At 41.3% G+C, this 112,670-nt stretch overlaps 1 protein-coding gene across 1 annotated transcript; it reads left to right on the forward strand.

Moving 5' to 3' along the window:
- The first annotated feature begins 4,891 nt into the window (after positions 1–4,891).
- On the forward strand, positions 4,892–109,600 carry myom1a (myomesin 1a (skelemin)). Its single transcript, XM_060932063.1, has 39 exons — positions 4,892–5,012; positions 6,665–6,899; positions 19,743–19,793; positions 19,906–19,962; positions 20,092–20,220; positions 21,380–21,557; positions 28,735–28,892; positions 29,593–29,685; positions 31,490–31,578; positions 42,266–42,298; positions 42,453–42,614; positions 43,994–44,155; positions 48,125–48,266; positions 54,551–54,750; positions 54,851–54,907; positions 55,140–55,264; positions 58,615–58,798; positions 60,910–61,084; positions 61,180–61,301; positions 77,355–77,551; positions 82,323–82,449; positions 82,956–83,131; positions 84,788–84,902; positions 85,011–85,167; positions 85,685–85,791; positions 86,063–86,107; positions 86,244–86,380; positions 86,474–86,618; positions 88,110–88,169; positions 88,265–88,332; positions 88,444–88,569; positions 89,321–89,408; positions 89,526–89,564; positions 93,107–93,212; positions 103,283–103,446; positions 103,621–103,657; positions 103,985–104,007; positions 104,319–104,374; positions 108,541–109,600. The coding sequence occupies exons 2-39, from the start codon at positions 6,763–6,765 to the stop codon at positions 108,799–108,801; spliced, it is 4,488 nt and encodes a 1,495-aa protein (XP_060788046.1). The 5' UTR covers positions 4,892–5,012; positions 6,665–6,762; the 3' UTR covers positions 108,802–109,600.
- The last annotated feature ends 3,070 nt before the right edge of the window (positions 109,601–112,670 follow it).

Genomic DNA, 112,670 nt, shown 5'->3' on the forward strand with positions numbered 1-112,670 from the left:
TGACTCGTCCTGACCTCAACCCGATAGAACACCTTTGGGATGAATTAGAGCGGAGACCGAGAGCCAGGCCTTCTCGTCAAACATAAGTGTGTGACCTCACAAATGCGCTTCTGGAAGAATGGTCAAAAATTCCCATAAACACACTCCTAAACCTTGTGGACAGCCTTCTCAGAGGAGTTGAAGCTGTTCTAGCTGCAAAGGGTGGACCGATGTCATATTGAACCCTATGGATTAGGAATGGGATGCCACTTAAGCTCATATGTGAGTCAAGGCAGGTGAGCGAATATTTTTGGCTATATATATATATATATATATATATATATATGGGCGGCACGGTGGTGTAGTGGTTAGCGCTGTCGCCTCACAGCAAGAAGGTCCTGGGTTCGTGCCCCGGGGCCGGCGAGGGCCCTTCTGTGCGGAGTTTGCATGTTCTCCCCGTGTCCGCGTGGGTTTCCTCCGGGTGCTCCGGTTTCCCCCACAGTCCAAAGACATGCAGGTTAGGTTAACTGGTGACTCTAAATTGACCGTAGGTGTGAGTGTGAATGGTTGTCTGTGTCAGCCCTGTGATGACCTGGCGACTTGTCCAGGGTGTACCCCGCCTTTCGCCCGTAGTCAGCTGGGATATGCTCCAGCTTGCCTGCGACCCTGTAGAAGGATAAAGCGGCTAGAGATAATGTGATGTGTGATGTGATATATATATATATAGTGTGTGTGTGTGTGTGTGTCAACTTGAGCTAGTGTGCCAAATTTCATGCTTCTTTCACAAAATGACCAATTCCATGGGTTTTTTTTGTTGTTGCTTGACAGCTGGACTATTATATCTGTTACTGAAAATGGTGACAAACACATTTATTAATTGTACAGAAGGAACTTATTAATGAAGATGATCCTAATTGAGTACTATATAAATGTAGGATAAAACAGACATGCTGTGTCGATTCGAGCAAAAGATGAAATTATTTATAATGTATAACGTTCGTGTTTTAGCATAGTACACTTGGTAATAAAGGGCGCTAGGCCTCAGAAGCAAAGTTTACTTGTCTAACTAAGGAGTAAGTAACGACAGCCGACTGAATGGACAGACTGTCCATCATAATAATTACATATTTCATTATAATGAGAACAATGACCTGGCGACTTGTCCAGGGTGTACCCCGCCTTTCGCCCGTAGTCAGCTGGGATAGGCTCCAGCTTGCCTGCGACCCTGTAGAAGGATAAAGCAGCTAGAGATAATGAGATGAGATTATAATGAGAACATTTTCTCATAATTATGACTTAATATTTGTATTATTATGAGAACTTAAGTCCTAATCATAAGAAACTAAGTATGAGAACAAGATCATTATTATGAGATATTAACCCATTATAACCTCATTATGGTGTTGGAAACGGGCTTCTATAGTAAACAGATGTCCTCACCAGATATTCAAGTTTCTAACTCGTCTGTTTCTTGATGGATAATAATTACCTACCCCAACTTTGTTGGAAGAAGTTATGTTTTCCACTCCATTTGTTTGTCTGTTCCCAATATAACTCAAAAATAGTGAATGGATTTTCATGAAATTTTCAAGAAAGGTGAGCCATGGGACAAGCAATAGTTGATTAGCCTTTGATGCAAATCCGAATATATACGTGGATCCAGGATTTTTTTTTTGTCTTTTCCCAACGTAACTTAAAAAATAGTGAACGGATTTTGATGAAATTTGGTGTACAGCTTTAGTATTATCCTAGGTTCAAGTGATTTGATTTTGATATTAATACACCAATCAGCCATAACATTAAAATCACTGACAGGTGAAGTGAATTACATTGATTATCTCATTACAATGGCACCTGTCAAGGGGTGGGATATATTAGGAAGCAAGAGAACATATGATGTGTTGGAAGCAGGAAACCTGGGCAAGTTTAAGGATCTGAGCAACTTTGACAAGGGCTGAATTGTGATGGCTGGATGACTAGGTCCAAGGAAGGACAACCGGTGAACCGGCGACAGGGTCATGGGTGTTGAAGGCTCGCTGATTCGCATGGGGCATGAAGGCTAGCCCATATGGTCCAATCCCACAGAAAAGCTACTGTAACAAAAACTGCTGAAAAGTTAATGCTGGCTAAAACAGAAAGGTGTCCGCATTAACCTTTTCAGCAGTTTGTGCCACAGTAGCTCTTCTGTTGGATTGGACCATATGGGCTAGTCTTTGTGCCCCATGAGAATCAGTGAGCCTTCGACACCCATGACCTTATCACCATTTCACCAGTTGCCCTTCCTTGGACCACTTTTGGTTGGTACTAACCACTGCATACCGGGAACACACCATAAGAAGTGCCATTTTGGAGATGCTGAGACCGAGTCATATAGCCATCACAATCTGGCCTTTGTCAAAGTTGCTCAGATCCTTACACTTGCCCATTTTTCCTGCTTCCAACACATCAACTTCAAGAACTGACTGTTCTCTTGTTGCCTAATATATCCCACCCCTTGACAGGTGCCATTATAATGAGATCAATCAATGTAATTCCCTTCACCTGTCAGTGATTTTAAATGTTATGGCTGATCGATGTATTATCAACATCAAAATCAAATCACTTGAACCTAGGATAATACTAAAGCTGTACACCAAATTTCATCAAAATCCATTCATTACTTTTTGAGTTACGTTGGGAAAAGACAAAAAAAAAAATCCTGGATCCACATATATATTCGGATTTGCATCAAAATCTAATCAACTATTGCTTGTTCCATGGCTCACCTTTCTTGAAAATTTCATGAAAATCCATTCACTATTTTTGAGTTACATTGGGAACAGACAACAAACAAATGGAGTGGAAAACATAACTTCTTCCAACAAAGTTGGCGTAGGTAATTATGATCAATCAATCAGATAATCAATGTTATTCTGTCCACATTCACTGGATATGAGCAATCGTGTGCTCTGATTGGCTACTCTACTACTAGGCCTATCAGCTCATATACCGTGAGTCGAGGAAAAACAAAATGGCGGCGCGTGTTGCTGAACCAACCGAGGACGAAATAAAAATTCTATTCGAAAACAAAACCCCCAAAAATACAAAAAAGCAACAAAATATGGAATAAAAGTGTGTGTATGTATATATATATATATATATATATATATATATATATATATATATATATATATATAATGTGTGTTATTTACCAGCTGGGAGGTCCGTATCATGAAATACCATGACCGAGGTCTTGAAAGTACTGAGCGAGGCCCTCTGGGCTGAGGTCAGTATTCAAGACTAAGGTCACGGTATTTCACCATACGGACCAACCTTAAGCTGGCAAATAATATATAAATTTTTTTCTTGACCAAATTCTAACAGAAAACGAGAGCGCCCGAAAGGGAAAACCAAGCCAAGCCGCCGTTTTGAATCCTCATTCAAGGCTGTAATGCAAATGGCTTCCTCCTCGGTATACAAGTGCACTTCCATGGCAGGAAAAAAAATACATTTTGCTGCCTATGTAGTCCCCTATTTATACAAATAGGAGTCATTCAGGATTCAGCCATGTTTTTGCTCAGCATTAGCAAGTTAGAGGTTTTTAGTTTTCTTTTATTTCTTTATAAGATTTTTGATAATCTTATAAATAAATCTTATTAAAAAAAGATAAATGTTGACAAAAAATTCTACTATGTTTGTTGTTGTTGTGAACAAGTGAGTCGCCAGAGGTCTGTAACTGGGGTCTGTATCGTAGGATACGGACCCGCTCGCCAGCCAATCAGAGCGCAGGATTTGAAGGAAAACGCACCACGAAAAAAATAATTGATGTTATGAATGTATCTTTTTTCCAAGAATTATTATTACTGTAGCATTTTTCACAAATTGCTCCTGTCATTTTGCTGGTTTGTTTACATTCTAAGCCAAAATGATTTTGTTGGACGTTTTGTATAAAGTTTTTATTTATTGAATTTGCTAAAAATAAAAAATGTCTTGTTTCTCAAAATCCAGTAAATATGGATATAATAGAACAGTTATTCCACTCAATCTTGTCGTACATGGCTCATAGCCATCAGCTCATGTAGGACTCAATTTTGTGGAATAACTCTTAATTATTCACTTCACCTCTCAGTGGTTTTAAAGTTATGGCTGATCGGTGTATGTTGCTTGGCAGAGGTTTACACTCTACTGAGTTCCCTTGTAGTATTAAACATGTTTCATGTCTTAAACAGAAGTGGCTAAAAAGTGGATACTATTTTATTTAAAATAGAGACAAAATACTCAACTAGGCCTACTCTTTCAATTCAAGTATCTGATCCATATTTTATTTCACAAGTTCTTTACAGGGAATAATTGAACAATACCTTATAATATGAGCCGTATCTTGTTCTGAAACTAGACAGATAAAAGGAGCTGCCTTATAAATCTAAAAGTGTTCGCAAAAAGAGCTGATATTCTGTAGACCGACCATCCATCCTTGTAGGCTTCATTTAGTTTGGTGAAGATGTGGATGGGTTTTCTAAGCCTGTACAAGTCACTTAATGTGTAAGGTGATTAAGGCAGAACATGAGAAGAGTAGTTATTTGTAATTAATTATTTTTAGTGATTGTTTAATCGTCTCCTCAGCCATGTTGAATTTGGTGGGTTCTCGTTTCTAGCATGTTAGCTAATCTGAGTTTATGAGCTAACTTCCCCTCCCAAACCCACTGAGCTGGGATAAATGGCCAGTGTTGGCAGATACAATTTTCCAAACTTACAGTTTGGCCTGATCTATGGTTAATCATTTGGGGTTTAAACTGTCTACAAGGCCTCATAACATGAACTCAATCTGGCAACCCGGTATGCATCTGTCCACTGCGGGCTAAATTTAACGCTCTGCTCGCCATACAAGGTCGCGCGCGCTGCTCACTGCCGAGTGTTGAGCAGCAGCATTATTTTTGGCCTGTGTGCTCGCGCACTCCGCTCCGCCGCCCCGCACTGCTGCGCCACCCGCAGTCTGGCCGCTTTTGGTGTCCAGTCACTTCTGTCTCACTTTTCCCTGCAGAATTTGGAGGCTGGTAAGAAACTGCATTTTATTGACTTGGTATAACTGGCTTCTTGTGTTCTGAGTTTCCTAAATTACAGAAAATTATTAGTTGGGATTAATGATGTGTAAACTGGTAGCTATATTTTAACCTGTAAACTTTTTTTCCTGAAGGATTTTTATGATATTAAAAAATTCACATTTGGTACAATAGCTTCGCTTTTATATTCATCTGTAATCTACAGAGAGCCTAAAGGTCTTTTTTTTTCTTGTGTGCATAAATTAATTATCTTGTTGGACCAAGTTATTTATCTTGTGCTCACAAGATAATTTACTATAAATTCATTTGCATTCCTTATATAATGGAGAGAACTCAGCTAATCAAGTTTTATTTTCAAAGGAGCCCTACAGTCCCTTAAGGTGATAATTTTATCTTGTTCCCACAAGATAATAATTTGTTCAAAAGATAAAAACATGCTCCTACAAGATAATTACTTGTTTCCAAGACAATAACTTGTTCAAAAGATAATAACGTGCTCCTACAAGATAATTACTTGTTTCCAAGATAATAACTTGTTCAAAAGATAATAACGTGCTCCTACAAGATAATAACTTGCTCCCACAAGATAATTACTTGTTTCCAAAATAATAACTTGTTCAAAAGATAATAACATGCTCCTACAAGATAATAACTTGCTCCTACAAAATAATTACTTGTTTCCAAGATGATAACTTGTTCAAAAGATAAAAATGTGCTCCCACAAGATAATAACATGCTCCCACAAGATAATTACTTGTTCCCACAAGATAATTACTTGTTTCCAAGATAATAACTTGTTCAAAAGATAATAACTTGCTCCCACAAGATGGTAACTTATTCCCACAAGATAATAACTTTCTCCCACAAAATAATTCCTTGTTTCCAAGATAATAACTTGTTCAAAAGATAATAACGTGCTCCCACAAGATAATAACTTTCTCTCACAAAATAATTACTTGTTTCCAAGATAATGACTTGTTCAAAAGATAATAACTTGTTCCTACAAGATAATAACTTTCTCCCACAAGATAATAACTTTCTCCCACAAAATAATTACTTCTTTCCAAGATAATAACTTGTTCAAAAGATAATAACATGCTATCACAAGATAATAACTTCTTTTCCAAGATAAAAATAAAACGTTTAAAAAATCACCTTTTGGACTTTAGAGGCTCTGAAGTAATTAATTTTGCATTGCATTAAATGAAAATATTACGATAATATTTTAAGTACCACCATAATTGGTGTTGTGGCAGCCTATTGTATATGTTCTGATAATACAAGTTATTATCTTTTGAACAAGTTATTATCTTGTGTGAGCACATTATTATCTATTACCTCCCTTATGTCTGAATGAAATATAATGATAATTTCTTTTACAGTCATTAAGTCTACTTCTTGTCAAATCTTCAGGCTGGCTGAATTAATTTGTTGACCATTGTTAATCCTTGTGAATTAGTTTACCAGTAACAAGTAAATTTTCTGTAGTTGTACATGTTTGGCTAAAATGTTAACAGATATTTAAATTAAGTTCAGTGTAATGGATTCAGTCTGAAGTGCCAAACTGGCACTAGCCCAACATTTGAACAACTTTTGAGTTGAACATGTTCATGCCTTGACCCAAATGCGATGGAATTGACCCTTAGCTGAACTGTGAGTGCACCTAAAGCAACAAATCGAGGGGGAACCCAGGCCTAAAGGACATTCAGAAGTCAAGTGCACAGCAATCCAAGATCCACTCAGGATGTCAGGATCCATACAAGTGCAACAGGAGCAGCAGCAGCGGCGGAATCTGGAGACTCAATATGAAAGCAGCTACCACCAAAGCTCACTGTCGTCCTTTAGCCAACAGTCTTATGTAGCTCACATGAGCAGCATGGGGTAAGAGGAGCCAGCGATGACATGTCACTGTGCCCTTCTCTGATGTGTGCTGATTAATAGACTAGCACCTGGAAAGCTACCTCACATTGTTGCTGCTTTTTAATCACAACACCTTTAACCAGCCTAGAGGCTCACATGCTTATGTAATAAATAACACCTCATCTTTCTAACTCATCCTCACACATTGTTCAGGATGAGATCAGTCTTCTAAACAATATAAAGCAAGCGACAAAGTTGTTTCTTGTGTGATGTTTGAGTTTTACTGTGGAAAAAAATCGTTAAAGGTTCTGACTGCAAAGTTGAATTCTGGGCAGAATGTTCTATTTCTATTTCTGTTGGAGTTTTGAGATGTTCTGCTGCTGCACACACCCTGTATCCTATGTGTAAATGTTAAGCCGAGACAAAAAGCGTCCTGCGTTTTACGATTCTGGAGACTGCTGAAGCAAATGAGCAGCAATATCACATGACCACCATGGGGCATGTTTGACCTACTTTTAACCAAAGCAAGTCAGCATGGGCAAACATGGTGAACTCCGCTCTTTCGCCGGGTAAAAGCCAGTGGAAAAGAAAAGGAAAGCCTGCCTAGTGAGTGCAGCTGCAAGATAGAGCAAAGTTAGATGACGAAATTATTCTAGCTAGCGCTTCCTTATCTTAGCCTTAGAATGCATTGGCTCGAGTCCATGGTAACGAGCATGGAGTTATACATCTAATGATTTGATCTTACAGAGAAATAAACAATAACACAAAAGCAGTAACAGAGAAAAGATTTATTTGTCTTTTGTTTCACGGATCTACAGTTAGGTCCATACAGTGGGGCAAAAAAGTATTTAGTCAGTCACCAATTGTGCAAGTTCTCCCACTTAAAAAGATGAGAGAGGCATGTAATTTTCATCATAGGTACACTTCAACTATGAGAGACAAAATGAGAAAAAAATCCAGAAAAGCACATTGTCTGATTTTTAAAGAATTTATTTGCAAATTATGGTGGAAAATAAGTATTTGGTCAATAACAAAATTTCATCACAGTACTTTGTTATATACCCTTTGTTGGCAATGACAGAGGTCAAAAATTTTCTGGAAGTCTTCACAAGGTTTTCACACACTGTTGCTGGTATTTTGGCCCATTCCTCCATGCAGATCTCCTCTAGAGCAGTGATGTTTTGGGGCTGTCGCTGGGCAACACGGACTTTCAACTCCCTCCAAAGATTTTCTATGGAGTTGAGATCTGGAGACTGGCTAGGCCACTCCAGGACCTTGAAATGCTTCTTACGAAGCCACTCCTTCGTTGCCTGGGTGGTGTGTTTGGGATCATTGTCATGCTGAAAGACCCAGCCATGTTTCATCTTCAATGCCCTTGCTGATGGAAGGAGGTTTTCACTCAAAATCTCATGATACATGGCCCCATTCATTCTTTCCTTTACACGGATCAGTCGTCCTGGTCCCTTTGCAGAAAAACAGCCCCAAAGCATGATGTTTCCACCCCCATGCTTCACAGTAGGTATGGTGTTCTTTGGATGCAACTCAGCATTCTTTCTCCTCCAAACACGACAAGTTGGGTTTTTACCAAAAAAGTTCTATTTTGGTTTCATCTGACCATATGACATTCTCCCAATCCTCTTCTGGATCATCCAAATGCTCTCTAGCAAACTTCAGACGGGCCTGGACATGTACTGGCTTAAGCAGGGGGACACGTCTGGCACTGCAGGATTTGAGTCCCTGGCGGTGTAGTGTGTTACTGATGGTAGCCTTTGTTACTTTGGTCCCAGCTCTCTGCAGGTCATTCACTAGGTCCCCCCGTGTGGTTCTGGGATTTTTGCTCACCGTTCTTGTGATCATTTTGACCCCACGGGGTGAGATCTTGCATGGAGCCCCAGATCGAGGGAGATTATCAGTGGTCTTGTATGTCTTCCATTTTCTAATAATTGCTCCCACAGTTGATTTCTTCACACCAAGCTGCTTACCTATTGCAGATTCAGTCTTCCCAGCCTGGTGCAGGTCTACAATTTTGTTTCTGGTGTTCTTTGACAGCTCTTTGGTCTTGGCCATAGTGGAGTTTGGAGTGTGACTGTTTGAGGTTGTGGACAGGTGTCTTTTATACTGATAACGAGTTCAAACAGGTGCCATTAATACAGGTAACGAGTGGAGGACAGAGGAGCCTCTTAAAGAAGTTGTTACAGGTCTGTGAGAGCCAGAAATCTTGCTTGTTTGTAGGTGACCAAATACTTATTTTACCAAGGAATTTACCAATTAATTCATTAAAAATCTACAATGTGATTTCCTGGATTCTTTCCCCCCATTCTGTCTCTCATAGTTGAAGTGTACCTATGATGAAAATTACAGGCCTCTCTCATCCTTTTAAGTGGGAGAACTTGCACAATTGGTGGCTGACTAAATACTTTTTTGCCCCACTGTATATATTTGGACACTGACACAAATTTTGTTTTTTTACCTGTTTACTGAAACATATTCAAGTTATAGTTATATAATGGACATGGACATAAAGTCCAGACTTTCAGCTTTCATTTGAGGATATCCACATTAAAATTGGATGAAGGGTTTGAGTTTCAGCTCCTTAACATGTGCCACCCTGTTTTTAAAGGGACCAAAAGTAATTGGACAGTTGACTCAAAGGCTATTTCATGGGCAGGTGTGGGCAGTTCCTTCGTTATGTCATTCTCAATTAAGCAGATAAAAGGCCTGGAGTTGATTTGAGGTGTGGTGCTTGCATTTGGAAGATTTTGCTGTGAAGAAAACATGCGGTCAAAGGGGCTCTCCATGCAGGTGAAACAAGCCATCCTTAAGCTGCGAAAACAGAAAAACCCCATCCGAGAAATTGCTACAATATTAGGAGTGGCAAAATCTACAGTTTGGTACATCCTGAGAAAGAAAGAAAGAAAGAAAGCACTGGTGAACTCATCAATGCAAAAAGACCTGGACACCCACAGAAGACAACAGTGGTGGACGATCGCAGAATAATTTCCATGGTGAAGAGAAACCCCTTCACAACAGCCAACCAAGTGAACAACACTCTCCAGGAGGTAGGCCTATCAATATCCAAATCTACCATAAAGAGAAGACTGTATGAAAGTAAATACAGAGGGTTCACTGCATGGTGCAAGCCACTCATAAGCCTCAAGAATAAAAAGGCTAGATTGGACTTTGCTAAAAAAGCATCTAAAAAAGCCAGCACAGTTCTGGAAGAACATTCTTTGGACAGATGAAACCAAGATCAACCTCTACCAGAATGATGGAAAGAAAAAAGTATGGTGAAGGCGTGGTACAGCTCATGATCCAAAGCATACCACATCATCTGTAAAACACGGTGGAGGCAGTGTGATGGCTTGGGCATGCATGGCTGCCAGTGGCACTGGGTCACTAGTGTTTACTGATAATGTGACACAGGACAGAAGCAGCCGGATGAATTCTGAGGTATTCAGAGACATACTGTGTGCTCAAATCCAGCCAAATGCAGCCAAACTGATTGGTCGGCGTTTCATAATACAGATGGACAATGACCCAAAACATAAAGCCAAAGCAACCCAGGAGTTTATTAAAGCAAAGAAGTGGAATATTCTTGAACGGCCAAGTCAGTCACCTGATCTCAACCCAATTGAGCATGCATTTCACTTGTTAAAGACTAAACTTCAGACAGAAAGGCCCAAAAACAAACAGCAACTGAAACCGCTGCAGTAAAGGCCTGGCAAAGCATTAAAAAGGAGGAAACACAGCGTCTGGTGATGTCCATGAGTTCAAGACTTCAGGCAGTCATTGCCAACAAAGGGTTTTCAACCAAGTATTAGAAATGAACATTTTATTTACAATTATTTAATTTGTCCAATTACTTTTGAGCCCCTGAAATGAAGGGATTGTGTTTAAAAAATGCTTTAGTTCCTCACATTTTTATGCAATCATTTTGTTCAACCCACTGAATTAAAGCTGAAAGTCTGAACTTCAGCTGCATCTGAATTGTTTTGTTTAAAATTCATTGTGGTAATGTACAGAACCAAAATTAGAAAAATGTTGCCTCTGTCCAAACATTTATGGACCTAACTGTATTCACGAATGTCAACCACAAATTACATACCTGCGACTCAAAACTCTTCAAGGTTGGTGCAGAGTCACGATGTTTTCTGCACGTCGCCATCTTGGAGTGACACAGTTCCATAGTTATGCTAATTAGTTAAAGCTCCTCGCATTCGGCTGTTTCCGTAGGGTTGTACTTTACCTCAAGAGGGAGAAAAACAGTCCCAAAATGAAGAAAAGCAACCCTCAGGACATTAAAATGATCACATCTTGTCCACATTTTATTGTTCTTTCAATAAAAACAATTGAAAATTTCAAATGACTTTGCAGTCAGCACCTTTAAGTGCAAAGATTTAACCACTTAGGTTTGTGAATAATTGCATCATTTTATTTCAGGTATATGTATATTGTTTAGCATTATGACTCCAAGTGTAGTACACATTTAAGCTGAGCTTGAGACCATATAGGTTAAGTTCAAATCAATTAATTTGATTTTATTTGTATATAGCTTTTAATCATAGACATTGTCACAAAGCAGCTTTCCAAAAAAAAAAAACCTTGATCCCTAATGAATGGAGGTGACAGTGGCAAGGAAAAACGTCCTGAGATGACAGGAGGAAGAAAACTTGAGAGGAACCTGACTCAAAAGTGAACCCATTCTCATTTGGGTGACACTGGATAGTGGGATTATAAATCATTCCCCTTATAAAACTGTATACTATAAAGTTAAGCAGGATTAAGTACTGTGTTGAAAGGATGTTCAGTATGAGCTGCATGTTTTAATGATTACAGCAGCAGTTCTTAGGAATGAGTAATAATGATGTGAGTTGAATATGAACTGTGCTTGGAAAGTCTAATCTTTAGAGTATCCATGTCAGAGTTAGACCATCCACAGCATCAGTTTAAAGTGCATATTCTGGACCAATTTCGGGGTTTTTTATATGAAAGTACGTCCCTTTACACACTCATCCAGAAGGGTAATTTTGCACAAGGCCATCTGTCTACAGCAGAAAAAAATAAAATAACAAAACGCGTCTGGAAAAATCCCAAAGGAGTCTGGAGCCAGATTCGTGACGTCACCTGCGGAAGCGCCAGCAGGCTGCATGAGCTCCGCACGGTTTCAGTGCACAGCCTGTGTAGACCAAGCGCTCCCATTTCTCTCTCATTGTCCGGTCTTTTGGAAAACAATGAGTACTAATCCCATCAAGATTGGTGTTGCTACACCCTCCTACGATACATCTGTTAACCATTTTAATAATTACGCGATAACGTTGAAGAAATTTGCAGAAAACCACCAGGTCGTTTTCTCATAAACAAACCAGCGCTAACGTAGGATTCAGAGGGAGGCGTCCCGCACGCGATGTCACGAAAATCAATGTTTGCCAGGAAATCCAAATGCCAAGTTTTTTCAGAGGCGGACCAATTCGCCTCAAACGGCTTGATTTCAACTGAATTTTTCTGGTCTTGCGCAAGGTAAAAAAAATTGCACAAAATGCAAAATGTGACAGATATTTGACCAAAGTTTAATATAAAATAGGAAAATTACATTGATCTTGCTCCTGAATTTACCCGTGATATGCACTTTAAGTACCCATACATTCATCTTTATAGTTTTCTAAAAGTTGTAGGCTTGTATTGTAGAGCTTTGCACTGCTGATATTTTATAGATTTTTGAAAAATATTACATCCTTTGCTATACTTTGTTTTTTGTAGACATATAGAGTACTGTGCAGAAGTCTTCGGCACATGTAAAGAAATGCTGTAGACCAAAAACGGCTTTAAAAATAATGAAACGAAAGGTTTGAACATTAAAAAATTACTATAAACATCAGTAAGCCATAATAAATAAATGAAACAAAGTCAATAGTTGGTGTGAGACGACCCTTTGCTTTAAAAAAAAATAGTAGTCTCCGGTACAGTGAGTGCAGTTTTATAAGGAAATGAGCTGTAGGTTTTACTGAGCATCTTACAGAACCAGCCACAGTTCTTCTGGACACTTTGACTGTCACACTCGCGTCTTAATTTTGCACCAAAACCCAGCAGCCTTCATTATATTTTCTTTTTTAATCTGAAAAGTGCGCTCTTATATAATATGCTGCTCAGATACAAACTTTTTTTTCAGTAACACTGAATTTTGTGCTGGAAAGCGAACATTTAGACTCTAAAATGTTTTTGTACTGACTTGATAATGTAGAAGTCATAAAATAGAAATCTATTTTTAAAAAAAGTTTGTTTGAAAAAAAAGGGTGCCTAAGACTTTTGCACAGTACTGTTTATTATGGTCCATAGTGGATCTTGATACTGTGATATGTTGATACAGCTTTATTTTGTGTTGTCTTTTCATTTCCTGATAATACATTCATCATTAACACATTTCTTTGCTAGAAAAGGGCTGAACGTGTGTCAGGAAACCAGTGTCCTTATACTTATATTGTAGTGTACAAAACTCATAAAAGTTAAGTACATCGCTAGCTGAATGTGCCATAACAGGGTTATTAGAGAATGGTGAGACTATACCAGTGTCAAATCAGACTCTTTTAATAGTTATATAATTGGATTTTGTTGTTCCTCACTTGTTAGTAGCTTGGTTAATATTGTTTGCCAAAATGCTTTCTTGAAAATAATCTGATTTTGTTCTCTATGCTAATCATGATTCTCCATGATGCAGTAGGAGGAGGAAATTTAACCTCTCCGCTGTAAGAAAAAAAAAGCAAAGGTTATTAATGTAACTCAGGGCTATTTGTGGCTCATGAGACAGGGAAATGTAGAGGCTCAAGATCCCTGTTACTGTACTGCAAATGTACATCCACTTTCCCAGCTGAATCCTGGGAATGTGTAGTACTGAGAATGATACTTAGAAGCTTTATGCAGCATTTACTTTAGGAGAAAAAAAAACAGTTTCCTTTTATGTGTACACTTGGGCGGCATGGTAGTGCAGTGGTTAGCACTGTCGCCTCACAGCAAGAAGGTCCTGGGTTCGAGCCCAGTGGTCAACAAGGGTCTTTCTGTGTTGAGTTTGCATGTTGTCCGCGTGGGTTTCCTCCGGGTGCTCCAGTTTCCCCCACAGTCCAAAGACATCCAGGTTAGGCTAATTGGTGGCTCTAAATTGACCGTAGGTGTGAATGGTTCTCTGTGTCAGCCCTGTGATGACCTGGAGACTTGTCCAGGGTGTACCCCGCCTCTCGCCCATAGTCAGCTGGGATAGGCTCCAGCTTGCCTGCGACCCTGTAGGACAGGATAAGCAGCTACAGATAATGGATGGAGGGTGTACACTTTAGCTTGTTTTGTCTTCATTACAAGATTATGTAAATCTTTTCTATAAATCCCATCACCTGCTGTGATAAAACCTGCAATTCCAATACCCAAAAAAGGGAGATCTGACACTACCAACAAACTACTGTGGCATCTTTCTGACACCAGTCACTGCAAAGATTTATAATAGGCTCCTCCTAAACTGCATTATTCCTGAGGTCGATCCTCTGCTGCACAAAAACCAAAATAGGTTCAGAAAAGGGTGTTTGATGAGCTTTCAAATCCTGTCCTTACGGCGCATCATCAAGGAAATACGGAAGTATAACAAGGAACTAACAATATGCTTTGTAGACTTCCACAAGGCGTTTTACTCGATAAGCAGACAAGCCATATCGATATTGATATCCTCCCACTCTATGGTATACCCAAACCAATTGTGGAAGCTATAAAGTCACTCTACATGAACACCAAGGCCACTATCATCACGCCTAATGGACAAACTTCATTCTTTTTGATCTCAGCAGGAGTACTCCAAGGTAATACCCTCACTCCTTTTATCTTTATCCTTGTGCTCGACTACATCCTGCGCCTGTTGCTTGACAGTCTGGATAACAGAGATCTGCAGATCCAACCTAGACGTAGCCAAAGACATCTGGCGCAATATCTCACTGACCTCAATTTCGCAGACGACCTAGCACTGGTCTCAAAACTAGATGAAGACGCAGAAGCCTTGCTCCAGTCCCTTGAAAAAGCAGCTGTTTTGATTGGATTACATTGCAATGAGAACAAGACGGAGTACATCAACACTGGCCAGAATCCCAAAGACCTGAAATCCCTCTCCGGTGTAAACATCAAATGAGCAGAAGATTTCAAATACCTAGGATCCTGGAGCATGGACTCGCAAAAGGACTTCAAAGTGAGAAAGGCACTAGCTTAGGTAGCTTGTAACAAGTTTGGCATTCAAACCTGCAAAATTATTCTAAAATCTACATGTTCCAGTACCTAGTAGAGCCAATTCTACTCTATGGCTCAGAAACCTGGACCTTAACACAGAAAGATTGGAAACAATTAGATGGAACATACACAAATCTCCTTCGCAGAGTGCAGAACATTCACTGGTCCAAGCAAGCGGCACGGGAGAGAATATACAGAAACCTACCACCGACTTCAGAGAAGCTCAGGAGCAGACACCTTCAGTTCACTGTTTGAGGGCAGAGAACAAGGTCATATCATCACATATCGAGACTACTGTTATGGACCCAAAACCTCCCAATTTGCTGTCGAAAGACAACGTTTGCTCAGCTGATATCAAGGGACACAAGGATCAAAATAGAGGATTTGAAGCTAGTCATGTGGGACCACACTCTATTGTGCAAAACAACCCGGCCTGTGATGTCAAAGGAGGATGATGATGATGATGTAGAGGTTTATAGCAGATGGTTTTACAGTGATGCTGAGAATAAATACAATTTGAATTGCTTTTCGGTAATAAGGTTAATGCTGAAAGCCGGTGTAGTCCAGAGATGTCTAGAGAATTATGACACTGCAATGGATGAAGAATGAATCTCCCCAGACGCCAGAGCTTTGTACATGGCAGGCCCTGTTTATCAAGCATGTCAACAACAGGAAGCCCATAATACCTCTGGCAGGTGGAAATATGTGACAGGACTATTTACATGCCTCCAGGTTTATCTCCTGCCGCCATCCAATTGAGAGGGCTATTTGTTCTAAAAAAAAAAAAAACTTTATGTCTAGAGCATGTCTGATGTGCTTAAAGAAGACAACTGTGCAATACTTTGAAATGTTAATTTTTTATTTTCAGAATTTAAATGAGGAATAACATTATTACCTCCACCAAGGAGGTTATGTTTTCGGTAGCGTTGGTTTGTCTGTTAGCAACATTACGGAAAAAGTTATTAACGGATTGCTCTGAAATTTTTTCCAGAGGTGTGACTGGGCACAAGTAACAATCCATTAAATTTTGGCGGTGATCCGGATCACCTTCTGGATCCCAGATTTTTTTTAAAGGATTCTTGGAGGAGGTCTGCGCTCTCCGAGTGCTTTTCTAGTCTTTAATAGAAAATGCTTATATTGTTTAGAGTTGTCGGTGTTGAATAAGCCCATAACCATTTAAAGTCTTGGAGGAAATCTGCGTAAAAAGCGCAACGGGCCTCATTTAACAAACTAAATACGAACAGATTTATTTGTGTATTTGTACTTGTTGCATTCATGAAAATCCAGTCAGTTTAAAAATACTTGTAACCTATGAGCACTCCCGAGTTTCTGTACATTTACTTCAGGAGACGCACTAATATAAATGGCATCAGTTATTGCTCTTTTATAGGGGATTGCACTGTCAAGTTTTAATAGTTTATGTATTTCCCAATTGCATGCACAAATTTAGTTGTAGAAAAGTTTTTGAAATGCAGTTATTTCATATTAATAACTTGAAAAACAGCAACCCAAAACAAATCCATAAATTAAGACAAATGAGTCTAGCTTATGGCAGCATGGTGGTGTAATGGTTAGCCCTGTCGCTTCACAGCAAGAAGGTTCTGTGCCCGATGGGGGCCTTTCTGTGTGGAGTTTGTGTGTTCTCCTCGTGTCTGTCCGGGTTTCCTCCGGGTGCGCTGGTTTACCCCAAAGGCATGCAGGTTAGGTTAATTGGTGGCTGTAAATTGACCATAGGTGTGAATGGTTGTTTGTCTCTATGTGTCAGCCCTGCAATAACCTGGCAACTTGTCCAGGGTGTACCCCACCTCTCACCCATAGTCAGCTGGGATAGGCTCCAGCTTGCCCGCGACCCTGCACAGGATAAGTGGTTACGGATAATGGATGGAGTCTAGCTGATGAGCTACAGTGGCTGAGCTGCATCACTGGAAAATTTAGCATGTGCTATGTGTTTAAACATTCAATCATTTTGTTGTTTTCAGCTCACTGTGAGTTTTGCCTTTAATACAGTTTTGTGGGTGCCACTGAATGTAAATCGCCTGGCCCATGAATGCAGTAATTGGCATTTATGAACATACACGCATGAGTGCAGTACAACATTATATACACTCACTGGAAACTTTAATACGTAGGAACTTGTTCTTTATTCTAAGATTTCTGTTCTTGCCTGGCAGGAGTGGAACCCAATGTGGTCTTCTGCTGTTGCATGCTGAGATGCTTTTCTGCTCACCACAGTTGTAAAGAGTGATTATATGAGTTACTATATCCTTCCTGGCAGTTTGAACCAATCTGGCCATTTTCCTCCGACCTCTCTTATCAACGAGGCGTTTGTTTCCACCCACAGAACTGTCACTCACTCATTGTTTTTTTGCACCATTCTGTGTAAATTCTAGAGACTGTTATGTGTGAAAACCCCAGGAAATCAGCAGTTTCTGACATACTCAAACCAGTCCATCTGGCTCAAACCAACACCCATGCCACAGTGAAAGTCAAACTTTGATATCACAATTCGACTTACAGTATAAGCACGGTCCATATATTTTCAATAGGCTTTGAAATCAGGACTTGTTTTAAGCTTAATGTTAGCCTGCTTTATCCTCCACAACCAGCTCTGATGCGTGTTTGGGTTCAGTGTCCTGTTGTGACTCCCAAGTCATGTTCAAGTTTCTGATGGTTTATACTGAAGAATCATGAGGTAGTCCTCCTTCTTCATTATTCCATCCACTTTGTGCAATGAACCAGTTCCACTGGCAGCAAAACAGCCCCAGAGCATGATGATTCTACCACCACCAGCTGGTACAGTGTCCCTCTGTACATGGTGGTCATTGTGGCCAAACAACTCAATCTTTATCTCATCTGACCATACAGCTATCCTCCAGAAGGCTTTTTCTTTGTCCGTGTGGTCAGCTTCAAACTTTAGTTAAGATTGAAGGTATCAATTTTGGAGCAGGGGGTTATTTCTTGGATAGCAGCCTCTTAGTCCATGGTGATGTAAAACTCACTGAACTGTAGACAGTGATCCATTAGCTTCCAGTTCATGGCAGGGCTGTGCCATGGTGGTTCCCACGTTGTTCCTGGCCATCCAAACCAATTTCCTTTCAGCTGAGGGTGACAGTTTGGGTTTTCTTGAAGCAAAGTGGCTTGGCAAAGTGACTACACCTCACAATAACTTGAATACAATTGTTTGAACTGATCTTGGAATTTGCAGTTGTTTAGAAATGGCTCCAAGAGACATTCCGGAGTTGTGTATATCTGCGATCCTCTTTCTCAGATCTGCACTGAGCTCCTTGGACTTTCCCATTTTACTGTGTGTTGGTCAATCCAATGAGTGCTGTAAACAAACCCTTTTTATGAAGGCACAGAGAAGCTACCAGCTGTAGTCAATCATGATCACTAACAGGAAGTTAAGAGACCTCGGCCTTAGCAAGATAAGAGACATTTTGGAAGTTTCAGCACCTCTGAATTAATAATCTAAGTGAGCGTATGTAAATTTTTGACCCTCTATGTATAATTTTGATCCTGTGTTGATTTCAGAAAACCCAAAGAAAATTCAAACTTGTGCACCAAATTCTAGTGTTTTTTTAATTAAAGATGTATGCTGTACATTCTGCCACAGAAAAAGAACAGTTCAAAGAAATGACTGAAAGCCCAAATATTGCCATGACATTCATATCCAAGATGACATTCATGTCACTGTATGTAAACTTCTGACCACAACTGTATATACAACATGCAACTTTACCAAAAGATAAACCAGACCCAATAATAGCAGCAGCAGCAGTTTTTTCATGCAGCAATTGAATTGTTAGTCTTTATGACAGCAGGATACAGCCAACAGCGGTATACATAATGTACAGTTTATCTCATCTCATTATCTCTAGCCACTTTATCCTGTTCTACAGGGTCGCAGGCAAGCTGGAGCCTATCCCAGCTGACTACGGGCGAAAGGCGGGGTACACCCTGGACAAGTCGCCAGGTCATCACAGGGCTGACACATAGACACAGACAACCATTCACACTCACATTCACACCTACGCTCAATTTAGAGTCACCAGTTAACCTAACCTGCATGTCTTTGGACTGTGGGGGAAACCGGAGCACCCGGAGGAAACCCATGCGGACACGGGGAGAACATGCAAACTCCGCACAGAAAGGCCCTCGCCGGCCACTGGGCTTGAACCCGGACCTTCTTGCTGTGAGGCGACAGCGCTAACCACTACTGTACAGTTTATTTAAAGTTAAAACAGTCCAGTAAGGCATCAAAAGAAAATTTTGTCCCTACACATTACAATATTTCATCACAATAGTTCAACATTTTAAAATGCATTTTAGTTTTGCTTTTTTTTCTTCCTCCATGTTAACAGATTTGCTTTTTTATAACTATAGGTCAGTGTCTAATCACATTTTAAGCTTTCACTAACACACTAAACAAGATCATCATGTAACATATTAACATTTTCATTCCATCAGAACTGCAGGAACTGTGACATTGTGTGTTTTATTGAAATGAGCAGCAGGGTTAGCTTTAACAATAAAAAGCTCTGCTGATTTTGTTTCTATCCCACTGCTTGACCCCGCTGTGGGTTTGTGGCGTGACTGCTGTTGGTTGTTCTTTAGGGTGCAGACTTCAGGTAAAAGGCAGGAGAAGAAACTGAGCTCCTTCTCCAGGTTAGAAACTCAGACATTATCAATTTTCTAATCAAAACAAGGGTAAGAATAATACATTGGGGTTTTTTTTCTCCACTACTTGTGGTGTGACTGCTGTTTGGCTTGTCTTTAGGGTGCATACCGGTACATCAGAGAAGAAGCAGGAGAAGAAACTGAGCTCAACCTCCAGGTCAGTAACTGAGACACTTTGCTGTTCTTTATCAAAGCAAAGACAAGAATACTACCTTTGATAATAAATCACAGTGTTATTTGTTTTCTCCACTGCTTGTTTTGTGACCGCTGTTGGATTTTTCTTTAGGGTGAAATCTTCAAGTAAGAAGCAAGAGGAAAAAAAGGCTTTCTACGCCAAGAGACACAAGTGCGCCTGCCTGGCACTGGACAAAGAAGAGAGTGTTGTTGGATACGTGGTGCCTGTTTGTAGAAGCAGGTGGCTGGCTTTCCTATACTTTCCTTCCTATTCCAAGTGCAGAATACTGGTTGATATATACCAAATGGCAGCATTGTAGTCGAATCACTAAACCTCGAGTCCGAGTCCAGTCTCGAGTCCCCAGTGTTCAAGTCTGAGTCAAGACCAAGTCATTAAAGAAAATTTCGAGTCGAGTCCGAGAACAAGACTCCACCCGCACCATTTGACGGTGGCCGTTGCTGCCTTTATGTGAAAGCATCTCTGCTACTGTGTTGGACTAACGTTACTGCTTGTCTGCCCCATTTTTGCTAAGAGGCTACAGATAAAAGGCTTGTTCATCGCTCAGCAAGCCCCGCCCACTATCAACAGGGCAAATAACATGAGAGAGGGTTAACACTAGCTAGTTCATCGCTCAGCAAGCAAACCCCGCTATCAACAGAGCAATGAACACAGCATGTCACTGACTCCTCTGGGTGGAGTCTTGCCAAATGGCGATTGAAGTTCGAGGTTGTCCCCGTCGTCTCCTCGATAGTTCTTCTACATATGGAACACACAGCAGTGCATTTTTCCCCACTGCACGAGAAGTCTGTATAAGTAAAGCAGACGATCCTAGCGGCTTCTCTCCAGGCATTTTAGCGCCATTAACGTTAGTTTGTTCCTGAACACGACATATGAACAGGTGAATGTGCATTCTGTTGCACAAAATTAGTATAAAAATGAATGTAGATATAAATAACTTATGCCAAATTATGGCATGTTACAAAAAATAAAGAAAAAATCCAAATCCTCGTCTCCAATTTACGAGTCCAAATGCAGTTAATGCACGAGTCCGAGTTCAAGTCGTCAGTGCTCAAGTCCAAGTCAGGTCCTGAGTCCTTAAAATTAGGGCATGAGTCAGATTCGAGTACTACAAGCCTGCCAAATGGACTAAACAAAGTATTTTATCAGAGGGGTTGGTATTTGTAAACCTCCCACATCCCCAGCAGGTTCACAGTATCTTTGATAAAAGATAGTTCAGTAGTTAACAATAAAAAACACTTTCTCTGTAACAATTCTATATGAATATGTAAATACATGACTCTTTTACTTTTACTTGCATTATCTAATTGATTTATTTCTGTGACTGTTAAAATGAAATTATCGTTTGGCCACCTATAAATCAATCCATCTCTTTTATCAGTTATTTAGCCACACAGGATCTGATGGAGAGCCAGGAGGAGGTGAAGGAGGAAGGTCTGGGCTACGTGGTCATGAAGAACCTCTTCTCCAGAGACACTGAGTACCAGCTGAAACTGGTGAAGAAGAGGCGCAGCACGACTATGAGGGAGTCTGCAGAAAAACTGTCCCTTAGCAAGAAGGTCATACTTCTACCCTAGTTACTCTTTTTTTTTTCCTTACCTGATGAAGAACTTTTATTGTGTGTGTGTGTGTGTGTGTGTGTGTGTGTGGTAGGCTGGGAAAAAAACATCAGCTATTGCTTTGTCTGAATTCAGCCAAAAAAGAGAGAAAAACAAAACAGTTTTGTCTAAAGTTGGGTTTTTGTGCTTATAACTAGGGCTAGGTCATCATCATCATCGTCCGGCTGCGCTGCAGTCGACCACCCACGATCGACGATCTGTCGCCAGGTCAGCAATGTCTTACGGCCACAAGTTGCCCTCAGAGTCTCCCAACAGAGACCTGATATAGCCCAGGAAGTTGAGCTGCTGGCGTCCTGGGCGCCTTTTGCCGTGCGTTGGTACATACAGGGCATATGTCCGGCATGGTTCCCCCACAGGCATTCTGAGTACATGCCCCAGGAATCGGAGTTGATGCTGCCTTACTGTGGCGATTAGGGGTTGAGTGTTGGTCAACTTGTAAATCCAGGCGTTGCTCACATGGTCTAGGTGCTTTATGTTAAGCATAACCCTATAGCATGACGTGGCGAACACGTTTAGCTTGTTTTCCATGTCCCCCAATATAACCCAGGACTCACAGCCATATAGAAATATTGTCACGCAGGTGGTGTTAAAAAGCTTGACTTTAGTGGATGTGGAGATTGATGGACTTCTCCAGATTTTCTCCAGCTTCCAAAAGGCAGTCCATGCAAGGGCTTTCCTCTTGGTCATGTCGTCACTGCTGGAGGCCATCATAGACCCCAGATATTTAAAGTTGGTAACATGTCTTATTGGCTGTCCGTATACCTCTAGCGGTGGTTGTCGGTTACAGTTAAATGTCATGTACTCGGTCTTGGGTACACTGATGATGAGTCCAAGTTGTTTCCCAGCAACCGCTGTTTTAGTAAGCTGTTCCTGCGCCCTGGGTATGGATGACTCAAGTAGTGCAATGTCGTCGGCAAAGTCCAAATCATTAAGGGTTTTAGCTGGATGTCTTCTGGACTGCCGAGGGTGCGTAACTACGCCTGAGTCTGAGTTCTTAGTTGATTCTGACATCAGGTAGTCAATAAGCACTATAAACAGAAATGGGGCAAGCACATCTCCTTGTAAGACTCCGGTAGTAACATGGAATGGGTCGGAGATCTTACCATCAACTATGACTGCACTCTTGGAGCTATTGTACAGTACTTTGATGGCATTAACTATAACCTCGGGTATGCCATAATGGCGAAGGACAGAGAACATGACACTTCTGTTGATGCAATCGAATGCCTTTTTGAAGTCTATAAATGTGACGGTAAGTGGGAGTTGGTAGGACTGGAAACCCTCTATGATCCTACGAAGAATGTGTATCTGTTGAGCACAACTTCTACCAGGGCGAAAACCGGCCTGGTTCTTCCGTAGTATTGGGTCAACATGTTCTCTAATTCGCATTAAGAGTATCTTGTTGTACACCTTAGCTGCTACGGACATTAGGCTGATCCCTCTGTAGTTGGTCATCAGGCTCAAGTCCCCTTTCTTTGGTAAGGGTATAACGACATTCGTGATCCACTGCTCAGGGGGAGTTAGCGTGGTGAAGACCTCTGTACAGAATTTGTGGATGGAATCGGCCATTACATATCCACCTCCCTGGAGGGCTTCCGCAGTTATTGCACAGTCCAAGCCTGGTGCTTTATTGTTCTTCAGATCCTGGATGGCCTTTACCGTCTCCTCCAGTGTAGGTGGATCGGTACTGATGGGTAGGTCTCGATCAGCAGGTGGGGGGAGAGATTCTGGTTGACCACTGTCGTTGTTTAGTAAATCAGCAAAGTATAGCCTCCATTCATCCAGGAGTTCGGAGTCACTAGATGGAGCTGATCCATCGCGCTTCTTAACTCTTGGGTTGGGCCTTCTACCCTTGCCAGCTAGTGAATTTACTATTTTCCAGGTGGTATTGTAGTCACCCTTCTTGTCATCCTCTTGAAGGTTTTCCAACTGTTGGTTCAGAAAGTCAAGTTCGTCTAACCTGTAGGAGTTGTTTAAGCAGTCGTTAAGTTTTCGCCAGGCCTCTCTTGCTTGACATGTTTTTGCAAGTAGGTATCTCTTCTTTGCTTGGTTTCTCTCCTCCCGGAGCTTCAGAGTCCTCTCTGACACCCAGCTAGGAGCCCCACAGGGTTTACACTTCCCAACAACCTTTTCTACTGCTTCTGCAATGGCCTTTTCCCACTGATCGTACCGCTTTGTTATAGGTGTGGAGGCATCATCCAAGGCAAGTCCCTGAAAGCGGTTTGTGAGCCCAACCTGGAACTCACTCTTGGTTTCTGCTGTCCGTAGCTTCTTCCAGTTGAACTTGGACCTTCTGCACGGTTTCCCTTTGGAGATGCGGAGCATACCTGTCAACCCTCCCGTTTTTCCCGGGAAATCCCTTATTTTGACTTATTTCCCGCTGTCTTCCCGTTTTTTTATTTTCCCGAAAATATCCCGTATTTTCACATTATATAAAAGTCCCGTATTTTCACAATATAAAAAAGTCTGTAGGTCCAGAATTCATGACGCGCCTCTGACAGGAGTTTACAGCAGGAAGTCGGGCCATGAATTCACGTCCCCGCCCTCTCAGGCATCAGTAATTACAGAACTACGTCCGGAGGTGAGGCTGAGCAAGTGATTAGGTCCAGTGTTGCCAGATTGGGCGGTTTCAAGTGCATTTTAGCGGGTTTTGAACATATTTTGGGCTGGAAAACGTCAGCAGTATCTGGCAACACTGATTAGGTCTGAGGTGAAGATGGCAATGCTAATAGCTAAGAAAAACATTAGCCTCTCTTTCTTTGATGATTTCAACAAGTGCGTGGCTGGAATGTTCCCAGACTCTTCCCTTGCAAAGAAATTTTCCATGGGTTAAACGAAAGCCTCCCAAATAATCAAAGGTAAGCTACACATGTTTACATTAAGTATGTCCTGGCTAAGACCTCATAAATAGCCTAGTGTAAACTAATTGGTGTATTAACTGTTTTATCCACTCATTGTCTATTTTATTTTCTATCTGAAACTTACCCATTTTAAATCACTCTTGGTTTAATATCTTATATTACTCTCTCTTTATTACATCTAGTTTCTCTTTATTACATCCATCTATCTATCTATCTATCTATCTATCTATCTATCTATCTATCTATCTATCTATCTATCTATCTATCTATCTATCTATCTATCTATCTATCTATCTATCTATCTAGTGTTCTGAGGCCATGACTATGGTAAAACCATAATAAATTGCAATGGAATTGAATTTATTGACTGGTTATATAATGACCTTTCTTATTTTAACATAAGATACATATTTTAGCCCTTAATTTGGGAAATAACTGGTACCACTGAAAGCAAATAAAAATAAATGTATAGTTTATTCACAAATGCACTCTATAAACCATAAGCATATTGAGTTTGGGTCTTGGCTATCACCAACATGCACCAGAGTACAGGAAATCACAAATACTAGATAGAAAATTGCCCCCCATTCAACTACACACCCACTTTTGGTGAAGGGTATGACTTTCCGAAATTTTCCCTTATTTTGAGTTAAAAATCTGGGAAATATCCCTTTTTTTCAAACCTCAAAGTTGACAGGTATGGTGCGGAGACTGGAGACAAGCATCACGCTGAGGATTCGATGGTCTGAATCCAACTCCACGGAGTTGTACGCCCTACAATTATGCAGAGAGTTCATCCATTTGCCATTTATAAGGATGTGGTCAAGTTGGTGGGTGGAGCCCCCTGGATGCATCCAAGTCCAGAGGCGCTTACTGGGTTGGGGAAATCTGCTTTGTGCTGGGCGGAGCTTGTGTTCTTGGCAAAGGTTCACCAGGCGCTCCCCGTTGTCGTTCGTCTCACTGTAAAAGCAGTGGGGTCCGATTACCGCCGGGTGGGTCACATGGCTGTCCAAGCCTAGTCTGGCATTGAAGTCACCAATAACTAGGTGCTTGTTGTGTGGCTTTACCCTCTCGAGATGATCTTTGAGTGTGCTATAGAAGTAATCTTTTTCTGTTGTGCTAGCAGACTTGGTTGATGCATAGATGACTGTGACAGTGAGCTGTGGGTTACCATGAAACATGGCACTCAGTATTCTCTGGCTGACAGGGTTAATACTTTGGAGGCACTTGTATAGGTGCTTGGAGATCACAAGTCCAACACCTCCAAGTCTCTGGTCTGTGGCTGAAGTGTACACAAGGACCCAGTTCTTGTCATCAGACCATAGTTCCTCAGTAGGAGATGGTGTTATTAATCGGTGCTCTTGGATACCAACAATGTCTACGCCTGCATCAGTGCAGCCCATGAACAACTGATGGGACTTCCCTTTCTGGTGGAGAGTACGCACATTGTATGTTGATACTACTAACAGTTTAAAGGTAGGAAGGCGAAACATATCAGAGCCAACAGTCTGTGATGATGCTCCAGCTTCCCGCTGGCTCGTCATGGAGTCTGGGGGGGACTTCCGCCTGGCTACCTTTGGTCTAGATCGTAGATAATACTTTGTGGTTTCCGTAATCAGTAGGTTTGCCAGAGATATTTCAGTCCGTTCTGGCAGCTGGATGGGTGATTGGCCCTGAACAGCTATGTACAGACATCGGGTGCAGGTGCTATTAGCCAGCAGCAGCTCCCCTGCGATCCGTCCCACCATGGTTGAACCTGCCAGGAGCAGGGAGAACCTAGCTGGGCAAGCCCAGATGGTTAACCGCCATGCTCCCGGTGGTATCGCAGCCCAGGGTCATTGCTGTAGCCGTTGCCCGGGGAATACCGCTAGGAGGTTAGCACTCTGACTTAATCCCCAGGCTAGGTACCGAAACCCAATGCAAATATGACACTAGCTCCTATGTGATCAGTATCTCGCAATATAGATTTCAGTGCTCATTTCAGTGTCACTTAAATGCCTGAGCTGTCGATTGAAGTGTTTGCCCTTTGGGGTGGACATCATTAATGAACAGCTTTTTTTATTTCTAAGGCAAATTTGAAATTCAAATAGAGCAACATACTGGGCTGTCAATCAGTTAAAGCAATTAACTAATTAATCGTGCAATTTCTGTGATTAATCTTTTTTTATTCAAGGCTGAAGCTTGTAATAATGTATATGTAAATGCAAAATCACTGAATGAATGTAGAAATGGACATTAATTCTGTGATTTCACATTTAAAAAGCTGTTCTTTAATTCTATAAAAAAGCTGACCTTCATTTTGTTTTATATATATATATATATATATATATATATATATATATATATATATATATATATATACACACACACACACACACACACACACACACCATAACGTGTTGACATCTCAACCAAAAATGATGTGGTCGTTTTTATTCACTGTTGAACCTTGCTTATACAATCTGCCTGCAAAGATCATATTATATAAGCACCCAGTTTAATAAACACAGACGCAAAAGCGGTTAGTCTGCCTAAAGATGTCTAACACATTGTTAGCGAAGTGTCATTTCTTCACACAGTGAATGTCAGGCTGTTGGACGACTACGAGCCATAGCAAAATGCACATGAGCCTAATTAATTCAGTTAGCAAATCAAGATACCAGCTGTCAAAATATCCACAGTGTGTCTGTCTATGCTGCAGTCGAAATAAAATTGTTAATGCAATTTTCTCCTTTTTCATTTCAGTTTTATTTGTCATGTGTATTTTAACACAGGGTCAACATTACACTGAAATGTGTTGGACGAGAAAAGAGACAGAAGCAAGTGTCTCAGCACTGGAGCCCCATAGAAGTTTAAAAGTATAGCAGTATAAAAATTAAAGTCATAAATATAAAATAGGAATACATTTAAAATAAAAAAAAAGAAATAGAAGTAAAAAGTCTTGAGGTATATTGGTAAACAGAGCAATGTGGAATGTTTAGGTGTTAGAGTTAACACTTTTGGTGGTAAGCACATTTTATGAAAATCCTAGTACATTTGAGTTCAGGCATGTAGTTTTCATAAGTATTTATAGTATAAAATGTCACTATGTGAGGAGTTTCACCAGGCTGCCACATGCATGCACACATCTTAAATGGAACTCGATCATTTTAATTCAATTAATAGTCATCCATCCATTCATTATGCGTAACCGCTTATCCCGTGCAGGGTCGCAGGCAAGCTGGAGCCTATCCCAGCTGACTACGGGCGAAAGGCGGGGTACACCCTGGACAAGTCGGCAGGTTATCACAGGGCTGACACATAGACACAGACAACCATTCACACTCACATTCACACCTACGGTCAATTTAGAGTCACCAGTTAACCTAACCTGCATGTCTTTGGACTGTGGGGGAAACCGGAGCACCCGGAGGAAACCCACCGGACACGGTGAGAACATGCAAACTCCACACAGAAAGGCCTTCGCCGGCCGCTGGGCTCGAACCCAGGACCTTCTTGCTGTGAGGCGACAGTGCTAACCACAACACTACCAGTGAATAGTCATGCATTATGCAAATTATTGCAACTGTTGTAATTTCTAGAAAAACAAAACTTTTCTAACTGTTTATAACTTTACTCTAGGACTGAGTTTGCAATTTACTTACAGTACTGTGTAAACGTCTAAGGCCCCCTATTTTTTTCATGCAAACTTTTTTTTTATATAGATTTCAATTTTATGACTTCTACATTATTGAGTCAGTACAAAAACATTTGAGTCCAAACATTCATTTTCCAGCACAAAATTAAATGTTACAGAAAAAAAATGCTTGTATCTGAGCAGCATATGACATAAGAGCGCACTTTTCAGATTAAAAAAGAAAACATAATGAAGGCTGCTGGGTTTTGGTGCAAAATTAAGAAGCGAGTGTGACAGTCAAAGTGTCCAGAAGAACTGTGGCTGGTTCTGTAAGATGCTCAGTAAAACCTACAGCTCATTTCCTTATCAAACTACACTCATTGTACCGGAGACTACTATTTTTATATAGCAAAAGGTCGTCTCACACCAAATATTGACTTTGTTTCATTTATTATGACTTACTGCTTACTGTTTATAGTATTTTTTTAATGCTGAAACATTTCATTTCATTATTTTTATAGCTGTTTGTGGTCTACAGCATTTCTTTACCTGTGTCTAAGAGGTACTTTTGCACAGTGCTGTACACTGATACATTTTAATTTCATGAGGATGATCCACACTTCTGTTTACTCCATTACAGATTGAAGAAAAGCATGAGTTCCAGAGAAAGCTGAACACGGACAGTCTGACTCATCGTCCTGAGTTCATTGTGAAACCGCGTGGTCAGACTGTGTGGGAAGGCAAGAATGTGACACTACACTGCACCGTGGCTGGCTGGCCCAAAGCCCACGTGGCCTGGTGAGGCTTTATATTCTGTGTTTACCATTAACTATGATCTTTTCTTTCTGCTTGTGGCATAACTATTGATTTAACAGCCATAGAAACAGCATTTACTGACATAAAGGCAAAAAGAGATAAGGATATGACTCATACAATTTTTTCAATCGTTTGAAAATTTCGCAAATGTTTCATAGAGAAATTCAAGTTAAAATTTTAAAGTAAATATATTTTCCTTATATTACAAGTAACCTGTCTTTACACAAGTATAACAAACGCATTGCAAAAAATGTTCTTCGCAAGTGAAGAATCTGGGGTATAGCAACGGTTATGTAATAGTTCTTATTTGTGAGTTTGTTAACAAAAATAAGACAATTAAGCCTGTTTCTAGGCATATTTACTCATTTCAAGTTTACAATTGACTGTTGGCAGATAATTTTGCTTCTTTCTACAAATAAACACTTGGGGGGGGGGGATTATTTAGAAATAGAATAAGACCATTTTAAGCTTAAATTTGGTAGCAAGATTTGTTTTTTTTTTAAAATCCAAGAAAAATGTAAGTTGAATTTGCCACTATTCAAGATATTTATACTTGCTTTACTTGCAACGAGGATTAACCCACACAAAACAATTTAGAACTGAACACCTCAATGAATTTATAGTGAATAAATAATTTTCAAATGTATTTCTTTGCTGTCTGGTTTACCTCCTCTGTGATCAGGTACAAAAATAATGTGCTCATCGATGCAAAGGCTCACTCTGAGAAGTACACTACAGAAAGCAATTACAACATGCACTCTCTGGAGATTAAAAAGTAAGAACTCTGACATGGAATTGGTGCAAAAACTTTCTTTGTTGATTGTTTCTTGCATATGTACCTTATGACTTTTCAGTTACATTTGACTTGAATGAATACAGTGGTGCTTGAAAGTTTGTGAACCCTTTAGAATTTTCTATATTTCTGCATAAATATGAACTAAAACATCATCAGATTTTCACACAAGTCCTAAAAGTAGATAAAGAGAATCCAGTTAAACAAATGAGACAAAAATATTATACTTGGTCATTTATTTATTGAGGAAAATGATCCAGTATTACATATCTGTGAGTGGCAAAAGTATGTGAACCTTTGCTTTCAGTATCTGGTGTGACCCCCTTGTGCAGCAATAACTGCAACTAAACGTTTGCGGTAACTGTTGATCAATCCTGCACACCGGCTTGGAGGAATTTTAGCCCATTCCTCCGTACAGAACAGCTTCAACTCTGGGATGTTGGTAGGTTTCCACACATGAACTGCTCGCTTCAGGTCCTTCCACTACATTTTGATTGGATTAAGGTCAGGATTTTGACTTGGCCATTCCAAAACATTAACTTTATTCTTCTTTAACCATTCTTTGGTAGAATGACTTGTGTGCTTAGGGTCATTGTCTTGCTGCATGACCCACCTTCTCTTGAGATTCAGTTCATGGACAGATGTCCTGACAGTTTCCTTTACAATTCGCTGGTATAATTCAGAATTCATGGTTCTTTCACCAATGATGGCAAGCCGTCCTGGCCCAGATGCAGCAAAACAGGCCCAAACCATGATACTACCACCACCATGTTTCACAGATGGGATAAGGTTCTTATGCTGGAATGCAGTGTTTTCCTTTCTCCAAACATAACGCTTCTCATTTAAACCAAAAAGTTCTATTTTGGTCTCATCCATCCACAAAATATTTTTTCAATAGCCTTCTGGCTTGTCCACATGATCTTTAGCAAACTGCAAATGAGCAGCAATGTTCTTTTTGGAGAGCAGTGGCTTTCTCCTTGCAACCCTGCCATGCACACCATTGTTGTTCAGTGTTCTCCTGATAGTGGACTCATGAACAGTAGCCATTATGGACTCATGAACATTAGCCAGTGTGAGAGAGGCCTTCAGTTGCTTCGAAGTTGCTCTGGGATCCTTTGTGACCTTGTCGACTATTACATGCCTTGCTCTTGGAGTGATCTTTGTTGGTCGACCACTCCTGGGGAGGGTAACAATGGTCTTGAATTTTGTCCATTTGTACACAATCTGTCTGACTGTGGATTGGTGGAGTCCAAACTCTTTAGAGATGGTTTTGTAACCTTTTCCAGCCTGATGAGCATCAACAACGCTTTTTCTGAGGTCCTCAGAAATCTCCTTTGTTTGTGCCATGATACACTTCCACAAACATGTGTTGTGAAGATCAGACTTTGATAGATCCCTGTTCTTTAAATAAAACAGGGTGCCCACTCACACCTGATTGTCATCCCATTGATTGAAAACACCTGACTCTGATTTCACCTTCAAATTAACTGCTAATCCTAGAGGTTCACATACTTTTGCCACTCACAGATATGTAATATTGGATCATTTTTCCTCAATAAATAAATGACCAAGTATAATATATTTGTCTCATTTGTTTAACTGGGTTCTCTTTATCTACTTTTAGGACTTGTGTGAAAATCTGATGATGTTTTAGGTCATATTTATGCAGAAATATAGAAAATTCTAAAGGGTTCACAAACTTTCCAGCAACACTGTACATGAATTTTTGATGGATCATATGGATGTGTTTATTGTGAATAATATTGGTTTTACTGTTGCATTACAGATGTGATTTCAGTGACACGGCTGAATATCGCATCTCAGCTCTCAACGTGAAAGGCGAGAGTTCTGCCTTCGCCTCGGTCATCATTAAAAGTAGGTGCATAAAAGTCTTCTGGAATATTAGGGTTTTTTGGGGGATAGATGGTTTTATTGCAGCTGTCCCCAATCCAAAGATGGGATGAACATTTCAGGAAAATCCAAGGATTATTATTATTATTATTATCCGGAATGTCCTACATAATAGCAATAGGGCATGGTGACATGAATTTGCAATGTGCTTTAGTAAACAGTGCTGTCCTGTATTCTGTATGTTGTGTTCTGCAATTGTTTTTGTCATAAGTTATGAAAAACTAATCTCGTTTTTTTTTTCCCCCAAATCATATTCCGAGAACCAAGATTACATAAAGGACCGCAATATTTCGTGATCTATATTAGGAAATGAGATGTGTTACTGTTATCCTCCCACATCCAGAAACATGCTTGTCAGTGGATCGTTGACTGTAGATTGCCCCTAGGCATCCTGTCTTGTGGTTATTCCTGCCTAGGCTTCCTGGGATAATCTCTGGCTCTATCATGACTCTGACTAGGAGGAAGCAGTTACTTAAGATTAATGATGAATGAGCTACTATTAGCGCCACAATGCTTAAAAATTGTGCATGATATTCAGATATACAGTATTTTATTCATCAGTTTTACATTGAAGGCTGGTATGGTGGTACAGTGGTGAGCACTGTTGTCTCACAGCAAGAAGGTTCTGGGTTCAAACCTTGTGGCTAACTGGGGCCTCTCTGTGTCTAGTTTGCGTGTTCTCATCAGACCTGTGGGTTTCCTCCTGAACTCCAAAGAGATGCAGATTAGGTCAACTAGCTACTCTAAATTGCCCATAGGTATGAATGTGAGAGTGCTGTCTCTGTGTTAACCCTATGACAGACTGGTAACCTGCCCAGCTGTAACCCACCTCTCACCTGAAGTCAGCTGGGATTGGCTTCATAGTGTAACCAAACTTTTTTTCTACAGCGTGCTAAATGGAGTTCATGTGAAGCAGGCAGACATTTGAGTGAAGTATATTCTGAGCAGAAAAGCCAGCTGACACCTTCCCAGGCTCTATTTTAAGCCTTTAGTGCCCTGCTTTCAGAGGTCACTAGCAGGGCCGGAGTGGGCCCTGTTTTCACTCCGGGAGTTTAATTCACATTCAGGCCACTTTGAAATGGAGGAGGAATTTGAGTACATTAAAAAAGATAAAACAAATAACTGTTCTTTCACAATGCTTTTTATTTGGTTTAAATTCAGGTAAACTTCACTTCACTTTAACAATATAGGTTTTCGCGTGCATTTGAACCAATGCTTGCATTAGGCAACTCAAAAATGGTTAAATGAAATGTAGGCTAAAGCAAGTGTTCGATTCTGCTTAGAATATTGGCATACGCATACACCTCTTCTAAGTTATATATTTAACAACAATTATTTAACATCAAATATGACTTCTAGGCCTATGTGTTCATAACCACAATGTGCGCACGCCTGTGGAAATGCACGGTGTGACAGTGAGATGAAATAGGCTGGATGAGGAAATAACGCGCAACAGCACATTTGGGACCTGTTCATCTAAAATTGTTAATAACTGGGATGTAAAGCAATGTCCGGTTCTTCTTAGAATTAAGACATACACCACATCTATACCGTGTAAATTGCGAGATTTCACATGACATCAAAAATCTGAATTGACATCGCAAACTATCAACACATTATAGGCCTAGCATAGACTGATAAAATCGACAAACAGGGTTATCATACTCCATATCTTTCGTAACCTACCAGCTGGTCTTGAGAACATATCTGTCAATTTGGCACATTTTGCTGCCACCTCCTTCCTTTTTTTAAGCTTCGCCCTTTCGGTTCCACCTGGCCTCTTTCTGCCCTCCATCACTGACGCGTGCTGTTTCGCGCCAATGTTGTTTAAGTTCCCCGCAATACAGAGGAGGAGTCTTGGACCAAACCAACTGCAATAGAGGGGAGGGGAGAATTTCCTTATTTGGTAGCGCCTATTTAATCTGCTGCGATGCTGTTGGCGTCTGGGCTGCCATGTGAAAATGCAGAGTGCAGTTGAATTGATGATTAATGCAAGAATAAGATCAGTGACCAAAATTAGTGAAAATTATTTTCCCCATGCTCCAAGCAGGCCACCATTGATGGTTTGGGCCGGGGATGGTCCCGGCTAAATATAGGGCCACCCCGGCATTGGTCACTAGGGTCTCTTTACAGATTAATTCGATGACACACTTTGTCATCTTAAAGCCAAACAAACCCTCCCCCCCCAAAAAAAACCCAATAACTTTCTTTGCCAATCACAGCAAGTGTCCTGAAATGCTCCCTACATTTTAATTAAAAATAAAGCTTTATGACAATTTATCCATTTAAAAATGTACAATATTGCGAAGAGTAGGCTTCCCTGAGTGCAGCCATTTGCACTGAAACCAGCTGACACACTAGTACACCATTTACCTTCGTAACACAGAGCCATCAAATAAAGGCTTGTAATTCTTAACTTTTTTTTCTTTTTTAAATTCCCAGTCCCGGGCGCTGTAGCACAGCTCCTCACTGTTCGTGTGTGTGTGTGTGTTCGTTCACTGCTTCAGATGGGTTAAATGCAGAGAAAGAATTTCACAATGTATATATGACAAATAAAGGCTTCTAATTCTAAAAATCTAATCAGAAATTTTGTGTAACCATGTGATTTTTACTGGCAACAAAATATGCGAATCAATGGACTTTGCTTTTATGAAGTTTAATTCTCACTCAGTTAGATAATGCATATGCAGTACTGACACAGATACTAGTAAACAATGGTCATTGTCATAACAGTGCAATTCTTGCCGTCTAGAAAGATCGCTTTTCTCAGTGAATAAAACAAACAAAAGCATGTCACATAAAAATACCAGGAAAATTAAAATTTTTGGAAAAAAAAAACTGAGTCGCCAGCAATGGTGCGTTTATAGGCAGCAAAACACCCTCTTCTCATTTGTGTGTGTGTGTGTGTGTGTTCAATGCTTCAGTGATCGGGATTATTTTTACATCCAACCACTTCACACTTGGGCATCTTTAGGGTTGTTTACAACAATTTAGAAGCAACATATCCACTAGATCTCAGCCTCGGTAAGTCATGTTCATGTAGCATGTAAGTGACGTCACAATCTCAGATTTTTCTCGCATAATTTGTACTCAGAGTGCGATATTTGAACCTAGGCGAGAGTAAGAGTGTCCAGGGACATTGTTTTTCTTTTAAAATAAAATCTGTATACAGAATACAGGTACAAATATGAACAAATGAATAATCAAACATGTCTTGTATGGATATCATCTGTCAGTATAAAAGAGTTTATTTGGGGGTTTTTTGTTTGGCTTTAAGGCTGAAAAATAGTGTTTATCTAGAAAGGCACTCGGCCAAGTGCCTATGTCTGCCAAGCCACAGGTTATCAACATCAAAATCACTTGAACCTAGGATAATACTGAAGCTGTACACCAAATTTCATCAAAATATATTCACTACTTTTTCAGTTACGTTGGGAACAGACCAAAATAAAAAAATAAATCCTGGATCCACATACATATCTGGATTTGCTTCAAAATCTAATAAACGGTTCTCTGGCCCATGGCTCACCTTTCCTCAAAATTTAATCAAAATCTGTTCACTGTTTTTTGAGTTACATTGGGAACAGACAAACAAACAAAGGCGAAAACAACTTCCTCCACCAAAGTTAACAGAGGTAAAAATCTTTGGAAGTGCTGTGCATTTTTATGAGATCTGATTGTTCACTTCTGTAGAATTTAAAGCTATCTGTTTTGACTATTTTAGTACAAATTAAAGACAAAGGTCTTGGCTATGTTCTTTACATTAATGCTGATTGTGGTCTCAATGCTGTGAGGAACTGTAAAGCTGAGTGCAGATAAAGAGGCCTTAAAGTGCATATTCTGGACCAATTTCGTGTTTTTTAATATGAAAGTATGTCCCTTTACACACTCATCCAGAAGGGTAATTTTGCACAAGGCCATCTGTCTACAGCAGAAAAAAATAAAATAACAAAACACGTCTGGAAAAATCCCAAGGGAGTCTGGAGCCAGATTCGTGACGTTACCTGCGGAAGCGCCAGCAGGCTGTGAGAGCTTTGTACGGTTTCAGTGCACAGCCTGCGTAGACCAAGCGCTCCCATTTCTCTCTCATTGTCCGGTCTTTTGGAAAACGATGAGTACTAATCCCATCAAGATTGGTGTTGCTACACCCTCCGATGATACATCTGTTAGCCATTTTTTTTTTTTTTTAAACTTCTGTTTATTGATTTTTCATATTAAGACACACACACATACATACACACACAACAGCAACACCAACAAACAAGCATTGTTGTCAACAATGAGCCGCTTTACATCAAAATCATTACAATACTATAGTCTCATATAGGTAGCAGAAGTTAAGAGGAATGCCTGGATTCAACATAGTCTATAAAGGGTTGCCAAGTCCTATAAAAACGATCAGTAGAACCTCTGAGAGTATATTTCAGTTTTTCCAGTTTAAGATGTTGCATAATATCATTGATCAATACTGTATGAGAGGGAGGGCGTGTCTGTTTCCAGTTCAAGAGAATTAATCTGCGTGCTAAGAGAACTATGAACCTGGCTGCCATGGACGCAGACCCTTTTAGAGGACTGTCCTCACTCAGTACCCCAAATAGAGCCAATGCCGGATCTGGTTCAAGTGTGTGACCAAAAACATCAGATAAGGTTTTAAAAATGGAGACCCAAAAATCTGATAACTCTGGACACAGCCAAAACATGTGACCCAGTGTAGCTGGAAATGCCCTGCAACGGTCACATAAGGGATCAATGTTAGGATACATTTTAGCAAGCTTGACTTTGGAGAGATGCAAGCGATGCAGCACCTTGAACTGTATGAGCCCGTGTCTGGTGCAAATGGATGCTGAGTGTACCCCCTCCTGTGCTCCCATCCACTGCTCCTCTGTCAAGTCAATGCCCAAATCTTCCTCCCAAGCAAATTTCAGAAAATCTAGAGATACATCTATCTGGCTAAACATGTGGTTGTACAAGTATGAAATCACCCCTCTAGATGAAGGATCAACTGAAAATAAAGAGTCCATCTGGGTGGGGGTGGGAGCATTAGGGAAAGAGTTTGTATTAGATCTTGTATAGTCACGAACTTGCAAAAAACGAAAGAAATGAGACTGAGGGAGTTTAAGCTTTCTACGCAGCGTCTCAAAAGATGGGAAAATAGCATCAATATAAAGGTCCTTCATTCTTGAGACCCCATTATGAGCCCATAGTTGAAAGGAATTATCTAACAAAGAGGGATGAAAGTGATGATTTGCACATAGAGGGGCTAGAAGAGATTTAGCATGCCAGCCAAAGTGTTGTCTTATTTTAGTCCAAATTTTCAATGATTCTGTCACTACAGGATTGGATTTGGCATATTCGACTGGTATTGGAAGGGAAGAGAATAACAACGCACTCAAGGAAGTAGGATGACATGAGGCCCGCTCAATCTGCAACCAGGCAGGTTGTTCTTCTGAGCCAGGGGTCTGATCCCAAAAAGAGAGAGCTCGTACGTTGCAGGCCCAGTAATAATACTGAAAATTTGGAAGGCTCATGCCCCCAGAACGTTTAGGTCTTTGCAAAAAATCTTTCCTAATTCTAGGGGTTTTCTTATTCCAAATAAAACTAGATATTTCACTGTCTAATTGTTTGAAAAAAGACTTATTAATGATGATGGGGATGGTTTGAAAAAGAAACAGGAATTTAGGAAGAATGTTCATCTTCAAGGCATTAACTCTCCCTGCTAGAGACATAGGAAGATGGGACCATCTACCAAAATCCTTAATAGTGCGATCAAATAAAGGTTTAAAGTTAAATTTGAACAGTGACTGGACAGACCTTGTTACAACTACTCCCAGATAATTGAAAGATCCATTAACCAACCTGAATGGAAACTGAGAATAAGACACAACCTGAGCAGCGTTGTTTATGGGGAACAGTATACTCTTAGATAAATTCAGCTTGTAACCAGAAATCTTGCCAAAAATTTTCAAAACAGACATAATATTGGGAATAGATGTGAGAGGGTCCTGAATATATAAGAGCAGATCATCTGCATACAATGACACTCTATGCTCTCTCCCTCCTCTGAATATTCCCTGGTAGCCATTGAGTGAACGTAAGGCAATGGCCAGAGGCTCAATGGAAAGTGCAAATAATAGGGGGGAAAGAGGACACCCTTGTCTTGTGCCACGCCGCAAGGGAAAATAATTTGACCTGAAAGCATTAGTCTGAACCGAAGCCGATGGGGAAACATAAAGAAGACTGACCCAAGAGATGAACTTTTTGCCGAATCCAAATCTATCCAACGCAGAAAAAAGAAAATCCCATTCAATTCGGTCGAACGCTTTTTCAGCGTCTAGTGAAAGGAGTACCTCTGGGCAGGAGGAAGGGCTGGGAGTGTAAATAATATTGCAGAGTCTACGAAGGTTTGAAAATAAAAGTCTATTCCTAATAAAGCCCGTTTGGTCCTGTGAGATAATTGTGGGAAGGACCCTGTCTAAACGGGTGGCCAAAGTTTTTGCTAATATCTTTGTGTCTACATTCAAAAGGCTGAGGGGCCTGTATGAACCTGGGTCAAGAGGGTCCCTATCCTGTTTTAGCAAAAGGGAAATGCAGGCCTGGTAAAAAGTGGCAGGAAGTGTATTAGCGCTGAATGATTCATTAAAGACATCTAAAAGTACAGGAGAGAGGAGATCTGAAAAAGCTTTGTAAAATTCAGAGCTATATCCATCAGGACCTGGAGCTTTAGAGGTTTGCATGCTCTTAATAGCGTTATTTAGTTCCTCAAGAGACAGAGGTTCTTCAAGTTGTGCCTTATCCTCTTTGGAAATAGTCGGGATATTCAACTTACTGAAAAAATCATCAATTAAAGAGGGATCACCTTCAGACTCTGAAGAATATAAGTGTGTATAGAATTGTTCAAATTCTCCATTAATATCCTGCTGATCAAGAATTGTTTGCCCCGATTGCGCACGAATTTCAGTTATCATTCTAGAGGCAGCTGATTTTCTGATTTGTAAGGCCAGAAGTTTCCCAGCTTTCTCTCCATGCTCGTAAGATCTATGGCGTGTTTGCAACAGAAGCTGTGCAGTTTCATTTGTGGATAACAGGTCAAATTCTGTTTGCAAAGCTAGTCTGTGTTTGTAAAGATCAGGACTGGGCGATACAGAATATGAGTGATCTAAATCTAAGATCTCATGGGTAAGACTGGAGATACGTTCAGCACGCAATCTATTGGTACCCGCACTGTAGGAAATTATCAGGCCACGAAGGTAGGCTTTCAAAGTTTCCCACAGTGTGCTCTTGGACACTTCTCCTGTGTCACTGATAATCAAAAATACTTCAATGTTGGATTTTAAAAATTCTGTGAATGATTTATCTGCTAGTAACAAATTATTAAAGCGCCAAGTCCTGGGCATATGTTTGTTGGAAAAAGCCAGCTGCATTTGGTGCGGGGCGTGATCTGAAATAACAATAGCCTCGTAGTCACACCGCCTAATCGCAGGGACAAGTTTACAATCAATAAGAAAATAATCAATTCGACTATATGAATGATGAACTGGGGAGAAAAAGGAATAACTACGAGATGTCGGATACTTGAACCTCCAGGGGTCAGTAATTTTAAAGGTGTCCATAAAGGATCTAATTAGTTTGGCAGATTTTGTCAATGTTTGGGTTTTATTGGATGACCTGTCCAACTTGGGATCCAAGACGCAATTGAAGTCCCCACCTATAATCAGGCGGTGGGTGTTCAGGTCGGGGAGAGATGCAAAAAATGTAGAAAAGAAATGCTCATCATCAAAATTAGGACCGTACACACTGACTAATGTAAGGGGGGTATTATATAGGGACCCAGTCACCACTACAAATCTACCATGTGGATCAGAGGTAACAGAGGAGGAAATGAAAGGAATGTTCTTATTAATTAGAATCGCAGCCCCTCTAGACTTAAAGTGGAATGTTGAATGAAAAAGCTGACCAACCCACCCTTTTCGTAGCCTAAAATGGTCTTGGTTCCTCAAGTGGGTCTCCTGTAAGAATGCTATGTCAGTCTTAAGTTTTTTTAAATGGCCCAAGACTCTACCCCGCTTCATAGCTGTATTAAGACCTTTCGTATTCCAACTGACAAATTGCACCAGGCATTCCTCTTTAGCATCAAAAGAAGTCATAGCTACCATGTGTTTTCCCTATTATTGTACTTAATTCAGACATGAGTTTTTTACAAAGCGGCATTTTTGTAAGATGAGAGACATGCAAACAGCAACAAGAACAGCAAACAAACACCCCACCCCCCCACCCACTCCTGCCTTTCCCCAACTGAAAGGCCTTAGGACCAAGCAACTTAAATAGGCCTACCTTAGGACGAAACATGGTACAGTCGCTGCACCACCTAAGCTAGTTCAGAGCTTGCTTAAACTCCTGTTTAACTCGACTCCCTTTTTTTTTTATAAACATAGATAATTATAATTCAATCTAACCCATTGCATTTACATTCCATGGCCTATTCAATGGTGGAGTAAAATAAAGAAAGCTGGACTAAATTAAAAATGGCACTGTGCTACTCTCAAGTGAGCCTATCAGGTGCAGACAGTGCATGAAAAAGCCCAGTCCAAATATGACAGAAGATAAAATAAAAAAATAAAATAAAATAAAAAATCCATTAAATATGAATTCCAATAAAAGTGCTCCCCAAAATGGGCTAGGCCTATGTTGTGGCATATTAAACATACAAACCAAAGTGCAAGTGGCCTTTTGGGATTCAAGGCTGCTCTGCTACAATAGGCTGGCCATAGTGCTACATGCGCTTAAATTCTCAGCTTATTTAAACATTACACTATATCTTATAGAAGTATACATGTAGGCTAGGCTATATAGAAATCATAGGCCAGGGCATTACTCCAGTCCAGTCCAGCCCAGTAAACTGAGTGCATGCATTGAGTCCACCACATGCGTTTTGTAAAAATCAACATAGAGAAAAAAAAAAAAGTGACAGCAAAGTGAAACTTGGCAAAAACGTGGCACTGGCAGGCACGCTCTAGTATTGTCTTTCAAATGAAAATAGCTGAGGGCTTTGGACCTGCAAATGCAAGCCCTAATAGGTGGCTAGCTCATAACGAGAAAGAGAGGGGGGAAAAAAACTACCACCTATGGCGCATCAAACTATAACAATTTCGTTACTCACATGACCCTTCTACAGCTAGGTTCGGGGCGATCTTTGTCTGAAAAAACTTTTCAGCTGCTTCTGGAGTGTTGAACTTGTGCCGGACACCGTCGATGTTCACGGAGAGGACAGCAGGGAAGAATAAACTGTAGTCCATCTTCGCCTCACGCAGCTTTGCCTTCACCGGGTTGAAGGCGGCTCTGAGCTTGCTAACCTCGGCGGGGAGATCGGGAAAGATGTGAACAGGGGACTGTTGATAAAGTAGCCGACCCTTTCCTCTGGAAATGCCCAGGATCCGCTCCTTTTCGGCGAAGTAGTGTAATCGTGCTATGATGGGGCGCGGGCGCTCACCCTTCTTCGGCTTCAGAGCCAGAGATCGGTGGGCACGATCGATGACGGGGGGAGATGTGAAGTTCTCAGGGCCCAACACCTCCGACAAGAATTCTTGTAAGAAACGGGTTAGGTTAGCTCCTTCAACTCCCTCAGGGACACCAACTATCCTTAAATTTTGTCGCCGACTTCTGGACTCAAGATCAATACATTTCTCCTGTAAGCGTTTCAGCTCGCCTGAAAGAGAGCCATGCTCACTCTCAAGTCTTGCAATCTGTTCCAGTGCGTCGTTTAGACGGTGTCCCATACTAGCCTGCTCCGTAGTTACTTCTTTATGGTAATTCTGGAGTTTTACAATTTCCTCCTGTACATCTTCACGTAACTTTTGAGTGTTGGAGATTGTCTCCGTCCGAAGCGCCTCTATGTCTTTGCACAAATCCTGACGAAGGGTGACAATTTCAGCTTTAAAGTCTTTCAGGGAGGCTTGACGAGATAGCTGAAGTTCGTCTCTCAGTGTTTGTAGCGTGAGCGGCGCCTCCTCCATCTTGTTAACGTTATCCTTCGCTATGAGGTTACTCACTTTGATAAACTTTGTTTCTTCCGGTTCAATTAAACGAAGTTTGGTGATGCCATACAGTCTCAAACTTTACTAAGCAGAATTTCGCAATGGGTAGTTAAGTACCTTGCAAATAAGTTAAAATATTAATGACAAATGCTCAGGAGCCGCGGAACTCCAGTCTACTCCATACCACCTGCAACCGGAAGTCCATCTGTTAGCCATTTTAATAATTACATGATAATGTTGAAGAAATTTGCAGAAAACCAACAGGTCATTTTCTCATAAACAAATCAGCGCTGGCGTAGGATTCAGAGGGAGGCGTCCCGCACGCGATGTCACGAAAATCAATGTTTGCCGGGAAATCCAAATGCCAAGTTTTTTCAGAGGCGGACCAATTCGCCTCAAATGGCTTGATTTCAACTGAATTTTTCTGGTATTGCGCAAGGTAAAAAAATTGCACAAAATGCAAAATGTGACAGATATTTGACCAAAGTTTAATATAAAATAGGAGAATTACATTGATCTCGCTCCTGAATTTACCCGTGATATGCATTTTAAAATAGGAAAGGAGAAAAGTCGAGCATATTCCAGCAGAACTGATATCTGTTTGCACTTTTCTTTTAAAGGATTTAAAGATGAAGAAGCGACTGAAAGACCCCGTAAGTTTATATATTTCAATATAATCTACATTTTATACATTGATGAATGTTTCATTACAGTTATTAGAACATGGTATTATTCTTAAACTAAACACATACGCCACACATCTTCCACTTTAAAAGGTCTAATTCTAAGCTGTCTTCCTCTGCTAAGATGGTTTCAGTCCTGAATATGGCGTCACCTTCAGGACCACCATTGTTGATAAGTTCGGAGTGGCCTTCGGCCATGAAGGAGAGACCATGAGTTTGGGCTGCACTGTCATCATCTACCCCACTGTGAAACGCTATCAGCCTGAGGTGCTCTGGTACAGGAATGGTGGGTAGGCACTCGGCTTCAGAAAATATTAACTTGTATGTGTGTTAAATATTTGTAGTTAAAATTTACTATATGGGGCATGTCAAAACAAAATGAGTCCAGTTGGTCCAAAAAATTCAAAATTGTTTTACTCGGTATTCTAAATTTACAGCTAATTAGCTTTAAAATAAGTGGCCATTTGTTATCCCCCTGGCATATAATGTGGGGGGTATATAGCTATCGCTCTGTCCGTCTGTCTGTCTGTCTGTCTGTCTGTAAACATTTTCATTTCCGGAGCATAACTCAAAAACTATTAGGAATTTTTTCACTAAACCTGACAGTTATGTTAAGTGACTAGAAGAGTTGTGCCTTTTGACATTTTGGGATTTCTGTGGTTTTTATTTTTTCCATATTTCCATGGCAACCAATTCAACTTAGGAAAATTTGGAGTGGGGTTTCATGTGGGGGCCGGAGGATACATTAATGCTTTATCACCGCACAGCAAGAAGGTTCTGGGTTCAAGCCCCGTGACCGGCAAGGGCCTTTCTGTGTGGAGTTTGCATGTTCTCCTCGTGTCCGTGTGGGTTTCCTCCGGGTGCTCCAGTTTACCCCACAGTCCAAAGACATGCAGGTTAGGTTAACTGGTGACTCTAAATTGACCGTAGGTGTGAATGTGAGTGTGAATGGTTGTCTGTGTCTATGTGTCAGCCCTCTGATGACCTGGTGACTTGTCCAGGGTGTACCCCGCCTTTCGCCCGTAGTCAGCTGGGATAGGCTCCAGCTTGCCTGCGACCCTGAAGAACAGGATAAAGTGGCGAGAGATAATGAGATTTTATTATATATATAAAAGACATTTCATGTGTTAAAGTAATGATGGATGTTGTTTCTCTTTACTTAGTTGAGCGGTTCTTGACATAATATGGATTAGTACAGTTGTGGAATCAGGCTATTTACTGTATTTTTATTATTTACTATTTACATTTTGATCTCAAACACATTAAGAAGGCAAGAAATTGCATTAATTAACTTTTGATGAGGCACAACTGTTAATTGAAAAGCATTCCAGGTGACTACCTCATGAAGCTGGTTAAGATAATGCCGATAGTGTGTAAAGCGTCATCAAGGTAAACACTGGCTACTTTGAAGAGCCTAAAATATGAAGCATATATTATTTTTAACATGTTTTTGTTGACAACATAATTCCATATCTGTTCCATATGTTATTTCATAGTTTTGATGTCTTCAGTATTGTTCTACAATGTAGAAAACAGTCAAAATACAGAAAAAAACTATGAATAAGTATGGGTGTACAAACTTTTGACTGGTACTGTAGGTCTAACCACTAATTCTTTGCTGTTCCATCATTATCACTCAAATCATTTTCATGTTTTTTAAACAAGGTACACTTCTGGAACCATCCAAATGGGTGCAGATGCACTGGAGTGGCCAGCGAGCCACACTCACTCTCATCCATCTCAACAAAGAGGACGAAGGACTTTACACTCTGCGCATCAACACCAAGTCAGGCTTCAACTCTCACTCCGCCTTTGTGTTTGTCCGAGGTGAAGTTTAGTGCAACTCAGCATTAACCACAACACTTGATAGGGCTCCTGTTGTAGCATTAAAGGTGTTTCATAAGGTGTTTTTGAAGGTGTAAAGCTGAATAACATACAGTGGGGCAAAAAAGTATTTAGTCAGTCACCAATTGTGCAATTTCTCCCACTTAAAAAGATGAGAGAGGCCTGTGATTTTCATCATAGGTACACTTCAACTATGAGACAAAATGAGAAAAAAAATCCAGAAAATCACATTGTCTGATTTTTAAAGAATTTATTTGCAAATTATGGTGGAAAATAAGTATTTGATCAATAACAAAAGTTCATCTCAATACTTTGTTATATACCCTTTGTTGGCAATGACAGAGATCAAACGTTTTCTGTAAGTTTTCACAAGGTTTTCACACACTGTTGCTGGTATTTTGGCCCATTCCTCCATGCAGATCTCCTCTAGAGCAGTGATGTTTTGGGGCTGTCGCTGGGCAACACGGACTTTCAACTCCCTCCAAAGATTTTCTATGGGGTTGAGATCTGGAGACTGGCGAGGCCACTCCAGGACCTTGAAATGCTTCTTACGAAGCCACTCCTTCGTTCCCCGGGCAGTGTGTTTGGGATCATTGTCATGCTGAAAGACCCAGCCATGTTTCATCTTCAATGCCCTTGCTGATGGAAGGAGGTTTTCATTCAAAATCTCACGATACATGGCCCCATTCATTCTTTCCTTTACACGGATCAGTCATCCTGGTCCCTTTGCAGAAAAACAGCCCCAAAGCATGATGTTTCCACCCCCATGCTTCACAGTAGGTATGGTGTTCTTTGGATGCAACTCAGCATTCTTTCTCCTCCAAACACGACAAGTTGAGTTTTTACCAAAAAGTTCTATTTTTGTTTCATCTGATCATATGACATTCTCCCAGTCCTCTTCTGGACCATCCAAATGCTCTCTAGCAAACTTCAGACGGGCCTGGACATCTACTGGCTTAAGCAGGGGGACACGTCTGGCACTGCAGGATTTGAGTCCCTGGCGGCGTAGTGTGTTACTGATGGTAGCCTTTGTTACTTTGGTCCCAGCTGTCTGCAGGTCATTCACTAGGTCCCCCCGTGTGGTTCTGGGATTTTTGCTCACCGTTCTTGTGATCATTTTGACCCCACGGGGTGAGATCTTGCGTGGAGCCCCAGATCGAGGGAGATTATCAGTGGTCTTGTATGTCTTCCATTTTCTAATAATTGCTCCCACAGTTGATTTCTTCACACCAAGCTGCTTACCTATTGCAGATTCAGTCTTCCCAGCCTGGTGCAGGTCTATAATTTTGTTTCTGGTGTCCTTTGACAGCTCTTTGGTCTTGGCCATAGTGGAGTTTGGAGTGTGACTGTTTGAGGTTGTGGACAGGTGTCTTTTATACTGATAACGAGTTCAAACAGGTGCCATTAATACAGGTAACAAGTGGAGGACAGAGGAGCCTCTTAAAGAAGAAGTTACAGGTCTGTGAGAGCCAGAAATCTTGCTTGTTTGTAGGTGACCAAATACTTATTTTACTGAGGAATTTACCAATTAATTCATTAAAAATCCTACAGTGTGATTTCCTGGATTCTTTCCCCCCATTCTGTCTCTCATAGTTGAAGTGTACCTATGATGAAAATTACAGGCCTCTCTCATCTTTTTAAGTGGGAGAACTTGCACAATTGGTGGCTGACTAAATACTTTTTTGCCCCACTGTAGTCTTATTTGAATATTTTACTTCGATAATCAAAATACAAAAAAAATTGCTCGGGTTATTAATTCATTACACATAGAGTATTGTGCTAGCTGAGTCAACCTCAACACTGTCAGAAATCAAGGTACTAATGTACCCACTAGGGCTCATTATTGGACCTCAGAGTAACTATGTGTACCTTTTTAGGGCCAAAAAGGTACAAATATATTCCCAAGCTGTATATAATGGGTACAAATAAGTACCTTAGAGGGTACTGCGCCAGTGACAAACCATTGTACCTCTAATACAATAATGTACTTTATATTCTGAGAGTGAACTAATATCATGAGCCAAGACAGAACACTTTGTACTGGGGCACTGATGTGTTATTGTATAAATGAAATGTATAGCATCACAACCATTTCAAAACATGATACAAATGGTGTATTGACTGAGTTCCTAGATATGATATTAGCCTAGTAAATTGTTCATATTTTCTATTATATAACATTTTGAAAAGTAAAAGTTTTCCTGTACTGAACTACTGTATGCACATATCTCAGTCACAAATAAAGTTAAATCATTTGAAATCTGGAAGGAAAAAAAACAGAAAGAAAACAGCATTTAAATTTTTCATTCCAACGCTGCTGAAAGATGTCAACACACTGATATCCAGGCTTGTAGTACTCGAATCCGACTCGTGCCCTAATTTTAAGGACTCATGACTTGACTTGGACATGAGCACTGATGACTTGGACTCAGACTCGTAAATTGGAGACGAGAACTCGGGTTTTTCCTTTATTTTTTGTAACATACCATAATAATTTACCATAAGATATTTATATCTACATTAATTTTTGTACTAATTTCGTGTAAGAGTGTCACACCTGTGCGCCTTGGCGCGTGCATCAGATAGACTCTCGGGTGCGCTCTGGACAGCGCACATGCCAAGCAGACTCTCTCATGCGCCGTAAACGACTCGCACCTGCACAGGATTAAGGTGCAATCAGCACGCCTATATAAAAACTGTGAAAACACACTTACTTTGCGAAGTATTGAGTTGTGTTGCTGATACATTACCGAGCCTTATTTCCTTGTTTGGTTTCCTGATCCCTGATTTCCTGCATAAGTCAAAGGATTCTTTGATTCTGCTGAGTCTATGATAGGCTGTTTGTGCCTCGCTCGACCGATTGCCTGTTTCACCGTTTCACGATTTTGCCTGCCGTTCTGGATTGTTTACCGTCTTCACTTGTATTAATAAACACACCTTCTGCACTTGCATCTGTCTCCCAACCATCTCTGACAGAATACTTCACACTCCCTGATAAAGAGAATGCACATTCACCTGTTCATACGTCATGTTCAGGAACAAACTAATGTTAATGGCGCTAAAACAGCCGCCGTCAAATGGTGCAGTTGGATTCTTGTTCTCAGACTCGACTCGAATCAATAGTGGACTCAACTCGAAAAATTTTTTAATGACTTGGACTTGACTCGGACTTAAACACTGGGGACTCGGACTCGAGGTTTAGTGACTCGACTACAACACTGTTGATATTGATTTCCTTTGAGTCTCTGAACCTGCCTTTATTTCTTACAGATGTTTTTTGCAGCTGTATTTGTTAATCTGGCTCCTTTCTACCTAAAGTAATCTTTGCAGATATCCAAGTCACTTTTAGAACATTTGTAAAAGATTTCTGCGTTGTTTTAGGGAAACATATGTATGTTTTCTTGAAACAGAGTTGTCGAAGTATTGTCAAAGAAGTTTTTTTTTCCTAACCGCCACACATTTTCAATTTTATACAAAGTTGAACAGTAATTATCAACTGAAATGTTGTATTAGATTTTGTTAAATTCAGAACAAATTAGAAGTGGACATTAGTTCTATGGGAAGGTGTGGGGGGTTTTGCCTTTTTTATTTGCGCTGTGTCTTTAAGCAGCAGTCTGCTCCCTGTATTAGATTTCTCCTAAGCAATGCTGCTTCTATATCAGGCTCAAGTCACCAAAAGGATGTCAGTAAAAGAATGTGCATGCCAGTTTTAATCCGAGCTGTCTTGTGCTTCAGTGATAATGAATTTTATATGAAGTATTTCTGTAGTTTGATGAAATTGATCAAACTAAGAAATGTCAGTGTGTGACTCTTACACTGGCTGTTACAGCAGCTTTTATCACAAACAGTACTATAATTAGACACCAACTAACTAACTAGTGAATATGTGTGTGTGTGTGTGTGTGTGTGTGTGTGTGTGTGTGTGTGTGTGTGTGTGTGTGTGTGTGTTAGATGCTGACGTGGAGGTTGAAGGGGTCCCTGTTGCTCCTCTGGATGTGAGATGTCATGATGTGAATAAAGATTACGTGGTGGTGACCTGGAAACAGCCTGCAGTTGAGGGCAGTAGCTCCATCCTTGGCTACTATATAGACAGGTCAGTGTGTGTGCAAGTCCATCTACATGAAATGAGTCAGACTCAGATGCTGCTGAAGTACATGTTTGCCCAGAGGTTATAGAGGGAGTAGGTGGGGGAACACGCCTTCTTTCATGGATGCCAGTGCCGTGAGAACATTCTGTCAGAAAAATGAATGCCAAATTGAACATTTCTTTGTCGCTGGGGTGGCACCCACAATTGTACACCTTTTGTATTTTGAATATCTGTTTTTCAAATGGATATATGGATATCATGTACCTTTAAAATGATTGAAGTCAAGTCAGTTTATTTGTATAGTGATTTTAACAACAGACATTGTCGCAAAGCAGCTTTATAAAAAATTAAGATTTTATACATATGAACTAAGAAATTTATCCCTAATAAATGTAGTTATTACATTGCAATTGCAGGCATTTAGCAGACGCTCTTATCCAGAGCGACGTACAAGAAGTGCAAAAGTCAGGTCCAAGAAGTGCTGAACTTCCAGACGAGAAAGTTCTATTATCAAATAAACAAGTGACAGAATAACACCTAGTGTAATATTCTGTTAAAGTAACAACAATCAGCAAACAGCCAAGGAAAACAAGCCAGGCATACAGCTGAGCTGACGAAGTACAGCTAAATCGAGAAAAATAAAGCCCCAATGGTTAAAACTAAGTCATCATGACCAGGCTAGACAGTACACGGCCTGGGTTGGTCAAGACCACTAAGACAGCGACGTGACTGCACAGTGGGCAGGGAAGCAGGGGAGAGGTGCAGCCTGAAGATGTGGGTTTTCAGCTTGCACATGAAGGTGGTCAGAGAATCGGCAGTTCTGACCTCAATAGGAAGGTAATTCCACCAGCGGGGAATGACCTTTATCCCTAATGAGCCATTTATCCCTAATGGGCGAGCCTGAGCTAACGGTGGCAAGGAAAAACTCCCGGAGATGACATGAGGAAGAAACCTTGAGAGGAACCAGACTCAAAAGGGAGCCCATCCTTATTTGGGTGATAACAGATAGCATGATTATACATAACATACTTCTATAAGTGTGTCCTATATGGTCAAAAAGTGCAACTGTGTAACCAGGAAATTTATTATAGTTTTAGCATGAAGTCTCCATCCATTATCCATAACCGCTTATCCTGTGCAATAAGGCAAGCTGGAGCCTATCCCAGCTGACTATGGGTGAGAGGCAGGGTACGCCCTGGACAAGTCACCAGATCATCGCAGACTAACTATGACAGCATAACTAAAAGGAAAGCCAGAAGGTAACACAGACATGAGGGAGCCCTGGGATGTAAAGCGGCCAGTAACTTCACCATCAAAGTTACATGAATGGATTGTTTTTAGAGTGAAGCTTTAAATGTACACTATACTGTATGTACCTTTCTAAGTGAACTATACATAAAGGTAAGTAATGTATTCCTCATGCAGTGTTGTAGTCGAGTCACTGAACCTTGAGTCCGAGTCCAGTCTCAAGTCCCCAGTATTCAAGTCCGAGTTAAGTCCAAGTCATTAAAAAAAATTCTAGTCCACTATTGATCCAAGTCAAGTCCGAGAACAAGACTCCAACCGCACCATTTGACGGCGACTGTTTCAGCACCATTAACATTAGTTTGTTCCTGAACATGACATATGAACAGGTGAATGTGTTTCTCTTTGTCAGGGAGTGCGAGGTATTCTGTCGGAGATGGATGTAAGTGCAGAAGGTGTGTTTATTAATACAAGTGAAGATGGTAAACAATCCAGAACCGCAGGCAAAATCATAAAACATTGAAACACTCAATAGGTCGAGCGAGGCACAAACAGGCTATCGTAGATTCGGCAGAATCAAAGACGAGAAACAGGAAATCAGGGATCAAGAAACCAAACAAGGAAATAAGGCTCGGTAATGTGTCAGCAACGCAACTCAATACTTCACAAAGTCAGAGTGTTTACACAGTTTTTATATAGGCACGCTCAGGGCCGGAGTGGGCCCTGTTTTCAGTCCGGGAGTTTAATTCACGGGGCTCCACTTAAAATTGGATGGTGTGTGGCCGCGTGTCTAATCCGCATATACATTTATTTGTGTCACCAACATGTCCCAAAGTTCCTTAGTGAAAATATTTGAAAACACATCCAAAGGACATGCAGCTTCAGAAATCGGCATCTTCGGCCCGGGTGTGGGAATGAACTTTTACGTCGGGGGCGAAATCCAGCTGACTGCCACTCCAAATAGCAAAGCAGCGAGTATGGCTGATTGTTTCGCGTTATTTAAGACGAATTACACAACACATTTTTAGTCACAGTCTTAAAATAACGAAAGCACCCATCTCGCGTGCATTTGAACCAATGCTTGTGCATTACATGCCGCATACGCCTCGAAAATAATGGCAAATCAACAATGCTGGGTACTCAGCAACCGGCAGATAAAGCGTGAGGGCGCATTCGGCAACTCAAAAATGGTTAAATGAAATGTAGGCTAAAGCAAGTGTTCGATTCTGCTTAGAATATTGACATACGCATACACCTCTTCTAAGGTATATATTTAACAACAATTATTTAACATCAAATATGACTTCTAGGCCTATGTGTTCATAACCACAATGTGCGCACGCCTGTGGAAATGCACGGTGTGACAGCGAGATGAAATAGGCTGGATGAGGAAATAACGCGCAACAGCACATTTGGGACCTGTTCATCTAAAATTGCTAATAATGTAAAGCAATGTCCGGTTCTTCTTAGAATTAAGACATACACCACATCTATACCGTGTAAATTGCGAGATTTCACATGACATCAAAAAGCTGAATTGACATCGCAAACTATCGACACATTATAGGCCTAGCATAGACTGATAAAATCGACAAACAGGGTTATCATACTCCATATCTTTCGTAACCTACCAGCTGGTCTTGAGAACATATCTGTCAATTTGGCACATTTTGCTGCCACCTCCTTCCTTTTTTTAAGCTTCGCCCTTTCAGTTCCACCTGGCCTCTTTCTGCCCTCCATCACTGACGCGCGCTGTTTCGCGCCAATGTTGTTTAAGTTCCCCGCAATACAGAGGAGGAGTCTTGGACCAAACCAACTGCAATAGAGGGGAGGGGAGAATTTCCTTATTTGGTAGCGCCTATTTAATCTGCTGCGATGCTGTCGGCGTCTGGGCTGCCATGTGAAAATGCAGAGTGCAGTTGAATTGATGATTAATGCAAGAATAAGATCAGTGACCAAAATTAGTGAAAATTATTTTCCCCATGCTCCAAGCAGGCCACCATTGATGGTTTGGGCCGGGGATGGTCCCGGCTAAATATAGGGCCACCCCGGCATTGGGCACGCTGATTGTGCCTTAATCCTGTGCAGATGTGAGTCGTTTACGGCGCGAGCGAGAGTCTGCTTGGCGCACGCGCTGTCCGAAGCGCACCCGAGAGTCTATCTGATGCATGCGCCAAGGCGTGCAGGTGTGACACTCTTGCGCAAAATGAGTACAAAAATTAATGTAGATATAAATATCTTATGCCAAATTATTATCCCATGTTACAAAAATAAAGAAAAAAGCTGAGTCCTCATCTCCAATTTACAAGTCCGAATGCAGTTAATCTACAAGTCCAAGTCCGAGTCATCAGTGCTCAACTCCAAATCGAGTCACAAGTCCTTAAAATTAGGGCACGAGTCGGACTCGAGTACTGCAAGCCTGTCCTCATAGTACAAAAATAGCTTATGCTCCTTCTTGGCAGATACATTATACATTTGTGTGTGTGTGTGTGTGTGTGTTTAGTCTATGTCTAGTTCATATCTAGTGTTTATACTGTTTATATTGTCTGTTTGAGTGTTTAGTCTGTGTGTAGTTCTTATCTAGTGTTTACATTGTTTATATTGTCTGAGTGTTTAGTCTATGTCTTGTTCTTATCTAGTGTTTATACTGTTTATTTATACTGTTTATATTGTTTGAGTGTTTAGTCTATGTCTAGTTCCTATCTAGAGTGTTTATACTGTTTATATTGTTTGTTTTTTTCAATTATTCTATTTTTATTTATTGCATTGCCTGTTTGCACCATGGGTCAGAGAGGACTGATATTTCATCTGTGCTGTATGTCGAGCATGTATAGCATATTTGACAATAAAGTTGACTTGATTTTGCTTTTAACTCGCAAAATAAATGAACACATTGTAACTTGCCAAACAGGACATGGAAACATTTACTCATCATTCTTCTCACCAGTATGCAATATTTTGACATTAACAGGATTAACGTTTAGTGGTTAATTTGGGGTTAGTGAGAAAGATGATTGTAGGTTTACTATCAAAAAAAGAAGTACTAGGTATCCGGTTGTTAACATCACAGATGCAGATTTTGCAAATGACCTTGTTGTATTATCAAAGACTGCAGAAGATGCACAATTACTACTTCACAGTGTTGAGAAAGTTGCAAAACTGATTGGTTTGCATCTTAATGAAAAAAAGACAGAAAATATTATTTTTAACCAACAACACAAGAACATCATCACTCAAGATGAATATAAATTGAAGAGAGTAACTGACTTCAAATACTTAGGCTCATGGATAGACAGTAGTGAGAAGGATATATCAACAAGAATCGCAAAGGGATGTGTGGCAATGCACAAAATGGGAGTGATCTGGAAATCCAAACTAAAGATGGACCTAAAGGTCAGATGTTTTCGACCTACAGTTGAAAGTGTGCTGTTGTATGGCTCAGACTGCTGGACGTTAACTATAATGCTTGAACAGCGTCTGAATGGCTGTTATACACGAATGTTGCGAACTGTATTAAGCGTTAGTTGGAGAGACCATGTAACAAATAAAGAACTATGGGAATATTCCTCAACTGTCTGAGACTATAAAATATAGAATGCTGAGATTTATAGGTCACTGCTGGTGTAGCAAAAAGGAAATTATACCCAAAGTAATTTTATGGGAACCATCGCATGGAAAAAGGAGTGTAGGAATGCCTGCTATAAGATCCATTGAGCAAATAGAGAGAGATACCAATCTTAGCAAAGATCAGCTCCTGGCAGCAATGGAAGACAGGGACAGTTGGGAAAGAATAGTCAGAATTGTTCAAGCAAGTAGGTCGATAAAGTAAGTAAGTAAGACGAGATGTGTTTCAGGGACTTCCATCCATTATCTGTAGCCGCTTATCCTGTACAGGGTCGCAGGCAAGTTGGAGCCTATCCCAGCTGACTATGGGCGAGAGGCGGGGTACACCCTGGACAAGTCACCAGATCATTGCAGGGCTGACACATAGACACAGACAACCATTCACACTCACATTCACACCTACAGTCAATTTAGAGCCACCAATTAGCCTAACCTGCATGTCTTTGGACCGTAGGGGAAACCGGAGCACCCGGAGGAAACCCACACAGACACGGGGAGAACATGCAAACTCCACACAGGAGTTGGCCACGGGGCTCGAACCCAGGACCTTCTTGCTGTGAGGCGACAGTGCTAACCACTACACCACTGTGCCGCCCGTTCAGGGACTTATCTTTGGTTAAGCAGGTTTTTTTTTTTAAATAAATAATTCATCATATCAAGTATAATGGATCATATAAATTTGAAATTTTAGGGTGAAATTTCTAGGCAGGGGCGGCACGGTGGCGTAGTGGTTAGCGCTGTCGCCTCACAGCAAGAAGGTCCGGGTTCGAGCCCCGTGTACCAGAGACTGTATCAAAAATGGACAGGGCATCATCTCGAAAAAGTGAAGCCACCACAGGTCTAACGCCCCTGCTGGCTGGTTGCAGTACAAATTTAGCCATGAGTTTCAATGACAAAACAGTTTTTTTTTTTTCCCCCTTGCCAGTTTTCTCATGGGCGGCACGGTGGTGTAGTGGTTAGCGCTGTCGCCTCATAGCAAGAAGGTCCGGGTTCGAGCCCCGTGGCCGGCGAGGGCCTTTCTGTGCGGAGTTTGCATGTTCTCCCCGTGTCCGCGTGGGTTTCCTCTGGGTGCTCCGGTTTCCCCCACAGTCCAAAGACATGCAGGTTAGGTTAACTGGTGACTCTAAATTGACCGTAGGTGTGAATGTGAGTGTGAATGGTTGTCTGTGTCTATGTGTCAGCCCTGTGATGACCTGGCGACTTGTCCAGGGTGTACCCCGCCTCTCACCCGTAGTCAGCTGGGATAGGCTCCAGCTTGCCTGCAACCCTGTAGAACAGGATAAAGCGGCTAGAGATAATGAGATGAGATGAAATGAGATTTCTAGGCAGGGTTGCACTATCAAATATGAATTTTAATATGCTCTTAATGCAATATAATATGTTAATATAAATGTACAAAATGAGTCATGTGTTGTTTGCAGGTGCGAAGTTGGCACTCAGCACTGGACCCAGTGTAATGACACTCCAGTAAAATATGCTCGTTTTCCAGTCACCGGGCTCATAGAGGGGCGCACTTACATTTTCCGGGTTAGTGCTCTGAACATGGCTGGGGTGAGTCACCCTTCTCGTGTCTCTGACCCTGTCGTTGCCATGGATCCATCTGACCGGGCCCGTCTGAGAGGTGAGAGATGTTTCTGTACTGTATTGCTTATTTTTGTTTGTTCAGTGCTGTATAGATTGATGTCTGGTATTATTGTCCTTTCTTATTACTCTTATATTAGCTGGTGTTTCTGCTCCATGGACTGGTATGATCAAATTCACTGAGGAAGAGCCCACAGGTAAGATCTAATCTAATCTAATCTAATCTAATCTAATCTAATTTAATCTAATCTAATCACTTGTAATATATTTGTCCTAAAGGCATTTTCTTTCTTGCGTTTGTTGGAGTCTGAGAGATCTACAGTACACATAAAAACAATTTCAACATAAACACATGTTATTAAGAACATTAGTCCTCTCCACCTCCTCTCTCTCTCTCTCTCTCTCTCTCTCTCTCTCTCTCTCTCACAGTTGGTGTAATCCCTGGGTCTCCTACTGATCTGGCCGTGACTGAGGCCACTAAAAACTATGTGGTGCTCAGCTGGAAGCCTCCTGTGCAGAGAGGACATGAAGGAGTTATGTATTACGTGGAGAAGGTGAGCAAATGAACGAAATGGACATAATCTGCACTCTCACTTCCATAAAGACAGATATAAATTCCCTCCATTAACACTGTATAATTTGAAAGTAATTGTGTTCTTGTAAAACCTGTATAAGGTTGAAATGAAAGTGTTACTGAATTGAAGAGAAATCTCTAATGCCTTGAAAACAGAATGAGTATCTCAGACAAAATTGTATTTTTAATATCCGTGGAATTATTTGACAAATATTTATTTGTAGAAAATATTTATGAAAAAAAAACAACAGTTTTGTAACGTATAATGGTAATTCCATAAACCAGGAATTCCCAGACCTTTTGGAATATATACGGTATATGCGATGACCTGGCGACTTGTCCAGGGTGTACCCCGCCTCTTGCCCATAGTCAGCTGGGATAGGCTCCAGCTTGCCTGTGACCCTGAAGGACAGGATAAGCGGCTACAGATAATGGATATATGTGTGTGTGTGTGTGTGTGTGTGTGTGTGTGTATATATATATATATATATATATATATATATATATATATATATATAAGGGCGGCACGGTGGTGTAGTGGTTAGCGCTGTCGCCTCACAGCAAGAAGGTCCGGGTTCGAGCCCCGTGGCCGGCGAGGGCCTTTCTGTGCGGAGTTTGCATGTTCTCCCCGTGTCCGCGTGGGTTTCCTCCGGGTGCTCCGGTTTCCCCCACAGTCCAAAGACATGCAGGTTAGGTTAACTGGTGACTCTAAATTGACCGTAGGTGTGAGTGTGAATGGTTGTCTGTGTCTATGTGTCAGCCCTGTGATGACCTGGCGACTTGTCCAGGGTGTACCCCGCCTTTTGCCCGTAGTCAGCTGGGATAGGCTCCAGCTTGCCTGCGACCCTGTAGAAGGATAAAGCGGCTAGAGAAAATGAGATGAGATGAGATATATATATATATATATATATATATATATATATAGTATGATATTGAATGTTTGTGTGAAGATATGAAGTTTATTTTTGAGTGGTGAATGTATATATTTCATGAGTGAACAAAGTGAACATGTCTTTGGACTGTGGGGAAACCGGAGCACCCGGAGGAAACCCACAGGGGTTGTCTGTGTGTCAGCCCTGTGATGACCTGGCGACTTGTCCAGGGTGTACCCCGCCTTTCGCCCGTAGTCAGCTGGGATAGGCTCCAGTTTGCCTGCGACCCTGTAGAACAGGATAAAGCGGCTAGAGATAATGAGATGAGACAAAGTGAACAAGTGAAAATATTTTCAACGCAAAAACATAAACTTCACATCTTCACTCCACCGTGTAATGTTCTTTATATTATATGGACACATCCACAAAAAAATATACACAAGTTAATCAAAAAAAATTTTTATTTTGAACTGGTTCTCCATTTTGACAATGTGCGTCTAGTCAGTGAGAAAACACAGAGTGATGTCATGGGAGTGAAATATCGGGAGATATTATACATACAGGACTCTTTTTCCATGGAATAAAAACATGTATTCTGTTCCCTCCTAATGGGTTTATTGATAGCATGCAGTACTGGTATCATATCACTTATCCTCCATGTATTACACCACTCTACCCAATGGAGAGTGAGTGTGCAATATTGTTATAATATTGCACGTTGTCAAGACAACACAACGTCACACATCGGAGCTCATGCGAATATCCAATGACAAATCTTTTCTGCTGTGCATGCACAGAACCATTTCTTTGTCTGCCAGGAGAGAGAGAAGACAAGGCTAATCCAATGCTACTGCTAGGATTAGCTATGCTATAATTAAGCACTAAATAAATAAATTAAAAGCTGAAACTAAAGATGTCCTGAACACCTGAAAGGCTATCAAAACTTCATTAGATATTCTTCATGCATATTTACAAGAGAAAAACATACCAACAGACATCGAAAAACTGGAAAAGAGACACGTCGGAGATGTAAAGCTTCCGCGCTAGTGAGTGACTGTGACAATTTGGAAACAAACATGGCTGCCAGGTTTGCTTCATTAAAAGCAGGAGATTTTGAGAGAATTTTGGCTGCCAGGTCGCTCTGTTGTGTGTAGCTGTTGATGTTGATTTTAAAAGTAACTAAGTAAATTACACAGGGAAAAAAAAAATCAATCAATCAATCAATAATAATAATAATAATAATAGTAATAATATTTGGCTTGACTGCGCAAGCACTGGCCTGTGCTAACATTACACCAGCTAGAAGATAACTGGACTGCCACGCTAACAGCACCGAGTAGCGGGTAAACTCGCATTGGCCTTCATTAACGCTACTGCTGAACGCTACACCAGCTAGAAGGTAACTGGACTGCCGCACTAACAGCACCAAGTCATGGGTAAGCTCGCACTGGCCTTCGAGAATGCCGATATGAAGAAAGTGTGTATGTATAATAATAATATTGGCTGGCTTGTTTTTGTGGTCTAACAGATATATTCCATTCAACTAGCATGATATTGAACTCATCTTCGACTCATTCAGTATCATGCTAGCTGAACGGAATATATCTGATAGACCACTCAAAGCCAGCCAACATTATTTTACTATGTCGCTCAGATCCGCAATGCATTTCATATGAAAAATGCGAGTTTTTCAACACGAGAAGATAAACTTCATGTTTTCAAGCCAACATGTGATGTTCTTTTTATTATATAGACACATTCACAATTAAAAAGTACCCAAATTTATCAAAACAATTCATTGATTTCCTCACAAGTGACATATAGAGATTTATGTCACGGTTTTGGTTCTCCATGTCCCGGATGTAGCTTATATGAAAAAATACGAACAGCGTATTTCCCAGTAAAACACTCGTGTCTATTACACACACACACACACACACACACACACACACACAGATATAGAAATCACAGACCCTACATGTCCTAGTTTAAGAACCAGATCCATAAATAATAGAAAAACTGTTTTTTGTTGGGTTTTTTTAAATCTCAAACAGAGCTAACATGGGAAAGGTGTTTGTTTCAAATATCTTTCAAATCCGTTTCCTTCAGTTTCTTTTACTTACACTGTATGATATCTCTTGAAACTCTCCAAAGTCAGTAAGTGAGTAATTCACACTGACACAAAACACATTTCCAGAAACCTAATAAGTTTATTTTTACAGTGCTTTTAACTATAGACATTGTCACAAAGCAGCTTTACAGAATTTTAGTGACTTTAAACATGAGCTAATTGTATCCCTAGTCTATCCCCAAATAGTTCAAATAGTCACAAATAACTGCTTTGTGACTATTTTAAAATTCTGTCCTTTTTCTGCTGTAAGCTTTGACTTTATAGGTGCAACACAACCTTGACCCAGTTCTAGTACTGTGACTGGGTGTGCTGTTTGTTTGTTCGCAGTGTATGGTTGGCACAGATACCTGGCAGAGGGTGAACACTGGGATGCCAGTGAAGTCTCCTCGCTTTGCCCTTTTTGACTTGGCTGAGGGCAAATCCTACACCTTCCGTGTGCGCTGTTGCAACTCCGCAGGTGTTAGCGAGCCGTCTCAGGAAACCGGAGCCATGACTGTCGGGGACAGACTGGGTAAGACAATGATTCAACTTTATTGTCCTGAACTACAACCCCGATTCCAAAAAAGTTGGGACAAAGTACAAATTGTAAATAAAAACAGAATGCAATGATGTGGAAGTTTCAAAATTCCATATTTTATTCAGAATAGAACATAGATTACATATCAAATGTTTAAACTGAGAAAATGTATCATTTAAAGAGAAAAATTAGGTGATTTTAAATTTCATGACAACAACACATCTCAAAAAAGTTGGGACAAGGCCATGTTTACCACTGTGAGACATCCCCTTTTCTCTTTACAACAGTCTGTAAACGTCTGGGGACTGAGGAGACAAGTTGCTCAAGTTTAGGGATAGGAATGTTAACCCATTCTTGTCTAATGTAGGATTCTAGTTGCTCAGCTGTCTTAGGTCTTTTTTGTCGTATCTTCCGTTTTATGATGCGCCAGATGTTTTCTATGGGTGAAAGATCTGGACTGCAGGCTGGCCAGTTCAGTACCCGGACCCTTCTTCTACGCAGCCATGATGCTGTAATTGATGCAGTATGTGGTTTGGCATTGTCATGTTGGAAAATGCAAGGTCTTCCCTGAAAGAGACGCTGTCTGGATGGGAGCATATGTTGCTCTAGAACCTGGATATACCTTTCAGCATTGATGGTGTCTTTCCAGATGTGTAAGCTGCCCATGCCACACGCACTAATGCAACCCCATACCATCAGAGATGCAGGCTTCTGAACTGAGCGCTGATAACAACTTGGGTCGTCCTTCTTGTCTTTAGTCCAAATGACACGGCGTCCCTGATTTCCATAAAGAACTTCAAATTTTGATTCGTCTGACCACAGAACAGTTTTCCACTTTGCCACAGTCCATTTTAAATGAGCCTTGGCCCAGAGAAGACGTCTGCACTTCTAGATCATGTTTAGATACGGCTTCTTCTTTGAACTATCAAGTTTTAGCTGGCAACGGCGGATGGCACAGTGAATTGTGTTCACAGATAATGTTCTCTGGAAATATTCCTGAGCCCATTTTGTGATTTCCAATACAGAAGCATGCCTGTATGTGATGCAGTGCCGTCTAAGGGCCCTAAGATCACGGGCACTCAGTATGGTTTTCCGGCCTTGACCCTTACACACAGAGATTCTTCCAGATTCTCTGAATCTTTTGATGATATTATGCACTGTAGATGATGATATTTTCAAACTCTTTGCAATTTTACACTGTCGAACTCCTTTCTGATATTGCTCCACTATTTGTCGGCACAGAATTAGGGGGATTGGTGATCCTCTTCCCATCTTTACTTCTGAGAGCCGCTGCCACTCCAAGATGCTCTTTTTACACCCAGTCATGTTAATGACCTATTGCCAATTGACCTAATGAGTTGCAATTTGGTCCTCCAGCTGTTCCTTTTTTGTACCTTTAACTTTTCCAGCCTCTTATTGCCCCTGTCCCAACTTTTTTGAGATGTGCTGCTGTCATGAAATTTCAAATGAGCCAATATTTGGCATGAAATTTCAAAATGTCTCACTTTCGACATTTGATATGTTGTCTATGTTCTATTGTGAATACAATATCAGTTTTTGAGATTTGTAAATTATTGCATTCCGTTTTTATTTACAATTTGTACTTTGTCCCAACTTTTTTGGAATCGGGGTTGTAAATGTTACAGCCCTGTGTGCCGATATCCACATTTTATTATTTATGGTATTGTTTGATCCATTTGCGACACCTGCCTTTGTACTGATCCAAAGGTCTGAGTTCACTAACATGGACTAGATTTGTTAAAAAAAACTAATACAAAATTTTACTCAGGCGATGCATGTGTTATTTTAAATTCTTCATCCTTAAATAGAATTCACATATACCTAAATATCTTGTTCACACCTAATTTGGTTTATTTGTATAAATTTGGCAGCATCTGCTTCACTCAAGTTACGTCTTAATTAGTATGCTCTAATTTTTTTTTTTTAATTCTAACAAACTGATTTCTTATTTATATAGTCTTGTTTGAGGTATTTGTTATTGGTAGTGGACTAAGATGTACACTTTTAAGTGGACTTGGACATTGGATCCAAATGTTGGTTGGCTCGTCTCTATCTGTCCTCACTCTCCAGTTCAATTTTTTCAGACCTGCCCTCAGCACCAGGGCCTGTTGTACCCATCAGGAACACAGCTTCATCTGTTGTGGTGACCTGGGGAGCTTCTAAAGAGACCAGAGAGCTTGTGCGCTACTACGTGGAAGTCAGCGTCGTGGGCAGCAACGTGTGGTTGCCATGCAACAACAAGCCAGTCAAAGACACAAGGTAGATCTGCTCTTTTAAAGTATCTTCTTGCATATTTACTAAAATCGAATCTATGAAACTAGTGTGAATCTTTGAGTCGGAACTTTGATTTGTAGGTTTGTGTGTCATGGGCTGAACACGGGAGACAACTGTGTGTTCAGAGTGAAGGCCGTGAACGCTGCCGGCTACAGCACTCATTCCAGCGAGTCCGAATCCTGCCTTGTAAAAGCAGCCATTGGTGAGTCCCATCTTAGTCTAAGTAGAACAGTAAAGGAGAAGAAAACACGACTTTAAAGGTTAACATAGGTGTCCACTTGTACATTTTGCTACCGTGCATTCTCTTTCTGCTTGCCTTCATTTGCCGTTTCTATGATGTTAACTTAGATTCGGTTACAGTGAATCAAAACAGGCTTAGTTTAGTTTATTGCAGTTTGCCACAAAAAGATAAATAATTACAATAAATAAAACCCAAAACAATAAAAAAAGGGAAGGATGCTAAAACATATACACACACACACACATGCATTTTATATATATACAGAAAATTAACAATCTTAATAATAAGATGATGCTGCAAAGAGTGTTACAGTGTTGCTTGAAACTTTGTGAACCCTTTAGAATTTTCTCTATTTCTGCATAAATATGACCTAAAACATCATCAGATTTTCACACAAGTCCTAAAAGTAGATAAAGAGAACCCAGTTAAACAAATGAGACAAAAATATTATACTTGGTCATTTATTTATTGAGGAAAATGAGCCAATATTACATATCTGTGCGTGGCAAAAGTATGTGAACCTTTGCTTTCAGTATCTGGTGTGACCCCCTTGTGCAGCAATAACTGCAACTAAACGTTTGCGGTAACTGTTGATCAGTCCTGCACACCGGCTTGGAGGAATTTTAGCCCATTCCTCCGTACAGAACAGCTTCAACTCTGGGATGTTGGTGGGTTTCCTCACATGAACTGCTCGCTTCAGGTCCTTCCATAACATTTCAATTGGATTAAGGTCAGGACTTTGACTTGGCCATTCCAAAACATTCACTTTATTCTTCTTTTGTTATTAAACTTTTTATTGGAAAAAATGAGAGCTCATACATGTATACCTCATCAAGTCTATTGCTTGAAACATATATAAAAAAACAAATAGGTTACAAAGATATTCAAAATTAAAAAAAAAAAAAAAAAAAAAAAAAAATCATTACAAAAGCAGCTACGTTCCCTAACACAGCACCCCTCTAAATTTCTAAACATCTCAAGTATCCAAAAAAAAAAAAAAAAATCATACTGTTACAAAGTAACACTAATAACCATGTTATATGGGGAGTAGTATGGACAATAATCCATCAAGGGGTGTTAATAACAGCAATGACAAAAGTATAAATAACTCAAATAATAACAATTGTGATAGTCATTAAAATAAAACAAAGATAGCTTGCTGCATACATGTGTAGCACATATAATAATAATAATGTAATAACTACACCAAAAACTGAAACCAGAACCAAATGAGTGTAGTCAAGAAACTAAGAACCAAGAGGAGGAGGGGGGTATGGGGTTGTCACTTTAAACTTCCTGCCTATCATTTGTTAGATAGTTGATCCAAACTTTCCAATAACTTTCGAACTTTTCTTGTTCCAGCCTCAAAATGAATGTTAGCTTCTCCATCGTGAAAATATCCTTTACCACTTTGATCCAATCTTCAATTGTAGGGGAATCTTTTACCAACCATTTCCTTGTGATTGCTTTTGTACTTGCTAATAATAAAATATTATACATATATCTGTTTTCAGGTCCCTTCACAGAGTCCGGTCTTAGCCCTAAGTATAAGGTCTCAAACCCTGATGGAATCACTATTTTCATGATTTTCTCCATGTTCGATTTAATTTCTTCCCAGTATTTTGTAATGACCGGACAATCCCAAAACACGTGATAATGCGTTGCCTTGCTCTCGCCACAGGATCTCCAGCAGGCTGTATTTCTTCCCAGAGAAGTCCTTTGTGCTGGAACTCTAAAAAACCTGACAACATTTTTCCACCCAAATTCTCTCCAGGACAGAGAGAATGTACTCTTCCACTTCTGTAACATAATTTTTCCCCATGTTTCCATCTGCATCGTAATGTTGCTCTCCTTCTCCCATTTCTCCTTTATATATGCAGTGTCTCCTCCTTCTAGTTCTTGCAACACCTTATATATCTTTGATATGTTTCCGCGTCCAGGGTCCGATCTGTAGCTGAGTAGAAATATCTTCAGTAATCCCAAGTTAGTTTGTCGTACTTCTTCCTTTTTCGTTATATTATCTACATAATGTCTAACTTGCAAAAATCTATAAAAATCTTGATTTATTAAACTAAATCGATTTTTAAGATCCTGGAACTGTCGCAGTTTGCCCCCCTCAAAAAGGTCACTGTATTTTGCTAGCCCTTTGTCAGCCCACTGTTTAAATCTAGCATCCATCCTGTTTGGTACAAAATCTATGTCATATCCTATCCATTTTATGATCCAGTAAGGTTCTTTCGCCTTATTTTCATTGATTACCCTGTGCCAAATCCTCATTGACGTTTTAATCCATGGGTTTACCTCTTTTAAACAATTAATCAGTCCACTATCCCCTATAATTGCTTGTATTGGGATGTCGCTAGATATCTGACATTCTATGTCTTTCCACTTTGCTTTATAGGAAGGGTTGCAAATGTTAACCAAAATTTTTATCTGAACCGCTTGATAATAATTTTTAATATTCGGGAGAGCAAGGCCTCCTTTGTCCGTTGCTAGTTGGAGAGTTTTATAGCGAATTCTTGGCTTCTTCCCCTGCCAAATGAATCGCGATATTAATTTATCTAATTCTTGAAATTTCCCCTTTGGGAGCTCGACTGGTATGTTTTGGAACAGATACAGTAATCTGGGCAACAGGTTCATTTTTATCGCTTCCACTCTTTGTCCTAATCCTAAGAAGGGGATTAGATTCCACCTGGTCAGGTCTGATTTAATTTTGGAAAATAGTATGTCATAGTTCTCTGATATGATCATGTTCAGGTGTTTTGGGATATTCACACCTAGATATTTAATTGATTTGGATTCCCAATTGACTTTAAATTCCTCTCTGATGGTATGGCTAGGTGAATACCTGAATGTCAAAATTTGTGATTTGTGAGTATTAAGTTTATAACCTGATAGTAAGCCATATTCCTTCAGGGTTGTGAGTAATTCTGGAAAAGAGGAGGATGGCTGCCCCAAGTATATCAAAATATCATCAGCGAACAGGGCAATTTTGTGTTCTTCATGCGACACCATAATTCCCTTAATCTTCTCATTCTGCCTTATCCATTGACTCAAGGGCTCTATAAAGATGGCAAATAAGAGCGGAGATATAGGGCAGCCCTGTCGACATCCCCTTTCTAATTCAAAACTATTTGATAATCCTCCATTAATTCGAATTTTAGCTGTTGGTTTATAGTATAGGGCTTGTATTACTTTAACAAAATCATTGTGAAACTGGAATCTCTCTAGTGTCTTATATAGGAATGACCAGTCGACAGAGTCAAAAGCCTTCTCTGCGTCTAGCCCCAGCAGAACAGCCTCTAATTTGTCTTGGTTTATATGGTTGATAACATGCAATGTCCTCCTGACATTGTCCTGGGTTTGCCTCTGCTTAATGAACCCCGTTTGATCTAATTGAATAATATCTGGAAGTATGATTTCCAAGCGTTTTGCTAAAATTGATGTGAATAGTTTATAATCCTGGTTTAGCAAGCTAATTGGTCGATAACTAGAACAATCTGTTTTATCTTTACCATCTTTCGGTATTACAGTAATAATTGCCTCCCTCCAAGATGGAGGCATCTCTCCATTTTTAATGACCCAATTGAATGTCCTCAGTAGTAAAGGTGATAATGAGTCACAGAAAGTCTTATACCACTCCGCTGTAAACCCATCGGAGCCTGGGGACTTATTAGGTTTTAGTCTAGAGATTGCCTTTTGGAGTTCTTCGATAGTCACATTGGCCAATAGGACTTTGTTCTGGTCTTCTGTAATTGTGGGGAGATTGAGTGACGCAAGCAGAGATTCAGGTGTCTTATTCCCCTTACTGACCATCCGGGTGTATAAATTTTTATAATATTTTTCAAAGCAACTATGAATGTCCTGAAAGTCAAATTTAATTTGTTTGGTGGTTGGGTCTTTGGGCGGCACGGTGGTGTAGTGGTTAGCGCTGTCGCCTCACAGCAAGAAGGTCCTGGGTTCGAGCCCCGGGGCCGGCGAGGGCCTTTCTGTGTGGAGTTTGCATGTTCTCCCCGTGTCCGCGTGGGTTTCCTCCGGGTGCTCCGGTTTCCCCCACAGTCCAAAGACATGCAGGTTAGGTTAACTGGTGACTCTAAATTGACCGTAGGTGTGAATGTGAGTGTGAATGGTTGTCTGTGTCTAAGTGTCAGCCCTGTGATGACCTGGCGACTTGTCCAGGGTGTACCCCGCCTTTCACCCGTAGTCAGCTGGGATAGGCTCCAGCTTGCCTGCGACCCTGTAGAAGGATAAAGCGGCTAGAGATAATGAGATGAGATGAGGTTGGGTCTTTGATTTTATATACTACCCTCTCTGCTTGTTGTTTTTTAAATTTATAAGCCAGAATTTTGGCTGACTTATTACCTACTTCATAATAACTCTGTTTCAAAAAGGTTAGTTTCTTCTGAATTTCTACCTCGTAAATTTCTTTGATTTGATTTTTAATTTCCTTAATTTTCTGCGTAATATCCATTTGGACATCTTTTTTGTGTTTTTTCTCCAAATTTTCTAACTCTTTTTCTAGTTTATTCAGTTTCTCCTGTCTAAGCCTCTTTTGTAGGGCCAGTTTCGCAATAATTTTCCCTCTCAAGACAGCTTTACCTGCATCCCATACCATAAGTGGGGACACTTCCCCATTATCATTTTCTGACAGGTATAACCGAATTTCCTCCTGAAGTTCTTTCTTCATTTTCCCTTTAAGTACATTTAAATTAAGTCTCCAGGAAAAACAGTTTTTGTTATTTTTAAAGTTTAAATCTAGATAAACCGGGCTGTGGTCCGAGAGGTCCATTATTCCAATTTTACAAGACTTTACAACACCAATGTCTTTGCTGTACATGAAGAAATAATCAATCCTTGAGTACGTTTTATGTGGTGGGGAATAAAAGGTGTAATCTCTAGTTGTAGGATTAAACTCCCTCCATACATCACAAATGCCCATTTCACTCATCATCTTTCTCACCTTTTTGCTTACTGTGTTAGTCTGAGTGGATCTTGACACATCCCACTTTGGATTCAATCTCAAGTTAAAGTCACCACCACAGATCACCATTCCCTGGGCTTTTGTAATCATGAGATCAAATACTTGTCTATAGAACTCCCATGTTGCACCTGGGGGTACATAAACATTTAAGAGAGTGACTTCTGACCCTTCTAATTTTCCTACAAGCATGCTATACCTACCCTCTTTGTCCGTGGTTTCTGATATCTTTTCAAAAATTACTCTTTTCGCTATCAGTGTTGCCACTCCCCTTCTATGTCCTGTTTTATAGGACGATGAATAAACTTGATTAAAGCCCTGCCTTTTAAGTTTAGCATGCTCGGATTCAGTTAAATGTGTCTCTTGCAGGAATATTACATCTACCTTGTCTCTTTTCATTTTACCCAGAATTTTACTTCTTTTAACTGGATTAAGTACACCCTTCACATTATAAGAGGCCAACCTAAGTGGAACTTTTGGACTTTCCATTATAAATTATGTGTCTCTTAATCTTACTACCCCCCCTCCACTCAAACACTATAAGAACACAAACAGAAAAAAGAACGTGACTTGAACAGTCCCAAGAAAACATGAACTTAATACATTTTACCAGTGACTCAAGTTGAACTTCCTGATTTGAGGTCTCGTTTGTGACCCTGAAGGAGCCGGGATGTTTTGCCGGCTCGGAGGGAAAGTCTCCAATCATCTCCAGTTGTGGAGGGCCCTCCTTTAAGTTTTCAAAATGTTCCATGTTTTAGCTTAGTCGGAGCTTCCCCGATCACACATGTTGTATTATTAATGTCATTAAACTGTCCCAAACACATCTTAAAGTAGCGGTTAATTAATTGTTCGTTTCACTGCCACTACTACTATGTATCCTTACCGTGGGGAAACCGCTCTAAGGCGCAACAAGATCAGCGGTGAGACCGCCTGAAAACGTCCAGTCTCTTTTTAAAACCATCCTGCGGCGTCTCAGGTTGCTGCTTCGCTCTCCCCGGAGACCGGACTTTGCGCCACATCAGGTCCTTCACTCTATCAGCCCAGCTCACCGGTGGTTTAAATATCGTCACGGGCAAACCTCTCTTCACCATGTCCGTCGTAGCTTCCTCAGCCGAGTTGTACAGGCACGTCTCACCCTCGTAGAACACCCTTAATCTGGCTGGGAAAGGCGTCTGGAACCATGTGTTGTTTTCCCGCAGCACCTTCTTCGCTTCTGCGTATTCCCGGCGCTTCTTGAGGGTCTCCGGTGCATAGTCGTGGTCCACAAAAACTCTTCTTTCCTTATACAGAAAACCTTTTTTCTGCCATACCAACTTCAGAATTTCTTCTTTAGTTTTGTTGCTGGAGAATTTAGCGACTATAGATCTCGGGGGAGATTGAGCCGGGGGCTTCGGTCCCAGTGCGCGATGCGCACGTTCAATCTTCAGGTCATGGGTGGGGGGCAGCTCCAGCTTCTCCCTCAGCAGATTTTCCACGAATGTTATCATCGATGTGGAGTTGCTCTCGGACCCCTCCTCTATGCCGTGGATTCTTATATTCTCCCGTCTTGCTCTCCCCTCCTGGTCCGTTAGCCTGTCCTCCAGCTTAGCCTGTAGCTTTAGCAGCTCCATCGTAGCTTCTTCCAGCCCCTGCACTCTTTCCTCTGTCTCTGAAATTCGCATTTCGGCTTCTTCGACTCTGTTGTTAGTTGCCTTAATGTCTTCTCGTATCTCTCGAAGAGTATCTACATTTTCACGCCGAAATTCTCTCAGCTCTTGCAATATCATCTGCAGGCTAGCCGTGTCTGCATCCACCTGTTGCTCCGCCATGTCAGGAAGGCCGGGTGTGTCGTCCTCGACTGACTCGTCCTCGGTTGTTTGAGCTCTTTCCCTCGTCTGTGATACGCTTTTTTGTTTTGGTTTGGGCATATTATAAACGCCTTTTTAACTTGTCCTGTTAATAAGAAACAATCCCTCAAAAAAATAACGGCGTTTTCTTGATGATCGGGGAGCTCCGATAGTGTGCTATCTACCTCATGGCTGCCAGACCGGAAGTCACTTTATTCTTCTTTAACCATTCTTTGGTAGAACAACTTGTGTGCTTAGGGTCATTGTCTTGTTGCATGACTCATCTTCTCTTGAGATTCAGTTCATGGACAGATGTCCTGACATTTTCCTTTAGAATTCGCTGATATAATTCAGAATTCATTGTTCCATCAATGATGGCAAGCCGTCCTGGCCCAGATGCAGCAAAATAGGCCCAAACCATGATACTACCACCACCATGTTTCACAGATAGGATAAGGTTCTTATGCTGGAATGCAGTGTTTTCCTAGAATTAGAATTAGAATGCAGTCTAATCCTAGAGGTTCACATACTTTTGCCACTCACAGATATGTAATATTGGATCATTTTCCTCAATAAATAAATGACCAAGTATAATATTTTTGTCTCATTTGTTTAACTGGGTTCTCTTTATCTACTTTTAGGACTTGTGTGAAAATCTGATGATGTTTTAGGTCATATTTATGCAGAAATAGAGAAAATTCTAAAGGGTTCACAAACTTTCAAGCACCACTGTACATGGAAAAATATAATCGGCCTATAAAAATCTATTTTATAATATACTTTGAAGTATTTAATCAAGTGCTTTTAAAATATAATAATAATAATAATAATAATAATAATAATAATAATGGCAGGATTAAGGAAGCTGGTAATTATGTTGTTTATCTTTCAGAAACTGCAGTAAGGCAGTATTAAATGAACTTAAAGCTGTACTACTTTTGCATGAAAACGGCAGATTGTTCCATAAATTTACAGCTCTAGAAAAAAAAGAAAATCTAAAGTAACTTATCCCTTTGTTAAGCCATTGTCTGATTAGTTAAACCAGCGACTGTATCAAAAATGGACAGGGCATCATCTCGAAAAAGTGAAGCCACCACAGGTCTAGCGCCCCTGCTGGCTGGTTGCAGTACAAATTTAGCCATGAGTTTCAATGACAAAACAGTCTTTTTTTCCCCCTTGCCAATTTTCTCATCAAAACTGTCTGTCCATCTACAGTGACCAATTCGAACAGTTAGTTTTTCCTATGCTGATATCTGCACATTTTTTATTTTCTCTCAGAAATTAGTTTTGAAAATGTTATTCTACTATAAAATAAAAAGGTGTGGATGCACTCGGGAATGAAGTGATTGACAGATTTCCTGAAAGAGACCAGCTGTAGCCAGCTAGCTAACTTACCCGCAGAATGTACCATTATATGCCTACTTATTTGAACTTTTCTGGAGACATGCACTAATACAAACTGTATGCCATTTTTATTAAAAGTAGACGGCCTTTCGATTTCATAAAATCGGTAAAATTTAGTTCCCTCTGAAATTTGGTCATTGTGATATATGTTTATTTCTGTAATATCTAAAAAAAACCCAGGCCATTCTGTAGCTGGGAAATTATTTAATTTGAGGGGATTCTCTCGCAAATAATGTGCATGAAATCGCTCACTTCACACAGTCAAGCAGACATAGGAAGTCCATGTGCACATGCGCATGCTTACCTTAGTCATCTTCTTCTTCTTCTTTTGGGTTTTCCGGCAGCTGGCATCCAGTGTTGCATTACTGCCATCTACAGGTTTACCTGGACCGTGCACTGACAGTTACATCATTCTGTCACTAAACGAACAGCTGATCACACCGAGGTGCTCGCTGACCGCTGATATTTATTAGTTTGGTCCTGCGTTTCCTTTCCCTCGCAACATAACGTCTTTTCTTCTTTCTTTCCGTTACTGTGGTCAGTTTTTCACGTTTCATTCGCACACTCACGTCCTCCATTTTTCTCTCCTGTTTCAAATTTGTATCCCACAATGCCTTGCGCAAACAGGGAAAGCCCACCACATGATGCATGACGTAGTATCTTGTATTGCGTCATGGTGAAGCAAGAAAAAATAGCAGAGAATTTAGGACCACGTGGCCATAAATTCATTAATTGTTCTATTAAAAATAATAATAATAATAATAATAATAATAATAATAATATTGGAAGTCTGTGATTCAAATTCAGTAGCTTTTGGTCCACTAAACAAACATAATGGGTGTCGGGGAAAATTCTTTTTATGACCTAAACTTGAAAAATTTGAAAGGCAGTCTACCTTTAAAAATGTTCCAGACATCAAGATGTTTAATAGAAAATAGGCTAGTTTAATCGCTCTAGCTACCTAGCCATATAGTCACTATGATAGCAGTATTATTTCAGTATTAATGACATCCAGCCAGCCAGCTATCGATATTTGCGCAAAAGAAATTTGTTCCTTAGTGAACACATACACTACTAATAACATGAGGATGGATTTTATAAGTAGGTATCCCAAATAATAAGTTTTTAATTCACTGTGCGCTGCCAACTGGAGTCTAAACCAGCCGCTCTTCCTGAAACCATGGTTAATCAGTTCAGTTTATGTTCATGTCCACTTCTGTATTAATGAAATATCTCCAGCTGAAAATATTTAAGTTCTCTGAACAGGTGTAAGACTGATGACCACCATGAATATATTCTTCAGCGTGCTGGAAGGGGGCAGGTCTCGAAAAGGATTGGATTATACCTCACTTGGCCTCTCCTATCTACCGCACAAACTCGAGAAGGAGAACGTTTCTACTGCGCAGACTGTAGTTGCAAGTTTGACAATATGGAGGAGGTATTTTGGCTTCATTTCTATAGAATGGGAGTGAACAGGAGCACGCCATCCATGTTTTATACAGTCGATGGATTGATGTTCGTCCTTCAGGGTTGAAGATGAACGTGACTTCAGTTTGTTGGGTGGTGGGGTTGTGGGTCCGGAGGTGACTGATGATGCCAATTCGGGCTTTGAAGCTACACCCACATGTCGATGTTCCACATGCCAAGGTTGAGTACCTTCACTATCTTTCAGTTGTATTTCGATTGCTGAGTGGGATCCCCGCCAGCCGTGGTGTGCTGGCCAGGGTGAGGTGAAGCAGGCTATGTTTGGGGCACCTTTTCTAGTCCCTTCCTCCATGGAGGTGAATCCTAAACAGGGCTGCTCAGATACGCAGGGGGCTGCCGAACTCTGCTGCTGCTTCGTTCCAACAGAGAGTGACCCTATGCCCTGGGCCGCCTGTGTGCAGGTTCGTGACTACAGCTCCCAGTGTTTCCACATCTGCTGCTTCACCACTTGCCCATCGCCACAGGACTTGAATTTGAATTTGAAGTCATGACTTGTGCATGACTTGGATTAGAGTGAGGGAGAGGTGCACAGCCGCCAGCCTCACTCGCTCGTCCCGACCTAATTGGGTCCAGGGGCAAGACAGAATCAAGACAGCTGGAGCTAGATTGAGATGCAGTGATGGCCAGCAGTGTTCTACGTGTTGTACTGTGCCCTGATCATGCTCCACAAAAGCTTTGCTGGGCCTGCCTTCCTGCCCGTTGAACCACCAGGTGGTGGTCTCCTCCGCATAGTCTGCCAAATCCAGTCTTCGGTCGTAACCCTGACCAGGGGGAGCAAGGGGTTGCTAGTGCTTACTCAAGGCACCACCCCAGGCTAGATGGATTAAACACAATATGATAGTTGCACTCATTTGCATAAATTTCAGCTTCGGGAACATAGCAGAGCTATCCGTTGAAATAAATAGTATGAGGTATGCAAAGTTGCAAGTGGACATGTACTACCCAGTATAAGAATGAAAGCAATGCATCACCTAAATTAACTGACTTTCATCATTACATTTTTCACAACTGTAGTTGTGGTTATGACTATTTGCACACAACAGTACTTTCTCAGTCCATAATGCAACTAGGGCCTGTCTTTGAGCTTTCACTTCCTCCACTCTTCACCATCACTGCACTTTTCATTTCTCCATTTATCACAAGACCCTGTAGAACCCCTGCAGTACAGGATCACTAGTTAAACTCACAATGTTGAAGACATGTTTGGACACAGCCAAATGATGCTGTTCTCACTCTGAAGTAGACTTGCTGCATGGAGACAGTGCTGCATGTGCAATGCTTTGTAATAGCATCTGACCATATTATCACCACTAAAAGCTTCGACCAGAGCAGCCATGTAGTCTCCTTGTGTGTTTTACTACTAACCTGCCTTGAATTCAGAGTGCAGAGTGTGACACTGTGTCTGTGTCACTCTGCAATGCAGTATGTCCATGCTGTGTGTCTCTTGCTGTGTTTCGTAAATGACTTTAGGGCATGCGGTGTTTCGAACATGACCAAGAGGGTCCAGATCTTTCCCAGAGTCATGACAGGGGGAGAGCACAGTGAGTAGAAGCATGATATGAGTACCTGCTTGAAAGAAGAGCTGATTTGTACTGAATGTATTTTCAGAAAAATGTTCTCTCTTATTAACATTTAATCCAGCATATTAAAATGCATAACAGAAATTCTTCATAAAATATTATCTACACAGAATAGTCAAATTCCATGGGATAGTTTTAAGTGTTACAAGGTATTATCAGTACACTTTAGGAACATAACTTTTATACAGTACTTGGACGTTAATACTAGGTACCTGTCTAAAGCAGTACAAGACAGAGGTGGGTTTCCCAAAAGCCTCTTAAGGCTATGAGTGTCTTTAACTGCCTCTTAAGATCCATCGTTAAGCTAACGTGGTTTTCCCGAACAGTTGCCTAGCCAAAGTAGTACTTTAGTTCGCTCTTAACTGGATGGATCTGGATCACACTTTCACAACAAAGAGCATCTCCTCGCAGCCGAATTGCTGGGTGACGTCACATCCACCTCATTAGTTATTCAGAACTTTAGCTGGTGGTCTACCAAGCTCAGTTGACAAAGCGTTTGTACGGAGAAGGTGCATTGCTCGCATGAAAAATGCCTTACGCTTGCGTTGTTCGAATCGATCAAACCGTGAAACTGATCAAAGTTTCTTCAGGGTTCCCCATGAACTAATAAAAAAGGGTGAACGAACACAGGATTTCACAAAAAGACGTGGAGAAAGGTGGCTTTTGAACCTCTCGCTGAAATCGAAGGGAGCCGAGTCGAAGCATGCTCGAGTTTGCAGTGATCACTTGGTGAAAGGTTTGTATCTCCCTCTCAGCTGTCCTTAGTGTTTTTCAAGGACTTTTCTTGCTGTGTCGTTATTTTATGGTACTTGTTTTAGTCACAATGCACTAAAGTCCCCAGCTGTTTCTTTGTTTACTCCTCACAAAGCCCATATGCATGAAGGTTGCGACAAAATTCTTCCCCAGCCACACAGTTGCAATGCGCCGTGATCACTTCTCCGTCCTGTTTAACTAAGAGCCAGGTCTTTAAAGGGGTTTCTGATGATCTTTGTGAATGATTTGCCTGAGAGATGAGAGCCAACACAAGTCAGAATCAAGCCAACTGTTTGTTTACACTTCAACTTGCAGCGCTTCGTTGTAAAGATGCGAACAAAAAGCTTAAAAAAACCCATACAGGATTCATTCAACTTGATACTGAGGTCCTTTACCCAGCCACATACAAAACAGTTGTAAGCCTCCATACTCTTCCACGCTTTCATCTGTTTTGCGGGGTAGAAGGACGTCTGCAACACCAGATAGTTCGAGATGTCGGGGAACTCGACTGAAGGGTAGTTTTTGAGATCATATGACAAATCCTTCTTTCCCAGACTGTAGGGGTCGATTCCATTGCACATAGCAATCTTCTGAATATATCTAAAGCACGGGCGATTGCTCTAAGACAACGAGGGAGGCTCAGCCTCCTCTAAAAATGACAAACATCGTGTAGGATGAATTGCGCTAGGCTTATGTTATAGCCGACTTTATAACATTGCTATTTCAGATCCAGAATCATAGAAATATATGTGCTCAACCCAACTACAGTGCGAAATCATTCCGTTATAACTTTCCCCAGTTCGCCTAATGTGTGCGTGAGTTTTTCCCCCTTGTGACAGCGCGATGCAGCCCAGCCTCAGTGGATTGGGAGCTATGTGCTTGTCAATCTCAAAATGCAAGACGATTATTGGACAAATACTGCGAAAACGCCTGCCCACGGAGTCTCACGGACTCCCAGCCTCAGTGGACTTCAATGGCATTTGGGAGCTCTGCGCTTTTCAATCTCAAAATGCAAGACGATTATTGGACAAATACTGCGAAAACGCCCGCCCACGGACTCCGAGCCTCACATGGGAGGGACATGGCAGTTTCCGCGAGGAGACTGGTGATTGGTGAAAGCGGCCGGATATTTTCTTTGATTGACAGCTCGTTTCAACTATAGACAGGCAGCGATACAGTGTTGCCAGATTGGGGGTTTCCCGCCCAATTAGGCGGTTTTAAGTGCATTTTGGCGGGTTTTGAACATATTTTGGGCTGGATAACGTCAGCAGTATCTGGCAACATCAGTTCAGTCCCATGCGGATTCACAAGTGCTGTGGTGTATTGTAAGAGCTCAGCTTACATTTCGATTTCATTCATTACATACGGTTTCTACCAGCTTTTTTAGTTTATATATATTTTCATTGTAAATAAAGTGTAAATATAGTGTTGTCAAGTTTGCTATCTTAGTTCCAGAAATTTCGTTTATTTGAGTGACTGAACTTGAACTTGAGGGGGCTAGTCAGCTAGCAAGAAAGCTGCGCACGGATGCCAAGCATTGCTGATTTAATTTTGGCGAAGCCATTTGCCAGTCTTCCTTTCGAGGAAAAAATTAAAATTAAAGAGCAGGGTAGACTAACGCCTCAAATTGACTTGGTGAAAAAGGTAGGGAATAATACTCGTTCCTTTCAGCTCTCCTGGTACGAGAAAGTGAATTGGCTAACAGCAAGTGACCCACATCAGCAACAGTAAATAGGCTACTTTAGTAATATGTCATGGATGGACCAAAAATATAGAATCTATTTAAAATGTTTATGCTGAGTATATTATATTGGAATATGTTTTTCTGGATATGAATTAAACACCGCTACAATTTGGAAAACATTTTTAAACAAAAACACAGCCGAGGTCAATTTTTAAACAACATGCCACAATTTTAAAATATAAAATGTTAAAATATACCCCCCCCAACACCACCATCATGTATATTGGACAGTAGGCTAATGGGCCAAAAGAACCTGTTATTTCACAGTTTGTGACCCTGCCAACAATCAGCCAGATCAGAGGCAAGAGTATGGGCAAAATTGATGTGTTTTTTCTTTTAAAATCTGGAAATATCGTAACCGACCAGCCTCCCCTGTTTGAAAGACTACCAGCCGCCACTGATCTAAAGCGAGCAGTGGCTTCTAGATTACAAGCGTACTCTAAGTTATCGCTAGCTGTTTGAGCTACGGCAGCCATTTAGACCACCAGCTATTTCACTTCTGGTAAAACCGCTCAGAAAAGTGACATGACTGAAACCCAGCAATACACAGAAATACACAGAATGGTCATGTGCCTCCATGGGACTCTCAGAGTCAATGGGTGGAAACTGGTGTTAAATAATTTTTCTTGTACCTTGCAAGTACATTGAGTTCATTGTTAAATAAATATATGCAAAACATTATAAATGTATTTCAATATGTTATGGAATTACGTCTAGATATCATAATGTCACATTGTTATCGACACATTTTAATTGAATTTAACTCCATTCGGCAAGTGATTATCTAATTTAGTGTTTGTATGTATGTACATGTATATAAAAGGAAGAAAATTGCCACATTATGAAGTAATCATGACTGCATGATTGGGTAACAAAGAAATGAGCGGGCACAGAGAAAACATTTACTTAATTCATCTCATCTCATTATCTCTAGCCGCTTTATCCTGTTCTACAGGGTCGCAGGCAAGCTGGAGCCTATCCCAGCTGACTACGGGCGAAAGGCGGGGTACACCCTGGACAAGTCGCCAGGTCATCACAGGGCTGACACATAGACACAGACATCCATTCACACTCACATTCACACCTACGGTCAATTTAGAGTCACCAGTTAACCTAACCTGCATGTCTTTGGACTGTGGGGGAAACCGGAGCACCCGGAGGAAACCTACGTGGACACGGGGAGAACATGCAAACTCCACACAGAAAGGCCCTTGCCAGCCACGGGGCTCGAACCCGGACCTTCTTGCTGTGAGGTGACAGTGCTAACCACTACACCACCGTGCCGCCCCATTTACTTAATTATTTAGCTTATTATTTGCTCATTCTTTCATGTGAACATTTGTTAATTTAATTTAAAAAAAAACATGCTTGGAATAAAAAATGTTATTGTCCAAAAATTTAAAATAGTTTCAATTATTAATTACCACATTATGGATGTAATACTGGGGCAGCACGGTGGTGTAGTGGTTAGCCCTGTCACCTCACAGCAAGAAGGTCCGGGTTCGAGCCCCGTGGCCGGCGAGGGCCTTTCTGTGTGGAGTTTGCATGTTCTCCCCGTGTCCGCATGGGTTTCCTCCGGGTGCTCCGGTTTCTCCCACAGTCCAAAGACATGCAGGTTAGGTTAACTGGTGACTCTAAATTGACCGTAGGTGTGAATGTGAGTGTGAATGGTTGTCTGTGTCTATGTGTCAGCCCTGCGATGACCTGGCAACTTGGCCAGGGTGTACCCCGCCTTTCGCCCGTAGTCAGCTGGGATAGGCTCCAGCTCGCCTGCAACCTGTAGAACAGGATAAAGCGGCTACAGATAATGGCTGGATGTATATGTAATGCTTAACAACAATACAATATTAACATGTTCTATACATACAGAGACAACGTTCTTTGCTTAAGAGTGTCTTTAAACTCGCTCTTCAGCCCTAAAGTGCAATGTTATCGGGAAACCTACCCCAGTACTAGTGATGTATCTCACCTGAACAAATTACAAATGATCAGCAGATACTGTATGTACTGATTTTACCTTTGCAAAATGTATTGTTTTGGAGTAACAGCATCATTTGGTTTTACCCATTTAATATGCAATGTTTATTTCAAGCACACATTTTCACATATTGATCACAACAGGATGGATAATATTGTGTTAATTTATCCTCAAGACAGCAGACTCATGGGATATATTCTCCTGAAAGAGATGCTTATTTCTGGTCATTTCGAGTAGAGGATTAACCCAAGGTGTTCCCTGTGTAGGGGTGCCTTCTCCTCCTTCTGCTCTCACTGTGGTGGAGCATGTTCGGGACTACATGGTGTTGAACTGGCAGGCTCCTGCTAAAACCGGGGGAGCCGATATCAGGGGCTACTACCTGGACTACAGAACCGTTAAGGGCAGTGTCATAAGCAAATGGCATGAGATCAACACCAAGATTGTTACTGGAACTACTTATAAGGTAAATTGTACAGCAACCCAGTAGATTAATACATAAGAATGAGTACACCCCAATATGAAAGTTTGTTTAATTTAACATAAAGCAAGACAGTACATTCAAATTATTCATTTTTTGAGTCTAAAAAGAAAATTCAATCAGCACACACTTCCCTTTTCTTAAGAGCAGAATAGTAGAGGTGTGGATTCCCCAGCGGCCTTTCTAAGATATTTAAATAATATTTGCTGGCTTTTTATTGTGGTCTATCAGATATATTCCATTCAGCTAACATGATATTGAACGAGTCGAAAATGAGTTTGGTATCATGCTAGCTGAATGGAATATATCTGATAGACCATGATAAAAAGCCATTATTATTATTATTATTATTATTATTATTATACATACACACTGTCTTCATATCAGCATTCTGAAAGGCCAATGTGAGCTTACCTGCAACTTGGTGCTGTTAACGTGGCAGTCCAGTTGCCTTCTAGGCGGTGTAGTGTTAGCAAAGGCCAGTGCTAGCGCAGTTAAGCCTATTATTATTATTATTATTATTATTATTTCCCCTGTGTAATTTACTTAGTTACTTTTAAAATCAACATCGACAGCTACACACAACAGAGCGACCTGGCAGCCAAAATTCTCCCAAAATCTCCCGCTTTTAATGAAGCAAACCTGTGGCCATGTTTGTTTACAAATTGTCACAGTTGCTCGCTAGCACGGAAGTTTTACATCTCCGACGTGTCTCTTTTCCAGTTTTTCGATGTCCATTGGTATGTTTTTCTCTTGTAAATATGCATGAAGAATATCTAATGAAGTTTTGGTAGCCTTTCGGGTGTTCAGCGCGTTTTCAGTTTCAGCTTTTAGTTTATTTATTTAGTGCTGCATTATAGCATAGCTAATCCTAGCAGTAGCATTGGATTAGCCTTGTCTTCTCTCTCTCTCCTGGTGGACAAAGAAATGGTTCTGTGCATGCGCAGCAGAAAAGTTTTGTCATTGGATATTCGCATGAGCTCTGACATGTGACGTCGTGTTGTCTTGACAATGTGCAATATTATAACAATATTGCACACTCATTCTCCATTGGGTAGAGTGGTGTAATACATGGAGGATAAGTGATATGATAACAGTACTGCTTGCTATCAATAAACCCATTAGGAGGGAACAGAATACATGTTTTTATTCCATGGAAAAAGTGGCCTGTATGTATAATAATTAAATAATACTGGCTGGTGTTGAGTGATATATCAGATATATTCCATTCAGCTAGCATGATATGAGTCTTCGACTCATTCAGTATCATACTAGCTGAATGGAATATATCTGATAGACCATGAAAAAAAGCTAGTCAATATTACTATGCATACACATTCAATGGAGGATGGAAGTTTTACATGTAATACGCATCTTATTTCATTTTAAATTCACTGCGACAGTTTACTGCAGGTGCCGCCAGCGAACAAAGAAATGCTTCTGCACATGTGTAGCAAAAAACTCTCACTGAATATTCGCATCAGCTCTGACATGTGACGTCATGTCGTCTTGACAACCATGCAATATCATAAACCATATTCAACGCTCATTCTCCATTGGGTAGTGATGTAATACACTTAGTTACATGCCATCGAACCAAATGAATGAAACCCGCTAGATGGGAATAGAACACGTTTTTATTCCATCGAAAAAGTGCCCTGTATGTATAATAATAAGAGTTACTGAATGTTTAAAAGAAAATATATGAATTGTAAAGTTCATTACAACAAAGTGGCGGTTAATAAATATTTACATTGCATTTCTGATATGTACTTGTGAGAAGAAAAGTCACACTTAGCGTCAGTGTAATTAAATTAGTTAAATATAGGGGTTGAGTTTTCCAGGTTTGGGTGATGCTGGGATCAAGCAGCCTCATAGTTGTAGAACAGAATAAGGACATTACTCCTGCTAAACTCATTCTGTTGTTATATCTGTCAGTGTGTGTGCCTTTATTGGCCTGCAGGGGGTCCCACAGGCTTGCATATGGCTGTACTGAGGAAATGTATTCACTACAGTACCAGACAAATTATCTCATCTCATCTCATTATCTGTAGCCGCTTTATCCTGTCCTACAGGGTCGCAGGCAATCTGGAGCCTATCCCAGCTGACTACGGGCGAAAGGCGGGGTACACCCTGGACAAGTCGCCAGGTCATCACAGGGCTGACACATAGACACAGACAACCATTCACACTCACATTCACACCTACGCTCAATTTAGAGTCACCAGTTAACCTAACCTGCATGTCTTTGGACTGTGGGGGAAACCGGAGCACCCGGAGGAAACCCACGCGGACACGGGGAGAACATGCAAACTCCACACAGAAAGGCCCTCGCTGGCCACAGGGCTCGAACCCGGACCTTCTTGCTGTGAGGCGACAGCGCTAACCACTACACCACCGTGCCGCCCGAGTATCATAATAATAATAATAGTAATAATAAGAAGAAGAATCCCAATTCTGAAAAAGTTGGGACGGTATGGAAAATGCAAATAATGTTGTGATGGCAGCATTAATGCAGAAAAGTAAACTGAGATTTTGGAGCAACAGATGCTGCTTTCAAGATGACATATTTTCCAGGGATATTTCAACAAAACAATGCAAAACTACATTCTGCGCACTTTACAAAGGCATGGCTGTGGAAGAAGAGGGTGTCTGTCCCCTCTGTCCTCGTTCAGAATCTGTGATGAATTTTGAAATGAAAAATGCGACCGTACTGTTGCACACCTTAAGACCTTTTTGAATCATGTTCACCATCTTACTGTCTCTGCTTTTCGAATATGTTTGTGCAGTTCTCCTCCCTAACAGATTTAATCACTAATCTATAATGTACTATGAGTATAAATATGCACATGATCTAGAAAATCACGCATGCTGATTGGTCAAGAAATTCAGACTATTTCTCGATAATCACCTCGAGCGACTCGGCAAAATGGTACCAGTTGCTTTGTCACTGTAAGTGAGGAAGAATTACAAATGATGAAAGAAAATGCTGTTCCTAAAAGCACTAAAGATGCTACGAAGTTTGGTCTAAAATTATTCAAAGGTAAGGTGGAGTTGTGATTTATTTTATTGATTTCAAAACAAAGTATTTTATGTGACCCGGCATAGAGAAGTGACAAGTTTGCGCCGCACCGTTATTACATTTGCATTCCGCTTTTGAAGTTTGAAATAAATTCAAAATTTTGTTCTGAATACGATTTTTAATTTTGTTTTTAAACAATCAGCTGTGTATTTATACTAAAACGATTATCCGCCTCAGGCTCAGGGAATATCCTCGGTTATTATTCACTGATATTCACCTCAGCGAATAATTGTTAAATATAAATACAGAAAAATAAATGCAGTTGTAGCATGTGATTCAATGCAGTATGATTTAGAACTGCTGTGATGCAGTGTGATTCAGTAAAGCTTGAAGGAGTGGGAGGCTCTAAGGCACAGACAGGAAGGAAATGGATGTGCACAGTGGGAAAAGGAAATACATTTGCCAGAAAGAGATGTTTGCGTGTGCCAGGGCCATCTCAAATTACGAGTGGTATGAACAGTCACTTAGGGCCCCTGAGCCATGAAGAGGCCCTGTAAGAATGCAGGATTTTATATTTTGTAATTATATATTTTGTGATGGGCGGCATGGTGGTGTAGTGGTTAGCGCTGTCGCCTCACAGCAAGAAGGTTCTGGGTTCGAGCCCCGGGGCCGGCGAGGGCCTTTCTGTGTGGAGTTTGCATGTTCTCCCCGTGTCCGCGTGGGTTTCCTCCGGGTGCTCCGGTTTCCCCCACAGTCCAAAGACATGCAGGTTAGGTTAACTGGTGACTCTAAATTGACCGTAGGTGTGAATGTGAGTGTGACTGGTTGTCTGTGTCTATGTGTCAGCCCTGTGATGACCTGGCGACTTGTCCAGGGTGTACCCCGCCTTTCGCCCGTAGTTAGCTGGGATAGGCTTCAGCTTGCCTGCGACCCTGTAGAACAGGATAAAGCGGCTACAGATAATGAGATGAGATGAGATATTTTGTGATGGTGAGCATATGGCTCTTAGCATGGTTCATGGTTTCGCAGAGTTCACCTTGTGATCTTCAGCTTCAGAAGTTTGACTGGAGCGGTTTCAAGTAATTTCTCATGTATAGCCACAAAGCCTCAGAAACAGACTTGATGACGCCTTACTGATCCAGACATGCCTGAAATGATTCCGTTGATTCAGAATATTGAAACTGGTACACATTTTTTGAATTGGTGCATCTTTAGATCGGGGCAGTACGGTGGTGTAGTGGTTAGCACAGTCGCCTCACGGCAAGAAGGTTCTGGGTTCGAGCCCAGTGACTGATGAGGGCCTTTCTGTGCGGAGTTTGCATGTTCTCCCCGTGGGTTTCTTCCGGGTGCTCCGGTTTCCCCCACAGTCCAAAGACATGCAGGTTAGGTTAACTGGTGACTCTAAATTGACCGTAGGTGTGAATGTGAGTGTGAATGGTTGTCTGTGTCTATGTGTCAGCTCTGCGATGATCTGGTGACTTGTCCAGGGTGCACCCCACCTTTCGCCTGTAGTCAGCTGGGATAGGCTCCAGCTTGCCTGCGACCCTGCACAGGATAAGCAGTTACGGATAACGGATGGATGGAATCTTTAGATCGCTGTAAAGATTTACAGCTCTTTGATGTTTCTCATTTTTTTTGTATTTCAAACAGCTGGAATGGAAATTCATTATGCTGTGAGTGCTGTACAAAATTAAAACAACATTGAAATGACTTTCCTTCTCTCCCTGTGGTCAGGTGGAGGACCTGAAAGAGAATGTCCGGTACCAGTTCCAGGTTCGTGCAGTTAACCAGGCTGGTATTAGTGAGTCCTGCATCACCAAAGATGCCTTTGAGTGTAAGGAGTGGACTGTTGCATTGCCAGGTAAATGAGTCAGTTGAAGCAGGCTCATACAGCTTTGTCATACAGCAATGCTCGATGAATCATTAAATCGACACCTAGCTGTAGAGGTCATCATTTCCTCACTCCTGTAAAGTTGGAAGTTAATCAAATGATTCACTGACTGCCTTTAATGAGCTCATATTGATTTATAGCTAGTAGGGGTGAATTAGCATTAATGGCGTGATCTGTTCTTGATTGCAGTGCATATAGTGATAAAAAAAAAGTTTCACATCTGTACTATGATAGGAATTAGTCCTTGTGTGAGTGAGTGTGAATCTAATTGCAGTGTACAATATCATCAATGGCCTTCAGATGTCTCCCTTTACAAACATATAATAAAAAGGGCAATTAGACGATATGACCAGGTCCTAAGTACTCTTTATTCATTGTTATCCATTGTTCACTTCCCTTTCATTATCAATCTACCCATTTTTACATGCTATAAAGCATATTCATTATGTTTCTGTGCTTTTGTCTGGGTAACACAGGCCTTCCTCATGGGCTTCATATGCTGGAGTTGAGAAAGGATTCATTGGTGCTGCTTTGGGAGCCGCCCATATTCAACGGCCGCAGCCCCATCACCGGCTACTATGTGGACATCAAGGAGGGGAATGGCAGATGGAGAGGAGTTCAGGATAGATCCACAAAGAATACGTACTTGAAGGTTTGTTTGCATCATATAAAGAAACCGACGATCAAGATGAAAATTCAGTGTGTGGTCAGACTCTGACATTGTCTACTGTATGTAGATCTGAAAACTAGAGGATTTTCCTGAACTGAACTATGTTTCTCTTTGGCAAGAATCTCAATCAGAAGTATTCATTTCCAATTCCACTAAAAGATGCCCAGCTACTTCTACATTTACAACCTAATGTACTATGGGAGTTCTCACTTGGGGGTGGCACGGTGGTGTAGTGGTTAGCACTGTCGCCTCACAGCAAGAAGGTCCTGGGTTTGAGCCCAGCGGCTGATAAGGGACTTTCTGTGTGGAGTTTGCATGTTCTCCCTGTGTCAGTGTGGGTTTCCTCCGGGTGCTCCGGTTTCCCCCACAGTCCAAAGACATGCAGGTTAGGTTAACTGGTGACTCTAAATTGACCGTAGGTGTGAATGTGAGTGTGAATGGTTGTCTGTGTCTCTATGTGTCAGCCCTGCAATAACCTGGCGATTTGTCCAGGGTGTACCCTGCCTCTCACCCATAGTCAGCTGGGATAGGCTCCAGCTTGCCTGCGACCCCGTAGAACAGGATAAAGCGGCTACAGATGATGGATTTCTCACTTTGATTATCCACATCAATCTCTGTCACTCACGATATTTCATATTTACAAACCTCATCATCTCTTCACTCAACTGAACTCTGTTTGGTAGGGAGGTATTCGCTGATTAATTCAGTCAGTTTTGCTCTGTTAAGAAGGTTTCGGGTTCGAATCTCACAGCCAACGGGGGCATTTCTGTGTGGAGTTTGCATGTTCTCCCCATAACTGTGTGGGTTTCCTCCGGGTGCTCCGGTTTCCCCCACAGTCCAAAGACATGCAGTTAGGTTAACTGGTGACTCTACATTTCCCATAGGTGTGAGTGTGTGTGTGAATGGTTGTTTGTCTGGGGAAGCTGTGACAGGCCTAGCAAGCCGTTGGTAGATGAAGTGTGCTCAAGATAGACACAGACAGCCTCGTAAGAGGCTGACAACTGACAGGCGTCAAGGTGAGTGAGTGAGTTTTGCTCTGGTGCCTACATTTCTAAATTAATGTCTTTTTATCAGGTCACTGAAACATTTTAGAACTTTGTGTCAGTGCTCGTCTAGGTTTTGACCATATGATGGCGCAAGAACATCATGGACAGTTGGAGAGTCGGCATCTGATTACAGACTGATCGTGCTTGTGTCCATTCAGCTATGGCATGTGGTGTTCCAGAAATTGAAAAATATTATAACACTCTCTGTGTGAGGAAATCACACTTAGCTACTATGGTTGTGGAGATCTTTCTTTAAGTAATTTGACTGCCTTCGTTAGAGTGGCTTGTGATCTGTGCAGCCGAGAGTAGAATTGAGCCAAAATAAAAACAACCCTGTCATTTTGCTGTCTTATGTCAAAGTTTTCCAAAAATGTAGCTGCCGTGATGTTTGATTTTCCCAGACCAACACACATATAGCTAATGAGCACTGATTGAATCTGCACTGCATTAGAGTCTGTTTCTTTGGACCACCTCAGCTCTAGCACTGTCATTTCCCATAATAAATATTACATAAGTGGGATCCTATTGCATGCTGGATGTGAAGACTGCTCTGAAGTGTGTCATTAATACTATAATCCTTTCTGTGACCCAGGTATCTGGCCTAAAGGAAGGTGCCTCCTACATACTGCGTGTCCAGGCGAAGAATATTGCAGGTGTTGGCGGACCCTCCAAAGCTACAGACCCCATCGTCGCTCAGACTCGCCCAGGTAAATAAAGCAAGCTCAGACCCAATCGAATAAACTAATCTGTCTTTTCCATCACATTTCCTCGGATTGATTTTTAAATGCCATTTTCACAACATGGTCTTTCCTCAGGCACTAATGAGATTGTGGTCGACGTGGATGACGATGGCGTGATCTCGCTGATCTTTGAATGCTCCGAGATGACTGAAAATTCTCAGTTTGTGTGGTCAAAGAACTACAAGGCTCTCACTGATACCTCCTGGCTCACTATCGAAACAGTCAAAGGAAAGTGAGTTTCTGCCTTCCTTATTAAAGCTACTTTTTCTTTTTTTTCACATCTTGTGGTGTTTATCTATCTGGCTGCTTTTTCTCAGGAAGCTCTATAGTCCCTTTGTTCTCTGGAGAAAGGTTTAGTCACATGACACTAATGGATATTTAGCAGTTAGTATCAGCCGTTGGACAATGCTGCGTGGGAGCTAGTGTGAGGATGAAGAGTGGCAGGCTGTCTGGAAGCCAGAGGAGACGTGTGTCACCTTTGCTTTGCCAGATGTGCTGTGAAAGATGAGACAGAATGGAAGTGGGAGGCAAAGGGTGTAAAGAAAAAAAAAAAGAAAAGTTGCAGAAACAGAAATAAAAGGAAAAGTTAATTGGTGTCACTTAACCTTTGGAGAAAAGAAAAAGGCTAATTAGTGTTACTGGAATTTAAAGAGGTTTCAGGATTTTTAGAAAGCATGTTGCGCAATTAAAACATTATACACGCTGTGTCTGTGTCTTTTTCGTGCTCATATCACTCGATGTGTCCTCAGATCCAGAGCCATCTTTAATGATCCTTCACTGGAGGACCTGGGCATCTACTCCTGTGTTGTCACCAACACTGATGGAGTTTCTGCCAGCTATACACTGACTGAGGAGGGTGAGTCACTTTCCCCAACTCTCTGGCTAATGACGGTGATATTCTATCTTCTGTCTTTGGAAAGAAAGACTCGCAGTCTTTTCTAGAAGATGGTGCGTCATGCCTTCTTTTAGATCTTAAAAGTCAAGGACATACATGCACATAGTGTATTCAGAAGCTTGGACTGCTTGATGAAGCACTGCAGTTTAATTTGTTCAGAGAATTCTTTATCCACCTGCATACAGTATGCAGTATAGACGCTAACAGAGTGCATTTTTAAAATATTTTATAGGTCTGAGGCGTTTGTTGGATATCAGCCATGACCACAAGTACCCCAGTAAGTACAGCACAACAAGAGGAACATCAAAATTGGCGTGTAGCTCAATGCGCTTCCACTGTGATTACACAACTGTTAGAGTTGTATGTCTCTGTGTTATTTTACAGCAATATTTATCACAGTGTCCTCTTTGCAGTTATTCCTTTCAAGACCGAAATGGCTGTTGAACTACAGGAGAAAGGACGTGTGCGTTTCTGGGCACAGGTCGCTAAGTTTACCTCCAAATGCCAAGTGGAGTATGTTTTCAATGATAACATCATTACTCAAGGAAAGGTATAACAACTAGGCACTTTTTTTTTTTTGCACATGCTTTCTACTTGGTTTTTGTTCATCACACACACTGATAAATGTTTCCTAATTCCTCAGAAATACACGATGAATTTTGACAAGAACACTGGAATTATTGAGATGTTCATGGACTCTTTGGAAATCACTGATGAAGGAACCTTCACATTTAACCTCGTTGATGGCAAAGCTACCGGTCGGACCAGTTTGGTGCTTATTGGAAAAGGTAAAGGAGAACCGTCCCTGTAATTTTACGACCCTATTACCACCTCTTCCATCACCATGTGTTCATACTGCTATATTCAGGTCCATCCTGTAGAGGGCAGGAAAAGATCATAAGAAATCCAGCAGCTCTCAGGAGTATTATGAGGGCTTTGTGCAGGACATCCATTAGTATACACAGCACTCCCTTAACTGCTGAATGAACTTTATCAGGCTTTACTGATTGATCATATTACTCCATTATTAAACACTATTTTTGGGTGCTACTGTATCAGATTAAGCTCCGAGTCCATTATCGGATAAAGAGACAAACGGTAATGACTGTACTTACACAGTCAACGTTATCCAACAGTACAGCAGCAGGTTTTTGTGATGTCTACCAAGTTCCTTAGTAATGTTTAAAGGTGCTCAGGAGGAGTGCATTTGAGCCCAAGTTCAACTCCAGGTTCTTCCTGCAGTAAGGTCTGAATAATTGTGTGACGGCTTACGGAAAGCCTCTCATACGGTGCAATTTTGATATTTTCGAATATATAGTTTATGAGTTCTGAAAAATCTCATCTTTCCTGAAGTGAAATATGTTTCTCTTTTGCATTTATCACAACCACCAGAAAAGATATAGCATTTTAAAATCTAGTTACCACCAAAAGTGAAAAAGGGAGAAAGTCGTATTTCATTCCATTAGATTGCGGGGTCGAATCCTGACCGTGCCACAACCATTGATAGCCGGGAGTCAAAGAGAGCAAAAACTGGCCATGCTCTTTGGATAGGAAGGATGGGATGTTCTGCCTTCTTTTCAATCACAGCAATGCTAGCTAGTTGTGTGATCTCATGTATGTGGAAGAGGGTAGATAGCACTCTCCTCAGTGCATGGATTGAGTTCGACCTCACTAGTAGAATAAACATGCCAAATGACACATATAGACACAAATGTTTCACTGGGAAATACACCACTCGTATTTTTCATACAAACTACAGAACCAAAACTGCGACATAAATCTCTATACGTCACTTGTGAGGAAATCGATGAATTGTTTTGGTAAATTTGGGTACTTTTTGTTTGTGAATGTGTCTATATAATAAGACAATCACATGTTGGTTTGAAGATATGAAGTTTATCTTCTTGCGTTGAAAAACTCGCATTTCTCATACAAAATGCATCGCAGATCTGAGTGACATACAGTATTTCCCGATATTTCACTCCAATGACGTCACTCCCAGTGTTGAGAAAATGGAGAACTGGTTCAAAATTAAAATTCTCTTGATTGACTTGCATTTTTTGTGTGTGTGTGTGTGTGTGTGTGTGTGCGCGTCCATATAATTACACGTTTGCACGAAGATATGAAGTTTATCTTCTCGTGTTGAAAAACATACCACTCATTCACTTCATTCACTCATGAATATATTCACCACTCGAAGATAAGCTTCATACCTTCGTTCAACCATGTAATATCTTATATACATTTTTATTTAATTTTTAATGTTTTTTACAAAACAGAGTTTGCTGAGCTTCAGAAGAAGTCTGAGTTTGAGAGAGCTGAGTGGGTCAGGAGACAAGGTATGCCACGCAGCATGTGAATGCTGAATACATTCCTGTACGTTTTTAAACAGCAACCTTTTCCACAATGTCACCCTTTCCATTCTCACATCCAGGTCCTCACTTTGTGGAATACCTCAGCTTCGAGGTCACCCAAGAATGTAACGTTTACCTCAAATGCAAGGTAAGGTTGTGCTAGATATAATGAATTTTTCTCACTCTCTCAGGTCAGTCAGATTAATATTTTATCTCTGCCCTTTCCACTCAACTCCCCATCTTACTCTCATCTCTTCAGGTAGGAAATATCAGAGCTGACACTGACATAACCTGGTTTAAGGATGGAATTGAGATCGCGGAGGATGACGAAGATGCTCGGAAAATTGGCATTGTCGACAGCGTGCTGTCCTTCAACATTGGCAAGGTCAGGCAGCTGCAAGGCATTGTGGGGAAAGTGTAGAGTGAGCTTTTCTAGCAGCTACAGGCTTCAGCTTGCTAAAGCCTACTCTCTTCAAAAACACACACAAATAATCCAAAGGCTTTTTTTTTTAACTTTAATAAACCATTTTATATTCAACTTTACATAACATATGTATTGAAATTTAGGGCCATATTCTCTATGACCTTATGAAGTTCATGAAATTAGCTTCTGATGGCACACAAATAAATCAAATGTTCTCTGTGTCACATCATAGTTTTGCATGTAACAGAAAGTGAATTGCCAATTAGGCTACGTTCATTTCTTGTAAGCAGGAAATGATGCTAGAAATGATTAATGTTAGTGCATGCAGGTTCATGGAGGTGAGCTTCCCATGCCACTCTTGCAGATTGCTATTGGCATTAACTGCGATATGTGCCGAATTTCCTGCTTGTTAAAAAGAGCGAAAAAGAAACCTGCTGCTGAAGGAAGCCCAAAGTCTGCAGCTTTTTCCTTTATAAGTTATCATCTAGTTTCATGTGTCGTTATGTGGTTTTATCTATGTCGCTGTTGTCTTCTGTTTCTATGGTGTCCTTGTTTGCCTGCAGCATCCACCGCAGAAGAAACGCTTGCCTTTTTGGATTTTTCTGCCTGTTTATTTTTTATTTCTTAATCGAAATTACTTCATATCTGCTCTCTGATGCAGCTCGAGCAAGGGTCTTTGTTTCTCTCACTTCTTTTATAACCCTCCAAACAGCTTTCAAAGAAAGACGCAGGTGTTTATGAGGTGAGACTTTGGGATGAAAGAGGAAAGGATAAGACTTTACTGGATCTGACGGAAGCAGGTAGGAAGCAGGCCTTTTTTTTTTTTAAATACCCACCATCTTCTGAGTAGAACAGACTTTCTGCAATGCTTTATCCATACTAATATTCTAAAATGGTGATCTGACTCTTCCCTAAAGGTTATAAGGCCATATTGAATGAAATGTTCAGAGTTATAGGTGAGTTGTTATTGGGGTTTTTTTTCTATTTTGTTATCCTTCTATACCATTGTAGAAATGGTTCATTAATGCTCCATGATGTAAAGGTGACAAATGAAAGGAAAAACCTGATTAAATGAGTATATCATGGTGTACTACATGATACAACAGAGCAATTAATGTCCCACCATGCTTTGTAGCATATTTAAAAAAAAGTGCTGAGCAGGTGCATTTGATGTTGATTTTGGACCAAGATGGCAAAAGGAAAAGCTCTAAGTGACTTTGAAGCAGTGTTCATTATTGGGGCTCAATAATTTGGCTTAAAGGCTGATCAATTGGCTGTGTTTCAATAAGAACAGAGGCTCGACTGATGTCTGTGGGAAAGGCCTTTATCAAAAAGAAGTATACTTCATAGTTCATTTTATTAAGTACACTTAAGTAAAGTTAAAGTATATTTCCTTAAGTATACTTTTGTGTACCAAGTACAGTGGTGCTTGAAAGTTTGTGAACCCTTTAGAATTTTCTATATTTCTGCATAAATATGACCTAAAACATCAGATTTTCACACAAGTCCGAAAAGTAGATAAAGAGAATCCAGTTAAACAAATGAGACAAAAATATTATACTTGGTCATTTATTTATTGAGGAAAATGATCCAATATTACATATCTGTGAGTGGCAAAAGTATGTGAACCTTTGCTTTCAGTATCTGGTGTGACCCCCTTGCGCAGCAATAACTGCAACTAAATGTTTACGGTAACTGTTGATCAGTCCTGCACACCGGCTTGGAGGAATTTTAGCCCGTTCCTCCGTACAGAACAGCTTCAACTCTGGGATGTTGGTAGGTTTCCTCACATGAACTGCTCGCTTCAGGTCCTTCCACAACATTTCGATTGGATTAAGGTCAGGACTCTGACTTGGCCATTCCAAAACATTAACTTTATTCTTCTTTACCCATTCTTTGTAGAACGACTTATGTGCTTAGGGTCGTTGTCTTGCTGCATGACCCACCTTCTCTTGAGGTTCAGTTCATGGGCAGATGTCCTGACATTTTCCTTTAGAATTCGCTGGTATAATTCAGAATTCATTGTTCCATCAATGATGGCAAGCCGTCCTGGCCCAGATGCAGCAAAACGGGCCCAAACCACGATACTACCACCACCATGTTTCACAGATGGGATGAGGTTCTTATGCTGGAATGCAGTGTTTTCTCCAAACATAACGCTTCTCATTTAAACCAAAAAGTTCTATTTTGGTCTCATCCATCCACAAAACATTTTTCCAATAGCCTTCTGACTTGTCCATGTGATCTTTAGCAAACTGCAGATGAGCAGCAATGTTCTTTTTGGAGAGCAGTGGCTTTCTCCTTGCAACCCTGCCATGCACACCATTGTTGTTCAGTGTTCTCCTGATGGTGGACTCATGAACATTAACATTAGCCAATGTGAGAGAGGCCTTCAGTTGCTTAGAAGTTACCCTGGGGTCCTTTGTGACCTTGCCGACTATTACACGCCTTGCTCTTGGAGTGATCTTTGTTGGTCCACCACTCCTGGGGAGGGTAACAATGGTCTCAAATTTCCTCCATTTGTACACAATCTGTCTGACTGTGGATTGGTGGAGTCCAAACTCTTTCGAGATGGTTTTGTAACCTTTTCCAGCCTGATGAGCATCAACAATGCTTTTTCTGAGTTCCTCAGAAACCTCCTTTGTTCGTGCTATGATACACTTCCACAAATGTGTTGTGAAGATCAGACTTTGATAGATCCCTGTTTTTTAAATAAAACAGGGTGCCCACTCACACCTGATTGTCATCCCATTGATTGAAAACACCTGACTCTAATTTCACCTTCAAATTAACTGCTAATCCTAGAGGTTCACATACTTTTGCCACTCACAGATATGTAACATTGAATTATTTTCCTCAATAAATAAATGACCGGGCGGCACGGTGGTGTAGTGGTTAGCACTGTCGCCTCACAGCAAGAAGGTCCTGGGTTCGAGCCCCGGGGCCGGCGAGGGCCTTTCTGTGTGGAGTTTGCATGTTCTCCCCGTGTCCGCGTGGGTTTCCTCCGGGTGCTCCGGTTTCCCCCACAGTCCAAAGACATGCAGGTTAGGTTAACTGGCGACTCTAAATTGACCGTAGGTGTGAATGGGAGTGTGAATGGTTGTCTGTGTCTATGTGTCAGCCCTGTGATGACCTGGCGACTTGTCCAGGGTGTACCCCGCCTCTCGCCCGTAGTCAGCTGGGATAGGCTCCAGCTTGCCTGCGACCCTGTAGAAGGATAAAGCGGCTAGAGATAATGAGATGAGATGAGAAATAAATGACCAAGTATAATATTTTTGTCTCATTTGTTTAACTGGGTTCTCTTTATCGACTTTTAGGACTTGTGTGAAAATCTGATGATGTTTTAGGTCATATTTATGTAGAAATATAGAAAATTCTAAAGGGTTCACAAACTTTCAAGCACCACTGTGTAAAGATATCAATGTACTTACAGTATACTTGTAAGTAAACTAATCTAATACTTCTTGGTACTAAATTTGCCCACTTTTAGTTTATAAAAAGTATACTTTAAATCTAAGAGAAGTAAACTCTGAGTATACAACTAGTATTTTTTACTTTGTACTGCAAGTATACCACAAGTAAACTTGTATACTAATAGTTTACTAGTTCTATACTTGTAGTCCACTCTTTAGTTTACAAAAGCGTACTTCATAGTATACTGGAAATATACTATGAGTTTACTTGTTTTCTATTTAGTTTTGAAGTATACTGCAATTACCCCTCTAGGTATACTGTTAGTTTTCTAGCCCTAACCCTTACCTCATGCACACTACCAGTAGACAACTTAAGTGTTTTGTACCTTAAGTTACAATGAAGTTATAAAGGTAAGAATTCACATAATAACAACAGATACTCAGGATTAAGAACATATTCGTTTTCTTTCAAAATCAAAATTTAAAGCAACATTGTATTAAACGCCAAAGTATAAAACATGGCAATGACAACTGAAATTGGCATCCAAGCTCAAAGGAAAAGAAATAAATTTAAAAAAAAAACGTAATTATCCCACTCAGGAGAAATAAAAAAAAACCTTATATGGAACCACAGACATATCTAAGAGTCAACAATGCTGTCTGTAAGGCACAAGTATTTTAATACTTTATTACACTTTTGTTCAGTATATCTTGATCAAAAGTTTAAGTATAAGCTTAATATACTTAGACTTTTGTATATACTTTTCAGTATAAGCCAAGTAAACTTATGTATAACTTTATTAAATATATCTCTGATAAGTAAATAAAAAGTAAACTGAAAGCATACGCTCTTATTTTTAGTTTAAAAGAAGTATACTAGAAGCACACTTGAATACACTTCTTTTTTGTAAGCAGGTGTCAGTATCTAGGGTTGGAAATTGTGATTGAATGTGCACAAATGATTGTGGTGCTCATGTCTTATGTAAGAACAAACACAAGTAACTATTCTTCAGGCAGCAGAGTACTTTCAATTTCTCACCCATCTGTCTGTGATCCTGATACTCTTGTTACTGTTGTTGTCACAGCCCACTCTTCCACCGAATTGAAGTTTCAGAGCACCGAGCATGGAATCATCCTCTACACGTCTGTTGTGCATCACACAGAGGAGCTCCCTGTTGGCTGGTTTCACAAGTAGGCTTTTTTCATTCTCACTCATCCCCTCTCTGTACTTTTTTCCCCATGTCTTTTGTGTATGTTGAACACTGAAACGGTGCTGTCAGTGTTATATTGCAGACAGCCTGCATTTAAATAATCCCAAAAACATCTGCTTGCAGACATCCTGACGTTACGTACAATATGCAGCTTGACACTAATAGATAAGCGATACAAGATAAGAGAATTCACATCACTGCAGTTTGTCTCAGGAAAATGGAAATTCATTCATCTTCAGTACACACACACTTTTTTTTTAACTGATCAAGATCTTAGTGTATCCACAGCTCTATCCTGGGAATACTGGAAATGAGGCAGGAATAGAGTGCTTCGAGGTCAGCGCGAACCCAGCGGCGGCCATATTGGAAGTCAAAGGTCGCTGTGTCAGTGCATTGTTGTTGTTCAGCGAAGCAAAAAGGGGTGACAATGCCGAATATGTGTGTCATTGTTGGCTGTAGTAGCCGGGGGGAAAAGGGTGGCAAAAGCTTCCACAGACTCCCTAAAGTCGTGACTAACCAGGGAATTGCAGCACAGGAGAAAAGCGAACGGAGGAGATGACAGTGGCTGGCTGCCATCAACCGATCAAATTTAGGACAACTTGACTGTATCCGGATTTGTTCTGATCACTTTGTGACAGGTAGGTTAATATTGTCTTGAATTTCATAGTTACTAAAATAAATGTGATACAAACTATTATCTTTTCTATGTACTTTCAGCAATGATTAATGGATATATTTGTCACATTGGGTAGCTTATGTCTACTGCAGTGCATTGTTGCATCAAATGGCATTTAAGATCTAGGCCTAGTAATGTTTATGTACACATGCTGTTAGTACAAGTTACATACTAGGCCTACATTTTATTCACTGACTAAAATAATTGATAATAATTATAATAGTTTTTCAAACATTATTTAGATTTTGGCTTCCATGCTCTTGTAGTTCTGGAAATCCTTTAGTTCACAAAATGGACTTGGGTGAAACACTAGATAGTTCACAAGATCGATGTATGTCACATGCGGCAACAAGCTGGGGTCAGCTTTCCATTCCTTCTCACTAACAGTGTATGGATCTACATTCCCAATGAAATGTACCTTCTCAGCATAATGCTCCCGTGCCTGCTTATCCAAACTTTCACAGTAGTGCTCCATCACTTCAGATGTCTAAATTCTTAAAAAATCCAAGCTTCTAAGCCCTCTAACGCGGAAACGAATCGGTGAATGTGTACTCTGATGTGTACTCTATGAGCGCTCTGGAGCGAGTGACTTCCAAGATGGCCGCGCAGACTGCAGTGTTACTATTTTTAGCATCATCTCGGAGCACTCTATGCACTGCAGTAGACATAAGCTACCTAATGTGACAAATATATCCATTAATCATTGCTGAAAGTACATAGAAAAGATAATAGTTTGTATCACTGTAGCAGTTCGTATGGGTGGGTGGAGCACAGAAGGACGGCAGGCCAGAACTGAGTTCACAAAACTTTTATTTTCACTTTTCAGTGCAAATTTCACTCTCTCAGCCACGCACGCACACACTCAGGTCGTCTGGTTGGGGAGAGAGCTCCCTCTGCTCTCGCTCTCTCTCCTTAAATAGGGCGCGGTCACTGGGAAGACACACACAAACAGGTTAATTCATGTCAGGTGTAGTGATTCTGCCACTTACCTTCCCTGACTCCGCCCTCCTGTCACAGACCGGCGCTTGATCATGCCCCCGCTGCCACATACCCCCACTGCCCGACTCAGGCCGGGCGGCCGTCCGGCCTGCAGCCGACTCCCCCCCCCCCCCCCCCCCCCCCCCCCCCCCCCCCCCGACGGGAGAGGAAGTCCGCCATGACCATCTGCGCCCCCGGCCTGTGGACCACCTTGAAATTAAAGGGCTGGAGTGCCAGATACCAACGGGTGATCCGCGCGTTGGCATCCTTCATGCGGTGGAGCCACTGGAGGGGCGCGTGGTCCGAGCAGAGGGTGAAAGGGCGCCCCAGTAGGTAGTAACGGAGGGTGAGGACCGCCCACTTGATGGCCAGACACTCTTTTTCTATTGTGCTGTAGCGCCCCTCACGCACCGACAGCTTCCTGCTGATGTACAGGATGGGGCGGTCCTCCCCCTCCACCTCCTGGGACAAAACCGCCCCCAGCCCTCTGTCCGACGCATCGGTCTGCAACACAAAGGGGAGAGAGAAGTCAGGGGAGTGTAAAAGTGGCCCCCCACACAGTGCAGCCTTTACCTCAGAAAAAGCCCGCTGGCATTGCTCCATCCACTGGACCGGATCTGGTGCCCCCTTTTTAGTGAGATCAGTCAGCGGGCTGGTGACGTCCAAATAATTAGGTATAAACCTACGATAATAGCCAGCCAGCCCCAGGAACTGTCTCACCCCCTTTTTGGTCTTGGGCCTCAGGCAGGTCACAATTGCTGCGGTCTTATTAATTTGGGGACGCACCTGACCGTTGCCCAAGTGGAAGCCCAGATACCGTACTTCCACCCGCCCAATCGCACACTTCTTCGGGTTGGCTGTGAGACCCGCTTGCCTCAGCGACCTAAGGACGGCCCTTAGGTGTTCAAGGTGCCTCGCCCAGTCATTACTATATATGATGATGTCGTTGAGAAAGGCGGCCGCATAGGTGGCGTGGGGGCGGAGGACCCTGTCCATCAGCCGCTGAAATGTAGCAGGTGCCCCAAACAGCCCAAACGGAAGTGTGACGAATTGGTGTAAACCAAACAGTCTGGAAAAGGCCGTTTTATCTCAGGATAGTGGAGTCAAGGGGATCTGCCAATATCCCTTTGTCAAATCCAGTGTCGAATAAAAGCGAGCAGTGCCAAGTCGATCGAGCAACTCCTCAATACGAGGCATTGGGTACGCGTCAAATTTAGACACCGCATTGACTTTTCTATAGTCCACACAGAACTGGACCGACCCGTCGGCCTTGGGTACCAAGACCACCAGGCTGCTCCAGTCACTGTGGGACTCCTCGACGATGCCCATTTCGAGCATGGTCTCAAGTTCTTCCTGAACCACCTTTTTTTGTGTTCGGGTAGCCTGTAAGGGCGGCTACGCACTACCACCCCCGGGGGCGTCTCTATGTGGTGCTCTATGAGGTTAGTGCGACCGGGCAGGGGCGAGAACACATCCGAAAACTCGGTCTGCAACTGGGCGACCTCCGTGAGTTGGGTCGGGGACCGGAGAGGTACGGGATGCCAATGCCCCTTTCTGAACCTCCGGTCCCAGCTCCACCTTCTCCAGAACCACCGACACCAACACCACGGGGACCTCCTCATTCCAGAGTTTAAGCAGATTGAGGTGGTAAATTTGTAGTGCCCCACCCCTGTCCGTTCACCTCACCTCATAGTCGAAGTACCCGACTCGCCGTGTGACCTCAAAGGGACCTTGCCACTTGGCGATCAATTTGGAGCTCGAAGTGGGCAACAGTACGAGTAATTTATCTCCCTGGGTGAACTCCCTAAGGCGCGTACCCTTGTTGTACAGGCGGGCTTGCCGTTCCTGGGCCTGCTGCAAATTCTCCTGAGTTAGGTGGGTGAGCATGTGGAGTTTTGCGCGCAGGTCCATAACGTATTGAATTTCGTTCTTGCTTTGTGAAGGTCCCTCCTCCCAATTTTCTCGCAGCACGTCTAGGATGCCACGCAGCTTACGCCCATATAATAATTAGAATGGGGAGAACCCCATGGAGGCTTGGGGGACCTCTAGCACTGAGAACAACAAGGGTTCGAGCCACTTATCCCAGTTACGTGCGTCCTCACTTACGAATTTTTTAATGATATTTTTGAGGGTGCGATTGAACCGTTCCACTAAACTGTCCGTTTGTGGGTGATACACACTGGTGCGGATCGGCTTAATCCCCAATAACCCATACAGTTTGCGCAGTGTCCGTGACATAAATGTAGTGCCTTGATCAGTCAGAATCTCTTTCGGGATTCTGACTCGGGAGATAACGCGGAAGAGTGCCTCTGCAATACTGCGTGCTGAGATATTGCGCAGAGGCACCGCTTCCGGGTATCGTGTTGCATAGTCCACCAGAACTAATATAAAGCGGTACCCTCGTGCTGACCGATTTAATGGCCCGACGAGATCCATCCTAATTTTCTCAAACGGGGTCTCGATTAATGGAAGAGGGCGCAAAGGCACTTTTGGAATGGCCGCTGGATTTACTAACTGGCATTCGCGGCATGCCGTACACCACCTACGAACATCGCCGTGAATCCCCAGCCAATCAGTCCCCAAAATTAAAGAGTGGGTAAGGCGAGGATTAACCGCCACCTTCACTATAAATTTTTCCCCTCTGAAAAAAAAGGGAACCGACACCAAAGGGTAGCTGTGAACATCCCCGTGCACACACAACACCTTCACCCCCTGTGCTCCCCCCAATGCCTCATTTTGCACCAGGCTTTGGTGAATTGAGGTCTGGTTACAACCAGAATCCACCAACACCTGATATGTATCCCCTTGGATACTCGCCGGTATGCGATACACTCCCGCCCGATCGAGGGCGGCCTCTGGCGCGTCGGGGATCCGAACCACCGCACCCACTTCCATCGCCGTGCACTGCTGTTGAAGGTGGCCCGGCTCCCCACAGCGCCAGCAAACCGGCCCGGGCTTTCCCTCTGCACCGGTGATCTGGGGCTCACTCACCTGAGGTGGGAGAGAGACAGACACAGAAGGGAGAAATGGGAGGGCACCGCGGGTGCGGCGGGCTGGCTAGGGTGGTGCCGGCCCCCGCCTCCGTGGTGGGGGAATGGGGCAAGGACGGGACACAGGAGGATGGGGAAAGAGAGAAGAGAAGATGACATCTGCTGTCCTGCCGCCGGGACAGCCACCAAATGGTCCTCCGCCAGCTCGACTGCCTGATCCAGCGACGCCGGGCAGTGGCACTGGACCCACTCCGCAGTTCCTGCTGGCAAGTGAGCGATGAACTGTTCCAGCACCACCTGGTCGATGATTCCCTTGGCGTCGCGGTTGTCGGCCCTCAGCCACCGCCAGCAGGCGTCCCGGAGTTGCTGGCCAAACGCGAACGGCCGACTTCCTCCAAGCGCAACGCGCGGAAGCGCTGGCGCTGCTGCTCTGGGGTGCACCCCACACGCTGGAGGACGGCCCGGCGGAGGTCCGTGTAGGCCAGCCGGCGGTCGGTGGGGAGCTGTAGCGCAGCCAGCTGTGCCTCTCCCATTAGCAGGGGGAGGAGGCACGCCGCGCGCTGCTCCATCGGCCACCCCGAGGCTTCGGCGACTTGCTCAAAGAGCGTGATGAACGCCTCGGGGTCGTCCTGCGGGCCCATCTTGGTGACGGTGAGGGGAGACAGGCCCGCGGTAGGAGCGCTGGTGGACCCCGCCGACGCGAGGAGGTGCCGGAACGCCTCCCGATCTTCTTGTTGGGCCAGCACCAGGGCCTCGAAACGTCGCTCTTGCTCCTTCCGGAGGGTGACAAGCGCCTGGTGCTGACTTTGCTGGGCCGTGGCGAGGGCGTGGACCAGGTCGGCGAACGGGGAGGACTCCATGGGGCTGCTTGGCTGGTGCTCCACTTTTCCCGGGTTTCAGCACCACTGTAGCAGTTTGTATGGGTGGGTGGAGCACAGAAGGACGGCAGGCCAGAACTGAGTTCACAAAACTCTTTTATTTTCACTTTTCAGTGAAAATTTCACTCTCTCAGCCACGCACGCACACACTCAGGTTGTCTGGTTGGGGAGAGAGCTCCCTCTGCTCTCGCTCTCGCTCTCTCTCCTTAAATAGGGCGTGGTCACTGGGAAGACACACACAAACAGGTTAATTCATGTCAGGTGTAGTGATTCTGCCACTTGCCTTCCCTGACTCCGCCCTCCTGTCACAGACCGGCGCTTGACCACGCCCCCGCTGCCACAATCACATTTATTTTAGTAACTATGAAATTCAAGACAATTTAACCTACCTGTCACAAAGTAATCAGAACAAATCCGGATACAGTCAAGTTGTCCTAAATTTGATCGGTTGATGGGAGCCAGCCACTGTCGTCTCCTCCGTTCGCTTTTCTCCTGTGCTGCAATTCCCTGGTTAGTCACGACTTTAGGGAGTCTGTGGAAGCTTTTGCCACCCTTTTCCCCCTGGCTACTACAGCCAACAATGACACGTATTCGGCATTGTCACCCCTTTTTGCTTCGCTGAACAACAACAATGCACTGACACAGCGACCTTTGACTTCCAATATGGCCGCCGCTGGGTTCCCGCTGACCTCGAAGCACTCTATTGTTGCATCAAATGGCATTTAAGATCTAGGCCTAGTAATGTTTATGTACACAAGTTGTTAGTACAAGTTACCTACATTTTATTCACTGACTAAAATAATTGATAATAATTATAATAGTTTTTCAAACATTATTTAGATTTTGGCTTCCATACTCTTGTAGTTCTGGAAATCCTTTAGTTCACAAAATGGACTTGGGTGAAACACTAGATAGTTCACAAGATCAATATATGTCACATGCAACAACAAGCTGGGGTCAGCTTTCCATTCCTTCTCACTAACAGTGTATGGATCTACATTCCCAATGAAACGTACCTTCTCAGCATAACGCTCCCGGGCCTGCTTATCCAAACTTTCACAGTAGTGCTCCATCACTTCAGATGTCTAAATTCTTAAAAAATCCAAGCTTCTAAGCCCTCTAACGCGGAAACGAATCGGTGAATGTGTACTCTATGATGTGTACTCTATGAGTGCTCTGGAGCGAGTGACTTCCAAGATGGCCACGCAGACCGCAGTGTTACTATTTTTAGCATCATCTCGGAGCACTCTATATGCCCTAAATGGAATGCCAGTCTATCACAGGGCATGATGCATTCACACTCTCACATTCACACACACAGGCTACATCCACACGACAACAGCAACGAGATTTTTTTTTTTTAAATATCGTGTCCACATGGGCAACGGATCAGTAAAATTTCAGGTCCATATGGCAATGCAACGCTTACTGAAAACGATGCAATACACATGCCACACCACTACGTGCGCTGTAAGACGGTCCCATCGGAGACACCAGAACAATAGAAGAAGTAGACGCATGCGCATAAACCCCTTCTTCTGTAGCATTAGCCACATAAAGTTTTGATTATTAATCAGTATCGTAAAACGAAAGACGCAGAAAGAGGAATGAATGGGGGTAGATGGAAGCCAGTACGCCAACATTCTGATATCCTCCAGAATTCTTTAATGGTCCGGAATAAATTGAATGCTACATGTTGATGGATTACTTTGTTCTTCTATGCCCTTTTTGAGGAATGTATTGTTGGACTTAAACCAACGTCTGAAGAGGTGAGATCGCTCCTTTTTTTTTTTCCTATGTTTGCTAGCGGGATTGTTTTTGTTTTTGGAAAGCGCACGGGCGGTGCGCGGTTTGGTACTGCTTCCGCAGTGTTTGGACTAAAGACTCTGCCCTAAGGGCTATTCTCTCACTCTCTCTCTCTCTCTCTCTCTCACTTTGCACCATTACACAATAAATATTCACAGTGAAAATATTTTGTAAGCGCATTTCATGAACCAAGTTATAGGATTTGTTGACAACTCGCATCGACTTCGTTACACTTCTACCCGGCGTGAAGCACTGACAGTCATGTGGTTGTGACGTCATCGTAAACAAATCCGTTCTACTCATCCAGACGACTTCGCAACGGCGCCGTTGCCAGATTTTTTCACTCTGGAACCTGTTCTCAAAAGATTTCGTTTTGGGGCACCCAAAACGCCGGTGCTGTGTGGACGCCAGGCCGAAACGATAAACAATTTTATCAGATTCACCTGAATCCGTTGCCGTGTGGACAGGGCCTTATTCACACATAGGTGGGTAATTTAATACCAATCACCAGTCCACTTACCAACATTTTTTGGAAGACAGGAGGAAACTGAAGAACCTGGAGGAAACCCATATGAATGGTTAGAACATGCACAGAAACTCAGCACAGCTCAGGATCAAATCAGAAACCCTGGAGGTGTGAGGCAGCTATGCTACACCCACATGCTGCACCCATAAAGTGGAAATGTTAAATAAATGCCTAGAATATGAAATGCCAACTTGTCTCAGATGATATAAAATATTTTAGAAATCAGTACTGGAGTCTTGAACTACCAACAAAAGTAAAATTTGCCTTTGGCCAGCTTTTACCTCCACTGAATTATATCCACATATGTGTACTCAGGAGTGTCTTTTGAGTGCACAGCATTCTGAAAGAACAAAACACCAAAGTAGAGTCTGGCGGAGTCAGTTTGCTAATGCGTTTTGTGTCATGCATTGCAATCCACTACATGAAATGCGATGCACACGTGGTAGTTTCTGCATTTGCAATTTACTTCCCTAACCACGCTAATGCTGGCATCTGAAAATGTTGGCAGGGTTTCTGTCTGTATGTTAGCATGTAATGTGGCACTGTAGCAGTTTTTTGTTGTATACAGTGTCTTGCAAAAGTATTCATCCCCCTTGGTGTTTGTCCTGTTTTGTCACATTACAAGCTGGAATTAAAATGGATTCCTACCACTTTAAAGGTGAATTTTTTTTTTTATTGTGACACAAACAATATTTAAGATGAAAAAACAGAAATCTGGAGTGTGCATAAGTATTCACCCCCTTTCGTATGAAACCCCTAAATAAGAGCTGCTCCAACCAATTCACTTCATAAGTCACATAATTAGTTGATTAAGATCCACCTGTGTGCAACCAAAGTGTCACATGATCTGTCACATGATGTCTGTATAAATCAACCTGTTCTGGAAGCACCCTGACTCTGCAACACTACTAAGCAAGCAACATGAAAACCAAGGAGCCTCCAAACAGGTCAGAGACAAAGTTGTGGAGAAGTATAGATCAGGGTTGGGTGATAAAAAAAATCCCAAACTTTGAATATCCCACGGAGCGCCATTAAATCCATTATAGCACAATGGAAAGAATATAGCACCACTACAAACCTGACAAGAGAAGGCTGCCCACCAAAACTCACAGACCGGGCAAGGAGGGCATTAATCAGAGATGCAACAAAGACACCAACGATAACGCTGAGGGAGCTGCAAAGACCCATAGTGGAGATGCAAGTATCTGTCCATAGGACTACTTTAAGCCATACACTCCACAGAGTGGAGCTTTATGGAAGAGTGGCCAGAAAAAAGTAATTGCTTAAAAAAATCACATTTGGAGTTTGCCCAACAGCATGTGTCAGACTCCCCAAACACATGGAAGATGATTCTCTGGTCAAATGAGACAAAAACTGAACTTTTTGGCCATCATGGGAAATGCTATGTGTGGCACAAACCCATCACCCTGAGAACACCATTCCTACAGTGAAGCATGGTGATGGCAGCATCATGATATGGGGATGTTTTTCATCTGCAGGGACAGGAAAGCTGGTCAGGACTGAAGGAAAGATGGATGACACTAAATACAGGGCAATTCTGGAGGAAAACCTGTTTGAGTCGGCCAGAGGTTTGAGACTGGGATGAAGGTTCACGGTCTAGCAGGACAATGACCCAAAACATACTGCTAAAGCTACACTGGAGTGGTTTAAAGGGAAACATTTAAATGAATTGGAATGGCCTAGTAAAAGCCCAGACCTCAATCCAATTGAGAATCTGTGGCATAACTTGAAGATTGCTGTCCACTAACACAACCGATCTAACTTTGAGTTGGAGCAGTTTTGCCTTGAGGAATGAGCAAAAATCCCAGTGGCTAGATGTGCTAAGCTAATAGAGACATACCCCAAGAGACTTGCAGCTGTAATTGTAGCAAAAAGTGGCGCTATAAAGTATTGACTTTTGGGGGCGGAATACTTATGCACACTCCAGATTTCTGTTTTTTCATTGTAATTATTGTTTGTGTTACAATTTAAAAAAATTTTTTTTCACCTTTAAAGTTGTAGGCATGTTGTGTAAATCAAATGGTGCTAAGCCCCCCAAAATCCATTTTAATTCCAGCTTGTAATGCAACAAAACAGGACAAGCACAAAGGGGATGAATACTTTTGCAAGGCACTGTAAGTTTGATTGGTAGCCCCAACAGTCTCCTCTTACTCATACTCATTTGTGGCTATTCAGAGAGGGCAAGATTTCATACTCAAACAGAGTGGAGTGTGGAGTCACAGGAGAGCAGCTGTGGCTGAAAATCAACGAGCCCACAGACAAGGACAAGGGCAAGTATGCCATCGACATCTTCGCAGGCGAAGGCAGTGTCAGGAGAGTTTTTGACCTCACCGGCCAAGGTAAAGGCCTCAGGTGTTTCAAGCATTCGTTAACTACATTGTTTTTGTCTCAGAGTGATTGAACTGTCAAATTTCAGCCTGGAGTTTATTATTAGTCTTCCTTCTTTGCCAAAAATATTCTCCTGAGTGAACGTTCTTGTTCATCATTTTCTGTTATATTCTATTCTATTAAAGCATGGGAAGAGGCCTATTCAGAGTTCCAGAGGCTGAAGTAAGTATTTAATTATAATATAATATAATATAATATAATATAATATAATATAATATAATGATCTGTATTCTGTGTTATTTTATTAAAGATATCATTCACAAATGTTGTACACTTTTACAAACTGTTGTATGCAAAAACAAACAACAAGGGAAAAAAACTCCTCCTAAAGTCCTAAAATAGAAAATAACATCTGAGTACATCCTTATGACGTTATTGGCTCAGCCTTTTTCTGACACCACTGTGTGGAAGTAGACCATATCACCTTAATAGGCTCTGATGCTATTTAAAGCCTTAACTAACAGTATGCTTATCCATTTCCTTCCTCAGGGCTGCAGCTATTGCCGAGAGAAGTAAGTGATTGTCTCTGCTGTCATTGTTGTGTTCTTTCCTGGAGACAGCTTGTTCTGAAAGCATGCGGATGCTATTTCAAGTTCTCTTCCTTACTTACTTGCGTAGGATGCATATACATATAGTAGTGATGCAGTAAGAGATGCATCTCCTGTCTAAATGTCTTGGGAATGTTTAGACCCTGGAGTCTGTGCTGTAACCTCACTTCTTGTTTTTGAAAACATAATGACATGTCGGGTCAGGAGTAAGAAATTCCTTTGGAATACACATTGATTTACCAACAGCCTTACTGACCACTTCATTTTTCTCATAGACCGAGCACGTGTGATTGGAGGCCTGCCAGATGTGGTCACTATCCAAGAGGGCAAGGTAATACATCTCCAACTACCCAGGATGCCAGAAAACCCTATGAACAAATGATATCATTATCACTTTGTACTGCAACCTTAATTGTTGTACCAGTTTCTGTTTTCAGACTATGACGGAAGCAAAGTATTTTTCTGAAAGATAATGAAATCTGTACCACAGTAGTATTGAAATGTGATTGGCCAGGTGTTGGTTAGTTTTCTATAAAAGCAGGTCTTACAATAGTGCAGGCTATAATTCACATCACAGGTTTATATTAAATCCCTCGAGCTAATACATTATTGTTTCTATAGTAACAGCTTATTTGCAGGGACTTGTATGCTGGATGTGTGACATAACATAAGGCTAATAATATATGGATTAAAGGGGACATATTATGAAAAACTCACTTTTTTCCGTGCTTGTGCACATACATTTGGGTATCTGGAGTGCCTTCTAACCCACAGACTCTGAAATAAGACAGCCAAGTCAGTTTCTTTTGGGCTGCCGATTTACAACCCCAATTCCAAAAATGTTGGGATGCTGTGTAAAATGTAAATAAAACCAGAATGCTATGATTTGCAAATCATGGAAACCCTGTATGTTGTTGAAAATAGTACAACCCCGATTCCAAAAAAGTTGGGACAAAGTACAAATTGCAAATAAAAACGGAATGCAATGATGTGGAAGTTTCAAAATTCCATATTTTATTCAGAATAGAACATAGATGACATATCAAATGTTTAAACTGAGCAAATGTATCATTTAAAGAGAAAAATTAGGTGATTTTAAATTTCATGACAACAACACATCTCAAAAAAGTTGGGACAAGGCCATGTTTACCACTGTGAGACATCCCCTTTTCTCTTTACAACAGTCTGTAAATGTCTGGGGACTGAGGAGACAAGTTGCTCAAGTTTAGGGATAGGAATGTTAACCCATTCTTGTCTAATGTAGGATTCTAGTTGCTCAACTGTCTTGGGTCTTTTTTGTCGTATCTTCCGTTTTATGATGCGCCAAATGTTTTCTATGGGTGAAAGATCTGGACTGCAGGCTGGCCAGTTCAGTACCTGGACCCTTCTTCTACGCAGCCATGATGCTGTGATTGATGCAGTATGTGGTTTCGCATTGTTATGTTGGAAAATGCAAGGTCTTCCCTGAAAGAGACGTCATCTGGATGGGAGCATATGTTGCTCTAGAACCTGGATATACCTTTCAGCATTGATGGTGTATTTCCAGATGTGTAAGCGGCCCATGCCACACCCACTAATGCAACCCCATACCATCAGAGATGTAGGCTTCTGAACTGAGCGCTGATAACAACTTGGGTTGTCCTTCTCCTCTTTAGTCCGAATGACACGGCGTCCCTGATTTCCATAAAGAACTTCAAATTTTGATTCGTCTGACCACAGAACAGTTTTCCACTTTGCCACAGTCCATTTTAAATGAGCCTTGGCCCAGAGAAGACGTCTGCGCTTCTGGATCATGTTTAGATACGGCTGCTTCTTTGAATATAGAGTTTTAGCTGGCAACGGCGGATGGCACAGTGAATTGTGTTCATAGATAATGTTCTCTGGAAATATTCCTGAGCCCATTTTGTGATTTCCAATACAGAATCATGCCTGTATGTGATGCAGTGCCGTCTAAGGGCCTGAAGATCACGGGCACCCAGTATGGTTTTCCGACCTTGACCCTTACGCACAGAGATTCTTCCAGATTCTCTGAATCTTTTGATGATATTATGCACTGTAGATGATGATATGTTCAAACTCTTTGCAATTTTACACTGTCGAACTCCTTTCTGATATTGCTCCGCTATTTGTCGGCGCAGAATTAGGGGGATTGGTGATCCTCTTCCCATCTTTACTTCTGAGAGCCGCTGCCACTCCAAGATGCTCTTTTTATACCCAGTCATGTTAATGACCTATTGCCAATTGACCTAATGAGTTGCAGTTTGGTCCTCCAGCTGTTCCTTTTTTGTACCTTTAACTTTTTCAGCCTCTTATTGCCCCTGTCCCAACTTTTTTGAGATGTGTTGCTGTCATGAAATTTCAAATGAGCCAATATTTGGCATGAAATCGACATTTGATATGTTGTCTATGTTCTATTGTGAATACAATATCAGTTTTTGAGATTTGTAAATGATTGCATTCCGTTTTTATTTACAATTTGTACTTTGTCCCAACTTTTTTGGAATCGGGGTTGTACAACATATATGATGAAACTGGGAATTTTTTTTTTTTGTAATGTTAAAAAAAATAATTAGGATAATTGGTAGCAGGTCAGTAACATGTTTGGGTATAAAAAGAGCATCCCAGAGAGGCGGAGTCTCTCAGAAGTAAAGATGGGGAGGGGTTCACCACTCTGTGAAAGACTGCGTGGACAAACAGTGCAACGATTTAAGAATAGCGTTCCTCAATGTAAAATTACAAAGAATTTGGGGATCACATCATCTATGGTACATTATATCATTAAAAGATTCAGAGAATCTGGAGAAATCTCTGTATGCAAGAGACAAGGCCGAAAACTGACATTGGATGCCCGTGATCTTCACGCCCTCAAGCAACACTGCATTAAAAGCAGATACAGCTCTGTAGTGAAAATCGCTGCATAGGTTCAGGAACACTTCCCAAAACATCAGTCATCTGTGAACAAAGTCCATCACTGCATCCACAAATGTAAGTAAAACCGTATATAAACAATATCCAGAAACGCCGCCACCTTCTCTGGGCCTGAGTTCATTTATGATGGACTGAGGCCAAGTGGAAAATTGTCCTGAGATCTGATGAATCAAAATGTGAAATTCTTTTTGGAAATCATGGACACTGCATCCTCTGGGCTAAAGCGGAGAGGGACCATCTGGCTTGTTATTAGTACACAGTTCAAAAGCCAGCGTCTGTGATGGTATGAGGGTGCATTAGTGCACATGGCATAGGTAGCTTGCACGTCTGGGAAGGGACCATTAATGCTGAATGATATATAAAGGTTGTAGAGTAACATGCTGCCATCTAGAAGTCATCTTTTTCAGGGAAGGCCTTCCTTCTTTCAGCAAGACAATGCCAAGCCATATTCTCCATGTATTACAACTGCATGGCTCCATAGTAAAAGAGTCCACGTGCTAAACTGGCCTGCCTGCAGTCCAGACCTGTCTCCCATTTAAAACATCTGGTGCATCAAAATACAACAAAGGAGACCCCGAACTGTTTAACTGTATATCAGGCAAGAATGAGACAACATTTCTCTTTCAAAACTACAGCAATTGGTCTCCTCAGTTCCCAAATGTTTAAAGTGTTGTTAAAAGTAGTGGTGATGCAACACAGTGGTAAACATGCCCCTGTCACAACTTTTCTGAAACTTGTCGCTGACATCAAATTCAAAATGAGCATATATATTTTTCAAAAAACAATAAAATTTCTCAGTTTCAACATTTGTTGTCTTTGTAATATTTTCAATTAAATATTTGGTTTCTATGATTTGCAAGTCATCACATTTTGGTTTTGTTTACACTTTACACAGCATCCCAACATTTTTGGAATTGGGGTTGAGAGAAAATGTGCTTCAACAAGCCCTACAGAGTTGGCTTCCCTTTCTATGTCAAAAGAGGAGCTCATTAAAAGGATCCCGCCCCCTCATTGGAGCATCTCCACTCATGGTTTGAGAACTGCCTTTCAGAATGAATATTCATGAGGAAAGTGCTACCTGATTGGCCAGTGCAAGAGAGGGGTGGGGTGAGCAGTTGCTCATTCTCGTTTAAAGGAACAGGCTCTCAAATTGGCTGGTTTAAACAGGGTGAGAAGGGAGCTGTAGTGCTTAATCCTTGTGGTGTTTTGACCAAAGCATGTCACAAATATTTCATTAAGTCCTCAGGGATCTGTGTGAACTTGTGGAAAAGGGGTATAATATGTCACCTTTAAAAAAAATGTGGTGTTGTTTTAACAAAAAAGCACATCATTTATATGGTATATTGGCACATTTGCTTTGAAGTAAGAGGAATGAAACAATTTGGAATGCGCTGTTATAAATGATGACAGTGCATCATAAGATATGCATCATGTAAGAAAATGATCAGTGTCAGCGTGGTAATTGGATCATAGCATCCTGCCATTGATTATTTTTCTGATATATAATTTTGGTGTGTGATGTTGCCATTCTGGATTCTCATTATTCTTTTCCCTCTTATTCCTGTTCAGTCTTTGAACCTCACCGGTAACGTGTGGGGTGACCCTCAGCCTGAAGTCAGCTGGCTGAAGAATGAGAAACAGCTGGTACCTGATGATCACATCACGCTCAAGTTTGAGCATGGCAAATTTGCCAGCATCACCATCGCAGCAGTCAGTCCGACTGACTCAGGCAAGTATGCCTTGCTGGTGAAGAACAAGTATGGCAAAGAGGCAGGCGAGTTCACCGTCAGCGTCTACATACCAGAGGATGAGGCTGAAACACAAGCATAAAGAAATACGGAAGCTGCAGGAGAGAGAGGGGCTGTGCTATGACCAGTGTGCATCCTACAGCATTTTACTCCAAAGCATGTGCAACCTCAGTATGTCAAAATCTGCTGGCCAATTAGAAGTAATCATTTACACCTCAGTGAAAGGCAAACATACCAGTCATGCTCAGTGTCGTAATCTAGACTAGCACCAGATCTAAAACACTTACACATCATATTCAGTACTCAGCTTTAATCAACTGCTTACACTGGATTCCTGAGAAAACCATTTGAAAAGGTGAATATGGTTTGAATCAAATGCTCTAAATGTAGCCATATTCATACATAAAACTAGCACATGCCTTCACTGCTTGAATATTTTATCTCTGTTTGTATTATTTGTGTCCATATTATTTTGTGTTTTAACAGAAATGTTACCTACAGGCCATCCATCTATGATTGAAGGTGCAGTAATTTGAGAAACAGCTCAGATAGGAGACTTAACACTTTCTGCTTAAATGTATTCATCATTATAGTACTAAAATGGAAACGCTTGGAAATAATAAAATAAGAAAGCCAGCACACTGTAATAGTGTAATGTGTTGTAACTCTATAGCTGGGTTTTAAGTTACACTACAGTACTAGAGTATGGATATGGATGTGCTTTAATTTTATGGCCGTCTGTGTGAAGGGAAAGGCTTTGAAGGTTGTAGGCTGTCTGTTTATATCTGTTTGCAATATTGATGGTCTGATGTCACCCTTCATATGTCTTATTGACCGAAACAAATGACAGTCTTATGTGACAACATCAAATAAAGCCTTGCAATGCAAAAAAAAAAAGGTATTTTGTTGTTCTGAAAATTTGTTTGGCCAGATATCAAAGGCTCATTAATACTTCAGACCTTGGAATGCATCTTACTATGCAGAATGTACATTTCACTGAAATGCACATCACCTTATGTGAGTAAACATAATTTGAGAAACTTGTGTGTGGCAGAATGTACTGGCAGTGGATGTAAGTTTCTTCTTCTTCATCCATCCAGTGTGTTCTGCGTTAGGACCCTTTCCTAGGGTTTCTTGGCTAAGTAAGTACAGATGGCTAGCCACTCCTCTGCTGCACTGCTGGATGTGAGTTTCCTTAAAACTAAATATGAATACGTAAATCATCCATACTCCTGTGAGTTCATTTTACTTAACTCGGGATGCATTAGTTGTTATCTCCAATTTAAAATGATCAAACAGATACAGTGTCTTGCAAAAGTATCCATCCCCCTTGGTGTTTGTCCTGTTTTGTCGCATTACAAGCTGGAATTAAAATGGATCTTTGGGGGGTTAGCACCATTTGATTTACACAACATGCCTACAGCTTTAAAGGTGAAAATTGTTGTTTTATTGTGATACAAACAATAATTAAGATGGGGAAAAAAACAGAAATCTGGAGTGTGCATAGGTATCCCCCCCCAAAAAAAAAAAGTCAATACTTTGTGGAGCCACCTTTTGCTGCAATTACAGCTGCAAGTCTCTTGGGGTATGTCTCTATTAGCTTAGCACATCTAGCCACTGGGATTTTTGCTCATTCCTCAAGGCAAAACTGCTCCAACTCCTTCAAGTTAGATGGATTGCGTTGGTGTACAGCAATCTTCAAATTATGCCACAGATTCTCACTTGGATTGAGTCTGGGCTTTGATTAGGCCATTCCAAGACATTTAAATGTTTCCCTTTAACTCACTCCAGTGTAGCTTTAGCAGTATGTTTTGGGTCATTGTCCTGCTGGAACATGAACCTTCATCCTGGTCTCAAACCTCTGGCCGATTCAAACAGGTTTTCCTCCAGAATTGCCCTGTATTTAGTGCCATCCATCTTTCCTTCAGTCCTGACCAGCTTTCCTATCCCTGCAGATGAAAAACATCCCCACAGCATGATGCTGCCACCACCATGCTTCACTGTAGGAATGGTGTTCTCAGGGTGATGGGTTTGCGCCACACATGGCATTTCCCATGATGGCCAAAAAGTTCAATTTTAGTCTCATCTGATCAGAGAATCTTCTTCCATGTGTTTGGGGAGTCTGCCACATGCTGTTGGGCAAACTCCAAACATCTTTTCTTAAGCAACGGCTTTTTTTCTGGCCAATCTTCCATAAAACCTCGCTCTGTGGAGTGTATGGCTTAAAGTGGTCCTATGGACAGATACTCCCATCTCCACTGTGGACTTTTGCAGCTCCTTCACTGTTATCTTTGGTGTCTTTGTTGAATCTCTGATTAATGCCCTCCTTGCCCAGTCTGTGAGTTTTGGTGGGCGGCCTTCTCTTTTCAGGTTTGTAGTGGTGCCATATTCTTTACATTTTGCAATAGTGGATTTAATGATGCTCCCTGGGATATTCAAAGTTTGGGATATTTTTTATAACCCAACCCTGATCTATACTTCTCCACAACTTTGTCTCTGACCTGTTTGGAGGCTCCTTGGTTTTCATGTTGCTTGCTTAGTAGTGTAGCAGAGTCAGGGTCCTTCCAGAACAGGTGGATTTATACAGACATCATGTGACAGATCATGTGACACTTTGATTGCACACAGGTGGATCTTAACCAACTAATTATGTGACTTGTGAATTGGTTAGAGCAGCTCTTATTTAGGGGTTTTATACGAAAGGGGGTGAATACCTATGCACACTCCAGATTTCTGTTTTTTCATCTTCATTATTGTTTGTGTCACAATAAAAAAAAAAAACAGTTTGCACCTTTAAAGTGGTAGGCATGTTGTGTCAATCAAATGGTGCTAACCCTCCAAAAATCAATTTTAATTCCAGCTTGTAATTCAACAAAACAGGACAAACACCAAGGGGGATGAATACTTTTGCAAGACACTGTATGTGAGCAGCAATCAATATGTAGTATAAATCAACTAAAAGCTTAATATCAATAAATTAGCTGAATCAAAAACCTGTCTAAATGTAATATAGAAATTCTGTAATAATAGAACAACACACTTTGTATTCTCTGTTGTAACAGACTAACACTCTCTTGTAACGAAAACAAACACTGTTGTACTTAACAATTATTTGCCGAAGGTGACGTGAATATCAGTGAATAATAACCAAGACAAAGTCTTCATTACTGGTTATGATTCACCGATATTCACCAAGTCTGTGGCGGATAATTGTTTAAGTATAAATACACAGGTGATTATTTAAAAAGTCATATTTAAAAAATTATTTATTTCAAAATTCAAAAGCAGCATGCAAATGTAATAACAGTGCGGTGCAGACTTGTGTCAATGATCTGTATCAAGTCACATAAAATACTTCATTTTGAAATAAATAAAATAAATCACAATTCCACTTTACCTTTGAATAGTTTTAGTCCAAACTTCATAGCATCTTTAGTGCTTTTAGGAACAGCATTTTCTTTCATCATTTGTAATTCTTCCTCACTTATGGTGACGAAGTGATTGGCCGCCATTTTACTGAATCGCTTGAGGTGATTATCGAGAAATAGTCCGAATTTCTCAACCAATCAGTGCACGCAACTTTCTATAATCATCTGTGTATTTATATTCGAAAAAACACACACACACTGTTATAACCGAGAACAAAACACACTGACTTGCATGCGCATACTGCTACTGTAGTAACAACTCAGTTGAGTAAAAGTAGTAATGAACACCATTACTCAAGTAAGAGTAAATATGTTTGCTGAAAACCGACCTGAGTAATTATTTTACAAATCACTTTTTCCACTTGTCTACAACTGACAGTGTTGTATATCTGAAGAATGCATGTTTTAACAATTATGCATACATGTCAACCTATATGGAATGTCCGTATTTTATACGGATTTGATTCAATAAACATAGTATATGGGCATACAAATAAAGTTATACGGATTATTTAAAAAAACT

This window comes from Neoarius graeffei, chromosome 1 (genome assembly GCF_027579695.1).
Source record: "Neoarius graeffei isolate fNeoGra1 chromosome 1, fNeoGra1.pri, whole genome shotgun sequence".
Lineage (NCBI taxonomy): Eukaryota > Metazoa > Chordata > Actinopteri > Siluriformes > Ariidae > Neoarius > Neoarius graeffei.

What these genes read in the sequence shown, in the direction of transcription:
- myom1a (XM_060932063.1), top strand. Translation starts at nt 6,763, where the DNA reads ATGTCAGGATCCATACAAGTGCAACAGGAGCAGCAGCAGCGGCGGAAT. An exon ending in GGTGCTCTGGTACAGGAATG is followed by an intron (nt 42,615 to 43,993) that starts GTGGGTAGGCAC and finishes TTTTTAAACAAG; the next exon opens with GTACACTTCTGGAACCATCC. An exon ending in GTGGACTGTTGCATTGCCAG is followed by an intron (nt 82,450 to 82,955) that starts GTAAATGAGTCA and finishes TGGGTAACACAG; the next exon opens with GCCTTCCTCATGGGCTTCAT.